General features: G+C 42.3%; 3 protein-coding genes across 6 annotated transcripts; 1 reads left to right on the forward strand and 2 right to left on the reverse strand.

The window, feature by feature from the left end:
- Positions 1 to 8,378: 8,378 nt before the first annotated feature.
- EDRF1 (erythroid differentiation regulatory factor 1) lies at positions 8,379 to 56,565 on the reverse strand. Of its 4 annotated transcripts, XM_073354080.1 has the most exons (25): positions 56,294 to 56,510; positions 51,621 to 51,829; positions 50,569 to 50,635; positions 45,367 to 45,492; positions 44,693 to 44,817; positions 44,083 to 44,242; positions 41,780 to 41,881; positions 41,353 to 41,474; positions 39,678 to 39,789; positions 38,010 to 38,157; positions 37,815 to 37,923; positions 37,333 to 37,444; positions 30,105 to 30,362; positions 28,290 to 28,361; positions 28,048 to 28,198; positions 25,668 to 25,856; positions 24,317 to 24,517; positions 23,633 to 23,851; positions 22,405 to 22,628; positions 20,004 to 20,162; positions 19,506 to 19,655; positions 15,109 to 15,262; positions 14,151 to 14,266; positions 12,673 to 12,839; positions 8,379 to 9,260 (listed from the first exon to the last, which is right to left on the reverse strand). In XM_073354080.1, exons 1-25 carry the CDS (start codon positions 56,381 to 56,383, stop codon positions 9,116 to 9,118), a joined length of 3,687 nt encoding a protein of 1,228 aa, XP_073210181.1. In that variant the 5' UTR covers positions 56,384 to 56,510; the 3' UTR covers positions 8,379 to 9,115. The 4 variants fall into 4 exon arrangements, with proteins under 4 accessions (XP_073210181.1, XP_073210183.1, XP_073210184.1 ...); XM_073354082.1 differs by lacking the exon at positions 41,780 to 41,881 and having other exon boundaries at positions 56,294 to 56,565; XM_073354083.1 differs by lacking the exon at positions 20,004 to 20,162 and having other exon boundaries at positions 56,294 to 56,511.
- A 5,412-nt stretch (positions 56,566 to 61,977) lies between these two features.
- LOC140915368 (uncharacterized) lies at positions 61,978 to 63,788 on the reverse strand. The gene is made up of 2 exons (XM_073354957.1): positions 63,172 to 63,788; positions 61,978 to 62,583 (listed from the first exon to the last, which is right to left on the reverse strand). The coding sequence occupies exons 1-2, from the start codon at positions 63,752 to 63,754 to the stop codon at positions 62,429 to 62,431; spliced, it is 738 nt and encodes a 245-aa protein (XP_073211058.1). The 5' UTR covers positions 63,755 to 63,788; the 3' UTR covers positions 61,978 to 62,428.
- Positions 63,789 to 82,621: 18,833 nt separating this feature from the next.
- Positions 82,622 to 91,850, forward strand: TEX36 (testis expressed 36). The gene is made up of 4 exons (XM_073354958.1): positions 82,622 to 82,744; positions 85,274 to 85,405; positions 88,949 to 89,029; positions 91,184 to 91,850. The coding sequence occupies exons 1-4, from the start codon at positions 82,694 to 82,696 to the stop codon at positions 91,412 to 91,414; spliced, it is 495 nt and encodes a 164-aa protein (XP_073211059.1). The 5' UTR covers positions 82,622 to 82,693; the 3' UTR covers positions 91,415 to 91,850.
- Positions 91,851 to 131,647: the final 39,797 nt, after the last annotated feature.

Genomic DNA, 131,647 nt, shown 5'->3' on the forward strand with positions numbered 1-131,647 from the left:
GATTTCTTAACATGGTTGTAACCTTGTGTTTAGTGTCATGACAATGGTGCCTAAAACAAGGGAACTGGGTAGTCTGGAACTTTATCAAGGGCTGGTCAGCACACTTTAGCTTTTGCTGAAAAGTATTTTGCGAATCCTTATTTGAAGGCCTGTTTGCGGGTGCATGGTCTGACAGGGTCGATGTTGCAAGTCAGTAACATGGCACTAGCAGGGCACACTCAGATGTGCATGAAGCACATGGATCATCTGGTCACCACTAAGGGAAGAAGTACTGCAGCAGATGGATTAGCCTCTCTTCCAGCAGACTCTGCTGGCTTACAAGTCCCAGCTAGGGGTGGTCTAACCAACTTTTCCTCAGGTGAGATCTCAGCAATGGAGATTTCTGTTGTTATTGAATCCTATTCTGTCCAGGTAAGAGGAAATCACACCTTTTTGTCTTCATAAAACCTCCCACCAGTCTAACATGAAGCACTTCAGCTATTTTTTTTTTAGTTTCAAAGGGATCAATTCAGCCAAACTTGCCTTCTCAGCTTCTGGGGCACAGAAGCACCTCACCCCACCTCTGGTCTTCCACAGCCATGAAAGCTAATCCAAGGGCGAATTCCGTCTCCCAGCTGATAACCACGTCACTGTCTTCCCCAGAGCTCTCACAGAATTACCAAACTTGACAGGTGTGCTCTTGGGTGTGAAAGTGACAGGGATCCCTCTAAAGTAGAGGCTGGTGCTTCTCAGACTGGTACCATTCCTGTATTGGGGACAAGGTTCAGGGCTATTACTAATTAACAACAATGAAGCACTTATTGAGATATTTGGAACTGCTGAGGCTGTATACTCCTAAAAGCCTGGCTGTGTGGGATGGGAGAGGTCATTTACTAGCTGCCTTTCCATGCAACCCTGCTGCAGCGTCTCTTCACTCCAGAGGCTGCTGGGTCCACATTACAGGGCCAGTCCTGTAGTGCTTTCTGCAAGAATCTGTCTGTGCTTCACAAACATTAAATTATATTTACGTTAGAAATACCACAAACCACACCACTACCACACAGAGGCCTCCTTAAGTATTAATGCCGTCACCCCCTGCTCTAAGACTGCTGGAAACTGCTCAGAAAGAGGCATCGTTACTGAGTTGCAGTAGTCGTACTCCATTATCCCTTGCTTTTACTCCAGGCAGGATTTTTTTTATTGACTTCCATTTTTCCCCATTTTTCTCCTGCCTTTTTCTGTAACTCATAAAAACATAAGGTCGGCGATACTAGATCAGACCAATGGTCCACCTAGGCCAGTATCCCGACTTCCAACAATGACTGGTGCCAGATGCTTCAGAGGAGTAAACAGAACAGGGTAATTTATTGAGTCATCCTGTCCCAGATTCTAGCAGTTGGAATTTCAGGACAGCAGAGTATAGAGTTGCAGCCCTGGCCATCCTGACTAATAGCCATTGAAGGCCCTATCCTTCAGAAACTTATCCAATTATTATTTGTATCCAGTTATACTTTGGGCCTCCACAACATTTCCTGGCAACGAGTTCCACAGATTGTGCATTGTGTAAAGAAATACTGCCTTTTGGTTTAAACCTGCTGCTTATAATTTTATTAGGTGACCTCTGGTTCGTGTGTTTTGTAAAGGGGTAAATAACACATCTTTATTCATTTAGGCATTTCAAATTAGAGGCCAATTATGAAAATTTAGCCCCTATGTGTTGAAAAAAAGATGCTTAATACACCTGTCACCCTTCCTCCCACCTTCCCTCCGACCCCCTGCAATACTTAGTACAATAAGATTAGTTTCTGCTCTGTTTAGGTCAGAACTTGGGTTGTACTTGTGAAGTACACTGGATCAACAGCTCAGGGGTTTATACATGCTTGGTTTCAGGCACTTTTTTTGAGCACTGGGTGAGTTACGAGGGAAAATTTACTTAGCCTAAGCCGAGAACATTTGGTTCCCACCGCCGCCCCGCCCCGCCCCCATGTATTCATAAAATCTCAGGCATTGAAAGAGTTAAAATATTTCTGTATCTATTAATGGGAAGGCATCTAAAAACTGAGCTAATGCTGGTTAATTTGAGTTCAGCTTGGTGAGAGCAGTTCATGTCCTAGAATTGTTGCCTAGCTGGAGCACTGCTTGAATATATTCCCCGTTAGATGGCGTTTGAAGTGTATTTTAGAAATAAAGTACAGAAACGGCGTGACAAGGGAGTCTGAGAGATCAGGTATCAATGTGGAGGTTCCTCATAAAAAATGCTTATTATTTCACAGAGGAGAAATGTTTCACTTAACTTCCCTAAGTCTGTACTTTGAATTGCACCAAGACCATACTACCCAGCTACCAGTCCATTAGTAGCTGCTCCTAAGCCTCAGACAAGAGATGAGCTGCCTGGCCACCTCACTACAGAGCAAAAGACAAGGTACATCACCCAGGTTATTTAGCGTTCTGGCTTGTGTCCTGACAGTCCCTGCTGTGTAATTTTGCTCAGATGCCGAAGTGCATTAACTGTGAGAAGACAAGAGAGTGAATTGCTGCTTATAAAACACAGGGAACAGAGTTATAGGTACTATAGCCATTCAGCTGTTTTTACAATGACTGGTCCACATGACCAACAGTGTCCACATAAACCACGTGAATCAGACCTTGATGGAGGAAGTTGGTCCCTATCCCAACAGGCAAAAATACATGGCTTAAGTTATGTTTATATTCCTGCAACAGCCATCTATAATTTACTAAGGGAGAATGCTCACAGGACGTACTAATTTAATTAAAATGACAAAAATAGAGACCCATACATTGGAATGGCAGTTGGGTTAGTGATGGATTCCACTAACCTCACTTGGGGGAAGAGTGGTAATGAGATGAAACACAGGCCCCATTACAGTAACCTGGTCTGACAACAACAGGTAACCTAACCACGTCATCTGCTATTGCGATAAACAACAAGGAGAAAAAGTCACAGGTGCTTTTTCTAGAGGCATCGAGCCACATGCATAGTGCTTTGCTCCAAGTTTCATTCATCTCTCCGTGCCCAAAGAGTGGCCAACACCCGCTTCTGAAAAACCCCAAATGCCGCAGAACAATTTGGGCTTGCTCCTGTTCCAACTGACATCTTATGGCAAAGTGACCTTCAAGTTTTGGGGGTTCTAAGGTACAACTGATGGGGGTTGTCATTCCAATTTTCATTTATGTGGGCTAACAAGAGTCAGCCAAAAATCGGTTCCTCGGCTGTTGCCCAGCTTCCTTGTTTACAGCAAACAAAATCTGAGCACAGCAAGCAGTCAGCCTGGCTTTAATTTCAAGTGTTATTAATTCTGATTTAAAAGAATTCAAGTATCTAAAGATGCTAGATGTAGAAAGGTGCTTTAGCGGACAGCCTGCAACATTATTCTCCAGGAAAGAAAAGGTGATACGGGGAGTTAGAGATTTAATATTTACTTCTTTTGTGGCAGTTGGTACTGGCTTCATGAGAACTACAATCACAGAACACTCTGAAGTGGCCCAACTCTAGCCAAAATAGCAACATGGAATCGCAGCATGACACTGGTGCCTTTGTGCATGTCTGGATACACAGAAAAATAAAGGAATAAGTGTCCACTTCAAGGAACAAAGGAGAATTTTGCAGTGTTGCCAATGCTCACTGTTTTAACATGAATATCGTATTTGGTGCTTTTCTTAAAGGCCGAGTTCCTAGAGTCACATTATACTTAAGACACTCAGCTTTCATTTAAAGTAAGGGCTTGTCTACAGTTACTGAGGGATTGACCAGTGGTGGTCGATTTAGCGCTGGAGTGGGCAAACTTTTTGGCCTGAGGGCCACATCTGGGAATAGAAATTGTATGGCGGGCCATGAATGCTCACAAACTTAGGGTTGGGTGCGGGAGGGGTTGAGGGCTGTGGTTGGGGGTGCAGGCTCCAGGGTGGGGCTAGAAATGAGGAGTTCAGGGTGTGGGAGGGGGCTCTGGGCTGGGGTAGGGGAGTGGGGTGCAGGGGGGGAATGAGGGCTCCAGCTGGGGGTGGGGGCTCTGGGGTGGGGATGGGGATGAGGAGTTTGGGGTGTAGGAGGGTGCTCTGGGCTGGGACTGAGGGCGGGAGGGGGAGCAGGGCTAGGGCAGTGGACTGGGGTGCAGGAAGGGGTGCAGACTCTGGCTGTGAGTGCAGGCTCTGGGATGGGGCCGGGGATGAGGGGTTTGAGTAGCAGGAGGGTGCTCCGGGCAGGGATTGAGGGATTTGGAGGGCAGGAGGGGGATCAGGCCTGGGGCGGTGGGGTTGAGGCATGGGTGCAGGTTCCGGGCGGCACTTACCTCAAGTGGCTCCCAGAAGCAGCTCCCTTCTCCAGCTCCTATGCGGAGGCATGGCCAGGTGGCTCTACACACTGCCCCCATCCACAGGCACCGCCCTGTCCACAGGCACCACCCCTGCAGCTTCCATTGGAGCATCTGAGGGGGCCATTGGAGTGTGTAGGAGCTGGAGGGGGGGCCATGCCACTGCTTCCGGGAGGCGCATGGAGCGGCCCCCAACTCTGCTCCCCAGCGGGAGCTCGAGGGCCGGCTTAAAATGGCTGGGCCATAGTTTGCCCACCCCTGATTTAGCAGGTCTAGTGAAGACCCGCTAAATCGACCGCAGATAGCTCTCCCATTGACTCCTGTATTCCACCTGACTGAGGACCCTACCTACTGTGGGGTCCACACTACGCGTTATCGATGGGAGACGCTCTCCTGTCGACATTGCATAGTGTGGACCCCGCAGTAAGTAGATCTAAGCTACGTCGATTTGAGTTACGCTATTCACCTAACTCAAATTGTGTAGCGGAGATCGAATTTCCCCTGTAATGTAGACAAGGCCTAAGTTTCTACCTTTCATGGGTTCAGAGAACAGCTTGCAGACATGAACCCTAAATACACAAAAACTAGAAGACAAAAACAGTTATTCTTTTAATGCATGATTTTGTAGCTGCCTGACTTTCGACTGGTTCAGGTTAGCCATACCGCATTTTGTAATTTGAAGGGAAAAAAACAACAATAATCATTAGGGATATTGTGACACATATTGCAACCCTGCACATTATCTCTTGGAACCACTGTATTATATTCGTTAATGTTTTCTGTATGAACTGTGTTCTACTTCATGAGGGAGGGTTACCACAACTCCTCTGAGAACTGAAAACAGTGTGTGGGGGTGGGTGTGAATACCCTGGGATTGTAAACGGATCTAGAGCAAAACCACCTGCTGGAATGGTTTGCATGTACTCATTCAGGCTGGGTGTTCCAGACACTACGAATCAAAGAAAGGGCTTATGGTATAAAAGGATGAACTAAATGACATGAGGTCTTCCTTTTGATTCAACAAACAGACAGGAGTTGGTCCTAGGGAAACCCCCAACCTGGAGGGAAGAGTTGGAAGGCATTGGCCTACCAAGGTCTGAAAGACTGATGGGCAATTTCTGATGTTTATTAGTAAGTGTATAGGAACTTTTTTTCAAATAGGTTTTCCCTCTAATGCTTTTGCCTTAAGAATAAACATGCTTGCTGAGAAAGCAGTATGGATTATTGATACAAATGTCATTGTCCTCAGAGAAAGCACAGCTTAGCTGCTGTCATTAGACAAACTGGCTTGCTGGGATATCACAATGTACAGCAGGAAATGTGCAGCCTTAAAAACCTCTGGCCAGAAAGGAGTAGGACACAAATCCCTGCCAAGAGACAGGTGATGGCTGGACTCCTGAAACCCTACTGGGCACTCCTGGAGTGGATAATGGAAGGGGAATATATGTGCAGTTACCCCTCAAACTGTGACAGACACATCGGTGAAGGCGTAAACCCCAAAAGAAACATTGCCTCATCAAACATTGTTAGAACATGCATTAGGAAGGGAATGGGCTGGCTTTATGGATTTAACATCTTCACGTAGAGGACTCATATGGCCATATCCACTGTGCTATGTTCTAATTAGCTGGTGCAAGCTAAACAGGGTCAGGGTGGGTCACACCTGGATAGGAGACTTCCTGGGAACATGTGGAGGAGCTGGTGCTTATGATTCAGCAGTTAGTACTGTTATGGTGGAGGTCCTGATCCTGCAAAGACTTACACACATGAATAACTTCATACCTGTGAACTCCTAGGGATGCTATTTATGCATAATTTTTTGTTGGATCAGGACCCAAATTAGTACTGAATTAATGGCCTCGTGTTAGAGTGTACCATGCTGCCTTGCAGATCAAGGCTTAAAAATGAGATCTCAACCACTTGTAGCAACTATTGCACAAGTACTGGGAGGTGGATTTAAATCCTGATGCCCTGCTGAAATTCCAGTTGAGATAGTCAAAAATCAAAGTGATAAGCTCAACCAGTTGCTAAATAGCTGAAAATACCTGACCCTGCTCTTATAAATTCTGCAAATATTTAAAACTTTTTAAAAATTGCATTAGTTTACAGTACTAGATTGGGCTTCTAGCAGTTAGAGACCAATGCAACAACCAACGACAACTGGCCATTAGTTTCAAAGTTTTATACTTGGTCATCAATGGATGGTTGTGAGCGCATTTCCTGGCATTCCAGTATCAGCACCAGTTGAGGAGCCAAAGAAAAGCTTGTTCACATTACTATGCATTTATTTGCATAGTTAGAGATTGTACACAGATGAAATGATAGCTATGTGGGGTTTTTTTTTCTCTCATCAGCTATTCAGTATTAAAGATAGGATCATGAAAGATTAGATATCCAAAAGGTGAGGCAGTGAGCAAGTCACGATGACGCCCACAGAATAGGGATGTTAACAGATGAGGTTATGTATATCAATGGGATTATTATTCCAAACTCTGACTGCAGCAAGACAAAGTTGTTTCCCAGCACTTCACAGAAGATGAGTTTTCATGCTTGAGGAAAAAGTTGTAGCTTGCTAACCACAAATGCCTGGTGAACACGTCAAAGAAGAACTTCTGTTTTCCAATCTAGTTTCCACTGCAGTGTGGAATTGTATCATGATTAGCCATTAAGAAACTTCAGAAGTTACCATTTTTATAGGGAAGCAAACTCAAAGGATTAGATTAGAAGTCTTTAGTCTCCTAGTTTACTTTTTGGCTCTCTAACTATAGCTCTTAAAAAAGAAAAAAACCAAAAACTCCAGAAGAATCTTACCCTTTCTTACTTCACAGATGTTTGCTTTTGATGTAAACAGGAAAATTAAAAAAAACCCAAAACAAAACACTGACGTTGCTAATCGTCCTCAGTTGATACTTTCCAAGCAATTGTATGGCCATCCTAGCAGAAATCTAGATTCAACATATTATTCATATGCATGCACCTCTGATTAAATGGCAAGGTCCAAAGTGAGCCATGACAATTCCAGAAACACTTGGGTGGCTGCATAATAATAGGTATGATTTGAAGACAAGGAGGCTGTAAAAGGATGTTCCTTTGGTGATACATTTGGTTTGTTCAATTGATGGGTCCTGATGTCTAATGAAAAAGATCTACCTTGACCTGCTGAGTCCAGGTCAGGTTTGCAGGGCTGATGAAAAAAAATGTCATTCATAATACGAGCAAATTTAATATTAAAAGCAGCGAGATACTCTAAAAAATTATATGGCTTTTCATATCACTTTTCAGAGTAGAACTACAATCTAACATGATGATAATCAGGATTTCATGATGAGACCTACTTTTTTCCCCCCTAATATAGGATCTTCCAGAATAAATACTGTTCAACTCTCTCCCTTACCCTCCCCAGTTCTCAAAAGAAAGGCAATGAAATATGTACCAGTCTTAAGCACAAAACACTGCTTTGATTTTGCACTAGTATTCAGAGAATTTCTAAACAACTTCAGACACAATTTCTTGCTTGATGTGAATATGGAGCAGACAATTAAAAATAGTAATGGAAGGTGCTGCCCAAGACTAACACCACTAGTAGATAGATTGCAGGGAATCCAGATTAGTGACGAACACATATATAGTACTGTTTAACTTGTGGCTTCCAATCCTATTTTGATTCAGGAGAGTTAGGAACAGGATAGCTATTCACCAAAATAAAAACTTGCATTTAAGAACTTCTGACAAATCAGATGACAGATCATTGTTGTACATACATAGTTGTAATACTTCTAATTTTTAGAGCAACACTAGTAAAAAGACTTCATATCTCATGCTTCTGAATTCCTCACTGACACTTGGGGAGAGATAGGACTTAAAACATGTAGCTAACATATTGAGATGAGACTAAAGCCTGATTTTCAGATTTCCGAGTGAAATTAATTAGAGCTGTGGATGCTCAGCACATATGAAAACGAGGCCTGTGGTTTTTAAACCTGTTTTCAATGTGATTGGGCAGTTTGTGTCTCTTGGACAGAAACATTAAATGATAGCAAAAATTTAAAAAAAAAAACTTAGATTTGTATGTTCTAGTTTTAATAAATAAAATTTATTTAAAATATGCTTTATTATTTATTCACAGTTTCAAGTTTGAAGAGAGGATAATACTATTCCTGATAAAAAAATCAAAATACAGCTAACTCCATTTCACTCTGTGGTGAAAATGACATTCCAGCAAAGGCTAATATCCATGGAAAGTCTTGTATTGAAGCTAAAAAGGCACACATTTATATTTATGCATGGTATTAACTGTAGTTAAAAAGGAAATATGTTTGCATATAAGGGAAATTTCTTTATACAGTTTCAGTTAACATTACTGGAAAAAGTCTTCCAATACCGCTTTGCTTATGAAATAACATTTTATACAAAAATATCAAACTGATCCAACTGTAACAGATTACATTTTTATGCTAAATATTTTATTTTGCATCACTGCAAAGCCCACGGCTTTTCAGAGAAATCAACTGTATTTCTTAAATGTAAAAGATTGGAAGTTTTACCTATAGATTTCCATTTTAGCACTTCACAAATGTAAAAACATTAATAACCAAATCATAATGGAGTTGTCATGGGATAGCAATGAACTCCTGTTTTTTCCCCAGCTGTACTATGTTATAAATAGGCAATGCTTACCTCAACTTCAATAAAACTAAGCACCACATGGGACAAAGCTACTGACCCCCATGTTTAACAAGGCACTGATATTTCTGCAATCTGTAGCAGTTTTATATTTAGCAAGTCACCGAATTCCTGTCTTATCAGCTTCACTGTTGAGTCAGCTGCTCCAGCAAATTTAAAATGACTTCTATTCTTGCTAGCAGAGTCACACTTTTGTTGGCAGTTGCACGCAATAAAAGGGAGTAAACTTGCTTGTTGGTCTTAAGAACTTCCTCCTCTTCATTACTGCCACTGAAAAAGGAACCATAGGTATCCTGAACTATTACATTGTATCAAAGCATAAACAATTACATTGTGCAAATACTGATTAAAACAGTGACTACCCATCAAAAATCTTCTTGTCCCTGGGATTCCATGACTCCTGGTTCTCCCACTACCTCTCTAATCACTCCTTCAGTGTTTCATTCCAAGTATCCACCTCACCCCTAACTCCAGCTTTCAGAAAGAGTCCTATGGGGCCCTGAGCCTCACCCTGTCATCTTCCTTTACAGTTTCTGGGCAGCATATGCACAAACATGACTTCAAAGTACCATCTCTATGTTAACTCCCAGAGCTATTTCTCCATGCTATACCGGTCTCCAAATTGAAATCTCAGCCTGCCTTTCTGACAGCTCTTCATGACTATTGAGCCACCAGTTTAAGCTCAATGGGGCCAACACAAAACTCAGTCTTTCCCTACACAAGCCCTTCTGCTTTCTCTGTCACCGTGGGCACCACCACCATTCTCCCTGTCACTGTTATCTGGGCATCATCTTTGACCTGGCCCTTTCTCTAGCTCACACCTAAGAAATGTCTAAATCTTGCAGATTTTTCCTGCATAACATCTTTAGAATCTTGCCTTTCCTCTCCATACACAGCTAAATGTGTCATTCAGTCCCTTGTCATCTTGTGTCTTGGCTACAGCAGCCTTCTCCTTTCCAGCCTTGACAACTGCCATCTTGCCCCACTTATCCATTCAAAACATTGATGCGAAGGTAATTTTGCTGGCTCATCGCTTCAACTGTATTACCTTTCTCTCTGAATTCCTAAACTGGCTTCCCCTTCTCCAGTACATTTATGCCACTTTAGGAAATAAAACTCCAAAAGCCAGTTTTTAAAATCTCAGAAAAATAACAATGTTGCCACTGATATTACAGGTAATATATGTGACTAGTTGGTTTAATTGTAAATCCATCAAAAATTGCTAAGAAACAAAGCAGCAATTAGTTCATAACATTTGGCACAAAGCGGTGGAAGGTTTATTTAACACAGAGAACAGGTATACAATAAAAAAAAGCCACTGAAATGCAAGCTATTGCCAGGATAAATTACAAAAATGTCTGGGACAAAACATCACTTTGAATTACTATTCCCCTGCTTACAATTTTACACAGCCAAATTCAGTTCTGCTTAAGCACTTAATTTTTAAAGAAGTCTTGCTTTTATGCAGGTTTATAGCCAGATTGTAACTTTTGTGGCTTGAGCACTGCAATTTCAAAGATGGGGTAAAAATTTCCCTTCTGCATTCTCCTTGAATGACTGCATCAATAACCATGGATCAGCAAGAGGAATTACTCAATTCCCACTCTGACCAAGCTAACCATTGCTGTGGAGGCATGGGGGAGGGTAGGCATTCCCCCCAACCCTATAGACAGAAAATGAACTGGGCATATACTATTTGCACATTACATGTAAAACGGTTAGAGAGAAGTGAATTTAACTTACCCTCAATGCACTTCTACAGTTTTTGAATGACACACATTAGCTGTATTAAGTTTGTATGACAATAGCATTCTGCTTTTATTTTGCAGACCTTGAAAAATTAAACACTATAACATAATTAAATTGAAGTGTATGTATCATATATAGCCTATTAATTTAAACAGAATATTAGTGATTAGAACGGTAGATGGGAAAAGAAAGTCTAAATATTCTACTCTGACATCACACCCTCTTCAAGGCTATGAAGTATGATCGCACAAAACCAACACAATTACTAGTGTTAGTCAATTACCATACATGTCAATTTGTTTAAAAAAAGATTGATTATACTCTGGTCCTTGGCATTTTGTATATTTACACTGCCACCCTGTGGAAGCTTTTTTAAAAATTAAAGGCACCTTACTGCTGCTACACAAGAAAAAGTCAGACTCTTTTCTAGTCTTTTGTCCTTCCACACACCCACCCACCCACCCCTCTTTCCCCCCTCTGCTTTATGGTCCTTGTATACAGGAGGATGGATGCTTCTCTAAATGGCATTTAGCCAAACAGCATCCAACATAATAGTACGTCAGCTGCTTAAAACCTGGCCAGCGACTGTATTCCAATGTGAAAATACAGACAACTGTACTTCGATCTTAATGCCAACTGTGCAGCTAATACAGCATTCAGCAATAAAGAAAAAAAACTGTCAATGTACATGACCCTGGAACTAGCTAGAAGAAAAGGTTTTGTAAACATGACTCCAAAAAGGTGATTTTTGCTATTTATGCTATTTCTGATGCTCTACAAGCTGCCATAGTATCTACATAGTCTCAGCTGATGGGGTCACCACATATTTGCAGCTGATGAGATAAAATGTATTTTCTGGGTCCCCCTAGGAAAAATTTAAAATAATTACATCCAAGAGGAGTGATACTGGTGTCGGCAATTATTACACTGCCATGACTCTATTCAAGAGAGCTCTTGAAGGTCAACACAAAAAGAAAAAGAAAAAAAAAGAAAGAGGCCATGTTTTTGTTTTGAATTAAATCCTAGCAGTTAGATACTGTTTGAGAACATAAGGAAATGCTTACACAAAAAAAAGATAATCCTTTAGGCTGCCACACCAATACGTATTTTAGAAAATATTACAGTTCAACCTTACTAAGCATTAGCCCAAAATTTGCACATAAAAACATCACTTCATAATTTTTTAGCTATAGTGGGAACTTCAGCATACCCTAAATGTCATACTTCAAACTACATAGCCATCTGCTAAGTTCAGTAATTTGCAGTGGGTCTCCCAGTGTCTGTTCGCAACGTTCGGTCATAGGTGGAAACGTAAGGTAGACCCACCCATGTCAAAGGAAAGCACATCCACCCAACTTGCGGCACAAACAATATATCACTATAGAAAGATGATGCCAAAGTCGGAGAGATTTTAGGCTACCTGCCAACAGCTGATTGCTGTGCAAGTTAGAGATGATCTCTGTACATGTGTATGCACATCCCTCCCTCCCCCCTGCACACACAAAACACACAGCTCGGGATGAGGGGCAGACAGAAGGAATGTCTGTTTCACCATGTTTCATAATCTGCCAGGGACAATATAAAGTTTTGATCATTTTTCTTTTTGTTATGGCCTTTATTTTCTCTTCTCAAAATCTTACACAGCTCTTTGGAAATAACAGATACAAGAAGCTGCCCATACACAAGGAGCAGACAAGTTTTTTGTCATTCCCTCAGTTACACAAATCACAAAACAGTAAATTCTCAGAAGAGTAGGTCAGAGTTGACATGTAGCTTGATCATTTACACACACACACACACACACTCTTTCCAAAAAATACAAATTGCATATACAATTGCATTTTCTTGTGTGTATATAATATGTATAGATGCATCCTGGATTATATACATTGTAATTTTGCATTTTACCAAAGGTTAACAAGTCTCGACTTACCCAATTTTCTTTTTTGTTGATGTTAGCAATTTAATTGATTGGAGGAGGAGGAATGACAATCGAGATTCATATATAGTGAGAAGTTTTATTACTTCATCTTTATTAAGGTTAGAAGAGGAGTCACCAGGTGGTGTCTTCTGATCACTACTTTTGACATCCTCATTTATCTAAAAAACAGAAAGGCATTTCACCTCACCCAGCTAGCAAACTATATTTTTTAAATCAGGTTCAAATAGTACAATTTCAATTTAATTCACTTGTTAAAATATACAATGTTAATGTCAAGACTATTATTCCATGCTGTTTATGGAAATTGTTTTGGTAATAACTTATATCAGCACTGACAGGTTTCAGAGTAGCAGCCGTGTTAGTCTGTATTCGCAAAAAGAAAAGGAATACTTGTGGCACCTTAGAGACTAACAAATTTATTTGAGCATAAGCTTTTGTGAACTACAGCTCACTTCATCGGATGCATTCAGCATTGTTCACCAGTTACATAAGGCTGGCTGTGAAATTTTTCAAAGTTGCTTTAATATGTTCTATGTACTCCATCAAATTTAGTTATGAAAATAATGGGAAAGCATGGATTTTGGTAACTGGTTGTCAGATGGCACTGGCAATCTGAGCATGACAAACGTATCTCTGAATAAGTAAATATTGCTGCTTATGCTACCATCAGGATCCCTGTGATAGGGCTTAACTGCAAATGACCTTCCAAATTTTTAATACTTCAGTGACATGGTGAATCTTAGTGGACAAATATCAGCCTTGTTCAAAAGAAGTGTACATGCAACTCTCAGAGACTTCAGGGGATCCATAAGTGTACTATAGATGACGACTACTACTACTGGAAAGGAAAAACACGTCCCATTATACAGAAATACATCGGTCCTAATCAATCTCTGCAGAACTATGAGAATTCAGAACTACATTTCTCTTTGAAATTTTGGCAATTAGCTTTAATAAAACTACAGTTATGTCCAGTATTACTAGGATTACATTAAAACTTGTCTTATAAACTTGAATTCATCTGGCCGAGTTACAATATGTCACGCTAATAATATATAATGATGTTTGCATATACTATTTTTGTCCTCAACATTTTAATGCAGAACTTCAGTTCTACTTAGATCTCCAACTATTCCGGTGCTGTCTGACAAGGCAGAACTTGACAGGATTCTAGAATGGGTTTAGCTTCAAAACATAAGATAGTTTAACTTTTGCCTTCTCTTTGTGCCCATAGAAGGAAACATCAATTAGAACTGGTCAGAGAGGAGTATTTCTGGCATATATATGCTTATCCAGACACAATGAAGAGAATTTAACAAAAACCTGAAGATGAACTGTAATAACTTAATATTTAAAGAATAGTTCAATTACAATTTCAAAACCAGTATTTTATTCCCAAATGAACAGGTATAAGTGACTACACAAGGTTCAAAGCAATAGACAATCAGATCACTTGTCCTTTTGCTTACCTGTTCACATTCAGCTAAAAGCTCCTTTCTGATCAGCTGGAATGCACACTGGGTCTTTATCAATATGTCTAGAGCCCCAAACAGAGTCTTTAGTTTTCCAGCACTACTGTTTTGACCTAAAATTAGAAAGACATGAGCTCTGGACTAATACAGCTAATTTCATGCAAGGATTTCAGAGTGTCTTACAAAGGTATTACTATTTGTATTACTGTGGTGCCTAGGAGCCCTAGTCATTAACCAGGGTCCCAGGCATTGTACACACACAATACAGACAGCCCCTGCTCAAAGGAGCTTACAGTCCGAAGTATAAGACAAGAGACAACAGATGGATACAGACAGGGGAGTACAAGTACACAATATAACAAGACTGGTCAGCATGACAGGCAGCGGTCTCAGCACTCCAGCAGCCTAGCTGTTGTCAAGATTGAGGTTTTTTTTTTTTTTTTGGGCAGGCATTGTGGAAAGAGGAGACTGCTAAGGAGGCATTTTAAAAGGTGGCTAATACTTATGGGGAGTGCCTCGCAAATGGGTGGGGACAACATAGGAGAAAGCACAAAGGTGCTTGCTTGAAAATTTCACAAGTGGGTAATGGACTAAAATAGGTCTTTCCCAGAATGTGGTTGTGTCCCAAAGCAGTGGAAGATTATTACTTTCTCAAAAAAATGGAGAAGTGGACAGTAACAATTTTAGTGTTGTTGTGGCCATGTTTGTCCCAGGATATTAGAAAGAAAAGATAGTTAAGGAATATCTTTTACTGGACCATCTTCTATTGGTGAAAGAGATAAGCTTTCGAGCTTACACAGAGGTCTTCCTTCAGGTCTGGGCTTGAAAGCTTGTCTCCTTCACCAACAGAAGATGGTCCAGCAAAAGATATTACATTACCCACCTTGTCTCAGTAACAATTTTACTCTTTTTTGAGATTCTCCCACAGAGATTCTTTATTTGTAGTCCAACTTACTTGCCATCTGAAACTCTGCAAATGCTACTCTTTCCAACTGCACACGAAGGAGCTCACAGGGTGCATCCTTTAGGAGTTGAAAAAGCTTTACTGCTTTACTGTAATGAAGTTCAGCTAGTACTCGATGCTGTTTCCTTTGATGCTCATCGCCAACCTGTAACAGAAGTACATTATGTAGTAAGTGTTTAGGCATTCAGGTAACAGATGCAGTGAAAAAACTGCTTATGGGGGCAGATCACAGCCACAATCATTCCCCTGCTCAATCCACAATTATGAAATTTGGAAGAAAAAAAAATACAGGGTTGGCAATTTCCCAGGAAAAGCTAGTTTAAGAGAGTGTGCTGGTAAATACTCATTTAAACTAGGAAAAAAATCTTAGAATATACTAATGAAAATTACTGAAAAATACTTAGCCATTTGATAACAGTTTTGCAGTAACAGAGTCTGTAATTTCAATTAAAGGAAATAAAACAAATAGCATACAACTTTAGATTGATGCTATTATCTTTGCTACCTCAAAGAAAAACTTCTGAATCTGGGAATTCCCCTTCTTTGTCCGGCAATGAAAATTATGTGTTTGTTTAGCAAATTAAGAAGGGAAATTCCCAGATTCAGAAATTTCAGTTTCTGTTTGAGATAAACTGCCCAGTCTAGTACTCTGCCTCTTGATCTGGCTGGCTGGAGTGCAACTACTTCACCTGAACTCAGTGAGGACTCAAGTCAGAATATTCCAACAGGAGCAAAGATGGAAGACCACTTGACCCAATTCATGGCTATTCTGAGAAAGTTCATGAAGATGGCAAAAAGAGTCTTAGATACAGAAATTAAAAGGAAAAGTGTGTGGAAAGGCAGACAACATGAAGAAATGTTATAGCAAAATGCAGTTGAAAGAATAAAGACACCAGAACCACTGACTTTGGCTGAAACGTATGCGAGTATCAGAATCAGACTGAGGATGAAAGTACAACTACACTGCCATTGCCAAGTACATCAAAAGAAAACCAGATCCACGTCGCCCAAAGACAATGAGGGTGAAGTATCACTTTTCAAACATATCCATATGTGATTTTAAAAACAAAAAACTCTTTCAGAACCAAAACAGAAAGAAACTTGGGGGGGGGAGAATCATTTATCTATCTATTTTTACGGCTATATAAATAAAACAGGAAACGCTCCGCTCCTGCTCTCTGGTAACACAGAAACCTGCTCAGACTCTGCCAGTTAGGTAGCAATATTATGTAGTTTATGTTCATGTTCCCTCCAGCAATACCTTTACAGTTCCATGCAGCAATGCTATTTACAATGTCCTTTGTATCTTAATCCCTTACCTCAGGGTCTGAGAGGAGCAGACATCCAACTTCTCTGAGATAGCTGAGCCTAGACTGATGGCAATCCCTGTTCCTCTCCTCTCCCTCCCCCACCCCTTAGCATTTCCTTCCTGTCTCTTTTTATCAATCTTTAGCTGGTGTGCTAATTAATTCTTTAGCTCCCCCATGCTTCCCCACATTAATGGGTGCCAAAGCGATCAGAGTGCTGGCTTATCTGCTAGCGCCCAGCACTCTATCACACTGTAATATTTCCTTTTCTGTTACTGACCTTTTCTGTTTTCAAGGAATGATCAGCTGTCTCAGGCCAGGCTACAAAGCACTCAATTGAAAGCAGGTAGTAGATGAACGGTTAGACGCAGTTACTGACAACTTGAGTGTGGAAACACTCAATGAAATACATGAAAAAGCAGTTACATTATTACAAGATAGCTGGAGTAATGTTCACAATGACCCGGTGATAGCTAACTGTGTGCAGATAGGGAATACTGTGGTTTCTGCATCAGTGGTTGATAGTGGAAGCAATAAGACTGGGAAGTACTGTGCGACACTGACAAGAGAAGCCAAGGCATTAACAAATGACTGCATGATTGTGATGCAAAGAGCTACTTGACAGACACAGAAAAAGATGCAAAGTATGGGAAGCGATTTGGAACAAGACATATGGGTTACGTACTGATGTGCATCACAATGGCTAAATCCACTTGGACAAGACTCATCAAATCATTTGGTGTAAATGTTGTAGATTTACAAAAAAATAAAAATCTGTAATCACCATCAGCCTGTAGCCTAGTTAAAAGGCCAAGCATCTGTAAAACCCCAAATTCCTGGTGACACATGATGAAACAGTCAAACGACATGCCTGGAAACACATTAAAAACTGGCTGCATTATTTCAGGATTAGGAGTGATTATGAGGCAGACCGTGAAGACAAAGTGGACAGTATAATTAATAATTAAGGAATTTACCAAGAAGCAAAGACCTCGGTCAATTGAAACCAGTTGCTGTGGCACTTGACACATCCCAAAGAGACATATCAACAATTGCTGTTGTATGTGAACAATGATTGATCTACTGATGAATGAAGATCTTGCACCACACAAAGCAAAAGTACAAGAGATTGCATGAGGCAATTACTCCTCCACACATCTTGCCCATCCTCCTTCATCCAATACACACAGGAAAGAAATGCTCAGCTGAACAAGAAGAAATTGCAAAGCAGTGGCTGCTCAACAAAAATTATAACTTTCTCCCTTTACTTGAATTAAAGTAGAAGCTCTGAATCCAAAAACAAATGTTCTCACCCATTATCAAGGAAAAAAGTTTCCGCTGTAACAAAGGTGGAAAAATCTGAAGAATGATGATAATCCATCTGACTTCATAGCACTAGTTTAGGACAAATCTTTTCAAACTTTGGATACATTCATTCAAAACTGAGCAATAGGTTTGGTCTATCCACTACACCAGAGTTGGTCTTCTGCTCCAGAATGCTGCGTGGCAAAACGGACCTGGACTAGTAGTCTGCAACTCTGCATGCTTCTGACTGCTTAATGTTTCAAGCCTACAACTCTGCGTTGTTGTTGTTTTCATATAATGAAATTGGCTTTTCTTTATATAATATTGAAAAACTGAAATGAGTCATGACATTTAACTTCTTTGAGAAAACATCAAACCAAAAGTATACAGACATTCCCATGTTTAACATTATAATTATATATTAGTATGTCCACTGAAGATTTATGTGTACAATCCTAAATTAATCTCTGAATCTACTGCTTTATGTAACCACAATTTGAATCCATATGTAAAACAGTGTAGTGTGTGTGCAAAAGCAAAATAAAGTTAGAAAGCAACAAGCACTTTTTAAACCACCATTTCTTTATGTGATAAGCAAAACAACCCACTGCTATGAATACCAACCTTCAGCAAAAATAAATAAATAAATAAAATTGGATAAATGCCATAGAAGGCAAAGAAACTGCCAGTCTTCAAAGAGATCAGAATGTGTCTTATTAAACTTTTATACCGTGGTAATGCTAGAGGCCATGACCAGGTTGGGCCTCATTGAATTAGGCAGCATGCAAACACCGTGACAGCCCTTGCTTCAAAGAGCTAGTAAATGTCATAGGTCAGGATTTGTAAACAAAAATCCACTTCAGATTACAATCATTAAAAATATCACACACATGTATATATACACACACACACACAGCATACTCTCCATTATCTGACTAGCATGGAGGGCACGGATTATTAGGTTAATCAGGTGTTCAGATAATCGAGAGAGCAGAAGCCATTCAGCAGCGAGGCGGCCTTCCCTGTAACCAGGGGCTCATCCTCCTCCTTGCAGTCTTACCCTGGATTTTCTGCTCTACCCAGCTCACTCACTTCCATAACAGCATGGCTGCAGAGGGATCCCTGCACTGTCACGAGATCCCTACATTCATCAGATGTGGGCAGAACAGAATTCTCCTACCCCCAGCCAGGACTCTGCTCTCCCTTCCAAGACCACAGCTTCCCCCTACCGCATCTTAGCTATCACTAGCCCTGTGGCAGGACACGAAGCCCTCTACAGCTCTGCTGTCATGCCCCTGCTGACACTCCTATGACAGGGGCTGCAGAGCGCTCTCTGCACTGCTGCAGGAGCCATTCAGCAGCAGGGGGCCTCCCTCATGGCCAGGTTCACCGTCCTCCTCTTGGTCCTGGCCAGGGGTTTCTGCTCTATTATCCGAAATGCTGCATTATCCAAATCCCTTCCTTGTCCCCCAGCATGAGATACATGATGAACAAGGAAGGGATTTGATAATGCAGATGTTTGGATAATAGGGTTTCAGATAAACAGGAGTATAATGGACACACTGTATTTATATTTGTGTACACACACACACAGCACTCCTAGTCAGTACCCAGCCTAAGCCGGGGAAGCTAATGAGTGGACCAAATCTGATGACGACTCCTGGTGATGTGCCACCTGAGACATGTTGCGCATATGCTAAGAAGATACAGAGCATAAATTACAGCATACAAGAAAAAAAAAAATCTATAATGCAACTCAATATTCTGGACTATTACCTGGTTTCTCAAGCAACTGTGATACATGGAAGCCAGTCTGTGGTGAATAGTTGCAGCCCGATACTGGCAGAGGGGTTGTCGTGCAGACTCTGTATCAACATCACAGTATTTCAAAGATTTCATCATGGCCTCACTAACTTCCTTCTCTATCTACAAAAACAAGATTTCACGATGCAGTGTCAAAACATTTACTTTGAAATCATGAAGACCCAATATAAAAGAACAGGTTGTAGATGTTTACATAGCACTTTATATTTTAGTTTCTACAAAAGAAAAAAAAGATACGACAATATAACCATTTTACAGTGTACTCTTCTTAATGTGCCATATTCTGTTAGCAATAACTGCTACACAACAGTTTTTAATCATATAAAGATTTACAAGTTATGTATCTACTTTGGCTCAGAGCAGGAGTTCTCTACCATTCTGCTTGTTCTCCACAAAAAACTGAAGAATGGTTTGTTTCAGTGGATGTTGTTACAAATCCTCCTTCATTACCTGTTCCTGAGCCTTTCTAGATAATGGTGCATAATCCTGCTGCAAAGTTGCCATAGTAAAATGGGTAGTGGACAGTTCCCAGTTCACAGAATCCCAAACTGCTGGATGCATCTCTCTTTTGCCCAGTGATCTTAAAGCCTTCAGATAGTAATCAATAGCCTATAAACATGTTGTAAAGTAGTAGTTATTGACATGGATTTATAGTATAGTGAGTGGCAACAATCCAGTATGCTTTATTCATTCTAATACGGAAGCATTTCACAACTCATCTGGACATTTTCTTAGCATTTTCCTCAGAACCATTTTTGTAATCTATTTAAATCATGCATCTCCTACATCTAACAACGGGCAATACCATGCAAATACAAAATTGGAGTTTAATTCAGACTAAAAATATACACAACACAAATTACGTTTACATTACAGTGTGCAGGTATGGAAATGGAAGCAAAATTAAGCAATAAGGATGAAATCCTTATCTCCTGTGTAGAAGGGAGGCCTTGGTACAAGGTAGCTACACACGGGAAGGGACAGAATCCACCCAATCCTGGAAGCAGAGTACATTATACAATGAGCAACTAGCCCCCACAAACATGGGACATGTGGTGTACTTTAGACACTCCCTAGTCATGGTCCATCCAGCTTCCCTGTCCACCCATAAGCCTACCTCCAACATGATACTGCAAAGACACTGCTTCAGAGCCAAGCTTTATGTACAGGAGGCTGCAAAGGCTATCCAGCTCTTTTTCCTGCAAAAATGAACTGTCCAGTTCAGATATTTTGAGCTCTGAGGCCAGGAGGATTTCTGCCCAAGACCTAACACACTGAGGACTTGTTTATACAGATACTAAAGATTCCATAGCATTATTCACAAGAGTTGGAGGGTTCAGTCCCAGTGTTCAGGACAAAAAGGTCCCTCTATCTTAAAAAGTGCTGTCAAGTTCTACTTTAACAGTATATCAGTGGTCTTCTATGTACTTTAGGAAGCCCTGAGAATCCTTTTGAATTAAAAGTGCTACTTAAGATATTTTCTTCTGAGATCTTTACCAATCAGTTAGCAATGAGATGGAGAAGACTGAATGTCCCCAGCTTCTCCTAGTAGCTTCGGGATCTGTCCAATCATTAAATGAATGATGCAAAATCTAAAAAGGACAATATTTAACTATAGCAAGGGTGATCTTTAAGTTCATTGGTTATAGTGTTTCCATCAGATATGTTCACAATTTTTGCTCTCCTTTCACTGAGGTCCTAAAATCCATTAAAGACTGTTTTATAGCTAATCTGAAAACTCATTTTTGAATGCATTTTTTGAATGTTTAAAATATAAAATTTTTGGTTCCTAAAAAGAGGGAAAAAAAGTAGTTTAAAGAGTTAAATAAAAAGAAAAGGAGTACTTGTGGCACCTTAGAGACTAACCAATTTATTTGAGCATAAGCTTTCGTGAGCTACAGCTCACTTCATCGGATGCAACTCACGAAAGCTTATGCTCAAATAAATTGGTTAGTCTCCAAGGTGCCACAAGTACTCCTTTTCTTTTTGCAAATACAGACTAACACGGCTGTTACTCTGAAAAGAGTTAAATGTTAGTTTAAGGTCATCTGTTAAATACCACTTTCCAAGTCCCAATACTACTGCTGCATGTAATAATTCAAAAACACTGCACAAGGGGCATTGTAGGCCTAGGACAAACAGAAATACATATGTTGAGAAATATCAAAATTATTTACCTCTGATAAATTGTGTGTATAACGTAAGGTAAGCAAGGAAACGGCAATCTTTTTAAAGATGATCAGATCTGGAAAAAGTACTACTAATCAAAATACTACGGGCCTGATTTTCTAAACTCGGACATGCCTCTTCATGCTTAATTTGAATGCGTAACTGCAAATGTAAATGTCTATGTGTAAGTGACTGTATGCATATACTGAAATCGGCACATTGCTTCACAGAAATTGCTCTCACAAATTAAGTGTGCATTTGTGAGAGCAACTCCCTGCTTGTCAGGGGAAGGGGGGAAAAAAAAAAATCAATCATCAACTTTACTTTTTGTAACTGACAAAACACATACCTGTTATTTTTCATAGTGAGCATTTTTACATAGTTATGTTTATTCTTGGTATTTTCCTATACACTTTCAATTAATATGAAATCAATACACAAAATATTTTTAGTTTCTACATTTAAAGCTTCACCTGAAATAGTCATAATGTGTCTGCTAGTTGACCCAGAGGCCAATCCACCACTCCCCCACAATAAAGATTAGTTTGAAAATGCTGAACTACAGAAAATGATCCATCCAGAGAAATCTATTTTACGCACATGCTTAGTGGGAAATCACTGCAAAATAGCAAGGCCCATTCTTTTAAGCGAGGAACTGCGAGCTGATCAACAAGCCTTTTACCTTATTATAGTAAAGGGCCTCTTCTGGGGAAAATTCTCGCTTAAAATCTCCTCCGGCAGCACAATGTGCTTGAGCACAAATTCGCATCAGTCTTCCAGTGTTACATAAAAGAAGGGCAGAATTGGTTGCATCATCAATTGATTCAAAGTTATGAATCCCTTCTTCAAAGCAAGAGAAGCTTTTCTTCCACAGTTGCTGCTCTGCTGTAGATACACTTTTGCTCACTAGATCAAAAGAGGGGGAGGGGGCAAAAGGTCTTACAATTTCATTCAAGCTTCTTAAAGATTTTTAAACCATCAACATCTATATTAAATTATTGTTCTCATGTTTCTATAGTGTTAAATTCCAGAAAAGCATACAAGTCAAGACTGAAGACTTAATAGTTCACCAAGAGGGCTCGGTCTTGGCCAGAGCAAAGGAAAACTTAATCCATTATCTTTTGGCAACTAGCAATGATGTAGGCTTTGTGGTTAGTGTCACAAAGTGGTTGAAATTCTGAATAAGTCAACAGATGCTACCCTGTACTGCCTTGCTGAAAACAGTCAGTGCCTTCTGATAACATTAAGTCGAAAACCACTGAAAGTTAACAAAGACCTGGTAAGACAATGACCATTAAAAAGACAATTTTCTCAGCTACCTCAAAGTACTCAGATACCACTTCTTTCCTACTGTAAGTAGACAGAAATAACTCAGATACTATGCTATGAAGTAACCATGAGTAATTTGTTTAAATAACCAGTTGCTTACAGTTTAACATTAAGGTTCGATTTCAGCTAAATATTATTTTGTTAAAGAAAAAGAAAGGACAGCAAAATAATCATCAAATCAGAAATTTGGCAATAATATCCTACCTATAGTAATAGCCTGACTATAATTGGGCATTTTTGTGAGGACAATTGTGCTAGTATTCATATTTTTTCCAGGGAATTATAACTACTATAAAGTTTCTCCAGAGTCTTATATTCCATATTTTAGTACAAACTAAGGTGTTCACGTGTAAGGTGGAGTACCCTGAAAAACATTGCTTATAATGGAAGCACTAATATGCCATTAACTACAGGAGAGCGCATCTGTTACAAAGAAGTTCTTTGAAATTCCCTTTCTTCCTGGAATAAAGAATTCAGGTGACATCTCTCAAATACTGTTGCTGAAGATAATTACTGTTACACTGTTTGATGTAAACCCCTGAATAGAATAGTGTATAACAAGTGAAAAAAAAAATACTTGCCCACTCTCTCACTCTGCACTGCAGCAGCCTGGTTCATGTAAAATACTCCAATTTCATTTCTGATGTTACCCATCCTCTTCAGTACTTGTGTATGCTGCTCTGGATTTTGTTTTTTTAAGTTACTAAAAAGCAAGATTTCATTAGCTGCCTCATAGCACTTGCAGCTAACCGAAAGCTGACATTCCAAGTCTGTAGACAAGTCAGTGGCCCATGCAAATACTGGAAAAACAAACAGCAAAAACTGCATGTCAATTATAAATTCTTTCTAAACAAATGTTATTTATTTTAGGGACTATGAAAAAAGTGTAATAGTAAAGGTTTGATAAAAATGACTGAGTTGTGCCCAAAAATCAAAGGGGTTCCACAGAGCCTAAAGAAAGGCAGAATTTGGCCATTACTTGAAAGATGTGAAGAATTTTTTTTAAACTCTAGATATATTTAAAGTACATGATTTTATCATATACTCTCCAGAAAAGCCATATGCCTAAAAAGCTATTTTAATTTCTATGTTCAGCTTTCTTTTTGACAAGAAAGAAACAGCACCAAAGCACCATAAGGTTCCCCCACCCTCAGGAGTGATATACTATACTGTTTTGCCAAAATCTGAGGAAACACTGTGGGATAAGTATTGGCAGATAGGACCACACTAATTCAGCCAAATATATTATTATTTTGATGTTATACCTTGACAGCTGGATTCTCTATGAAGACTGTGCAATATTTCGTGATCTTCTTTTGTTTGGTAGTTATATTCTTCAAGATACGCAGCTCTGTTGTTTGCATTCTGGGCAAGCATTAGCTGGATATCACCACAAAGGGTTAAACATTGACAAAGAAACAGTAGCACTTCAGCAGGCATATTGGTGCAGAGGCAGCAGTAAGTATCTGGTGGGGGGGAACCCAAGAAAGCAAAATTAAGCACTAAGATATTTGAGACATGTAGAACCCAAATTTTACTATTCGTAGAAGAGTGACCATGTAAGACTGGTGACATCTTACACAACAGTTCTGATCCCTGTATGTGTAGTTTGAGTCAGGTACTACTTTTTATCCCTGTTACAACTGCACAGCAATTACAGATAAGGAGGATAGACTGAATTCTATCCCTGCTCACACAGAACTGTTAACTAACCTACAAATGCAAGGTCTAAACCTGCCCTCAGTGTAAAACCACTGAAGACTGGTTTCAGTCTAAAACCACTGGTTTCAGTGTAAAACCACTGAAGACAATAGGATTTTCACAGGTATAACTGAAGGCAGGATTTGGCCTACAGAATTTTTTATTACTAACGATGATGTACGAGGAAGAAGAGTTTGACTTTCAAATCTCAGACTGATTTTTTAGGGATGACAATGAGAAACTATTCCCCTCACATATTTTTACTAACAAATAGAGCTTGATCTCAATTCACTGAACAACAATGAATTTGGCAAAGCACAATGCACTTTTTTTTTTTAAAAACCAGAATAGAATTTCACTTTAAAGCTATTATATTTTCTGATTATTCAAACTCTCAGTGTTATAACCAGGAAACAGAATCAGAATATTCTCCATCATTCTACTCAAAGTCTCAGTATTAGTTGGAAACGCACTCCACTCTATGGGTATCTACTTAAAGTTTCTGAGTGAATATAGCACTTCTGAAAATGAGGAATATGTAAGAATAGCTCAAGCCAAATATAATGAATAAAGGTGCTATTTTAGCCTTTCTACACATTCCAGGCACCAGACTTCAAGTCCCAGTCTATACGCTGATTCCTGCCCCTCTGCCTTCAAAGTGAAACTGCCACTTGTGCAAATTGTTATCATTTTGTAATGGGGACAAAGGGAATGAGACAGAAGAAACCTATGATCTAAACTAAAAGGCTTCCCTGCGTCCAACTAGCCCAAGCCAGTTCTTTATTATAATATATTTGTTAAAAGCATGGGATTTATGTGCCTAATTCAGTCCTCCGATGCCACAGACTTTTTCAATGTGCGGCAGAAGTATTTGCCATTGTCTATGTGCACTGTTTAAGAACTCCAATTACTTACCATGGCACTGTAAAGCTAACTTAATGTATCGTAATGCTCTTCCGTATTTCTGAAGACTCATAGCAGCATCAGATAGAACATAATAAGCCTTCGATGACTTCAGAATCAGCTGGAGTTTCATTTTATACTGCCAGGATCCAGGAATCATTCCTGATTGACTGGAATGTTTATCCTTTTGAAATGAGCCCACTATAAATACAAAAATAAAATAAGTAAATCTTAAATCTAATCCATAAGAATACGATTTAGTCAGAGAGGTCACGGCAGTCACGGATTCCATGACTTGACTAGAACCTCAGTGACTTCTTTGGCTTCAGTTGACAACTGCTGAAGCAGGGAATGGAGCTGGGACTGTGCGCCCTGCCCCACAGCTGGGGCTCCAGCGAGATCCACAAATGTGACCTTTTTGGTTTGTACTGAATCCTTGCAACCCTAATATTAGCTCAGAATCGACAAACTGTACTGTCCAATTTCAGCCTGGAAGAAGGAACTGTTGAAATCTTCCACCCTGTTAGTGCCAGGACATCCTTAGCCTCATCAGAAGAGTCTGTTTCCTTGATGCTGGAGTAGCCCTGCTACCAGACCGAATGCGCCACTGCTTTGGGCCAAAGGCCCTGGTCCTCGCACCAAAGGCTTCTGCCGCACCAGTTCAGGGGGCTTTGAAGCAGATAAAGTTCTACAATATTCAGGCCAGAGACTCATTTCTGTACAGGAAGGCAGACCCCAGGGTCTGGCTTATAGGATCACATCGTTAAGTCAGCCTGGAGAAGAGCACACCTCTCTTTCTGGACAAGTATGATACATCATACAGACAACCTAAACAGTCAGACACAGTGCAGTGGGTGTCAGCAAAGGTTCTTTTTAAAACATTAAATTTGAGGGAAAACTACTGTTAATCCTGCCTCCCCCAACTCTTTCTTCATGTATGGGAAAGATTTCAGGAGGAGCATGATACTACACGTTTTGCACAACAAAAGCATAGGTACAATAAAGGGAGAAACTTTGTTTCTCACATATCTTCGAAATTTCTTGGTCTAGTTTAAATTCAATCTCTATTATTCAAACACTAGCTGGTACTCTGAAAGACTTGAGTCAGTTCCTTTTGCTGCTATCAAAAGTTGAAAAGGGAGACTTAAATCAGAGGTACTGCTTAGGTGTTTATCCTAGCTCAGATTGTAATGCAGCTATTTGGTGGTATATTTAGTCTTAAATTCTGGACCGATTATGGGGAAAAAACCGCTCACTATGTCCTTTGCAGATCTACAAGTCACCGACTTCCAAGTGACACCATCGGCTGTAAATTAAAGTTGGAGGAGAAATAGTAGACCTTTCCCGTGATTATTCATTAAGACAGACTTGGGAAATTTTATTATACATTTTTGGTTTGAGAGTTGGCAAAGCATAGCAGTATTATTTTATATCTTGGAAGCAATAGTCACTACCTACCTTCATGGCAATAATCTTCTTAGTATTTCATCTACCACAATATAGGTATTTAAAGCTAGATTTCAATGTTTAATATATATTCTAAAAAGTTAACTCTTAAATACCTTGTCATTTTCAGCTCCCAGAAAAAAAAATTTAGCAGCCAATTCAGCTTTCAACTAAACTACTGGATTAATGGAAGGAAACTCCAACTAAAAGTTAAATTTTAATTACACATCTAAGAACCCCTACATTTGTTTTTTGAATTATAGTTATAGGACAACTGTGTCTTATTGCTCTTTTACATAGAGCCAGAACACTATAGTAAGGTGCTCCGATACTATGGTGAAGCAGTAAATGCAGGCTATTGCAGCTTTAGTGATTTAAAACACACTCAACAGACATTTTTATTCAAATATTTCCTACAGTTCTTGCATAAAAGGCAGAATTATAACTGCAAGGCAAGCAAATAATATCCTTGTTAATGTTTTATACGTTGGCAACATGCGCATGTGTAGCACAGCAATGAGCACGATGTTGACACTAAAATTATTGCCAAAATCCATAGTCTTATAAAGATAATATCTAAGTGACAAAACCTAAAGCTGCCAAAAAAAAAATCTAAAGGGGGCACTACATCACAATCTATGAACAAAATGAAATCTTTATGGAAGCCAGTGGCAAGCCACATCTAAATAAAATGCAGTAACCTTATGTACTTACTATAAAAGGATCTTTAATATGCTAAAAGAATCCCTACTGTCCTGTTTCTTTTCATATTTAAAAGGAGAGGCCTATATTCTCCACTTCTGTTTGTGTGCAATATCCTTTTTTGCTTTTTCAGTGCATGGCGTAATTGATGATTTACAAGTACATTGTTTAGACGATCAAAATAAAATAGCAGCAGTGTGCTGTGCCATTGAAAAGGTCCTATTTGCAAAACAATTCAGCTTACTTTTGTCTAAAAACAAAGCCATCTGTTTTTCCAGACACTCAGGACCACCACTCGTGGATTCATCTTCGTATTTTAATGGGATTGGGGTGGTGGGGTCGGCTGCAGGGAGGTCACCATCTTTTTTAATGCTGCTGTCAACAGATTTCAAGCCCTTTAAAAAGAAAAAGCCTTTCATTAAGTATTTACTTGGAAGGTGAACTAAATATAAACATACCAAAACACAACAGCATTAGGAAACTTACCTCTAGAACATAGCTGAGCACAAGTCTACACCGTTCCTCAGTGTCATGGCAAACAGGAAATGCACAACTAGGCTTAATTAAAAAAAAAAATTTTAGGAAGGCAGAGCTACTTAAAAAAAAATACAAGCAAACTAACTACGAAGCTTTAAAAGATAGACAGCAAAATCCAGTTTATTGGGATATGTTAAACTATAATGAAGGCCATTCATGAAATATGTTAAACTTCATACTATATCTAGACCTCAACATTTCTTTCCTTTACTTCAGGAACTGAAGATACTGTCATTGTAGGGTTTAACTAGATTTACCAAAACTGACCAAAATTCATAACCAGTTTGTTTTAGTGACCCAAAATCCTAAAATAAGGGCCACAGAAGGAAAGCAGCCTTTTTCCAGAAAAGCAGCCATACAGTGACTGCAATGAAGCCCCACACCCTAGAAGGAGGTAAGGGAGGGAGCAGGCGGGCAGGTGTGTAAATTCTATTTCCTTCCACATAACCCATTACTCTAACTGTGCAACGAGGGATGAATTTCACCCTAACCATCTTTTCTAAATGACAGGAACAATCTTCATTGACCAACTTTTAGTATGAGAGAAAGATGAAATCCTGCCAGTGTAATATCAATCCAAACCCTGCAAATAGAAGTGCAGTACTCTCCAGTTATGAATCTGAGTTTTAAGAAGAAAAATCAGTGTAGGGCTTCTACCACCAACAGGGTGCTACATTTTCAGCAGTGGGGCCTTGAAGTACTAAAGCTTGCAGCATATCAACCACCATGGGTGATTGATTTTGCAGAATATCAGTCTCTTTCGGTTATTTGGCATAGGGACTTGTAAGAAAAGTCAACCTTTTTGATATGATATACATGTTGCAGAAGGATAACTAAGCATGAGGCAATCAAGCGCTTCACTGCTACAGATATGGCTTAATTAACTGTCAAGAGGCAAAGTGAAACCTTGTTAACATTTGGGAGCTAAATGACAAAACTCAGTTTCACATTATTTGGTTGTTTTAGATATTGTACTAATGAAAAGCGGCTTTGGTGAAGTCTGACAGATGGTAATTGCATTATATTTTTGTTCATCTACATATTATGGAAGCATATACCAGACAAGTTTTTGGAAAATTTATGACTGAGGTGCATGCAGACAGCATTATGGCTTACACTAACGCTGCCTAATTCATCTTTTCATACCCGTAAGTGGGGCAGAAGGTAAGATTTCTTCCCTCAGAATGGCTTCAACACAACCAAACTTTTAAACAAAGATTCCTAAATTCTGAGAGCGGACAAGGAGGGAGCTGAGGAGTAACTCCATGGTTTTGTGGGGAGGTAACACTCAGATTCTCTGCATGTCAAGCTGTTAAGGTACATTCCAGAGATATGCTGGTAAACCACATGTTTTAGTATGGACCGCCCTTAATTCTCAACAGCTGTTAAGTACCATTCCATATTCAGAATATTCCTACAACAAGGATGAGTAATTTCTCTATAGGTGGCTATGCAGAAATTAACAGGCAAGTAGAATACACACACAAGATAATAAAACAAAAACAATATTCATTTGCATCTGCAATAGGATAAAACTCAGAGAGCCACAATTCGGCCCAAAGTTTTTATTTCCTTTCTGCCAATATTCCAATTCATCTGAGGTACACAAATAACTGGTGACATAAAGGTCTTTAGACAGTTCCTTTTTTAATAAAAGGAACTGCTCCCAGTTAACTATATTTTGACAATACAAGTCGCACTATGTTCATTTCAAGTTTCCCCCTCCCACCCTCTTAAATTCAGCACAGCTTGTTAGTAACTTACCCGTATTTGGTGAATAGATTTATATTTTTCTGGTACTGATAACTCTCCAACAGATTTGATTACAGCTACTGCTTTATTGTCATCTGGTGGATCGGAGCTGGTGCTGTAGGAACCATTTTCATCACTATCTGGCATTTCTTCTTCCTCTTCACTATAACTTTCATCAGAGTTCCCATTTAAAGGAAACTCTGCACCTTCTTTTTTAGGCTCATCTAACTGGAAGAGTTCTGAGAGCATGTAATTTGCTGAAGCAATAATCTTATTTAAAAAAAAAAAAAGTATTTTAGTGTACCCCACTACTACAAGTTACTAACAAGTTTTTAAATAGGCTACTCAAATAGAAGTTTGCATCTTTCCACTCTGAGACAAAGAACAAGTTTAGAAAAGGGTCCAATAAATGCACACACAAGACTGTACAGGTACCTGCAAAATCCCTAACCAGTGCATGCAAATAGATATTAATATGCTTAAAATGTCATAGCCAATTTAAAAAAAGACTGCCACTACAGTAAAAGAATAATGGTCTGTGGGGTTTTTTAAAGTGTATTAATACATTTAAATTTACAGCTGTTTAGTGGTCAAAACTAAACTGCTCTTCCAGGATCACTCTCCCTTAACAACTTTTAGTCATTTTTAATAGTATTTGACTTCTACTAAGATACAGTCCACATGGACTGTACAGATATGGATGTTACACCTTTTGCACTGTAGAAGTCCTGTAATGGAACATTTAACGTTAGGTTAAGAAGTGACTCTACAATTGAAAGGTAGCAAGACGAACAGCTGATCAGAGCAGTGTCTGCGGGGGGGTGTGGGGGAGTAGGAGGGAGGGGGAGAAGATGACTTCTGGATTTTATTTCTGACTGCTTCAGATTAGCTGCACGATAGCGTTCAGCTCAAGGTCTCAGTTTATTCATCTACAAAAACAGGCATAATATATTTGAAAAGGTTAATTAATATGGTCACAAGCTTTCAAATACTTGGATGAAAGGCACTATTGATATACAAGGTATTATATTCTGATTATCCAAAGGTATTATTCATCAATGTGAAGGTTACTAATGAAGAATAAGTTTAAATCTGCTTAAATTTACAAGAACATCCTCCAACCTTAGCTCCATTATCAAGAAAAATCAAGCTCAAATACATCCATCACTGCGAACACTAAAACTTGAAATTAGAATTTTAAAGATAAACACACCACTGGTGCACAAAGCAGAAACTGGCTCTGCAGATATGCGTGACAAAAACAACTTACAGGAAACTAAGAAGTTACAACCCTATAAAGGGTCAAGATCCCAACCCTACTCTCAATGCAATGCACATATAACAGGTTGTGGTCAAAATTTATCCCATTTTGGAGGTTTGCCTTTATTCTTTATAAAGTAACAAAACCCCTGAGGTAGGAATGTAGTAACAAACTTTAGCTTCAGCTCCCTCCTAAGTAGACTGTTCCTGGCGATCCTCTCCATATTACTTTGTATCCGTCTTGCCACATTTCTTGACACAGAAAGTAACTCGGTCATTTGAGATCAAGCCTGACTACCAGCAAAACAGCACTACACTTCTACAGAGTTTCAAAGCTAGCTTCAGGCTGCAGGCCTTTACTTCTACCTCTCTACTCCAGACCCATCTCTTTCTGTTCAAACTACAGTCTCATTCTCTTTCTCCAACAGCTCCTTGTGGATATCTAACCATCAGCTTGAGCTCAATATAGCTAAACAGAGCTCTTAATCTTGCCTCTCCAAACCTTCCCTGCTACCTCCTTTCTCAACGACTGTGGACATGATCATCATTCTACCGGTTATTCAGACCTGTAACCTGGGTGTTATCTTCAAGTCGGCCCATTTTCTGGGTCCTCACACGCAGGCTATATTCAGTATTGCCAGCCTGAAGTTATCCAAAAAAAAAAAAAAAATCACAAACCAGATCCCCCAAAATCATGAGATTGGCCCCAGACAGCATGAGGATATCATCATGCCACGTATTTTGGTACTTCTTGACTTAACTTCCCTTTATTCTTCTGTGAGTGTGTGAATTTTAGGTGAAAAGTCAACCTTTAATGCACACAAAAATGCATGCCTCGACTTGGCTGCTCAGATGGAGACACCACTTACTATCTTAGGAGTGAGCAGAGGATAACAGGGAAACTGCCATATATTTTCCTATCTTGACACTCCCTTCTCCTCAGTCTGGATCGCAAGTAGAGAAGTCATCCCAGGCAGTGGGAGACAAGAAAGCGTAGCTGCTGGGTCCGGACTTTCCCCTGACTTCCCGCTCCACATCTCTCCAAGGACCATCCTCTCTGCTATAGGGCTATTCAAGGCAGAGCTCAGTGGCAAGACCCATCTGTGTCCTGTGCTCCAAGGCTCTCACAAAGCTTTGCCCATGTGCTCAGCCCTGAAAAAAAAATCACAGGATCAGAGGAGCTGCTTGCATCATTGTGAGAGCTCCTCCTGCAGCTGCCAAAAATCTCATGACTCGTGATCTATTTGCAAGAGCTGGCAACACAGCACTGCCTTCCCCTGGCTGCTCAGACAGGACTGCCCACACCCACCACTAACGCCAGGCTGAGGGGGCTCCCATTCTATGGTCTTTGTCTCCCACCCCATTGCTGTTCTCTGAACCCCCATTCTGCCTCCCATATGCCGCCACAGCCCCTGCTCCCCATTCCCTTATAATTCCAAAATCTGCCTCTTGGGCCCCCTAGCATCCCACTCCTACTCATTCTGTTTCATCCATCTTGCACAGTGTCTCAGCTGATCTCATAGTCCCGGTGTCCTGTCTAGCCCTCCTGAACCATAGCATGTCAGCCATTTTGCCTCTCAGTGCAGCTTCAGCCTCACTGAGAACAGTGCCAGGTATCAACCAACTTCATTAAGGGCACTTCCACATGTAGATAGACTGTAGGGAAATAGAGGCCATCTTACCGGTTTCAGCCCCATTGACAACAGAGATGGTAGCCATTTTGAATAAGAGAAAATTCATGAATTGGCAGCCTCTCATGTTTTCATGAGACAGGTTAAAAACTCTCAACATTGCTAGAGTTGCGATAAAAAAAATATCACAGGAGCTCACAATACTGCATATCTACAGAAACATGTATTGCATGGCAAGGTGAAGTGTTAATCTACAGCCCTCTAATAGGGACATACTAGGGACCCTTTAGCGCACAGGAGTAGCATCCTCACGGTCAGGGCATAACACAGTGGAGTGCTATAGATTTAGAGCACAGTTTCATATGCAGGAAGTTTCGTGTAGACATGCCCAACAATATGTTCTCTCTTAACCATCCACACAGCTAAGACTCGTGTCCAGGCTCTCCTCATCTCATATCTTGATTACTGCAACACCCTTCTTTGTGGGCCTGACAAACGTAATTGTGCCCCACTGATACCCATTTGGCATGCAGCTGCAAAGATAATTTTCTTAGCCTGTAGCTTTGACTATGTCATCCCTTTCTTTGGGTACCTTCTATGGCACCTTCTTTATCATATGAAACAAACTACCTGTCTTCACTTTCAAGGCCCATCATGATCTATTCCCACCCGATCTATCTCACATTCAGTATTGAAAGGTCAATTCTCACCTCCAGTTGGCCCATTCCGCACTTGTTAATATTTCATACTGGCACCTTCATTCTTTTTGCTATGCTGCCCTCGTGCTTAGGAGACGCTCCCCATGAAATCATTATCCTCCTTCAAAACCCTCCTTTCCTGTGTGATCTAGATGGCTAGTGTGCTGAGAACACAGTCTATTATATTTACTACTACTATCTCATTGTTCCATTATATTCCATCGGTCTGTCTCTATCCATCTATTGTCTCTTGTCTTATACGTAGATTGTAAGCTTTTTGGGACAGGGACTGGCTTCTTGTTCTGTGTTTTTTGCAGTGCCTAACAGGTTCACGACAGGGATTCTTTGTAGAATACTACAAATAAATAATAAAATACTACATTTGTCTTCTCTCTTATTTAACCTTCTGTTTAAAAAAAGGTTTTCTGATCATAGCCACACTTGAAGATTAGTTTAATACAATTCCACACACAGTATATCCAGATTTTCTCAGGCATGTAAATAAGTCCATGACTATGGTGAGGCAAACCTCTGGATAAATCAATGAACTTTTTGGCTAACCATCTGGCTTTATAAAAGTTCATTTCACATATTGGCATAAGTCAGCTGCAAACTACTGTGGTGGATGGTAGTATAAAACCAGAGAGAGATAGACTACAAGTTATTTTTGAGGTGATGTATGTATGTACTGTTAGTTATCTCGATTTAAAAAAAACAATTTTTAAAAGCCAGTGAGTGTTCATGCAAAAAGCTTATATCAGCTCCTATGGTTTATTATATTTTGGTCTTTAGTTGTATTTTGTCTGTTCAGCAGTCTAAACTCCTCATTTGGAGGAAGACTGTAAAAAAAGTCATTAACACCACTGCTATGAAGTCTCTTGTGAAAAACAGTCTGAAAGTCTCACCTATTATATCTACTTTTTCTGCTCTTCTCCCACCCCCACCATAAATTTTTTTACTGTTCAAGGAAGGCTTTGTATTTAGTGGACGTCTTTGAAAACTGAAGCCCTCTATGTATCTATGAAACAGGTACTTCAGGAAATAGCAGTAGCTGTTTTGAGGTCACAATGCATGAATAAGAGCAACCAGTGATGAGAACCAGGAGGTGGAGGTGGTCACCACCTAGGTGCAAGGAGGAGCAACAATACATTTGGAACTAGAAGTCACTAGATTAGTGATTATAGAATCATAGAATATCAGGGTTGGAAGGGACCTCAGGAGGTCATCTAGTCCAACCCCCTGCTCAAAGCAGGGCCAATCCCCAATTAAATCATCCCAGCCAGGGCTTTGTCAAGCCTGACCTTAAAAACTTCTAAAGAAGGAGATTCTACCACCTCCCTAGGTAACGCATTCCAGTGTTTTACCACCCTCCTAGTGAAAGTTTTTCCTAATATCCAACCTAAATCTCCCCCACTGCAACTTGAGACCATTACTCCTTGTCCTGTCCTCTTCTACCACTGAGAATAGTCTAGAACCATCCTCTCTGGAACCACCTCTCAGGTAGTTGAAAGCAGCTATCAAATCCCCCCTCATTCTTCTCTTCTGTAGACTAAAAATCCCAGTTCCCTCAGCCTCTCCTCATAAGTCATGTGTTCCAGTCCCCTAATCATTTTTGTTGCCCTTCGCTGGACTCTCTCCAATTTATCCACATCCTTCTTGTAGTGTGGGGCCCAAAACTGGACACAGTACTCCAGATGAGGCCTCACCAACGTCGAATAGAAGGGTACGATCACGTCCCTCGATCTGCTCGCTATGCCCCTACTTATACATCCCAAAATGCCATTGGCCTTCTTGGCAACAAGAGCACACTGTTGACTCATATCCAGGTTCTCGTTCACTGTCACCCCTAGGTCCTTTTCCGCAGAACTGCTGCCTAGCCATTCGGTCCCTAGTCTGTAGCTGTGCATTGGGTTCTTCCGTCCTAAGTGCAGGACCCTGCACTTATCCTTATTGAACCTCATCAGATTTCTTTTGGCCCAATCCTCCAATTTGTCTAGGTCCCTCTGTATCCTATACCTGCCCTCCAGCGTATCTACCACTCCTCCCAGTTTAGTATCATCTGGGAATTTGCTGAGAGTGCAATTCACACCATCCTCCAGATCATTTATGAAGATATTGAACAAAACTGGCCCCAGGACCGACCCCTGGGGCACTCCACTTGACACCGGCTGCCAACTAGACATGGAGCCATTGATCACTACCCGTTGAGCCCGACAATCTAGCCAACTTTCTACCCACCTTATAGTGCATTTATCCAGCCCATACTTCTTTAACTTGCTGACAAGAATACTGTGGGAGACCGTGTCAAAAGCTTTGCTAAAGTCAAGAAACAATACATACACTGCTTTCCCTTCATCCACAGAACCAGTAATCTCATCATAGAAGGCGATTAGATTAGTCAGGCATGGTAAGGATTACCTTAGATTAGGTAAGGAATGGAAGACAGTTCAGGATCCCTTCCCTTACCGCCCCCCACAACACAATGTTTAATACCAAAATACAGATGTAATGAAGTAGACAGTGAAAGCTAACATTATGGTCTTTACCATGGTAATACACCATTTAAAAAGTGATCCATGAGCTGTAATACTATATTTTAAGATTATTTTTATGTCACTTCACAACTCTGATCCAGAGCATCCTACTGATAATTTAATTCAGTATGTTCTAAGCTATACACCGAGTCCAGATGACAACCACCATTTGGTTGTTTCATGATCTGCCTTTCACATATATGGAGTCAGTTTTCAGTTGACAACAGTAACAGTCTGAAGAAAATGTTTTAAATCTAGGTTAGGAAACCACCTGTAATGATAAATAATAATAATAGTGTGTAATAAGCATGTCATAAAAAACAAATTTCCAGGATCACTGCTTTTATAAATTGACACTCAGGTTAAGGAGAAAATCCCTGGAAATATTCATTTTTAGGAGGGGGTTTGCGAGACTTGACATTTTATTGAAAGGGGTTCACAGGTTGTTTAAGTTAGGGAACCACTGCTTTAGACATTTCTACTGCCTTTCATACTGCTGCTGGATATGCAAGATGCCAAATCAGTAACTTGGGAGGCATCACAGTCTAGTGTATAGAAGTCAAGAGATTTTGGTTCTATTCCTGGCCCTGTCACTGACCTGCCATTCAAGTCTGATTCTCCCTCCTACCTTCTGGCTGTCTTGTCTATTTAGATTGGATGCTCTTCAGTACAGAGTCTGGTTTCTTAATGTGTGTTTGTAAAGCGTTAAGCATGAAAGAGCCTTGATCTCGGTTACAGAACTTCCCCCAAGGAAAAGTTCATGTGAAGTTTTAATTTAATCATAAGGAGGGATTTTAGACCCATACTGGTGATTTGAGCTTCAAAATAAGAAAAGTGAGGTTCTGCCAAAAAAAAAAAAAAAAAAGCACGCTCATGCAGGGACATTTGAATTGTCACTTTTCAGTCCAGGGAACTTTTATAACCAAGATCCACTGCCACTGCATAAGAGGATGAGATTAGCTCACTAACATGTTGCAATCACACTGTAATTAATATAGCATTTGGTTACCTTATTGGTGCTTTTAGTTGAAGGTACATCATCAATATCCGTATTTTCATTATATACAAGCTACACATCTCTCTGTAGTAAAAAAATGTATTAAAATAGAATTCTTACTTGTGGATGTCTGGCTTTGTCCAATAACTTAACACAATTAAGGAGTAATGTTCTGATAGTGCCATAGTGTTTCTTGTTCTGGTTTTTTTTCATCATCATATTGCAGGCAACTCTAAAAAAAAGTTGATCAGAATAGACATAGAAATGTCATTGAAGTGTCTATTACCATTTTTTTCTTATTATTTCCTGCACATCTAAGCATTCTGCAAAGCCCATCTTTTTGAGTAGGCTTCTAGGGAAGCACTCAGGTGACAGAGAAATGTGAGGAATGGAGAGACTGATTCAGTTAATATCATGATTTGGTTGGCTGATTGTTGTATGTATAAGGGGAATGTGGTGATGTTTTGGTTTTATGATTTTTGGATTGCATTTTTAACTGGTGGCCAGAGTACCTAGTACCCAAGTCAGACATTTAATGTCTTACATTTAAATCTAAGTAAATTAAATATTGCAACAGTTTTGCTTCTGTAAGACACGCTTACTTGTACAAGAGAATTGCCACAGGCATTGTGAAAGGGTTTTGGTATTTATCTTCAGTTTCTTCACAAAGAGTGGTGAGGTCATAGAGCTTTACTATATCGCTTCCACTTGCTGAAAGAGAAGATTTTTCCATTAGCCAATCTGACAATATATAGGTCTCAAACATCATTTATTAACCCAACCAAGGAATTGCTTACCTTTAAATAGCCAGTAAGTATGCCCTTCTTTGGTGCAGTTAGATTTCAGAAAAGATAAGATATTTTGAGCAATATCCTTTATCACTTTGGTAGAAAAATTGGAGTTTTCCAAATTGGGAATATCTTCAGTCTTGATCATTTCATATTTCTGTATAGAATGTATTTTAAACATATTGAAAAATCCTCATAATATATACTGAGGTTGGCTATACAAACAGAGAAGCCTTTCATCATCCATTAAATTGAAAACAGGAGTTCCATTATTAATGTTTATTAATACTGAAAGCCCTCAAAATTGTGAGTTATGAATTTAGTGCTGCATCCAATTATGTTTGTGTAATTTTACCGCTTATACCCCTTTGTTTTAATATAAGGACTCATCAGGGCCAAACTTAAAGCGAAATTCTGTAGACTGGCATTTAACACATACAGTAATCTCAATAAAATGATGCAGAATGAATGTGGTTATGCTGAACAGATTGGCTTAAACTATACGGTTTACAGTTAATTAACAACTCTGTTGTCTCAGTATATATTAATAAATTTAAATAAAGTATGGATCTGCCCTCCAGTCAGTACAGACTTTTACTACACACTAGTTTATAACCACATTTCTGTATTTTCTTTACAAATTTCAAGACTGCTATATAATTTAAGATTTTTCAAATCTGCAAAATTAAGTTTACAGAGAGTTTAGAATTGTACACTTCTTAAAATTTGGAGGGAGTTACAAGATACACCTATAAATATCAACAAATGATAGTTCAAAATGGAAATGCTGACACTGGGCCCTTTCATGTTTACAGAGCACTTCACACAACAGGCTTCCACCTAGCTTGCTTCTAGGTGCTACCACAATATATATCCTAAATACAAAGATTATGTTAAAAGAACATTGTTTAGATTACAAAAATCAAGCACTCAAAAGTAAAAAAAAAAAAAAAAAAAAAAAAAATCCAAGAGTTACAGTTGCCCAGGCATCCTTAATTCTACCTCCTTGTGCATCCAGTTGTACACTAAATGAGGCAGGAGTCCTGTGGAAACAAACTACATATGCAATCATGTAATTAAAGACACTATCACAATACACAAGGAGAGAGAATATTAAGGTTTCACCTGAAAGTTAGGACATTCCAGATTTACAAGTGCTTGACTTTTCAACATTGATAACATTCTTTTAATGTCTGATTTGTAATTTCCTAGGTTTCTGTATTTGTAAGGAAACAAAGCGAACTAAATGTCCCCTTCATGCATCTTCAGCAGGGCTTGAATTCTGAATACCTTCAGCACTAAACCACACAGTCCTGTATTTCAAATGGTAGAAGTATGTACATTAGCTAGCAGCAGGACGTGGCTGTTAACCCATTTTCGGGTGGCGGGGGGGGGGGGGGAAAGAGGGGGCTCTTTTTAAATTGTTCATCAGTTCAGCCACATCTGAACAGAATTTCATGGAACTAACAAGAGTGACATCTCTAGCCCCAGGACTTTGTTTGAAAATAAGGCAGGGACAAACAATGGAAGTATTAAGAGTTTCTCAAAAAAAGGTTTATAAGAACTTTTCTAGTGCAATGTTGCTACCAGTTCCCACATAACCATTCATAACGGTGAAGTTGGTAATTAATCAAAGAATTGGTAAAGTGGACATAAATGTAAGACGTCAGGACTTACCTGAACAATTCCATTAACATGAAAACACATCACAAGCTCTGGGACGTTACATATTAAGTTGTCCAACCAATAGTCAATTCCTGTTAGCACGTTTATTGGCTTGTTGTTATCCCTACAACAAAAATATTTTTGGTATTGCTTGGAGCAAATAAAGATATTTAAGTCATCAGGGTACATCTAGTAGAGGTTTTGTTTGCTTTTTTTAAATTGCCACTTACAATAAATGTCTGTTGAGACTTTAGCTATGTGTGTGTCAGTACGAGGAGAACAGAGCAACCTTAAAATTGAGGTAAAAAAAAGCTTTCATTTGTGACTAAGGTTATATTTTAAACTAGCACATGTGGGGAGCTATACTAACCACTATGATGATATCAAGTTTCAGAGTAACAGCCGTGTTAGTCTGTATTCGCAAAAAGAAAAGGAGTACTTGTGGCACCTTAGAGACTAACCAATTTATTTGGGCATAAGCTTTCGTGAGCTACAGCTCACTTCATCGGATGCATACTGTGGAAACTGCAGAAGACATTATATACACAGAGACCATGAAACAATACCTCCTTTCATGGTCTCTGTGTATATAATGTCTTCTGCAGTTTCCACAGTATGCATCCGATGAAGTGAGCTGTAGCTCACGAAAGCTTATGCCCAAATAAATTGGTTAGTCTAAGGTGCCACAAGTACTCCTTTTCTTTTTATGATATTAGCATCTGTTACTGCTAATGGAATGCATGCTATTACTGCCCTCACCACTTTAAAATTACAGCCCACATTATTACTGAGATCACCCATAGTTTTCTAAACACTTTTTAAGGGAAAAATTAAGGGATTAATAGAATTAGCTGGAACCAAGCATATTGCAAACTTTCTTACACAGTTCTTCCAAAGGCACCTCAGTTCTGGGCTGCATTTACAGTGCCCAGCTACGTGAACCTTGAGTGTCTTTTGAGCAAAGATGGCCCAGTATGCCAAGCTGACTTCAACTTTTTAAGTTTGCCTCCATCTTTCCCACTCTATGAAAGGCATACTGGTCTTTCCTCCCACCCTTGCTGTGGGAGACCAGGCTCCTTCACCTCTGCATGGGCAAGAACCCCCCACAGCAAGAACAAAAGAGTCAGAGAACAGAGTAACCACAACATCAAGTACACATTTTCAGTTATATATGGACAGTAATCCGTAACTGTATTTTACATGGCATCCAATACTAGCATTTGAGCATCTCACGAATATTAATGTATTTATCCTTACAACATCTGTGCAAAGCAGAGACGTGATACTCCCATTCTACAAATTGGGGATTAGAACAGAGATTAAGGGCCCTAATTTTCAGAAGTGTTGAACACCTACAACTCCAAAGGCAATGGGTTGCAGATAGTTGGCACCTCCAACCATCAGGCCCTAAGTGTTTTGCCAACAGTTACACCAGAAGTCTGAGGAAGAGCCAGAAAGAGAACCAAGACATCCTGAGTCCAAATCCAGTGCCTTAATCACAAAAAACACCCTTCTACTACTTCATGAAATCATTACCACTTCAATACTAGAGTATAAAATTAATCTTTAAATGCAGATTAAGAATTAAATTATCCTACAAACTTATATATACACAAAACTGAATATGAAACTGAAGCAACAAGAGAGCCAGGTTTGGGATACACATCACATTAGTTTAAGAATTCACCTGAGACGCAAGCTCACAGCAGGGTATCTTCCACCTCCAAATATAGGCATATTTGATCCTACTAACATGTGAATGTCTTCAAAGGTCCACAAGATGTTCCGAACAAAGTCATTTTTAAGTCCCTTTGTTTAAAAAAAGAAAGTGTCTAAATAATCCACTCTGTTAATTTTTTCTCCATCACAATCTGCAGAATTACTATGAGAAAGCAAGATGCAAAAAAGGCAAATAAAGGACAGCACATAAAGACTATGCTATGCGTTCACAGTAACTTAAAAGACCAAGATCACTGATGTCACAAGAGCTATTGCTACAGAAGGATTTAATTTTTCTCCCCTCGCCACCAACCCGAATCCAATTTAGACCAAATTTAAAATGATTTGTTAAACTGGGGATTGTTGTTTCCGCTCAGATTCCACAAAAAGCATACCTGACTGTTTTCCCCGTCATTGAACAAAGTACTCAGGTTTTGTTCTTTGGGGGCTGAGGCCACATGCCCCACTACATATGAGGGTTCAAGAGGCACACTTCCCTGTGAAAAGCACAAGGACATAAGGAGTGATTCTATTGCTGAGGTAAAGTCAGGCCATTTTCAAAAGTGTATATATATCCTGAACAGCAGAAGCATAAAAAGTGAAAACCTTAATTCCATCCTTATTTTGTTTAATGTATACAACTTTCTTCAGCCAGTGGCTTACCTCAATTCTTTCTTACTGTAGCTACTGCATTGGAATTCTAGTATGATTTGTTCAAAGTCAGTCTTCATTTACATATAAAAATAGTTTAATTTCTCAAACTTTGCAAAATTAAATACAATAGGAAAGTGAAGAGAATTAAAAAAATAATAATTTGGTATCCAAGAAAAGTAACACATTCACAATCCTGGAGATTTAAATTTTCTATCCTGAAGTTTTATTTATCCACAGTAAAAGCACAGAATGTGCCGCAGCAGTGCAAGGTTTTCTGCACCACCTTGCAACACACCTGAATCACAACTTGGAAACAGTGCCTCCGTGGAGGAGAGAGAGCAGCAGTTTTCTCTTTCTTTCTCCATGCCTAATCAGGCATCGAGGTGGCTTTCTGCTGTGAAAGAATGGCATTTATGGTTCCACCTCAAAGCACATAGAATTGTTACAACTTTACCAATGCAATCTAGATTCTATGTGGTGATCTAGAGCAGAGAATCTTCATAATCCTTTATCAATCTGAGTCATCTAGTGTCCCTATTAATGGTAGAGTCTTCACAAAGGTGGGTGATCATTACCATCTAAATGTAAATAGAATGCTGGAGTTTAAATGTATTAAACTTACATTAATTAGGAGGCTACTCTACATGCACAAGAAATACTACTTTTCATAATGTATTTAAACATCCATTGCACAGACTGAACTCTTAAGATGTTGTACAAAGTCCCTTTAACTTCAGAAAACCTTAATATTCACCTCTACTGTCTGATAAGATAAAGAAAGAAAAACCTGGCTCCTATGCATATTTTCAGCCACAAGTCAATCTCTTTTGGCCCCTTTGTAAGCATTTATACTGAGGTCTGGAGCAATACTAACCAATCAAAATGCACACGCAATTGCTTGTATTATATTGTATGAGTTCAGTGGTACCTATTCTACTCAGGGTAGCAGATACCATATGATCTCTGCTTACTTTGATATATAATCACAAAATAGATATTTGCTTAACTTTCTCTCCTTCATTAGTGTAAAATCTATTACACTTAATAAATTCATGACCATAATGAAGAAAATTCCAGGTATGTTCAAAAAATACATTCTGAATGACTGATTTAAAAACTAACTACCTGTCTACAGACACTCTTTTGGTGAGCATCTTAAACATAAATACAGTTTGACCAAGATTTTGCTTCAGTAAGTCTGGATGGTTGCTTCAACATCAATAAATATTGGAATAATATTAACATGCACTGTGGAAAGAAAGTATTCTGAAATTCTTCCAGATTTCAGGTTCATCCATTTCAGCCCATGTCAATGCTACAAAAGATGATGATCACCACGCCTTAGCACATCCTCACAGTACCAGAAAAAAGACTAAAATAGAAGCTCAGTGGAATCAACACAGGAAACAGAATAAGGAAAGAGTCATCTTTTTTCAGTACGACTGTTGAAGAAACAAATTGTCAAAATACAGTGTATTTTCCTTTAAGATTGCGATTGACAAACCAACAAAGAGCAAAAATGTGCAAATACGATTTTTCACACTAATTCAGTATTGCAACACAATGTATGAAAAAATCACTTTTCTCAGACCCTCCCATACTTTCGTGTTCTAGGAGCACGCAGGACATTCAAGTTACATTTATATGGCTATATTTTTATTCCAGTTTTTTTATGACCAAGTATACTAAAATGGAGCCACAAATGGAAGGCAATGGCTCATTCTGGAATGAAACCCAACATTAGAATTATATATAGAAAACACATTAATCCTATTTAAGGAAAATCAATTATAAGCAAAATTAGTTTCTGATGTCTATCTGTATACAGCTCATAAAGCATTAGGTACCATATATTACTGCTCAAGGAAAGCCAAAAATGGTGCTTTTAGAGTCTAGTTGAGCAAGGCTTCTTCAATACGTTAGATTCTGCTTCTTTAGCTAAAAGGAGGACTCTTGACTACTACATTTTTATAGCTTATATCAGACACCAAATACCTCTCTCCTATAAAAATTAAAGGTCTGTTAAGATTTAATCCATACTAACCTGGTTAGAAGAACCTGGATCTTCAGATACTGACGAAGGCATTTCAAAAGGGGCTGGCCAGGAAGCCCTTCCTACTTCATCACTCTCATCAGGAAGTGGATCTTCATGATGCTGTTCTGCAGTGGAAGACACTGGCTGAGCCGCTCCATCACCATTAATGCTGACAGAAAGACACATTCAAAGAGACTGAATTTGAGATTGTTATATTTAATGCCTAACCGATATTAACGCATTTTATTTTCACAAAAGAGACACAAATGCGGATTTAGTTAAAAACTACTCAGCAACACCCATCTTGTAAATTCATCAGTTAGAGCAGAAAGACAGGTGTCCAGGATCATGTTAAAAATCCTTGAAAATTACGTGTTTTTCCGAGAGAGCAGTACTGCAACGTGTTTTCAACTAAATCATGCTCCAATACTAAAATATTTTAAATAAAGAACTTACTTGTATCAGCGTTATGTTCTTAAAACTACATCCTCTGGATTTTGTTTTAGGATAAAGAGACAGTTTCATATCTTTAACTTTTATTTCAATATAATGAACCAGAGAAAAGTAAATTGGGGTAGAACTCACAAGTTATGCAAATAAAAATATATAATCAAACTACCTGTAATACAAAAACTTGGAAAGTATAGCCTTCTGGTACCAGTGTTCTTTACTCTTCTTCTTTCTTTGCCACTTCTGATCTATTAGTCTTTGATAGAACTCTTTAAGCCACGTCCAGTCCCCCGTCTAAGCAGCATAAATAAGCATGAAATTAATGTGAAATAACTTAGATTCTTTTGTTCATGTGTTAAGCATTTAGCAGATACAATATACCCATCCCACATGAAATGGCACAAAATAAAATAAAATGTTAAAAGATAAGTTTTTACAACAGTGCCTTGACATCTGAACTCTGAAATCAGTTATACTTAACATATTTCAGTGAAATCGACTCTTCAAAAAACAGATTATAGTTTCATGCAGTGTTAAAAGACTGAGTAATAGATTTGTAAAACTGTCCAGCAATATCAAAGACATTAAATGAAAAGGTGAGAAGGGGTATTTTAAGCATACAATACCCTCAGTTAAAAAGATGCCTGATCTATTAGTGCAACCTGTAGTTCTATAGGAACTAGAGAGAATCCACGATAACTAAGTGCTTTGTGAACCCCTTTTTCGCCTTTGTATACAATTCTCAACAATTTTGCTACATTTGCTATACCTTTGTGCTGATAACACTGCACTTGAAATACATATGCCAGGTGGCCAAAGACATTAACAAAACAAATGGTTAACCTGAGATGATCTCATGAAGAGCTCCTGAATATCTAGCTCATCCAGTAAAAGGGTTCGTCCAATACGGTGTACTGCCATGCTCACATGTGACTTGCTGTAAGGTATCTTCAGAAGTTTTTTAATGTTCTTGCAAAAAGACAAAACAGAAAAGTTATATTCCCCACAATTACACTGAATTATAAAGAGAAGATTTACTAATTAGAATGTTCAGAAATGAAAGAATCTATCATGAGTGAAAAAAAAAATAGTACATTTTTTTTTTAAAAGGACTAGTCACTTTTTTTTTTTTTTAAATATCTTCATTCAGCCATCTAATACTCCTGAACCAAGTATGCCTCAACTAGGTTTTCAGAAAGCTTCGTTTCTCATCTGACAATCACAAAAGGCACCATTTATGACAGCAAAAAGACCATCTTGTATCTCCACCTGTTTTCCACGTTCTGTGTTTCGCCCTCTGGCTTTCCTCCCCTTCCTCTTGCTCCTCTGGCCAAGCCTTGCTGCTTTTGATTTTAGCTGTAGTTCTAATAGTCCCCTCTGAGGGAGTACACCATGCTGCCCCAATGGGTTATCAATAAGGCTACGTTTTAGTCCTGGGTATTTTTAGTCAAAGACATGTACAGGACACAGGCAGTAAACAATTATTCATGACCCGTGACCTGTCCATGACTTGTACTATACACTCAACTAAATCTTAGGGAGTGGGGGCAGCCCAGGGTGCCGTGGGTGCTTGGGGGCCTCAGGCAGAGGCATGGCCAGGCAGCTCTGTGCACTGCCTCCACCCAGAGTGCTCCGCAGCTCCCATTGGCCAGAAACCACGGCCAATAGGAGCTGTGGGGGCGATGCCTGCAGGCGGGAAGCAGCACGCAGAGCCACTGGCCATGCCTTCACCTAGGAGCCGAGGGATGTCACCGCTTCCGAGGAGCCTCCCGGATATAAGCGCCACCCAGAGCCCTCACCTCCTCCCATACCCAAACTCCTGCTGCTGTCGGGTGCAGCTGGCCCAGGGGCTGCTTGAGTTGCTCAGGGAGCCCCCAGGCCAGCCATACCAGCTGCTGAAGAAGTCACAGCATCTGTGACTTCCATGACAAACTTGCAGCCTTAGTTATTAAGCACAAGAGATCAGGATTGCTTGTCTATGAAGTTAAATCAAATGTATGTTCTCATCATTAGTCTAAGCAGAGCCCAATCCTATAGAAGTATATCTGGAAAAAAAAAAAATACCCAAGCCTTTGATATCAGTTGTCAGCGCTCAAGAGATTACCACTCAGTATGCTACTACTTAAACTGCAGAGATTCTACTTATTATGTGTATTACCACAGGGCCTAAGGGTCCTAGTCTTGGTCCCATTGTGCTAAGTGCTGTACAAACAAAACAAAAAAAGACAGTACCTGCTCTAAGACGCTTACAATCTAGGTATAGGACAAGAGACAACCGATGGATACAAACCAATAGACAGAGGAGTAAAAGGAAGAAATGAGACAAAATTGGTAGCATGATGAGCAGTGGTCTCAGCAATCTAGCCATCATCAAGCGTTTAGTAGACTTCACAGAAACGGAAAGTTTAAAGTAGGGTTTTGAAGGATGTTGATGTATTAGTTTTCTAGATGTTTACAAGTAGCTATCTCCCATGCACCTCCTCCATGGTTGGGAGAAAGATGCTTGTTTGAAACTTTAGCAAATAAGAGATGATGGCACCATGGGGCCCATCAGAGGCTGGAGTCAACATCTCAGGAGTGAATGAGAGATAAGCAGGGGGGGATAGGCCATGAAAGGCCCTGAAAGCGAAGAGAAGCAGCTTATGTCTGATTTGATAGAGAAACAGGAGCCAGTGAAGGGATGACATGGTCAAAGCATGGTGGATAGGAAAATTATCTTTGCAGCAGCACTCTGAATGGATATGAGCAAGACCAGAGAGAAGGATGATGAATTAACTGACATCATGAGAACCTAGACCAGAATTTAATTGTAGATGGATAGGAGAGTCTGTACATTGCATATTTTTTCAGTCTGACATCTCTAAGATTTAGACATAGCCTAGATGTGAGGGAGGGAGGCCCGAGTAGAAGCGGACACCCAGTTTAAGAGCCTAAATGATAGGCAGAATGGAGATGATGTCCACGGTGATTGAAAAATGAGATAGTTGGAAAGGGGGAGTTTAAGAACTCTGTTTTAGCTGCTTTGAACTTGAGCCCACAGCTAGACATCCATAAGGAGATGTCAGAGAGACACCAAGATTTTAGATTGGACAGAAGGAGACAGGTCTGGAGTACGGAGGTAGATCTCAGAATTGTCAACATAGAGATGGCAGTTGAATTTGTTTGCAGATGAGATTACCCAGAGATAAGGTGTAGAAAGAGAAGAGAAGGGGACCAAGGATGGATCCCTGTGGAACCCCCATAGAAAGTTGTTGGGGGGAGAGGACATGCTAAAGGAGTAATGCGAGAAGTAGGAATAGAATCATGAGAGGACAGAATCACAAAAGACAAGATTTCAAGAAGAGGAGCATGGTTGACAATGCTGAAGGTGGCTGACAGGTCAAGGAGCTTGAGGATGCAGTACTGCTTTGGCTAAGAAAAAGGCCAACAGTGACTTGAGACACACAAGGTGGTCCAATAAAAGGTATTCCCTCACCCACCTTGTCTCTCTAATATTCTGAGACCAACACAGCTACAATTACAATGCACACAACAATTAATGACTTTGGCAAGGACAGTTTCAGTGAGTGGTCACACAATGAAATTAATAGGCAACAGGTTTAAGACCAACAAAATGAAGTAATTCTTCACACAATGCACAGGCAACCTGTGGAACTCCTTGCCAGCGGTTGTTGTGAAGGCCAAAACTATAACTGGATTCAAAAATGAATTAGATAAGTTCATGAAAGATAGGTCCATCTATGGCTATTAGCCAAGATTATTAGGGATGCAACCCTATGCTCTGGGTGTCCCTAAATCTCTGACTGCCAGAAGCTGGGAGCGGATAACAGGGGATGGATCACTTGATATTGCCCTATTCTATTAATTCCCTTTGAAAGATCTGGCATTGGCCACTGTCGGAAGACAGGATACTAGGCTAGATTGACCATTGGTGTGACCCAGTATGGTCATTCTTATGTTTTGTTGAGTGCAAGAGGGGGAAACCAGATTGGAGAGGATCTAGGCTGGAACTGGAAGAGAGGAACGCCAGACTGCAATCGTAAACAATGTATTCAATGAGCTTTGAGATGAAAGGAAGCGGGTGGTAGTTGGAGATGCAAATAGGATCAAAGGGAGGGGGTGTTTTTTTCCTGTTTTGTTTGGTTTTGAAGATGGAAGAGACTAAAGCATGCTTGTATTGTGAGGGGAAAGAGCCAGAGGAGAGTGCGAAGTTCAGGCAAAGAGTAAGGGAGGAGATGAGAGTAGGCACAAGGGAGATCAGCAGATGGAATAGGGCCACTGGAATGTTAGAGGAGCAGCGCAGACAAGAATCTTCTGTGTCTGTGATCGGGAAGGAAGAGAAGAGAGTTATTGAAAAGGAATGGAAGGCAAGCTGAGTAGGAGAAAGATCATTTATTTTGTCAATTTTCTTTTTGACTAAATTTACAAGATCCTGTATGGAGAGAAGCGGAGACAAGATGGCAAAAAGGTGGCTGAGACTACAGACATGGGATTCTCTTCCAATTCGCTCCCCAGATTTCCTAGTGGGAATCTTACACAAAAATAAAAATATTCCTAAACAGCACTTGCAAAGGACTTGTGGGTTTCCCAATTTGTCTAAGTTTCATCCATTAGCAAATTATTGCAAATGGATTAAATATTATAGAGCTATTTCAATTAGCATGTGCTAACTTAGAGCTCACATAAGTCCCTTTTAGTTGATGTTAACTGAAAAGAAAACCTCCAACGCTTTTAAAACAAGAGAGGGATTTTTAAGTGAAAAAAGTTTGTACAAATATGGTGACAGCAAGTTGATAGAGTTCTTGTTACTCAGGATCATGAAAATGAAAGTAGAGGAAAGAAGTTGAAAACATAAGGTAGATGTTGAATATGCTACAGTAAACCAAATTCTCATAATGAAAACATTAAAGAGAAATTGTGGATTCATGTTTAAATGTTATTGCATAATGCCACCACAGAAAATACAAGGTTATAGAATATTAATTATGAAAAGAAATGTTTTAAATGCTTGAATTTAATACAAGAGATTTTCAAAGCAAAAAAGAAACCCAACCCCTCCCCCCCTCAAGAAGTTATACCAAAATATTGTATTTCTGCAAGCCCTACAAATATCTTTATTTGGAGATAATGGTCATCTTATGCCAATACTTTTGAGAGTATATATGACAGCTATCTTATCTGTTAAGCAAACAGTAAATGTTTGAGTATTTACCAGAATGTTTAATTATCAAGGTAAAACAGGAGGCTCTATTTTTAAAGCAGGAAAGGTTGGTCCCATAACAATGTTATTCCACTGATAGTGTTTTGGGTATAAAACGCCTCACTTAGATGCAATTATTTTGTTGGAGGGTCGTTGGCATAGCAGATAAACGGTAGTCCCCATACCATTACTGACCTACTGAGTTCCAAATAAGAGTATTAGGGAACAGACCTCTTGTAGGAGCTTTGAGACAGCAAGTCAGGGAACAGCTTGGCAATGGGTCTTCCTCACAACTATAACCTAGATACTAATATTTGACTAGGCGTGGGTATAAGCTACTAGAATGCTCTTCCCCTATTGCTAACGTGAGTTAGATATAGTAAAATTTACTGTAATGCATTCAAATAGGCTACTGAAGTGGTCCTCATCATGCTCTCATTCAGGTCAATAGCAAAACTCCGACTGACTTTATGGAGACAATATCATGAATGCTTGATTTTAGCAGCTCACCATTTCAATTTTTTCCCCAAATGTAAAATTATTTGGGGTGCCCCAATTTTCTTTTTCCATCCTCTTTGTTTCTCACTTTTCCTCAGTGCTCTTCTGTCTATCTGTATCTTTGGGTATGTCTACACTGCAAATAAAAACTCGACGCTATTTGTACTTTATTCATTCAGTTGTCACAACTTCCTTTGAACTATAAGCAAATAGCCAAAGTGAAATGAAGTTTTCTTAAATAATTTAATAAAAGGTTAGTAAAACAAAATCACGGTAGCATAAGCCATTTTCTTAATCAAGATACCATCACAAAACTGAAGAATTATTGAACTATAAACGGCACATACCTCAGAATCAGACACAACATCCACATCATTTCCAACTGAGTCAATGAAGTCATATGCCATGCCAAAGCTATTTTAAAAAAATATTAGAAGTTTAAACCATTGCATTTTGACATTTAAAACATAACTGCTTGTTCCTCAAAGAACTTAGTGCCTCTTTAAGAAAACCCATTCTTTCATTAAAAAAAAAAAAAAAAAAAGAGTTTGTGCATTTCCATCTGTGAACAATTCCAAAATAAAAAAAAAGGCAGAGAAAGTAAAAACAGGAATTCACTAACCTACCTAATTAAAACACATGTATTAATTCTGCCCACTGTTTAATGTTTTTTTTAAAAATTCCCTGCTGCGCACAGGGTCCACAAGAGTAATGTGCCACTTCAGCCCTAATTTGGCAATTTAAGAGGTGTAAGCCCTGTGCATAGTGATTTTCATCCCAGATGCCAATCTGCTTTGAGTGATTTGCACACATTCAGCAGATCATCCCAGACTTGACACTGGCTGTGATACCAGAGATGCCTTTTTTCATTGCTGAACTTTCCTTGTCCAATTTCCAAAATATCAAACCACCACGTTTTACTAATTATTTTCCTTAGGTATTTGCCACCTATTTTTATTTTTAAAACATACATTTATTGTAGGCACTGCAAGAAAATTTCCATAAACGTGTCCATTCTTATTCCTGAATTTCCAAGCCCGCAGCCAATTCCAGACTAACAGTAAGTAGGCTACAGATTTGTTTCAGAATACTATTCCATTTCCTTATATGATCAAAGAGCAGAATTCCTATTACTACCTCAGTCAATCTAGCCTGACCAACTGATGCCATCCAATTGCAGGTAGTCAACATGAAGTGAGTTTGATTGTCTCAGTCCATTTGCCAGCATACACATCGCAAAAGCTACCATCATAACTGGAATTCTTAATCACCTTCTAAGCAAGACGGGATTAAAGCATACTGGGTGAGGGAAGGCAAGGGAGAGTGCAAAGACAGAGAAAGAAGGAGAAACAGAAGGGATAACAGAGAATAGGACAATTTGTAGTGATGTCAGTGTTACCTTGAAAATAGTTTGCTTTTCTTGCTGTTGCCAAGAATGGTTGTTCCTGCTGGCCCCAGTTTGGCGCTTTCACGTAACCAATTGGCAGGTGGAAGTTTCAAATCAGTCTTCTCTTGAAGACGGGCAAATGCTGCTTGTGGTGGGGCAGATGAATATTTCACCACAGCACTGCTTTTTACTTCATTGCCACCAAGAAATAAAACCGATCCCTAGTTTGCAGAACAGAAATTAGAGTCCTTCATTCATAAATTAGTTTCTTAAAAAGTTATTAGACTTTACTTGATGTCAATTCAATTCCATTAACTGACGATACTAGGAATACAATTTAATTAAGGCCTAATCCTGTAAAGATTAACACGTTTAACTTCCCACATTGTGATGAGTTCCACTGACTTCAGTAGTATTCTTAAGCTTATGCTTAACTTTATGTACTGTGAGAAACGCTACTTAAGTCAGTAGAACTTACCACAGGGCATAAAATGAAGCACATGCTTTATAAATCTTTGTATGATTTAGACTAAGAAAACATACTGCAGAACACTGGTCTCATTACAGATTAAGTATAATGCTTTTCACTATTATGTGCTGACAGAAATAAGGGTTCATAATTACATTTTTAACTAGCATACCTCAGTCCTGGTGTAAATATACAATTACTAACACAATTGAAGACAGGGTATTACACGTCAGACAACCTTAACTACATGTGCTGCTATGTGCTCTGCTTAAACTAGCGCCTTTCATTTTAAGCCTCCCAAAGAGTTTTATATCTATATTCAGAATATGTATCATTCCCATAAGATTAGTAATAACCAACCTGTATCAGCATATCACAGAACATCTGAACATCAGAAGAACAAACAGCAACATAAATGCATTTTAAGTATTACCACGTAGAAAACTGAAACAAGCCCTCATTCTGGTGTTCAGCTGTTTTGCAATGTGCCAGTTGCTCATTTTCTACCCCAGAGGTTACTGCTTTGTAGCAGTAATGTGCACGCTGCGTGTAGGAAAGGTCCTGATTCTGCAAATGAATCTGAGTGAACAGATCCGTAAGCCCAGGCAGACCCCCAAAGACCTGAAGTGGGGCCTATCCAGGGTCTCTTTACTAGAACTTCTGGTTTCCCAACGCTGCATACAATAGGTGTAAAGTCTGAATATGCAACAGTCATGCATAGCAAAAGTAACCAGTACTCTCTTATATGACAACAAACATGCAAATTCTTTTAGACGAATGCCTTAGGGCAGCTTCATCTGGTCTACACTAGGATTTCTGACACTCTGGACATAGCTACACTGGAAACTTCAAAGCGCTGTTGCGGGAATGCTCCCACAGCAGCGCTTTGAAGAAGTGAGAGTGTGGTCGCGCGCGAGCGCTGGGAGAGCTCTCCCAGCACTCCTGGTAATCCACCTCCATGAGGGAATTAGCTCCCAGCACTTGGAGCCTGCCTACACTAGCACTTTAAAGCGCTCAGACTTGCTGCGCTCAGGGGGGTGATTTTTCACACCCTTAAGCCAGCAAGTTACAGCACTATAAAATGTAAGTGTAGACAAGCCCTTAGTGTAACTACACCATGCAAATCCCTACTCTAGACAATTTATACTGGTACAGTTTACTTTAATTTGAAACTGAAGCGAACTTCCCCAGATCAGATCTACACTAAGGATCTGCACCAATGAAGCTATACTAGAAGCTGACATCCTAATTTAACAAGGCTATTTTTGTCTGTCTTGTACAGAACCAAATACTCTGTCAGTGCACAGCAAATAAATAATAAAAACTGATTACCCTGTAGAACCAATCATTTGTAATATTCCTTTTTATTAGAAAGGTTAGCAACCCTGAGTTTAGTGAGACCAGAGGGACTCCTATATTTCATTTCTAATGACTATTTTCAGAGGGCTAGGCTTTGCAACCCAATGGGGCACACAAGCATAGATACCAACAGTTACACTATGGCTAAACACAACAAAGATTCAATAGCCATGCCCCAAACCCTAGTTTTGGCTACTGCATTAAAATTCCAAAGAAATATTAAGGAGAGTAGGATTTGGGGAGCGTGGGGGGAGGAAGAGGGAAAGGCAGAGTGAGGAGAAGGAAGACAGGCAAGAAGGGGAAACGGTTTGAGGGGGTGGGGAGGGAGGGAGAGAATTTAAAGCTATGCTGATTTCTTCATTGAAAAACATCCAAATGGTGGCTTTGGAGAGCTCCTCTTCTTTCCCCTGCAGCTCAGGCACCACACCACTACACAGAGTAATTTGGCATACTAGGAAGTTTGCACTGTGGTAGTGTTGGATCATATTAAAGAAGTTCTGTATTAAAATCACAAATGAGTTTGATTCCCCAGAGTTTAAATTCCAGGGTATTACTAATTAAGAGGTCTCTTGGTTTTTGGTACTGTTTCTCTCCCTCTGTGTGTGAAACTTGCAAGCTGCTAATTGCCTTAGTACATTCTAAGACAGAGTCTGTTCTCAAAGCAATTCACAGAGAGAGAGACTCAAAGCAATACTCTAACAACAGAAACAGCACCCAGAGACTCCCCACCCTTTTGTTGTATTAACAATTGTGATTAAAATAGAGATAGAGGATGTATGTGGATGGATGCTTGGTGTGGATAATAACTGAATCATCAGGGAGGTGCCAGCCTAAGAATCCAGTGTCCATCGGCTGAAGAAGGCGTCAAGTGGAAATAACCAGAGGACCCCCCGGAGGGCAGACTGGAATCCACCCAACAGCCTCAAGAATGGGAGAACCAAAGAACAAGATAACATCTTGGAGCCGTCAGGAATGTGCTATCTGCTGATTGATTCAGCAACAGCATGATGAAGCAATTCCCATAGACTGGCATAGGAAGAAATTCCTATAAAAATAGACTCTAAAAAGTGAGAACTTTGGGGTCTGATTCTGCAAACCAACTTCCAGGAGCATCAGATGAGCATCTGACAAGGCCCTGCTCCCTCCTCATGTCCAGGCCACCTGGCCAGTGGCTTGGCATGAGCAACTCTAAGGCTGGTAACTATGATAACAACCTTGCAGAACCTCTGTGTGTGTGTGTTTGTATGAATGAATGTGTGAATAAATATGAGATTGAATGGAATGTTATAACTAACTGCTTACTATGATTCTTTCTGTATTCACAATAAATGTGGTATTTTGCCTTTTTCCCTTTAATAAGATCCTGCTGGGTTTTATTTTATTGGTATAACAGTAGCAGTTCATTATTATCCTCACAGGGTATGTCAGTTTACTACATGTTTGCACTGTTGTTTTAGCTGTGTTAGTCCAAGGACACAAGGAGGTGAGGTAATATCTTTTATTGGCTCAACCTCTGTTGGTGAAAGAGACAAGCTTTCAAGCTATACAGAGCTCTTTACGGGTCTGGAAAAGGCACTCAGAGTATCACAGCTAAATACAAGGTGGAACAGATGTCAAACTGCAGTGTAGGCAGCAATGCACCCCACCTACTAAACTGACGAAACTGTACCTAATGGGTGTTCTCTAGAAGCCATTCTTACTGTGATAGAAGAGAAAGTGAAGCTAGATGTGTGGTATTATAAGTTTCGTTGAAAGAGGATGGCTAATGAACCCTAATTGCATAGAGGACGCTTATTAATAACTGCCAATATTTAAAAGGTCACCTTTACATGTTTACCCTGAAACCAGGTCACCTCTATGAAGCAGAATCCAATGAAAGAAATTGAACTCAGTAGTGATCATCGCAAGGTGCAACGTTGACAAGATAAATAGATGTCTATTTTATCTAAATTTAGCACATTTTATGGAAGTACTTTACAAGCTCTCCCTCATCCTAGAGAAATATATTCCCAGCAGCTCCTCTGGAGTAGGCCTATATTTGTTTCCCCTCTTCAAGACAGGAGAGGGGTGGCTTATTCACACTCCTGCGGGCCATAAATTATATCAACATAAGTGGTAGTGTGTATGAGCCCTAAGTGCAAAGTAGGGAAGAGGAGCATAGTCTGAGCACACTCAAATTCATTCTAGACACTGACCCTCTGACTTTGGGAAACAGACTTAACCACTCTTGTTTTCCTGTCTTGAAGAGGGGAAGGGCCTGTGGCAGAGCCAAGGGTTGAGCAGTGAGCACCCCCCAGCACAGTGGAAAGTTGGCACCTGTAGCTCCAGCCACGAGTCGGTGCCTATACAAGGAGCTGCATATTAACTTCTGAAGAGCCCCATGTGGCTCGGGAGCCGCAGGTTGGCCACCCCTGGCGTACACTATCCCGAAGCGGCAGCCCACTCCACCTGTCCAAAGAAACCGGCGGGACGGGGCGGGGCAGCCACCTCAGGGCGCTCTCTTTCTAACTATAAGTCTGGGCGATGAAGGCTGACGCCGAGGCAACGGGAAACTGCCACCCTGTCAGCGTGCCGGAGTGACACCTGGTAATCCCACCGGTGCGGAGCGGGTGCCCAGGCCCCCTGGCTTGCTGACACCCCCTGCCCCGCACCTCCGGGGGAAACCGTGGACGGTACCCCGGCTACGGACACCGGTGCGAGTCCGCAGGGCAGACACCCCGGCGTGTGTGTAGACGGGGGAAAGGAGCGGGCGCCCCGGGTCCAGGACATCGGGTGAGGGAGCGGAGCCCACAAGCGGACCGGGCCGCAGCGAACCGCGAGCTGCAGGCTCGGAGCCCGGGGGGAGGCTGCCGCTCACCTGCTTGAGCTCCTCAGGGTCTCCCTTCAGCGCGGCGGGGCCCGCTTCAGCGCAGGCTCCCCACGGCGGGGGAGCTCCTGTGCCCTCCATTGGCTCTGTCCTCACAGCCAGCCAGCCCAGCCCCGGCGGGGGCAGAACCGGAAGAACCGTGAGGCCGCGGCTGCCACCAGCGGCCCCAGAAGCGGAGGGGAAGGAGGAACGGAAATCTCGCGGAGAAGGCTTCTTCTCGCGGGACTTGCCGAGCGCGGCTGGCTGCCGGCGCAGCCCTTGTGTACGCTCGCGGCTCGCAAATGTGCTTCGGCACGTGCGTCTTTGGCAGGGTCTGGGCGCGCGCCGGGCGCTGAGGCGTCAGCGAAGGCTGCACTGTGGGGAGGGGCTTGTTTCGTGTCCGTGCCTGTGGCCCTCATAAAAGTAACAGCAACGAGTCCGTTGCATGTTGGAGTGCGCGGAAGTGGCGCCCGTGTGTGCAAAGCGCAGCAGCCAGTAAGAGGATATCATAATGCCATAAATCCATGGTATGCCCACACCTTGACTACTGTGTGGCGTTCTGGTCGCCCCATCTAGAAAGAGCTATATTAGAACTGCGACAAGTAGAGAGAGGGGCTAGACAAATGATTGGGGTATGGAACAGCTTCTGTGTGAGGTGAGTTTAAAAAGACTGGGACTGTTCAGTTTAGGAAAGAGGTGACTAAGGGGGAGGTATGATGGCTATGCAGTCATGACGGGTGTGGAGAAAGTGAATAGGGAATTGTTTTTTTACCTCTTTGCATATCACAAGAACAAGGTGTCACCCAATAAAATTAATAGGCAGCAGGTTTAAAACAAACAAAAAGTACTTCTTGAACTCATTGATGGGGGTGTTGTGAAAGCCAAAAGTATAACTGGGTTCAAAAAATCAAGTATTGGGTAGCCATGTTAGTCTGTATCTACAAAAACAACAGGGTGCCACCAGACTCCTTGTTTTGGGGTTCAAAAAAAGAATTAGATAAGTTAATGGAGGGTAGGTCCATCAATGGCTACTAGCCAGGATGGTTAGAGATACAACCCCATGCTCTGAGTCTTCCTAAACCTCTGGCTGCCAGCAGCAGGGACTGGACAACAGGGGATGGATCATTTGATAATTGCCCTGTTCAGTTCATTCCCTATGGGTATGTCTACACTACGAAATTAGGTCGAATTTATAGAAGTCGGTTTTTTAGAAATTGGTTTTATATATTCGAGTGTGTGTGTCCCCACAGAAAATGCTCTAAGTGCATTAAGTGCATTAACTCGGCGGAGCGCTTCCACAGTACCGAGGCAAGCGTCGACTTCCGGAGCGTTGCACTGTGGGTAGCTATCCCACAGTTCCCGCAGTCTCCGCTGCCCATTGGAATTCTGGGTTGAGATCCCAATGCCTGATGGGGCTAAAACATTGTCGCGGGTGGTTCTGGGTACATATCGTCAGGCCCCCGTTCCCTCCCTCCCTCCATGAAAGCAAAGGCAGACAATCATTTCGCGCCTTTTTTCCTGAGTTACCTGTGCAGACGCCATACCACGGCAAGCATGGAGCCCGCTCAGGTAACCGTCACCCTATGTCTCCTGGGTGCTGGCAGACGCGGTACGGCATTGCTACACAGTAGCAGCAACCCCTTGCCTTGTGGCAGCAGATGGTACAGTGAAGGGTTAATGTCTAGCTATTCCACCTGGAAGCAGGCGGGGCACACCCTGACTGTTTCCTAGGAGCAATGCACACATTGCTCTATCCAAGGACAAGGGCTAGATATGAACCCTGAGAACTTGATTGTTTGGACAGCAACTGTGGGAGGTTTCTTTAGCCTGGGCTCAAGGCCTGAGAACCAGGATTGTAGTAGATAGAGGATGGTAACTAAGCATATGAATCAACGTCATACATTCCTTTGTGTAGCAGTGTGTAATGCTTAGGGGGAGAAATATAATAAAAGGAGAAGGTGGAAGGCGGGGGGGGCAGAACAGCCCATCTTCGCTGACCAGCCTGTTTGCTTGCATAAAGCTGTGTTCTGTCTCATCACTGAACCGCAACAACTGGCGCCCAACGTGGGGCCCTCAGCACTCACCTCGCCCGGCAAGGGTTTCAGACGCGTCACTCATCCACTTCGTGGATCCCGGACCGTTGTGGGTTCCAGCCCGGTGCGTGCGACCAGCACTTAAACAACATGGCATGGCACCAGGGGCTGTCGAATCCCATACCAGAGTTTCAGCTGACCTTGGAGGAGACCGCGTTGCCCCCCGAGTCGACAACGGCGGGACGGAAACGGAGGAGGCGTAACGTCCCAAGCCAGCCCGTGACAGGGGGAGCAGTAAAAGCATTGGTCGCCACGGCTCAACGAAAACTGGCAGCAGATCAGCAGCCAGAAACTCCTAAGACTTTGTTTGTGGCGATTCTCGCCCAAATCACTGCTAATTCTGTGATGATTGTGTGCCTTTTGTGCCTGCTATTTTCTGTAGGGGTTGGCTCGGAAGCGCCTCCCCCGTTACAAGCCCGAAGGAGAATAAGATACTGCTCTTTGCTTATGCTAATCTTTTCTCCCAGTACTCTAGCATGGCTAATTGGGGCCCGGCCAACTATATTCTGCCTCGCACGGCTATATCCCTTCACACACCGCACCCGGCCGGGGCTCACAATGTCACCTGTGCGCGTGTAGTTAACTGCACTAGTACAAAGGTGCCATTGGGCTGTCAAAAAATTTCTCAATCCCTTTTAAATTGTTCCCATGCTGTTAATGTTTTATATAATTATGGCCATATCATCCTACCATCAGGATGGGTTTTTACTTGTGGTTCATGCACCTTTAATTATATTCCTGCAAATTTAAGTGATGGCACCCTTTGCTGTCTTAGTAGAATGATACTTATATTGCCTTTTGCTGGTTACAATTGTAGTAAAAGAAGTGTATCCCTTTTAGATGATTATATTGCAGATGTTAAGCTTTTGGTTATTTTGTGTTTGTAATTATTGGGCTTATTTTTTGTTGTTGCTGTGTACAATGTATTCCTTCCTTGTTAAGACTTTGTAAAATTTTTGCCCTGGAAAGCTCCCCAGGTTATGTCCTTGTCTGTCTGGGAGTTAAATAGCATGATAAAACAAATTGGCGGCTACCATGAGATGGCCAATTATCAATAAACAAAAAAGGGGAGATGAAGGGTTAATGTCTAGCTATTCCACCTGGAAGCAGGCGGGGCACACCCTGACTGTTTCCTAGGAGCAATGCACACATTGCTCTATCCAAGGACAAGGGCTAGATATGAACCCTGAGAACTTGATTGTTTGGACAGCAACTGTGGGAGGTTTCTTTAGCCTGGGCTCAAGGCCTGAGAACCAGGATTGTAGTAGATAGAGGATGGTAACTAAGCATATGAATCAACGTCATACATTCCTTTGTGTAGCAGTGTGTAATGCTTAGGGGGAGAAATATAATAAAAGGAGAAGGTGGAAGGCAGGGGGGGGCAGAACAGCCCATCTTCGCTGACCAGCCTGTTTGCTTGCATAAAGCTGTGTTCTGTCTCATCACTGAACCGCAACAGTACAGTACGACTGGTAGCCGTCATCGTCATGTCTGAGGTGCTCCTGGTCGCCTCTGTGAGGTCAATCAGGAGCGCCTGGGCAGACATGGGCGCAGGGACTAAATTTGGAGTGACTTGAGCAGGTCATTCTCTTTAGTCCTGCAGTCAGTCCTATTGAACCGTCTTATGGTGAGCGGGCAGGCGATACGGACTGCTAGCAGTCGTACTGTACCATCTTCTGCCGAGCAGCCATGAGATGTGGATGGCATGCAGTTCTTCTGCACCGTCTGCTGCCAGCCAAAGATGTAAAAGATAGATGGAGTGGATCAAAACAAAAAATAGACCAGATTTGTTTTGTACTCATTTGCTTCCCCCCCTCCCCTGTCTAGGGGACTCATTCTTCTAGATCACACTGCAGTCACTTACAGAGAAGGTGCAGCGAGGTAAATCTAGCCATGTATCAATCAGAGGCCAGGCTAACCTCCTTGTTCCAATAACGACGATAACTTTGGTGCACCATTTCTTATTGGAACCCTCCGTGCAGTCCTGCCTGAAATACTCCTTGATGTACAGGCACACCCTTTGTTGATTTTAGCTCCCTGAAGCCAACCCTGTAAGCCGTGTCGTCAGTCGCCCCACCCTCCGTCAGAGCAACGGCAGACAATCGTTCCGCGCCTTTTTTCTGTGCGGACGCCATACCAAGGCAAGCATGGAGGCCGCTGAGCTCATTTTGGCAATTAGGAGCACATTAACCACCACACGCATTATCCAGCAGTATATGCAGCACCAGAACATGGCAACGCGATACCGGGCGAGGAGGCGACGTCAGCGCGGTCCCGTGAGTGATCAGGACATGGACACAGATTTCTCTGAAAGCATGGGCCCTGACAATGCATGCATCATGGTGCTAATGGGGCAGGTTCATGCTGTGGAAAGCCGATTCTGGGCTCGGGAAACAAGCACAGACTGGTGGGACCGCATAGTGTTGCAGGTCTGGGACGATTCCCAGTGGCTGCAAAACTTTCGCATGCGTAAGGGCACTTTCATGGAACTTTGTGACTTGCTTTCCCCTGCCCTGAAGCGCATGAATACCAGGATGAGAGCGGCCCTCACAGTTGAGAAGCGAGTGGCGATAGCCCTGTGGAAGCTTGCAACGCCAGACAGCTACCGGTCAGTTGGGAATCAATTTGGAGTGGGCAAATCTACTGTGGGGGCTGCTGTTATGCAAGTAGCTCACGCAATCAAAGATCTGCTGATATCAAGGGTAGTGACCCTGGGAAATGTGCAGGTCATAGTGGATGGCTTTGCTGCAATGGGATTCCCTAACTGTGGTGGGGCTATAGACGGAACCCATATCCCTATCTTGGCACCGGAGCACCAAGCCGCCGAGTACATAAACCGCAAGGGGTACTTTTCGATAGAGCTGCAAGCTCTGGTGGATCACAAGGGACGTTTCACCAACGGCCGGGAAAGGTGCATGATGCTCGCATCTTCAGGAACTCTGGTCTGTTTCAAAAGCTGCAGGAAGGGACTTTATTCCCAGACCAGAAAATAACTGTTGGGGATGTTGAAATGCCTATATGTATCCTTGGGGACCCAGCCTACCCCTTAATGCCATGGCTTATGAAGCCGTACACAGGCAGCCTGGACAGTAGTCAGGAGCTGTTCAACTACAGGCTGAGCAAGTGCAGAATGGTGGTAGAATGTGCATTTGGACGTTTAAAGGCGCGCTGGCGCAGTTTACTGACTCGCTTAGACCTCAGCGAAACCAATATTCCCACTGTTATTACTGCTTGCTGTGTGCTCCACAATATCTGTGAGAGTAAGGGGGAGACGTTTATGGCGGGGTGGGAGGCTGAGGCAAATCGCCTAGCTGCTGGTTACGCGCAGCCAGACACCAGGGTGGTTAGAAGAGCACAGGAGGGCGCGGTACGCATCAGAGAAGCTTTGAAAACCAGTTTCATGACTGGCCAGGCTACGGTGTGAAAGTTCTGTTTGTTTCTCCTTGATGAAACCCCCCGCCCCTTGGTTCACTCTACTTCCCTGTAAGCTAACCACCCTCCCCTCCTCCCTTTAATCACTGCTTGCAGAGGCAATAAAGTCATTGCTGCTTCACAGTCATGCATTCGTTATTCATTCATCACACAAATAGGGAGATGACTACCAAGGTATCCCAGGAGGGGTGGTGGAGGAGGGAAGGAAAATGCCACACAGCACTTTAAGCACAGCACTTTAAAAGTTTACAACTTTAAAATTTATTGAATGACAGCCTTCTTTTTTTTGGGCAATCCTCTGTGGTGGAGTGGCTGGTTGGCCGGAGGCCCCCCCACCGCGTTCTTGGGCGTCTGGGTGTGGAGGCTATGGAACTTGGGGAGGAGGGCGGTTGGTTACAGAGGGGCAGCAGTGGCAGTCTGTGCTCCAGCTGCCTTTGCTGCAGCTCAACCATACACTGGAGCATACTGGTTTGGTCCTGCAGCAGCCTCAGCATTGAATCCTGCCTCCTCTCATCACGCTGCCGCCACATTTGAGCTTCAGCCCTGTCTTCAGCCCACCACTTACTCTCTTCAGCCCTCCACCTCTCCTCCCGGTCATTTTGTGCTTTCCTGCACTCTGACATTATTTACCTCCACGCATTCGTCTGTGCTCTGTCAGTGTGGGAGGACAGCATGAGCTCGGAGAACATTTCATCGCGAGTGCGTTTTTTTTTTTCTTTCTAAGCTTCACTAGCCTCTGGGAAGGAGAAGATCCTGTGATCATTGAAACACATGCAGCTGGTGGAGAAAAAAAAAGGGACAGCGGTATTTAAAAAGACACATTTTATAAAACAGTCGCTACACTCTTTCAGGGTAAACCTTGCTGTTAACATTACATACATAGCACATGTGCTTTCGTTACAAGGTCGCATTTTGCCTCCTCCCACCACGTGACTACCCCCTCAACCTTCCCCCCTCCCTGTGGCTAACAGCGGGGAACATTTCTGTTTAGCCACAGGCAAACAGCCCAGCAGGAATGGGCTCCTCTGAGTGTCCCCTGAAGAAAAGCACTCTATTTCAACCAGGTGACCATGAATTATATCTCACTCTCCTGAGGATAACACAGAGAGATAAAGAACGTATTTTGGTTGAATGCCAGCAAACATACACTGCAATGCTTTGTTCTACAGTGATTCCCGAGTACGTGTTACTGGCCTGGAGTGGTAAAGTGTCCTACCATGAAGGACGAAATAAGGCTGCCCTCCCCAGAAACCTTTTGCAAAGGCTTTAGGACTACATCTAGGAGAACCGCAAATGCCAGGGCAAAGTAATCCTTTCACATGCTTGCTTTTAAACCATGTATAGCATTTTAAAAGGTACACTCACCAGAGGTCCCTTCTCCGCCTGCTGGGTCCAGGAGGCAGCCTTGGGTGGGTTCGGGGGGTACTGGCTCCAGGTCTAGGGTGAGAAACAGTTCCTGGCTGTCGGGAAAACCGGTTTCTCCGCTTGCTTGCTGTGAGCTATCTACAACCTCCTCCTCCTCATCATCTTCTTCGTCCCCAAAACCTGCTTCCGTATTGCCTCCATCTCCATTGAAGGAGTCAAACAACACGGCTGGGGTAGTGGTGGCTGAACCCCCTAAAATGGCATGCAGCTCATCATAGAAGCGGCATGTTTGGGGCTCTGACCCAGAGCGGCTGTTCGCCTCTCTGGTTTTCTGGTAGGCTTGCCTCAGCTCCTTCAGTTTCACGCGGCACTGCTTCGGGTCCCTGTTATGGCCTCTGTCCTTCATGCCCTGGGAGATTTTCACAAAGGTTTTGGCATTTCGAAAACTGGAACGGAGTTCTGATAGCACGGATTCCTCTCCCCAAACAGCGATCAGATCCCGTACCTCCCGTTCGGTCCATGCTGGAGCTCTTTTGCGATTCTGGGACTCCATCATGGTCACCTGTGCTGATGAGCTCTGCATGGTCACCTGCAGCTTGCCACGCTGGCCAAACAGGAAATGAGATTCAAAAGTTTGCGGTTCTTTTCCTGTCTACCTGGTCAGTGCATCTGAGTTGAGAGTGCTGTCCAGAGCGATCAGAATGGAGCACTCTGGGATAGCTCCCGGAGGCCAATACCATCAAATTGTGTCCACAGTACCCCAAATTTGAGCCGGGAACGTCGATTTAAGCGCTAATCCACTTGTCAGGGGTGGAGTAAGGAAATTGATTTTAAGAGCCCTTTAAGTTGAAATAAAGGGCTTCACTGTGTGGACGGGTGCAGGTTTAAATCGATTTAACGCTGCTAAATTCGACCTAAAGTCCTAGTGTAGACCAGGGCTATGAAACATCGGGCACTGGCTACTCCTGGAAGACAGGATATTGGGATAGTTGGTCTATTGATCTGACCCAATATAATTATTCTTGTGTTCTTACAGTAAGCGATCTCCATGAGCTTCCTTAATATTAAGACTAATGGCATCCAAATTATTGCTTTGATCTGTAATTACCAGACATTCTTTAGCTGATGCTTACAGAAGTTACAGCACTCTGACTAGTCAGTTTAGCTTGTGTTGGGAACTAAAGCCTGGAGGTATATTGGGTAGTATAATTTAAAATTGAATGACAGCTTCTTGACACCTGGATGAGGTTAGGTAGTTACCTACACATGACAGATCTTTGCACTTTTATTTACATTTTCTTTTTAGTTAATGCAGTTGTCATTCACAGATCTCACTATCCATGTGTGTTCTTTTGTTAGCTAATTAGTAAGATGAGATGTAGAATATTAAAACACCAGGAGCTTTGGCCCAGAATCTCAAAGGCACGCAACTCTCATTAAAATAAATGGTAGTTAGCCGTATAAATACCTTTGAGGAGCTGGACATTTGTACTTGCCTGCAGTAAATGGCTTGCAATGCTCCAAACCATTCATATTTAGTGTCAGTTTTTTCTTGCTGCATTTTCCACTATGGCATTTGGTTCCCTTTAAAGTTAGACTAACCCATCCACATTTTATAAAACAAGCCAGCATCATCTAAAACGCAAATGTCATTCTCTGAACAGTTTATAAGAAGATAAAGACAAGTGTTGTTTAGTCTCTAGATTAGTCAGGACTTTTGGGTTCTACCTACAGTAGTGCCAAGACTCACTGTGGGACCTTTAGTAAATACTTCACCTCTCTATGCCTCCTTTCTCTGTCTGTAAAATGGGCAAAGCAGCCCTAGTATTCTGTTGACTGTTACTCTTCACTTACCTTCACAAAAATGTTTGTGAAGTGTTGCTAAAAAAAGAAAATGGCTGCCATGTCCACCTCAGATGAAGTGATCCCACTGTTTACAGATTCCTTCCAGAGAGAGATGTTGCAGATTATATCCCACTGTCATCTGACAATTTCACCATTTGTTACCTTGAATTTCTCATTGACAGCTCTTTCCTTGTAGCCTGATTTGTGCCCTGTGATCTCATGGGGCTATTTTCAGCAGACAGAGCCAACTAGTGACAAGTTTGCTACATTTGTTCACTAGTACAATTCCCCAAGGATTTACTGGGGAGGATTTAATAGACTTCTGAAGTATTAGTGAAAGAAAGAAATATCTAATACCTATCTTGATATCTCTTTACCTAATTAGATGTTTAATTGCTTGGGGAACTAGTGTTCTTCATTTAAAATAAAAATAATGGAAATTTTAATTATTTATAAAAATGAGAATTTTAAACAAAGCATTTATTTATTGTTAGTTTTAGAGACTGTTTATCATATCTAATGTTAACAACAGTTGCTCCACTATTTGTGAGGTTCTGTCAGCCCTTCCACTGTAAGTCCCATCTTGAATGCATATAAAATATTTGCCATAAAAATTAATTCCAGGATGAATCTTGCAAATAGATCTTATATGATAGGCACAGTTTCTAGTTACATAGTTCAGAGGGCAAATCCTGATATTCCCCATTCACCCAGTTTTATTAGGTCTCGCTACAGTTTCTGTGGCATCATCTCTAGCCTTGACTAACCTAAATGATTTTATATTTGCAAATTTTACCACTCCATGATCACTCCCTTCTTCAGCTCATCTAAAGCAATTTAATTAGGTCAAGAAGATATTACGGATTTCATGTTATGGGAACCCTTGAACATATTATGGGGTATATATATGTAAACCTTCACACATGGGGGAGGGGAGGGAGAGGAGGAGGGGAAAGGGAAAGAAGTGGTTCAGAGGAGCTCAGTGCCAAATGGAAAATGTGGAGGAAGGTTAGTTTTGTGGCTACGGCACCAAACTAGGATCAATTCCTGGCTCTGCCACAGACTTAGTTAATTATCTTTAATGATCAGACATTCTGCAGCAGAATCAGAATGTAGCCCAGGCTGCAACTTCAAAGTGCTGTCTATATAGCTATTTTCAGAGAGCTAACGCAAGCCCACTAACCCAAATCTTTTAGCCTTCCATCTGGGAGGCTTACTCCAAATGTTGTGTAGACATACCCTTAGGGCAGGGGTTTCAAACTCGCGGCCCGTGGGCCATCTACGGCCCGCAAACCTCCCCAATGTGGCCCGCAGGGCTCCAGCAATTTTGGGGCCACCTCTCTCCCTTGGCCCCACCTGCCACCCCCAGCACTCCCCACCCCAGGGGCCCCAGCAGCACAGGGGAGCAGAGCAGCATCTGCCTGCTCGCTCCACTGGCTGCCAGCTCCTCCCTGTGGCTCCGGGGTGGGGCAGGACTGTGCTTCCCCGCTCTGCCCCCGCCCCGAGCGCCCCTGCAGCCAGTGGGAAGCTGCGGGGGCGGTGCCTGGGGGCCACAGCGCACGGAGGCCCCCCCGGCCCGCCCCTCTTTGGAGCCCCAGGTAAGCACTGTATCCCCACCCCCTCCAAGAGCCTGCACCCCTACCCACACCCCCAAACTCCCTCCCAGAGCCTGCACCCCCACCTCCTCCCCACATACTCCCTCCTGCCCCAAACTCCTTCCCAGAGCCTGCGCCCCCTCCCCACGCCCCCCAACCTCCCTCTCAGAGCCTGCACCCCTTCCCACACACCTCTTCCAAACCCCCAAACTCCCAGAGCCAGCATCCCCCTTCCCACATACCCACTCCTGCCCCCTAAGTCCCTCCCAGAGCCTGCACCCTCTCCCGCTCAAACTCCCAGAGCCTGCACCCCCCCCTTTCCGACACACTCCCTCCCACCCCCAAACTCCCTCCCAAAGCCTGCACCTGTCCCCCCTCCTCCCTCCCAGAGCCCGCAACCCACCCCCTCCTCCTGCGCCCCCACTTCCTGCCCCAGCCCAGAGCCTGCACCCAACACCCAAACTCCATCCCAGAGCCTGCACCCCAATCCCGTACCCCAGACCTCCTCCCCCATCCAAACTCCCTCGCAGAGCCTTGGGCAAGTGTGGGGCAGAGTTTGGGGGGGCGGGTTCTGGGTGGCATGAGTGACATTATTGGCCTGCTGGGAGGATCTGAGGACTGGCACTGGTCCTAAGGTAAATTGAGTTTGAAACCCCTGCCTTAGGGGAAGATTCTGCTATCCTTATTCAAGGTGCTACTCAACAAGAATAAGAGGAGCAGATCTAGCACTCACTACTGTGCTTCACTGCCCCATTTGTAAAATGGGAGAAAATACTTCTTTGCTTCATTGGGATTGTAAGGATAAATTCATTAGTGTTTGGGAGGTGCTCAGATACTGGCAAGATGGAGCCAGTATAAGTTATCTAGATAGGGAGAGCATTCTTACTGCCTCTGCCAGATTACTGGTGGGAGAGTACACAGCAGGATCTGTGTTAACCTTTAACAGGGGGCCATGTGTTTTCCTCCCAACTCTGGTTCAGCTCCCTTAGCTGGTGTTACTGAATAGGCACGCCCGTGATACACCCTTGTGTTCCCTACATCTTTGACGGTCTAATACTGCTGCCAGTAGACGTTTCTTGTCCTTGCACGGGTGCAGAGACTGAGATTGTAACTCACACCATCCATCAAGGTTGTGAGCAGCAGGGAGAAGGTTCCTTTCACCCATCCACTCTTTGTGCACCTGTGCAGGCCAGCAACAGTCCTGCCTTCAGTATTCTCACTACAGTTGGGCAAATGTATTTTTTGCTTTTTTTTGGCTATGACATGTAGGAAATTTATTTTAATGTATGTATTTATTTTGCAATGGAAAAGAACCTAAATGAATATCTTGTGTTTCCATTACCTGGCTGGAATTAAGGCATGTTAATGATGATAATCATAGAATCCTAGAATATCAGGGTTGGAAGGGACCTCAGGAGGTCCTCTAGTCCAACCCCCTGCTCAAAGCAGGACCAATCCCCAACTAAATCATCCCAGCCAGGGCTTTGTCAAGCCTGACCTTAAAAACTCCTAAGGAAGGAGATTCCACCACCTTCCTAGGTAACGCATTCCAGTGCTTCACCACCCTCCTAGTGAAAAAGTTTTTCCTAATATCCAAGCTAAACCTCCCCCACTGCAACTTAAGACCATTACTGCTTGTTCTGTCATCAGCTACCACTGAGAACAGTCTAGATCCATCCTCTTTGGAACCCCCTTTCAGGTAGTTGAAAGCAGCTATCAAATCCCCCCTCATTCTTCTCTTCTGCAGACTAAACAATCCCAGTTCCCACAGCCTCTCCTCATAAGTCATGTGTTCCAGTCCCCTAATTATTTTTGTTGCGCTCCACTGGATGTTTTCTGATTTTTTCACATCCTTCTTGTAGTGTGGGGCCCAAAACTGGACACAGTACTCCAGATGAGGCCTCACCAATGTCGAATAGAGGGGAACAATCACGTCCCTCGATCTGCTGGCAATGGCCCTACATATACATCCCAAAATGCCATTGGCCTTCTTGGCAACAAGGGCACACTGTTGACTCATATCCAGCATCTCATCCTCTGTAACCCCTAGGTCCTTTTCTGCAGAACTGCTGCCGAGCCATTCGGTCCCTAGTCTGTAGCGGTGCATGGGATTCTTCCGTCCTAAGTGCAGGACTCTGCACTTGTCCTTGTTGAACCTCATCAGATTTATTTTGGCCCAATCCTCTAATTTGTCTAGGGCCCTCTGTATTCTATCCCTACCCTCCAGCGTATCTACCTCTCTTCCCAGTTTAGTGTCACCTGCAAACTTGCTAAGGGTGCAATCCATGCCATCCTCCAGATCATTAATGAAGATATTGAACAAAACCGGCCCCAGGACCAAACCTTGGGGCACTGCACTTGAGACCGGCTGCCAACTAGACATGGAGCCATTGATCACTAGCTGTTGAACCCGACAGTCTAGCCAGCTGTCTATCCACCTTATAGTCCATTCATCCAACCCATACTACTTTAACTTGCTGAAAAGAATACTGTGGGAGACTGTCAAAAGCTTTGCTAAAGTCAAGGAATAACATGTCCACCGCTTTCCCCTCATCCACAGAGCCAGTTATCTCATCATAGAAGGCAATTAAATTAGTCACGCATGACTTGCCCCTGGTGAATCCATGCTGACTGTTCCTGATCACTTTCCTCTCCTCTAAGTGCTTCAGAATTGATTCCTTGAGGACCTGCTCCATGATTTTTCCAGGGACTGAGGTGAGGCTGACTGGCCCGTAGTTCCCCAGATCCTCCTCCTTCCCTTTTTTAAAGATGGGTACTACATTAGCCTTTTTCCAGTCATCCAGGACCTCCCCCAGTCACCATGAGTTTTCAAAGATAATGGCCAATGGCTCTGCAATCACATCCACCAACTCTCCGATGCAGTGCATCCAGCCTCATGGACTTGTGCTCGTCCAGCTTTTCTAAATAGTCCCAAACCACTTCTTTCTCCACAGAGGGCTGGCCACCTCCTCCCCATGCTGTGCTTCCTAGTGCAGCAGTCTGGGAGCTGACCTTGTTTGTGAAGACAGAGGCAAAAAAAGCATTAAGTACATTAGCTTTTTCCACATCCTCTGTCACTAGGTTGCCTCCCTCATTCAGTAAGGGGCCCGCACTTTCCTTGACTTTCTTCTTGTTGCTAACATACCTGAAGAAACCCTTCTTGTTAGTCTTAACGTCTCTTGCTAGCTGCAACTCCAGGTGTGATTTGGCCTTCCTGATTTCACTCCTGCATGCCTGAGCAATATTTTTATACTCTTCCCTGGTCATTTGTCCAATCTTCCACTTCTTGTAAGCTTCTTTTTTGTGTTTAAGATCAGCAAGGATTTCACTGTTAAGCCACGCTGGTCGCCTGCCATATTTACTATTCTTTCTACACGTCGGAATGGTTTGTCCCTGTAACCTCAATAAGGATTCTTTAAAATACAGCCAGCTCTCCTGGACTCCTTTCTCCTTCATATTATTCTCCCAGGAGATCCTGCCCATCAGTTCCCTGAGGGAGTCAAAGTCTGCTTTTCTGAAGTCCAGGGTCCGTCAAAGCTCTCCTTTCTTCCTTGTGTCAGGATCCTGAACTCAACCATCTCATGGCAACTGCCTCCCAGGTTCCCATCTACTTTAGCTTCCCCTACTAATTCTTCCCGGTTTGTGAGCAGCAGGTCAAGAAGAGCTCTGCCCCTAGTTGGTTCCTCCAGCACTTGCACCAGGAAATTGTCCCCTACACTTTCCAAAAACTTCCTGGATTGTCTGTGCACCGCTGTATTGCTCTCCCAGCAGATATCAGGGTGATTGAAGTCTCCCATGAGAACCAGGGCCTGCGATCTAGTAACTTCCGTTAGTCGCTGGAAGAAAGCATCGTCCACCTCATCCCCCTGGTCCGGTGGTCTATAGCAGAATCCCACCACGACATCACCCTTGTTGCTCACACTTCTAAACTTAATCCAGAGACTCTCAGGTTTTTCTGCAGTTTTGTACCGGAGCTCTGAGCAGTCATACTGCTCTCTTACATACAATGCAACTCCCCCACCTTTTCTGCCCTGCCTGTCCTTCCTGAACAGTTTATATCCATCCATGACAGTAGTCCAGTCATGTGAGTTATCCCACCAAGTCTCTGTTATTCCAATCACATCATAATTCCTTGACTGTGCCAGGACTTCCATTTCTCCCTGCTTGTTTCCCAGGCTTCTTGCATTTGTGTATAGGCACTTGAGATAACTCGCTGATCGTCCCTCTTTCTCAGTATGAGGCAGGAGCCCTCCCCTCTCGCGCTCTTCTGCTTGTGCTTCCTCCCCGTATCCCACGTCCCCACTTACCTCAGGGCTTTGGTCTCCTTCCCCCGGTGAACCTAGTTTAAAGCCCTCCTCACTAGGTTAGCCAGCCTGCTTGCGAAGATGCTCTTCCCTCTGTTCGTTAGGTGGAGCCTGTCTCTGCCTAGCACTCCTCCTTCTTGGAACACCATTCCATGGTCAAAGAATCCAAAGCCTTCTCTCCGACACCACCTGCGTAGCCATTCGTTGACTTCCATAATTCGACGGTCTTTACCCAGGCCTTTTCTTTCCACAGGGAGGATGGACGAGAACACCACTTGCTCCTCAAACTCCTTTATCCTTCTTCCCAGAGCCACATAGTCTGCAGTGATCTGCTCAAGGTCATTCTTGGCAGTATCATTGGGGCCCGCATGGAGAAGCAGGAAGGGGTAGCGATCCAGGGGCTTGATGAGTCTCGGCAGTCTCTCCGTCACTTCATGAATCCTAGCTCCTGGCAAACAGCAGACTTCTCGGTTTTCCTGGTCGGGGCGGCAGATAGATGACTCAGTCCCCCTGAGGATAGAGTCCCCAACCACCACTACCTGCCTCCTTCTCTTGGGAGCGGTGGTCGTGGAACCCCCATCCCTAGGACATTAATGACATGATGATTATTAATATAAAACTATCATATTTTCAATGGGTGATTTCTCTTTTTTTAACTGCTGTGGAACATGTTAAACTTATTATCTTGTTTTCTTAGGATTCTTGTAATTTTCTGGTTGCCTAGTTGAATCTTTTACTTTAACAACTGATAATATATATTTCAGAGGAACAGCCGTGTTAGTCTGTATTCGCAAAAAGAAAAGGAGTACTTGTGGCACCTTAGTATATATATATATATTGATTCCTGTATTCCTTTTAATACACAGGTGGTGCTCAGCATTGGCCTAACACACTCCCATTAAAATCTGATTTAAATGGGAGCAGAATTACGCCCAGAATAAGTGCCTTTGAAAACCTACATTTGTATCTCATTGGCTGGCACTATTGTTTTAATCATTCCTGTATTTCAGAAGCGAGCTGTACAATATACTAATTTTGTTAGATGAACTGGCTTCCAACCAGCTTGTTTTAGGAAATGGTTGGGATCCTAAGGATTATTTAAGATCTGTCAAATGTAACTAGCTTCTTAGAAGGTTTTTCATGGACAGATGTTTCAAGATTGAGTGTAAGCAATAAATACCAGTAGGTGGTGCAAACTGACACAGTTTAAGCTCAAAATGTAATTTAAAATTGTATCGTGAATAGCTTCACATAAAAACAATATTGTAACTTGTTTGCTCATTTTATACAGTTTAGGTTTAACTTCACAGAAATTGCATTTCATACACAAACGTAATTTTGTTGGCCTCTCCTTCCTTTTGTGCTAATGTGGTCATCTCAGAGGTTACAAAATACATGGGGACACAGGGAGAGAGGTTAGAGAAATGATGGGTCATTGTGAAGCGTGTGAGGAAATATTGCTCTATGTTTGGTTAGATGTTTTCTGGAAAAGATATGTATTTTAACTGAATACTCAAAAATAGCATTGTTTAAATACGTTTGAGTACAGTGAGTTTATTAATGAAAATGAAATTATTATTCATATTAAATTAATATACTAGCTTTTCTCCTGCAGCGACCTGCATTGTATTGCTTTTAGATTGTGTGTAATTGACTTTTGTGATCTCCTTGTTTCTCAGAGTAGACATTTGTCAGCATAATGAAATCATAATTGAGCACATCTGCAGTCTCTGCTTAGGGGAGGCCTGTAAAGTTTAGAAAGAAGCCTCCGTATCCATAACTAGGATGCTGGCGGGGGGAGGGTACAAAGAATAAACAGGCCTTAAGATATCTCTGCTAGGTTTTACACAGGGCCCACTGACTGATTGCTGTAGAGGTGGAGAATATTAGGGCTTGATCCAAAGCCCAATTAAGTCAATGGTAGTCTTTCTGTTGACTTCATTGGGTATTGGAGTTGGCCCTTATGGAATTATATGGCATTGTCAAGCTAGAGTGAATGAGTTCAATAAGCTAGAGAGTTCTTTATGTTGAGTCTGGGGATAGATTCTTGATAGTCTTTTGTGAGTGTATTAGAACTATATGAGGAAATAGGGAGTCTTTTCCCCACAGTAAAAAGAAGAGGAGTACTTGTGGCAGCTTAGAGACTAACCAATTTATTTGAGCATAAGCTTTCATGAGCTACAGCTCACTTCATCGGATGCATACTGTGGAAACTGCAGAAGACATATATACAGAGACCATGAAACAATACCTCCTCCCACCCCACTCTCCTGCTGGTAATAGCTTATCCAAAGTGACCACTCTCCTTACAATGTGTATGAAAATCAAGGTGGGCCATTTCCAGCACAAATCCAGGTTTTCTCACCCCCCCCCCCACACACACACACTCACTCTCCTGCTGGTAATAGCTCATCCAAACTGACCACTCTCCTTACAATGTGTATGATAATCAAGGTGGGCCATTTCCAGCATAAATCCAAGTTTAACCAGAACGTCTGGGGGGGTGGGGGGTAGGAAAAAACAAGGGGAAATAGGCTACCTTGCATAATGACTTAGCCACTCCCAGTCTCTATTTAAGCCTATTTTCCCACAGTACATTCATATGTATGACAAAAGGACCGTGTTGCTGATAGTGCTTCCTGAGTACAAAAGGAAATGTGGCTAGTGCACTTAATGAACCTCCAAGGCCCGTAAATTGGTGAGGTCAACCTCCCTTGTGTGCCTGGAGACAGGTGTAGAAAGGAGCCCACATTGCACTGTTCTGCAGCAGGCATAAGCTGTGCTGTTTGAGTCATCCTGACTGCATTTGTCTTGTGTAGACAGAATTTCTCAAAGTACCACCCTCATCAACACAACTTCAAGGAACAAGAGCATAATTTTGCCATATATTTCATGTTATAGCAGTCTCGGATGATGACCCAGCACATGTTCTTTTTAAGAACACTTTTGCTGCAGATTTGACAAAACGCAAAGAAGGTACCAATGTGAGATTTCTAAAAATAGCTGTAGCACTCGACCCAAGGTTTAAGAATCTGAAGTGCCATCCAAAATCTGAGAAGGACGAGGTGTGGATGGAGCATGCTTTCGGAAATCTTAAAAGAGCAACACTCTGTTGCAGAAACTACAGAATCTGAACCACCAAAAAAGAAAATCAACCTTCTGCTGGTGGCATCTGATTCAGATGATGAAAATGAACATGCATCAGTCCACACTGATTTGGATCAGTATCGAGCATGGACGCATGTCCTCGGGAATGGTGGTTGAAGCATGAAGGGACATATGAATCTTTAGCGCATCTAGCATGTAAATATCTTGCGATGCTGGCTACAACAGTGCCATGTGAACGCCTATTCTCACTCTCAAGTGATGTTGTAAACAAGAAGCAGGCAGCATTATCGCCTGCCAATTGTAACCACACTTGTTTGTCTGAGCAATTGGCTGAACGAGAAGTAGGACTGAGTGGATTTGTAGGCTCTAAAGTTTTGTATTGTTTTATTTTTGAATGCAGTTATCTGTTTGCACATAATTCTACAGTTTTAAGTTCAACTTCCATGATAAAGAGATTGCACTATAGTACTTGTATGAGGTGAATTGAAAAATACTATTTCTTTTGTTTTTTACAGTGAAAATATTTGTAATAAAAATAAATAGAAAGTGAGCACTGTACATTTTGTATTCTGTGTTATAATTGAAATCAATATATTTGAAAATGTAGAAAACATCTAAAAATATTTAATTAAATTCTGTTCTATTATTAACAGCGCGATTAATCACGATTAATTTTTTTAATCCTGTGATTAATTGCGATTAATTTTTTTAATCGCTTGCTAGCCCTACTTAAAAATATAGTTTTCCTGATTTCAGCGATTCATGGATTCTAAAGCCAGAAGGGACCATTGTGATCATCTAATCTGCCCTCCTGTACAACACAGACCATAGAACTTCTGAATTCCTAGAGAATATCTTTGAGAAAAACATCCAGTCTTGATTTAAATATTGTTGTCAAGGTTCTTTCCCCACTCTGAACTCTAAAGTACAAATGTGGGGACCTGCATGAAAACCTCCTAAGCTTACTTTTAGCAGCTTAGGTTAAAACTTCCCCAATATACAAACTATTTTACCCTTGGTTTTCCACTGCCATCACCAAACGTTTCTCTGGGTTCCTGAGAAAGCGTTGTTTGGAAACGTCTTTCCCCCCAAAAATCCTCCCAACCGTTTACCCTACTTCTTGGGGAAGATTTGGTAAAAATCCTCACCAATTTGCATAGGTGACCACAGACCCAAACTCTTGGATCTTAGAATAATAAAAAAAGCATTCAGTTCTTGAAAAGAAACATTTTAATAGAAGAAACAGTAAGAAGAATCACCTCTGTAAAATCAGGATGGTAAATACCTTACAGGGTAATTAGATTTAAAACATAGAGAATCCCTCTAGGCAAAACCTTAAGTTACAAAAAAGACACACAGACAGGAATATTCATTCTATTCAACGCTATTTTCTCAGCCATTTAAAGAAATCATAATCTAACACACATCTAGCTAGATTACTTACTAAATTCTAAGACTCCATTCCTGTTCTGTCCCTGGCAAAAGCATCACACAGGCGGACCCAGACCCTTTGTTTTTCTCCCTCCTCCCAGCTTTTGAAAGTATCTTGTCTCCTCATTGGTCATTTTGGTCAGGTGCCAGCGAGGTTACCTTTAGCTTCTTAACCCTTTACAGGTGAAAGGATTTTTCCTCTGGCCAGGAGGGATTTAAAGGTGATTACCCTTCCCTTTATATTTATGACAATTGTCAATGATAGAGAATCTATCATAACCCTTGGTAAATTGTTCCAGTTATTAATTACCCTCACTGTCAAAAATTTACACCTTATTTCCAGTCTGAATTTGTCTAGCTTCAACATCCAGCCATTGGATCATGTTATACCTTTTTCTTCGAGACTGAAGAGTACATTATTAAATATCTAAAAGAAGTCTAGATTCTTTTAGACTGTAATCAAGTCACCCCTTAACCTTCTCTTTGTTAAACTAATTAGAAAGAGCTCTTCGAGACTATCACGGTGTGCAGCATGTTTTCTAATCCTTTAATCATTCTCGTAGCTCTTCTCTGAACTCTCTCCAATTTATTTCCTTGCTCAGTGTCTTGTTTTCATGACATACTGTGTCTAATGTGTAATGTGTTACCAATAATACAGCACTAATGGATAAGTGAACTCTAATTGCTCCCCTATAAAGGATAGAGCTAAACAAGTATTACAAATATTTCAGAAAGATACTGAGACAACATAAGTGAACTTAGACCTATTAAGACTGAAAATCTCATCCACAGCTATAGTGTAGAGCCTTCCCTGACTCTGTTTTCTTTATTACTATTATTTATATTTCCTATAATATAAACCACAATGTTTCCCAACATTCATCCTTCAACATTCAAGCCCCCTATCTACAAAATCTAAATCTTGCTGTGCCAGTGTGTGGTAGCAAGAAGATAGAGAAAGAAGCATTAATATAGAAATGGTGTTATCATGTCTCCTTAGACACTATAAATATAATAGAATCACACTTACTGGCTAAACTAGCCAAATGATTTTTAACAGCTTCTTCTTCGTTCTTACATTAACTGCTGCAATAGAAGCATGGAGCAGGGAAAGAGCTGTCAAAACCCTAGAACAGCCTGAAGATATGGGGCCAGTTCTCTTATTTACACCCAGGTAAATTGAGAGTGACTCTACTGAAGTTAATGGAATTACACTAGTGTAAATCAGATGTGATTGAGAGGAGGAACAAGCCTATGGTTTGAGCACAAGCAAATCCACTATAGGCACAGTGTGAAGGAATATAGGAGAAACAATTTCTAATGTTCTAAAGCAGAGGTGGGCAAACTACGGCCCGCAGGCCACATCTGGCCTGCGGGACCATCCTGCCTGGCCCCTGAGCTCCTGGTCCGGGAGGCTAGCCCTATCCTCTGCTGTGCCCCCTCCCCCACAGCCTCACCTCACCACACCACCGGCGCAATGCTCTGGGCGGGGGGGATGCAGAGCCCGGACTGACCCAGTGCTCTGTGCTGCGCTGCACGGCTGCCTGTCCTGGTGCAGCTGCGCTGCCAGCCACCAGTGCTCCAGGCAGCTCGGTAAGGGGGCAGGGGGCAGTGGGGGTTGGATAGAGGGCAGGGGAGTTTGGGGGGTGGTCAGGGGTGTGGATATGGGTTGGGGCGGTCAGAGGGCGGGGAACAGGGGGGTTCAATGGGGGCAGGAGTCTGGGGGGGCAGTCAGGAAGGAGAGAAGGGATTGGATGGGGTGGGGGGGCAGTTAGGAGCAGAGGGTCTGGGGCAGTCAGGGAGAAGGGATGGTTGGATGGGGCAGGGGTCCCGGGGAGGCAGTCAGGAAGGAGAGGAGGGGTTGGATGGGGCGGCGGGTGGCGGTTAGGAAACGGGGAGCAAGGGGGGTGGATGGGGCAGGGGTCCCCGGGGGGGCAATCAGGAAGGAGAGGGGGGTTGGATGGGGTGATGAGGGGCAGTTAGGGGCAGGGGATCTGGGGGTGGTCAGGGAGAAGGGGTGGTTGGATGGGGCAGGGATCCCGGGGGGCAGTCAGGAAGAGGGGGGGTTAGATGGGGCCACGGGGAGCAGTTAGGGGCAGAGGGTCCGGGGGCGGTCAGGGGACTGAGAGCAGGGGGGGAGGTGGATGCAGCAGGGGTCCCCAGGGGCACAGCCTCCCCTTACCGGCCCTCCATACAATTTCAGAAACCCGATGCAGCTCTCAAGCCAAAAAGTTTGCCTGCCCCTGTCCTAAAGGACTGAGTGGAAAGTCCAACCCCAGCTCCCTTAAAACAAAACAAAACATGATTTAAACTTTAGCAATAAAACTGTAAGAGTGGTCTGGCACAAATTGTATGCACACCCCTTCAAAGTACTAAATGAAAAAATTAATGTCATAATCTGCAACAACAAAATGATAGAAAAGAGACAAATCAACGTACAAAAGGGAAATGCTTGATTCATCACAAATGGTTTTGATTTCTACTTGCTAGTTTGCCTTCCAAAAGATCCCTTGGTAGACTATGAAATATAAGAAGCTTCATTCAGACCAATATAATAACAATAAAATAACCCAGCTCATGGATAGGCCTTGACAACATTTGGAAGGAGAGTAGTAAAGAAAGCTAAGCAAAAGAGAACTCAAAGAAAGAGGGTATTGTGTGATACAAAGGATGTCATAAGCTGGTCTAGCTGTGGTGCGCAGCATAAAAATGTCATGGTAAGAAGAAGAGAAAAGGCAAAAGATGATATTCAGATCTCAGGTACTCCAGCGTAACTCTGGAGTAGCTACCTTAAAATCAGTAGAGCCACACCCAAATTACACCAGTTTAATTAAAATCATATAGGTTTTTTCATTTAATTTCTTTGGTTTTAGTTGGAATATGGTCTAAACTTAGATACGATCACCTAACACACCACTATTTTCTTTCTCTCTGTATTTAGTAACATAATAATTCAATAATTTAAAAGACTGATGAAAGATGTACATCCAATATAGAATTCTTATTTACCTGTTACCTTGCATTGTAGTTGTTATAATGTTTGGACCATATTCTGCCATCAGCGAGTCACATATAATTCTCTGTGTGCCAAATCCTGGGCTCCTTAATGCTAACAGCAAACTCTCAAGATTTGATTATTGACTTCAGTGAGAGTTACACAGATGTATTTGAGGACTGAACTGGACCCTTTGTGTACATTTACATCTCTAATTATGAAGGATTTTCCTTTAGAGTATAATTTTAGAATTGAAGGTGTTGGTGCCAAAAATCACCAATTTCACAAGAGGGAGCTTCATGTTGCATAAATTCTGCTATATGAGATGAATAATTTGTTTTTAAAAGTAAATATAGTGCCCATGAAAGGTTTCGTTCCAAAAGGACAAGAAACTGAGGTCCTTTCTGTTTCCACTTTTAACACATACAGCACAGGCAGTGGTAGTAATGTGCCACAACCCTATTTTTCATAGATTACTAGTGATGAGTGTTCGTTGATTATCCTTAGCCTCCAAGACTGGCATTGTCACAAGGGTGCCATCTCTGGGGTGAGTTTTGTAATGAGTATATAACTTAATCATGGGCAGACCAGCTTTGCCAGAGTTGTAGTTTTCTAGTAAATTGAGTGACATTTTAAAGGCAGCTGCAGGCTTTTGTTTTGAATCACAGGTTTAAAAGCAGATGGCATGATATGGACCTATGGATTTTTGGGATGCCAGCCTCAAGTTGCCTAAACAGAAATAATGAGCTAATCAGGACATCCTGAGTCATCCATGGCAGAGTTTGCTTCAAGGACTCACATTGCGTGGTGGAACTACGGACTGGATGGGGAAGCCAATCATTGCCTACTATTGTTAAGTTCTTTTACCATTTCAGCAGGGTTTTTTCTACACTTTTAGCAACATTACCAAGGTACATATTCACAAGAAGTAATGCAATTGTTTGTTATAGCTTTCAACATAGAATGGCAGGCTAATATGTTAACTAAGGAACAAATGTCATACAGTAATGAAAGGATATTGTATTTTGACTATAACTTTAAAACTATGTATCACATAAATTAAGTTTTATGAAGAGCACAATAAAATTTCATTCTGTCAAAATCAATGGTGGAAAACAAGATGTGTTTGTACATTGCAGATCTATTTTAAATAAATTTGCACTAATGAAAAAGAAAATAGGAAAGTAGATTGGGGAAGGTTTAAATTTGTGGTGCATAAAGTATTCTTAAAAGTTACAAATAAATGGGAGAATGTTTAGATAAATCTTTTAAACAGATGGTTAAACAGTAAATAAATCTTCACATACATAAACAAGTGTTGTTGGAGAACAGTCAAAGAAAATTTTCAGATCAAAGATGTGATGTCATCTAAATAAGATAAAGCTGCATCTCCCCATCTGACTCATGGTTATAATAATAGTTATCTCAAAATCACTAAAATCCTATTAATGTTAATTTTCACAGTGTGGATCTCTGTTTATCTGCTCACCTGCACTTAACTTAATTGTTAGATTCATAACTTAATTATGCCATTGTTCATATGGACATTTATAATCTAACTTGAAAACTTTCCCTAAAATTGTTCTAAAAGCAGTGGTGGTTCAAAATATTGTTTACTTCCTTCCTATTCACTTGAACTGGTAAGATGTTGAGTATGATGAAAACGTCCTTACTGGGTGCTGAGTATTTATTTAGGTCCTGATCTTGCAAAAATGTATGCACATGCTTGACTATGCACGATGACATAATCTCACTATTTTAATCACAAGATTTGTGATATTTGATGTCTTTCTTAAAATACCAGCTCTTGGAGTCCTGTTATTTTTTGAAACTCTCAGCTTTTATTTTATTTATTTATTTAAAAAAATAAGTTTCTAGCCCTCATAGTTACAGAGAAAAGCTTGAAAATGTTAACTTTACAGGCTCAAAGCTAGAAGGTAAATAAATACAAGGCCCTTAAATTTATTATTTTTTTAAATCTTGTGATTTATTTTAAGTCAATACCATGATTTTTTTTTGGACCTTACTCATGATTTTTGAACACTTGGATTTGGTGATGCTGGAGTTGTCCCACTGAACTTTATCAGACTACTCACAGTGCATTAAGTTAAGCATGTGCATAAATTCTTGCAGAATTGGGGCTGTAGTATGTAATATTTTCCTTCACTTCTGTTAATATTGAAATTTGGTAGGTCATCTTTTACACTTCCTTAATCTCTTGCTTTTTTTTCCAGCAAGTAGCCTTGCATATTCATCTGCATTATAAACTGGTTTTCCATTTTTTTTGCACATCTAAGAAACTGAGATTTTTTAAAATGAACACTGTATACAATGTATTCAATTAAGATGTGTGTAAGTCTAAAACAATTCAATATAAGTACACAGAAATTTATCTCACAGACAATACATTGGTGAGAAAACAGCACCTGTTTTATACACAGCACTATCCTATGGCAACAATTAGTATAACAAAATTTAATTGTGGAAGTAGCCACAGCTGAGTGCACAAACACTCTCATAGGGGGAAAAAATAGCAAGAAAAAAAAGGCAGGGAGAGAGAGCTTATTTCCACGGCTAATGTTCTGCTTATAAATAATTTTTACTTATAAAAAAGCTAGATGTTGACTTTTTAACATTAATCACTGTTATAGCTATATTTTTTCTAAATCAAGTAATATTTTATCTGATTGGAATTTTTGTATTGTTTCTGTTTCAGTCATTAGAATGGCCATACTGGGTCAGACCAAAGGTCCATCCAGCCCAGTATCCTGTCTACTGACACTGGCCAATGCCAGGTGCCCCAGAGGGAGTGAACCTTAACAGGTAATGGTAAAGTGATCTCTCTCCTGCCATCCATCTCCACCGTCTGACAAACAGAGGCTAGGGACACCATTCCTTACCCATCCGGGCTAATAGCCATTAATAGACTTAACCTCCATGAATTTATCCAGTTCTCTTTTAAAGTCTGTTATAGTCCTAGCCCTCACAACCTCCTCAGGCAAGGAGTTCCACAGGATGACTAACATGATATCCTAACATTGTGACAGCCATACTGCTTTCAAGTGTCCTTGTTTTTAGGGTTAGAATTCTTTCTTTTTTCTACAGATATTATCATCCAGATTGTAAAATGTTATTGAAATGCTTGTTTTAAAATACTTTATTGGTTCTAAACAAATTAAACATGTTTCAGAGTCTCTATTGCCTTTTTCAAGAGACTGTCCAAGATTTTGTTTTTTTATCTCATTTTTGTGCAGCTGCGTTGGAACACAGGAAAAAATGGTTTTGTCTTCACTTGTGTGTTGACCTGGACCTCACTGAAATATCAGAACCCCATGACAGCTTGATTTACATAAATGAACATGCAGGAGATTCATAATATAACTTGGTTGATGTTACACAAAGCTTCTTGGTGTACATACAGCCTGAACCACTTAAAGTGTTGCACAGACTCATATCACAAAGTACATAGAAGGACAAAGGAAAATGACCCCACTGATGTTTTCTTAGCTGATTCCTGAATTTTAAAATAGCTTCCTTTAAATAAGGTATAGGACCTTTCCTTTCCCAAAGGAGAGGAGTTTAGAACAAATGTATCCTCCTTGTATGGGGATAAGCCCCCCCATTCTCCCTGATCCTTCACTTTGGGGAAGGCATCCACACAATGGGGGGGGGGTCTCTCCTACCCCCAGAAGATGGAGTCTTCACCCCCACAGGTACCCCCCCTCAGAATAAGGGGTCCTACAGGTGATGAATAGCAAGGTCTCACCAACCATAAAAGGGGTCTCTCTCCCTGTGCCAGAATGAGGGAGGGGGGTCTCCTGCACCCACAAGGATCTCCACCTCCTCCCTGAGGTCTCCCCAACCATAACTTACGATTATGGGGGAGGCTGTCACTTATGGTCTATAAGTGAGAGTCGCCCCCATCCCCTGATGCAGGGCTTCCTCAATCCCCTTAAATGGGAACCTCTCTCATCCGCTGGGGATCTCCTCCGTCCCTTTTAAGGCGTGGGGTCCCCCTAATCCAGGGCGTTTTCCTTCCCCCGTAGCAGGGCCTCCCCAGCCTTTAACATGGGGGGTCTCGCTCAGCCCGCGGGGGGGGCGTTCCGCTGGCGGGGGAACTGCGGGCCCCCGGAGTTCCAGGGGTCGCGGGGCGGGCCGGTGTCTATGGCAACCACTGTCCGGCGGCTGAGGCCGCAGGCTGGCGGCGCAGCACTGCGGGGAGCGGCGGCAGCCCGGGCCCAGCGATGCCCAAAGGCAGGTTGGCCAATCCCAGCACTGCGCGGGACGGCGCTTGGGTGAGAGACCGGCGGGGGGGCGCGGGGGCGACCCGGCGTCTGTCCCCGGCCAAGCAGGACCCGAACCAGCCCCCTTCGCGCCGGGCAGGAATAACCGCCCGTGGGGAGCGGGCGCAGAGCCCAGCCCGGTGCCGTGGCACCAGCAGCGGCACGCGCTGGTCCCGGCGGGGGCAGCTCATCGCTGGGAAGCGGGCGAGCAACCGCCCCGGTTGCTCCAGGCTCGCAGCAGCCCCGGGGCTGGCAGAGCGCCCCATCAGCGGGCGGGAGGGTTTGGCCCCGGTCAGCCAGCGTGCTGGCTTTAAAGAGCGCGGGCCAGCATCCGGCTGGCTCACGGCCCTGAGCCCCACCGGCCTCCCTGCCCCTGAGCAGCTCGGCGGCCGTGGGCACGTTTCTTAACCGGGCCCCGCAAAGAGGAAGCGTGGCGGTGAGGCTGCGTTCTCCCTGGGACAGGGGAAGAAGGCCCGTGAGGCTGCTTTTGTCTTTGTCCTTTATAGAAATCCATCCAGGCCTTGTCTACCCTGGCAGGCATCTGTTAAAACTGGTCCGACTATGTCCCCTCCTGTCCACCCCCTGACAATTTTTGATGGAAGCAAACAAAAACAAGCCTTTCGTTTTCATTGACAGATCCCCTGGAATTTTCCAGTTTTCAGCAGAAAACTCACTAACCAAAAGGTTTTGGCCAAAATATTTGAATGATACAACAAAATCTTCTTTGGAAAGAATGCAAAATGTTTTATTTTATTCCATTTAAAAAACAGTTTTGTTGAGAATTTTTCAACCAAACCTACTCTGTGGTCTGAGATATTGACATTACCAATACCAAGAAAAGGAAACCTAGTTACTTGAGTTAGTTTGACTAAAATTGTGCCCTATCTCTAACTTTGTTTTTGTTAATACTTGTTTAACTGAAACTTTTCAATGAAAAAGATATTGGAGGATTCAATTCCTCTACTCCTACTAAGGACCAAGACAGCTAACAGTATACATTTCAGAGTCAAACAAATTTTTCAACCAAAAAAGGAAGAGTCTGGGAAGTCTTGACATTACTGATATTTCTGGTGTGCTCAGATCTTTTTTATAGGTGATAAAGAAACAGAAAGAAACACAACACCAGTGTTTTCTTTATAGAGCACCTTTAATCTCTCTCTTTCCACTTCTCTGAATGGAGATAATCATGATTATTTCCTTACATCACAGCATGTGGATTAATTAGTTTACATTTTCAAAAAGTTGCCCCAAAGTGAAGTGATTTGGAAAGGAGGGATAGCTCCGTGGTTTGAGCATTAGCCTGCTAAACCCAGGGTTGAGTGTTCAATTTGTGAGGGGGCCATTTAGGGATCTGGGCCAAAAATTGGGGATTGGTCCTGCTTTGAGCAGGGGGTTGGACTAGATGACTTCCTGAGGTCCCTTCCAACCCTGATATTCTATGATTATTATTAATTTCTATTTGTAATTAGTTTGTGATGACAAGGGTATTATCAAGTTACATGCTGGAGCTGTTGATGTTAAATCCACATGAAACATTTTTTAAAAGTGCTTCCCCTTTCCCACTGGAAGCTTTTTGCAACATTTTCATGAATAGGACAGCAACATAGAAAGAAGTGAGATTAATTTTACAGTTATTGAAATTGATTGAATAACTTTTAATATCACAATCTCATCACCCTCTGGTGTGCTGTTCCATATGGGTTTAGAAATCAATCTGTAAAGACATACTAAACATCACTTTATAAACCTAGATCCATTTTTCCTTTGCAACTTTCTTAGACTTTCACAAAAAATCTCTACGTTCAGAGCACATTTTCAACAGATTTTTTTCCATGTTTCTAAGCTGCCTTGAATCCTCATCTTTCTTTTTACTTATAGGTAATTTTCTATTTCTCCTCCAGGAGAATTCTACCTTATACTTGTCTCAATTATAGGTTACACAAGAGGAGCAGCAGCAGCAGCTTGATCTTACTGTTGCTGAGGTCTAGGCTCCTCAGCACTGTGAATGTATGTACACACACTTTCCACGAGTGCTTTGCTTCCTCATGCAGGTTCTAAGATCCTGAACCTATAATGTGCTAGTATCTCCTGCAAGGTGCTTAGTGCCATCATGTCCAGTATCTTTCCATATAGCAGCAAGAGCAGCAGTAATAGTAAAGATAACAACCTTGCAGCTGTGGCTGTGTAAAGGATGCTCCTGCAACATTAACTACCACTACATAATCGACTTTCAGAAAAACCCCTGCAGAACTAACAGGATGTTTGCAACCCATCATTCTAAATATGCTCTTTGTATGTTACATCCCTTTCTCCTTCCTTCATCTATTTTATGTATCTACATCAGAAGCTCCTCAAGGCAAGGATTGTGCTCTCTTCTGTGTTTTGTATGGTGGTAGCACAGTGGGATCCCGATCCTGACTGGGGCCCCAAGTGCTACTTAATACAAATAATAAAAATAAATGAAAATAAAAATAATAAAAATAACTGCTTCTCTGATGCTGATGTGTTTGTTTTCTGGATCAAAACATTTATATTTTCTAGTTCCCGCACCTTGGATTATTCCATAGTCAACCCGAATCGATCACAGACTATATGCTAAAACAGGTACAAAATCCAGAAGAGGTTCAGTATATTGAGAAGAGATTGCCACTAGTATACAAAATTCGGGAGCAGGTTAGTTATTGTGGATATATAATTGACTTATGGAACTCCTTGCTGCGGGATGTTATTGAGTAAATGCTTACTAAATTATCTGAATAAGAACTAACATAAAAAGTGTAATGGCTTTCAGTCTTCATGCTTAAGGGAATAAGTTGTTTGTCATTTGTGATAAGGAAAAATTTATCCCAAGATATACTGTTGTTCAAATTATTGCTATTTTTGTTAGTGATGATAACTTTCTGAAACAAATTCTTTATGTGCTGAAATGTACTATAATTGGTCTCAGTCCAACAAATGTGGATAAAATATGTATGGATGAAGGTTTGATTGAAATCTGGTAAGCAATTTTGAATTGTGTAGGAAATATGTATTCCCTTGAGGAAGTTTGTTTTGCTAACTGAAACCCTTAAAGCCAGAAATTTCAAACTTGACTTATTTTTTTTAAATACTTCACTGAGAGTAAGAAATCAAACCAAGTTTCAAAATAATCAGTGCAATGTTTTTCAAGTTATGAACATTTAAAGGTGACAGTTTCATGCATGCACATGATCCTACAATTGAATCCATGCATGCAGACCCTTGCTTTTTTCCCTTCTTTTAAAAGACCAGTGGAACCTGAATGCACTCCAAATGCAGGAAATTTCAAAGTTAAAGTTGTACCCACAACATTAATTGTGCGACATTGCTCATGTAGAGTATTTTCTGTTTATGCTTTTTGTAAGGGCAACACTTAGTACATACCATAAAATATATAGAATGTGCTTTGGGGCCACATTTACTTTGTGTCAACAATCTTAATTTTTAGAATGTCCTGATTTCTGAGTCCATAAAGGCAGAATTAATGGTAGTTGTGTTCATATTAATTATTTATAGATTGCTCTTAATATCTGGTGAATGTTATCATTTTAACAAGATATCATACTAAAGCAAAAGAAAGCCATAATTAGCTCACATAGTGCCAGTTTTGGATAACTTTACTCCTCAACTAGACTAATGTTCTACTTAGTGTAAAGTTTCAGAATCTGCAGCATACATAGCACACTGGGCTCCAGTTCTAGAAGGCAGGCTGTCTTATACTCAGATCCCTGTCCCTCAGAAAGTAGGGAACTTAGCCCACTTTCCTAAAGCGTTGAATGTCTTGGTTTCATTGAACACCACTGTTTGGGTTTATCCAGTATGCTTTTTTGGAAGCTGGCATATTTAATCTGAGAGAGACAACCAACTGCATCCTTTGTTGCAGTTTGTCATCAGTTTGTCTCTGGCTCTCCGTAGGGCAAAATTCCTTCCCCTCCACCGAACAACTCTGTAGTTTTCTTGATGATTTCTCTTGTCCTCCCTGAGGAGGTGGCATCTTCATATTACATGAGACCAGAGGCCAAATTCTACTTCATTTATACTTGTTTAAAACCAGAGTAACTTCACTGACCTCAGTGTATTAAGAGCAGAATTTGACTAAAAGGGAGTAGTTAGGAGGGGAGTTTGGGAATAGTGAGGAGAGGACTAGAAGGTTACAGTGCATTATGGGGATTTTATACCTTTCTCTGGAGCATCTGGCATTGGCTACTGTTGGAGAAAGAATACCAGGATAGCTGGGCCATTGGTCCATACTCATATGACCTTTCATATGTTGTTGTGACATCCATTTATTTTGTGTAGCTGTTTTCACTGTCCCGAAGAATTAATGATGGCCCTTTCATCCATTTATGATGGATTAGAACAATGTCAGTAGAAAGATATATTAAAGAGACTGGAATGTGAAGTCATAAAAACACAGTTTGAGAAAGTTTGTGTTGCTTTGACTTTTAAAAAAAACCCTGCAGATGAAAACTGTTTCAGTTTGAAAGGAGTTGGAAGGTCACTGTGTGCCAGAGCTGACTGTCTCTAATCTCTCTGTGTAAGGGAACTTCCTGGCTGTGAGGTTAATTACTTTTTTCAGAGGCAGGAATACAGTTCGTACTTAGATTATATTATTCATTGTTCTTACTTTGCTGTAATCTTAAAACTATTTTTACTATAGCTTTTTTTTGCTGTAGTTAATTTGTTAAATAGTTCCCAGAGACATTATTCAATATATATGTATCTTTTGTTTTTCAATTTTCCCACACCATATAAAAACTATAAATAAACTCACTATTCCTTTGTAAAGGTGTAAATGACTGGGTCTTAACCACACTGATGTGTTTCAGTGGTAGCTCTGTGCATTTTATCCATCCAGGAGACATTACCTAGGGCCCTGATCCTGTAAGCAAGTACACGTGAGTAGTCCCACTGAACTCAGTGGGAGTACTCACAGGCATAACACAACTCCGGTGCATAACTATTTGCAAAATTGGGCTTAGAGGGATATTCATGGTGTAGCTGATCTGTTTATGAAAATCCCATTGACTTCACTAGGAGTTCTATGCATGGAGTAGCTATAGAATTGGACCCTTGAAAAGTACTATAGATCTATAATTAAGCAAAAAGCATGTGTGGCTACAGACTAGTTGAATTTATATAAGAGATTATATGGTCATGAGGCACACAGCACAAGACCAAACCAAGATCTATAAAGTGTACCAAATGGAGATCTTCAGTTATAATCTAGGCTCTGATCCTGCAGCTGATTCCATGCAGGTAGACTCTGGCATCTGCCTGTTCTTCAAGATTGGGACCATAATTATATTTTTCTTTATAATTGATTTATATTTTCTGTTACAAACCACAATTTATTTCAAATAGCTTTTGTATTATAGCACAGTAAAACTCGATACGCCCTCTGGAGATGAAGATCTACAGTTATAAACTGGAATATTCCTGCCTCCGTATTAAGTGTAAAAATCATTAGAGAAGTTGTAAAAATGAACAGAAAGTTACCAACACAAAACCGAAAGATGGTGCTTAGGGAAACAAAAAGGACAAGTCTAGTAGTCCAGAATAGTTTTTGAAATTTCATATTTTAACCATTTTATACACATAGGACTGAAACTTTATATAATGCACAATTAATTTGTAAATTATTAAATTTATTACTTTCCTACAATTCTGTTCATGCATTTTCAGATGCTTTTTTAGTCGTTTTTTTTTTGTAGTGGTTTACAAAATGGATAAAAAGTATGCGCAAAAGGTGAGTTTAAAAACTAATTCTGTGTTTAATGGGCTCCCAGAGCCTGGTTACTGGATGACATTCAACACATAAATCTCAGATTAACTCAGTTTTGAGTTCCCTTGTGTAGTTCAACTTTCATTTATTGTGGGCTCACTAATGAGCCACACAAAAAAGTTTTTACATTTCTGTAATATCTTGATGCTTCTATAGAGAATATGGTTTCTCTGATTTGGAAGTTTGCAATTAATCGTGTGCATGTTCAGAATATTAAATTCTGATATTTTGGAGAAAAATACAGAGAGCCAGTTTTGCAGGAATAAAGCCATGTGGAAGAAGATTTAACAGATAATGCCTTTGTTAATAAAAACATAATTTTTGCATCTGTCAGAAAATGCGAACTAAGATTATAGCACACACAGATGGCATAAGGTATATTATAACTTATCTTTTCTTTATCTCTTTTTCAGAAAGCTGTAAAAAATCACTTTCCATTTTCAACCCATGACAACAGGAATTGTTTACAGAATGTGGGAGAGTACTTTGATTTTGTGAGTATCCAGCACTGAGAAAATCAGCAAGTTCATATCTCTCAACCTGCCAGAGATTAAACACAATATTCTTGCAAAATTCATGGATGCTCAAAAAGGTGAAGACAGAAAATGCACAGTAAACACCAATGATAACATGCACAGATTGTTGGGACATAACTTCTTATGTGTAATGACATATGGGTATGTCTTCTGAATCCTCATAACAATATAATATGACATTTACAGATACCCGGAATAACATGTATCTGGCCGGAGTGATACATACATAATTGACTTCTTGTGGAGCATAGCAGCCCAAATCATGTCACTTTCTCTTAGTCTACAGGTTTATGAGTTAACCACTTGCAAAAGTGTTTTTATACTGATTTTTAATCTGGACACAGTGATTGCTTGGTGTGCAAATGCAAATCTGGCATTCTGTTTTGGAAGCAAGAATTTTGGAAGTATTCTCACACTGCTGTGTTGGTGAAATTCATCTCTTCTCACAAAAAGTTAGAATAAATGGTCTTTTTGTAGGCAATTAAGTAGGGATTGTAAGAAACAACCTATGAACAAGCTTCAGGACTGCAGCACAGCCTCTCTGGACATGTCTATACGAACAGTTAGTGCATGGCAAGCTAGGGTGTAAATCTACAGCGCACTAGCCTGCTATGCACTAACTGTCCATGTGGACCCTGCTACCATGCACTAAAAGTTCCATATTGTGTTTTAATGTACTCTGCTTTGATAGTAGCATACCTTGTTACAGTCTGTGGGGCTGTAATAAAGGCTGCTTTGCTATTCCAGACTCTAGATCTGCACAAGCATAGATCATGTGCCCCTCTGGCACAACCCCATTTCTCCCAGCTTATTTGGAGCTAACATGGAGCTTACCTCTGTGGTGAGCAAGAGTTATAGGGGCCTCTCTATGTAGCTGCTCTGCCTGGAAGTTTAGTAGACTAGAGAAGCTTATAGGATATGTGTTTAAAGGTATCTTAAGGCAGTGGTTCTGACCTTTCAGGGGTCTGATTTGTCTTGCATACCCCAAGTTTCATCTCACTTAAAAAGCTACTTGTTTACAAAATCAGACATAACAATACAAAGTGTCACAGCAAAATGGCTTACTTTCTCATTTTGTTTCTATGAAATTGTAGTTTGTACTGACTTCATTCGTGCTTTTTATGTAGCCTGCTGTAAAACTAAGCAAATATCTAGATGAGTTAATGTACCCCCTGGAAGACCTCTGCGTACCCATGGTTGAGAACCACTGTGTTAAGGGAACCACCATTCTGAGTGAATTTTTAAAGTTTCCTCTTTTTTCTTTTATGTTTGCATGTGTAATAATTTTAATTTTGATTTTTTTTCCTTTTTGGAATGTTGATATGTTTCTATGACAACAAAAAAGACAGCATGATCTACTAGATAGTGTACAGAGTAGGGAGTCAGAAACTCCTGTGTTCTGATTCCTGCTCTGCTACTGAAATTACTGAAGTTGTGAGCTTCGGCAACTCTTTGGCCCAGATTTCCAAAAGCATTCATTAATGTTGAAAATCTTTAATTCTTTTGCCCAGTGTGCTATAATCAATGCCTGATAATTTTCAGAGACGCTGATCACAAGGAACTCTAGTGGGAGTTCAGTGTGAGTTGTGGGTTCATCACATAAGAAGAATCAGACTCTCTGGTCTCAAGTTTGGCACACAAAAGTAAGGGACACTTTTGAAAAACTTGGTTTTACACTTTGTATGTTTATCTGTAAGCCAGAAATAATGTTATTTACCTGACTCAGTGGGCTGTTATGAGGATTCATTGATTTAGTACTGCACTTTGAATAGATAAAGTGCTATAGGAATGTAAATAATTATTATTTTATTCATAATAATAGATCAAAAGTCAAGATGTCTGTTTCTGGTTTTCCTTTGTCTGTGCACCAGCATAGTTAATCATGCTACCAGAAAGGTATATATTGGTACGTCTGAGAATATTATTTATAACCTAACTGCTTGCAGCAGATCAGTAGTGGTTCTCATAATCACTTTGGTAAGTTCTTCTTTAATTTTTAACTGCTCCATGACAAAGTAGAGGATTTCTTTCCTAACATTCCAAACTTTAACAGTGAAACTGTGATCCTGAAATGTACATTTTCATCAGTTTTTCCTTCAATCTTTTTCCTAGAACGTAGGACGAAAGAAGGTTGAACCAGAAAGAAGGCAACAGAATTCACAAAACTTCTGTCTATGGGCACATGAGTACATTCCTAGCAGTCATGATGGTTTTACCATTTATCAAACATCATTCATAGGTGATCAAGATACCAGACGTCCTTTTTGTAGACGATATCCAAAACAGCACTTGAAAATGTGCTACACTTATACATCTATTCCTGAGAATGAAAAACACATGTAGTCAAACCACCATGTTAATTGCAGAACTCCTTATTTAGTAACTACTGAGACTGATCAATATCCTTTCTCTGGGTCTGAACTATTCTTACCCCTCAAACACACGATGGAATAAATATCTATGTAAAATGGATACTGCGGAACATGTTGCAAATATTTACAGTTGGCAGGTTCATTGAAATTAGCAATTATCTTGCTGTTTGAAAATTCTTCAGTTTTGCTGGAAACTAAAATTACTATGAAACATAAGTCACAATAAAGTAATGAATCACAACATTGGGAGGTAAAATATAGCTGTCTTTGTATAGTTATATTTTTTAAAATAGCAATATTGGAAGAAGAGAGGCAGGCCCAGAACCACAAGGGGACTTAAATGTTACTCTGAGCTCACCTACCAGATTGGTCGAGATAGGCTTCCCTCCACCTATCTTCACCTGGTTTGAGGATCATCTGGGGCTTAGGCATGAGATATTCACTCAGATGGCTAGGGTGTAAGGCAGAAACGTAGGCACCAAGGGGAAAAAATTTAGGCACTGAGGGATTTTAGGCACCTACTGGGTTAGGCAGCAGCCAAGCAGGGGTTTTGAGGTTCTCTGGTGCCTAAATTTTGGACGTAGGTGCCTAAAGTGGAGTTAGGTGCCTAAGTCCTTTTGTGGATATGGGCCACAGTAAATATACTTGTACAGTATAATTTGAAATTGATTTATGCCTTTTGGGCACAAATCATGGTCCCTGTCTCTGCTGCTGCAGAAGCTCCTCCAGCAATGGAACCAGTAACATAGGGGGCAATCAGGGCTGTCCCCAGCCATTTTTGTGCCCTACGCAGCCCCCCCCACTGGGAGGCTGTGTGGGGCCCCAGGCCTCCGTAGGGAGGGGCTGGGGGCAGGGTGGAAACCACCCTCTGGCCCCAGCCCACAGCCTGCTCCACTCCTCTGGCTCCCAGCCCTGCTGCCGGTGAGTGCTGGGGGGAGGTTCTCCCCCCCCCAGCACTCCCAAGGCTGGGAGCCAGAGGAGTGGATCAGGCTGGGGCTGGGGCGCTCCACTTACCACGTGGTGAGTGCAGGCCTGACCCCTGCAGCAGTCCTCAGGGGAGTGGGGGCAGGGCTGGGGCGGAGGCCGGGGGGAAGAGGCAGAGCAGAGGCCGGAGCAGCATGCAGCTGTGCAGGGCACCAGGAAATGTGATGCCCCAAATTTCCTGGTGCCCTACACAGCTGCATACTTTGCGTATGGGTAGGGACGGCCCTGGGGACAATGTGCAGGAGCTGATGGGAGCTGGGCAGTCTGGTGGGTACAATGAAGCTGGATTCTTGGGACCCACCCCCACACAGGAACCATGTCAGGATTATGCACTGTAGTTTCAGACATGCAGATGAACTTTGCTGTGTTGTATCATGGGTGTGAAAGGGGGATTCCTTTCTTTACTTTCCCCGCAACACACACACCTCCGCCCAGGTTTTAATTATGGTGGATATGGCCCATGAGAGAAACTATGTAATAAAGCAACTGAAGTCTATATTATGGTGTAAAATAAGTGTAAGCATAACAAAGAAGGAGATGGACAGAAAGGGATGTCACAATGTGTGTATGTGAATACATATAACATTGATAGTGGTACATAAGAATGACCCTACTGGGTCAGACCAAAGGTCCATCTAGCCCAGTATCCTGTCTTCCAACAGTGGCCAGTAGGACAAGGACCACATAATTTAGGAAAAGGTTTAGAATGGTAAGCTGTGTGAAGGCTTTTATAGAGCTTAGCATGGATGGGGTCTGGAAAGAACTCTTCTTATGGTTAAACACCACCACCAGCAAAATAAACTAAAAGCTGATCCTACAAGCCTTCTGCACAAGGACCTCCTATGGATTGCAACGTGTGGAAGAATTGTAAGATTAGTTCCAAAAACAACATGCTTTCCTTCTGCAGAGCATTTTAACTCATATATTTAACTCATAAATCATCGTTCCAAAACCAAAATGTACACATCTTTGAACAATCTGTAAACAAACACATCACCATGCAAAATAGTGAAAAACAGGCAACTAAAGCACAAACTTCTAGGAAAGGTTGACTTGACTACTAAATACATTTATTTCCACCTTGAATTCACTGAGTTGGAAAGATGCAACAAGAGTTATTTTTGATCTATGGATGCCAACATGCAATGGACAATCTCCTCACATCACATCAAAATATATTATATTGGAAGATTTCCAGAAGCATGTAGTAATTTCCTTAGCACATGTTGAAATAAATAATAATATAATAATGATTTTATTTCTAAAGTGCCCCCCTACTGAGGTACTGCACAACATTTTGAAATACAAAATATCATTAAACCATAGGAAAAAAACAGATAAAAGGCCAAGTAACATCGGGTCATTAAAAAAGAATAATTTTGTTTGTTTGTTTCAGAGTGAATAGAACCAGTCTGACAGCTCTAAAATCAGATTTTCCAAAGCTTTAGCCAACAAATTTCACCCCCAAACTGATTCAAAGCCAATGTACATGCCAATTATATGATATGAGAAGTACCCCACACTGTTACCCAAGAGGGATAATCTCAGGCCTTCACCAGAAGGAAGAAAAACATTACAAATACAGAAAGAATGTGTATCTGTGGTTTACTATTACAAATGAATATAGTGAAATGAGTCTCTGGGTTGATATGCTTTTCTCCAACAATCAAAAGATTTCAAATTTGTTTCTCTAACTTATTTTTGCTTTGCTTAAATTTTGATTTAAACTGTTTAAAAATAAAAAGTAGTTTAGTGTGTCAGTAAGTTCTCAAACAGGATTGTAATAGATGCCAGAGGAAAAAGTGGAGGAAACATGTTCTCTATCCAAACTGGAATTTAAATGGTCTTAGTTGGGCTGAGTAAAACAGGTGATTTCCCAACTCCCACTGATACTCTAAAGAACATGTTTATATGTTTATAGATGAGACAATATATGCAACTATATGTAATTTTTAAATGACTGGTGAGAAGCCCAATCTATTGGAATGTTTGGTCTTCTGAGACCAGATCCGCAAAGGGATTTAGGTATCTAACAACCAATTGTAGGTGGTACTGCAATCCACAAACCCCTGAAATAGGGAACTCACTGTTCAAATCCCTTCTCATCAAGCTGTGGGAGGAATTGAACTGAGGTCTCCTGCATTCTGGATGAATTTAGCCTGGATGCAGTTATAAATGTGGTTAATATTAATATAGCTTATTCCCAGTATAAGACACTTCTACACAGGTATGGCTGTGTCCACACTAGGGTTTGTACTGGTATTTTTTTATTTTAAAATCTCTCTCTCACATCCCTAAGTGACACAGTTATACCAGTGCAAGATATGTGTGTAGCTCAGGCCTTGGACCAAGTTAGTATTAGTTTGGTCAAGTCAGAATTCCTAAAATAAGTAGAAACCTCAGAGAAAGTATTTGTGTGTTTACACCTGAGCTACCTGTGAACTTTCTCTTGTTGTTCAGACACTCCCTGTCTGCTGCATTGCCCAGGAAGCACTAGCTGGCAAATTGTGGAAAACCATTCTACTGTGGAGCAAGAAAGGAGTCCATACAGTTACCTCCTCCCAGATTTGTTATTTTATTCCTACCTTCCCTACAAAGTATTAAAATAGTGAGATGTTCCAATGCTTTATCTCTAGAACATCTAATTAAAGGGAAATCTATTCATCAGGGTAGTAATCCTGCCTGACCTTAATTTGGATGCATGGCAATTGTGGGTGTGGATGAAGCATAAAAAAATACCCAGCTTATGATTCATTCAGGCAGCTGTGTAATATTTATGACAAGTCAGCAGAGGTGGTCAACTCTATCTTTCCTCCGATCAATGTTTTCTAAATTTCTTATATCTGAGTAATACAGATTTGTAAGTGAAATTTCTAGTTTATATTTAAAAATTCTTGAGTATGCTGAGCAGTGAGATTTCAAATGAGAAAATATCAAGAGAATATTTTTTGGTTTGGGGGAGAATTCCATTCCAATGCAAAAGAGCCCCAAATCTCTAGGTTCCACTTAAGCCCATAGGGTGAAATCAACTTGTCATTACACCATCTTTGGGAGAGGTGCAAACAGGTTGGGTAAGGTGAATCCAGCCTGCTATGTAGGCCCCTCTCTCTTCCTTTTCTACCTGTGGGAGACATACTGCTAACTGAGATGGAAAGCTTTTGGGGGTACCCCTCGCTAAAAGTTTGGCAGCACTGAACTGAAGTAGTATTGTGCATCCTTCTAAACAATGCCAGTTATTTCTGCTCCATATTGCAAGTGATATCTTGTAATGCTTTTCTCCAGCAATGATATTTCTTGAAATAGCAAATGTTCATCGTCCCCTTTAATATTCTCTAAAAATGCAAGGCAGTTTTTACAAGTGCAAACTTGCTATTTCCTTAGGTGAAAGTAAATACTGTTTAATTTTTTCATTTTAAAAAAATCAGAAATAAAGATCTGTGTTATGGGTCCAGACTGACAAACCATAACTGCCATAGAGCACAGGGCCTGCTACTGTGAGCAGTGCAGCTAGGCTTGCCACCTGTCCAGGTTTTTGCAAGATTATCCCTTTTTGAGGTAGCTGTGCTGAGAAGATCTGTAAGGGTGCTTATTATACACTTTCAGCTGTCCAGTTTTATGGGCACAGGATCTTCTCAGATGCCCTGATTTTTCATAGCTCAGAGGTGGCAACTCCAAGTCCAACACTAGTGAATGGTTGGAGGATTGGTTCTATAACAGTTGCAGGTCATTCATACCTCGAAAGGCATCATAGGCATGCATTAATGGCCCTATACACAGAGCTTCTCATCTTATTGGATGATTAATCAATGCCCCAGTGGCACTTTGGCAGTGCTTTTTTTTCATTCTGGGCTTTCCCTTACATGGTAGTCAGATGGTGTATGGCTGTATCCATTTATGGGGAAAGTCAAAAGACAATAAAGTTTAATTTCCTGATTCTCATAGGATACAGTGGTTCTTTAACAATGATTCTTCAGTGGAGGAGAAATTAAAAAGCAGCATGATCAACATATTGCATAATATTTCATGCTTCGGGTTAAGTACCAGGTTTAAAGACTAATTTTTAACAAGACTGTAGTATTACTGAGCAAAACCTTTTATCAAAGGTGTCTAAAGCTAATAACAAAAGTAAGAGTAGACAAAGCACCATATCCTTAAACGGTCATCTTAAAAATATTTTGTAGCTGGTAATAGTTACATACCACAAGAAGACAAATAGCTGTACATACCACAGTTCTAAGTAATAAGGAAAGAAGAGCTTGATTTGAGTCTCACACCAGTTGTACGTTAGTGTAACTCCACTGTTGCCAGTGGAGTTAGTCCTGGTTTACATTGGTGTAAATCAGACTAGGAATGCAAGTAAATTGATTCAGACTCAGATTAAGAGACTTATAGACTTTAAGGTGTTTTTAAATTGAGTTTTCATGTTGTTACAGGGTTCAAAATCTTTCATTTCGCTATTGTTTCTCTTTTGTCTTTATGAAGCTCTGTAACCCGGCCCCATCTATTTAACTGAATCAGAATGAGAAAATCCTATAAAGTAGATAACATTTAAAATAAGTTACCTATGAATTTAGTTTTAATTCAACATTAAATTATGTTTCTGCAAGTTTTGGATGTGCGCTAACCATGGGAACTAATAGGATCCCCTTTAGAACATACACATATTGATTTTTGGAGAAAGCTATGGATAATAACTCCAATTTCAGTGTTAGCTTAAATTTTTGATTTCCATATGGGTTCAGTAAAACATTACGCGTCTAAAGCTGCTACAGTGTGTCTTTATATTACAGATTATAGACTTTCTAAAGTATCTAAATACCCTATTTTAAGTCAAGGGTTAACTAACTACCTGTGAAATTTGGAATTCTTGTTAAGCATCATTTTCCTTTTCACAAACAAGCAAGAAAACTAGAGTCTTTTTTGCTTTAATTCTGGTTTTGTACTTCTTTATTTAGAAAAAAATATCTATGCATATTCATGGGCTATATGATCCCCTCTCACAGAGAAATGTGCATACTATGGAGATGGATGCCAGTATGAAAACCTAAGCATTGATCTGCAACTGGGTCCATGTGGGGAGACCCTTACCTCCCATGTACAGCCTCACTGAAGTCAATTGGGCTTCACATGCTCTGTCGATATGGATTCAATTCCAGAATCAGGGTCTTTGTTAGCTGGGTAACTCCACAAGAGAATAAAACCTTTTTTTTTTTTAAAAAAAAAGGGGGGGGGGTTGGGGGAAGGATCAAAAGAATAAGATGACCCTTGCCAAGATCTCAAGTAATTAAGTCCCTCAGGTGGAAGGGGAGTGTTAGGGGAGTGAAGACAGTAAGAGCTACACTGCCTCCCAACCTTGAGGATTTGAAAGATCTACATTGAAGACAAACCCTAGTTTCCCAGATACAGAAGCATCTGTGTGAAGGACTGGGGTCCTTGCTGTTCTGCTGGCTCTGCCTTTCCCCTCCTGAGAGTACAGTTCTATATTGGCTGATTCCCTACCCAGCTATGCAGAGTTAGTGCAGCCTTAACTCCTGAGCAGCTATGTAAGTGGGTATTCATGGGGTGTGATTCAGCAGAATGACATTCTACCCCTTCTCTGCTACTGGCTCTACCCTCAAAGTACCACAAAAGAGAGACTCTGCTGAGATATGGCAAGGAGACACCCCCACTTCCTCCTTTGTCACCAGAATCATGGTCACCCTCCTTGGTGGAGGGGGTGATACCATTCTAGGTCATTGTATCATGATACAGTCTAGGACTACCAAATTCTGCTAAAAGCCATTTGTGAATTAGGTCAGCAGTGGAAACAGTCTCTTCACCTGAATTATCTAGTTTATTTCATCTTGTTCTTAAATTTAAAAATGTCTAGACTCTGATCTCGTTGCCAAAATATAAAAATGTAGGCCCAGATCCACAAGTATATTTAGGTGCCTATCTTCCATTGATTTCAACAGTCCCAAACTTGCTAGGGTGACTGGATGTCCCTATTTTATAGGGACAGTCCCGATATTTGGGGCATTTTCTTCTATAGGTGCCTATTACCCCCCACCCCTGTCCCGATTTTTCACACTTGCTGTCTGGTAACCCTAAAACTTGCTCACCACTCTGTGATCTGTACACTAGTACTTACAACGTGAAAAAATGTATGTCACGACTACTGACATCCTCCAAAATATTCTACCCCCATATCAAGCTTATCTTAACATATTTGTTCTGCATCAAAAGTGCAGAGAATGTATAAAGTGTACTTGTGAAAACCTTTGCTAATGAAAACTTCCATTACGTTTTCCTAAACAGCTTTACTCCAGAGCTAACATGCTGATTATAAAAATGAAATAACTTCTAAAACCAGCTATATTTTGCTATTTTTCCCCTGTAGGTTTTTTGCAATATGTTTCTAGAAATATTTTATGCACTCTGACACAAAACAATATCTACAGCTGTAATAATAAATTAGATGCAGTGGGAATTTAAGCTTGTTCTTTTGTTCAAGATGATATAGTGGAAATCATTCATAATGAAGAAAAAGTCATTATTATGCAGAATTCTTTTATTAAACATGCTACCAAATTATCCTGAGTATATAACAGAATGTTTCTAGGGCTTTGTTACAACCATGGTCTAGTAAAATCCATATGAATAACCCCATATTTGCATAACTGAGATTTCTAAGAATATAAACCTTTCATATTTTAAGCTCTGCCAAGCCTTTCTCCTTCTCTACATATCTGTCAGTTTTATCATGAAAAAAAAAAAACCCCAGAATCAATAACATGCATAATCAGGCTCCTTCTGATTCCAGTATGCAAATGTACTACATATTGATGAAAATTTTCTGAGTCTAAAGTTGTTTTGTTCTTTTTCCTCTCAGCAGTCCCTATGTCTTTTAATTTTAATATTTCATGCACTGGTGCACAAACAATATAAACATGAAATCATGTATCAAATAACTAGTTAAAATATATTTGTTAGATGGTTCACTTAATAGATTTCTTTTCTTGACTAACTTTAAAGACAGGTTATGGATTCTGAAAGGCCAATAACAAATAGATCACAACGGCCCAAATCCTGCAATTGGAAAGGGGATTGCTTCACCTGTGTACATGCTATCAATTGGAGGATCAAGGCTATCCCAATACCAGCAGTTGGTTGATCAGTGAAATTCAGTCATTTGATCACCAGCTGCATGGCACAGAGCTAATCACAAATGCCTGTTAAATTGTGAGGTGATGAAGTTGATACTCTACCAAGACACAGTTATGTCCTTGATGCACCCAAATGAGTGAACTTACATTAATTAGTCACCTAAGCAGGGGCAATGTTCAGATGGGATATGGATTAATTACTGTAAAATGTTCAGGAGATGGTTTTCCATTACACAAAGTCAAAAATTATCAGATCATGATTATTGCAATATATTGTAGTACTGTTCTGTGTATTCTTAGACTGCCCACCATGCACACACAATATGCTATAGGAGATATATTATTGTTTTCTAAGGACATACCTCTTTTTATTCTTGTGTGTCTTTCCAGCCATCTTGGTGCCCCCGACAAAGAAACAAAACAAAGTAAACACTAAAAATGAGCTTTGTAATAGTTCATATAAGCAGCAGATAAAGATATTTGACTTCACAATCCAACACCCAACAGTAACAATCATGCTGAGTGTGAGAGAAACCTGTCCCCATGTCTGAGATATGGGCCTTTGTATACAAATGCATGATTTAGGTATTAAATGCAAAGGCGATATTGGCTATGGAAGGGGATGGAAAGATGGTACAACTACCCTTGTTGCTCAAAAGGCAAAAAAATACGACCTGATCCTGCAAAGTGCCAAGCACCCATAACCCAAAAATGAGCCTGTTACAGGTCCTCCTCTGCGCTTGAACAACAAAGGATATGAGCCTGTTACAGCGCTACGTAAAGAGAGTTGTGTTTTTAGTTCAAGCTGTAGCAGCTGATAGTTTTAGTTCTGAAGGTTGCTGGTTCAATCCCTGAACTGTCAACTAAGATGGTGACTTTCATGCAACCTCAACTTCCATTGAAAGAATGGGCCTTTAATGAATAGTCTGAAAACTGACAGCACTAATTCAATAGGCAATGAGCACTCGGTACATGAAAAATGCCAAACAGAAGATGTTAGCTTTAAAATCCACTCTGTTCAGGATACCTTCTATGACCCCCTGAAAGCTCAGGTTTGCAAAGAATGGAGCTGCTTGCCTCCTACACAGGTTAGGATCTCCGCTATTCTCATTGCAATCCTATGGGTGTCCACTGGAATTTGGCCCCCTCATGCTTTTGTGCATGCAGCTTCTCCATAGCCCCCATTTTTCCATCTCTCATATTGTCACTGAGGTTAGTATTAACTCTCATCAGTGTAAGACACATGACAAAAATCAGGTCTGAATGTTATAGGGTCTGGATGGTTCAAGGGTTTGGTAATAGGATACAGAGTCCTTTTCACCTCTCCATCACTGGTGGGGATCCACAAGCCATTATCCTATTAAATAGTGCAGGTACAAGCAATGATTTATGTTACTTATATATTTATTACTTGTGTTATAGAGTCCACAAACAGGATCCAGGTGCCATTGTAATAAGTCTGCATCAATACAGTGTCTCACCCAAGGAGCCACTAACAACATGTACTAATCCATGTAATAATCCTAGTCTTTACATACACTTCAGCTGCTTTGTGTGCCATTGCTACCTTCCACACAAAGGCAAAGATCACACTAATGCAGTAATTAAAGTACAGGATGGGGAAGATACTAGCTTCTCTGCACATTTTTGCAAACCTACTTTAGGTGAATTGCTTTCAAGCCTTCACAAAAAAAAACATCCTCCTCACAGTTGCCAAATTCAGAGACACCATAAATGGAATGGAGACTGATCCAGTCTCAGGATGGACCTCTGAAGTTTCTTCCCCATTGTCATAAATATAAAGGGAAGGGTAAACCCCTTTGAAATCCCTCCTGGCCAGGGGAAAGCTCCTCTCACCTGTAAAGGGTTAAGAAGCTGAAGGTAACCTCGCTGGCACCTGACCAAAATGACCAATGAGGAGACAAGATACTTTCAAAAGCTGGGAGGAGGGAGAGAAACAAAGGGTCTGTGTGTCTGTCTATAGTCTGTCTTTGTTGGGGATAGACCAGGAATGGAGTCTTAGAACTTTTAGTAAGTAATCTCGCTAGGTACGTGTTAGATTATGATTTCTTTAAATGGCTGAGAAAAGAATTGTGCTGAATAGAATAACTATTTCTGTCTGTGTATCTTTTTTGTAACTTAAGGTTTTGCCTAGAGGGGTTCTCTATGTTTTTGAATCTAATTACCCTGTAAGATATCTACCATCCTGATTTTACAGGGGGGATTTCTTTATTTCTATTTACTTCTATTTTTATTAAAAGTCTTCTTGTAAGAAAACTGAATGCTTTTTCATTGTTCTCAGATCCAAGAGTTTGGGTCTGTGGTCACCTATGCAAATTGGTGAGGCTTTTTATCCAACATTTCCCAGGAAAGGGGGGGTGCAAGTGTTGGGAGGATTGTTCATTGTTCTTAAGATCCAAGGGTCTGGGTCTGTAGTCACCTAGGCAAATTGGTGAGGCTTTTTACCAAACCTTGTCCAGGAAGTGGGGTGCAAGGTTTTGGGAAGTATTTTGGGGGGAAATATGCGTCCAAACAGCTCTTCCCCAGTAACCAGTATTAGTTTGGTGGTGGTAGTGGCCAATCCAAGGATGACGGGTGGAATATTTTGTACCTTGGGGAAGTTTTGACCTAAGCTGGTAAAGATAAGCTTAGGAGGTTTTTCATGCAGGTCCCCACATCTGTACCCTAGAGTTCAGAGTGGGGGAGGAACCTTGACACCCATAAAAGCACATGGAGGGAGCAAGGGGAAGGTTCTACAGCTGTTGCTTATACTGTGCTGTATCTGTTCCATGGGCTGGGAAAGGAGGAGGGAGTTGTAATGTTTACAGCAGGAGTCTCAGGACTCATGGATTCTATTCTCTCATCCTCTACTGACTTGCTAGGTAACCTTGAATAGGTCACAACCTCTGTGCCTTGGTTCCCCATCTGTAAAATGGGTATAGTGTTACTTTTCCTTCTCCAAGCAATACCCTCGCTTTCATGTTTACATATGTCCAAATAACAGGAGAAAGAGGGGGAAAAAATCTATCAACCCCCCCAAAAAATTACCATCAAGCCTGTTTGTTTCTGGCAGGGAAGGAAGAGAAAGTTATCACTGCTATTTTATTATTACTCATGGGAGCTGCTCAGATACAGTGAGTAAGAATAGAGCGTGGGGGGGGGGAGGATGGTGACAGTGATTAATGTTTTTAAAGCACTTTGAAATCTTTGGATGAAAAGATCTAAGTGCACAGCATTATTAATCATAAGCAAAGGATTTCTGTTTCCAGGACTGTCGGTCTGGCACCTTCTATGACCATTACATTAAAAAGAGAAGAGAACAAGAAGAGAACTAACCTACACCCTGGTAAGATCAAAAACCATTGTAGAAAGCTATAACCAGGGAGATCTTCCCTTCCAGGCAAGGGGGTTGTGAATTCCAGCATAAAGCCCCTAATGTGACTCTAATGAATCAGACTCATTGAGTTTATTTATCTCTCAATATCACACATTGTCTGTGTAGTTAAACCTTTACAATAATGCTTTGCATTTCTATAATACTTTTTATGAGGATCTCAAAGTGCTTTTGCAAACAATAATTAAGCCTCTCAGCACCCCATGAAGTATTAACTCAGCTATTTGGCAGAAGTGGGAATAGAACCTAGGAATTCCCTTGCTTTTATCACCTTACCCCCATGTGAACAATTCTGTGACCTCTTTTGGAACAATTTTAATTAAGCAGTATGGAACAGCAAACCTTTTTGCTCCTCTCCCTACTGCACACTGTGGTTTGTTTTAAATAAGCTCAACAGTAAAGTCATTTAAGGAAATTAAGATATTTCATAGCACTTTTTAAGCATTTGCATCTGAATATAGGCCACCCTGCTGTTTGATTAAACTGAAATTTAAGAAAACTATAAGAATCCAGGTTCATATACAGTACAGTACTTTACATTCACATTGCAAAGGTTGTTGGAGAAAAAATGATAATATCCTTGGAAGCACATGACTAATGAGAATATATATAGCACTTCTGAGACAGCTCAAATGTATAATTATTGTGAAGATTTCACAGACACATAAATATAATGATCTTCAGCTAAGCAAATTGCTAGCTACCAATGAAATAAATACTGTCCCTTCAGATTTTGAAATAATTTGGTACTGTAGGTTGTGGGAAATGATTCACCTTAGTGGTTATCTCTGGAACAGTAATATAGAAATATATCTGCCAGCACTGTTGCATTTACATTGTTCTTCATATCCTGTGGAGTTTGTCAGAAGATCTCTGGTCCCTGCTGATTTCCAACCCCTTATTTTGATAAGCCGCTGCACAGCATGACTCAACAATGGGTTGGAGCAGCTAATATTGTTTACCACAGTAGGCATCACAGCCATAATATTTTTCCAAGAAACACTGATGTGTTTAAAGGTCAGGTTGTTACTGATTTGACTGCTTAACATGAATTCATCCTTCTAGGAGTAAAATGGTGTACATGCCTTGGGATAAAGGTTAAACTGTTTGTGCACTGGATTGGTGGAATACACAAGACTTTTGCACAGAAACAGCCTATTCTGGTCAGTCAAGGAGATGTAGTGCTTTACATTGTAATATAAGTTTTGAAACCACTGGCATCCTCTGACTATATTTAGTTGCAGAAGAAAAATGATTGAAAACTTGCTCCCATAAGACATTGTCACACGTACACACCAGGAATCCACACTTGGCAAATCCCCCCTCCCTCCAGCTGCTGTTGTTCCTTCTTGGGCACCAGACTTCAAAGGCAGGACATGTTCTGGCTGTTTGAAAGACAGCAGTCAAGGGTGCCCTAGGCTGGAAGAGGGTCTCACAAGGAGGCAGAGAGAGACTTTGGCTCCTGCTTGCTCAGTTCCACATTCCTCCATGTGGCATGTTAGGAATGAGCATGATGAGTTCCCTACACTGAGCCTCACCTGACCCTCAATCCCGTCTAGGGCTTGCCCAGAAATTGGAACCTCTCAGAGCTGAGAAGCAGCTCCCTCCCACAGACATTAGGGGAACGGATATGTGTGGGTACGGGTTGGTGTTCTCTCCCCTCCTGGATCTCATTTCTAGGCATGCATGTTCCTGCTCCAGACAAAGTTTCCTCCAGCCTCTGAGTAATGTCCTGAGCCCATCTGGGACTTAAACTGGACTCCTGCCTGCTTTCTAATGGCTGCTCCAACACCCTCAGAGGATTTCCTTACCTCTTCATGCTGCCTCCTGGCCTGCCAACCCACCTCTCTTGCAGCCTCCTTATGTTTTCCAGTCCTTGTCTCCTCTCAGATTCTGTGTCTGATGTTCCCCCTATTCAGACAACCTGCCTTTCTGTGCATCTTCTCCCAGCCTCTGGGAAAATTGTATTTTTAAAGGTTGTTTTTTTTTAGTTTGTCCAGCAAGGCCTGATGTGTGATAGCTGGGGCCATTGTGTCAGATTAAAAACAAGTAGACAATGGGCTAATAGGTACAATTTTAAAAAGGGACCAACAGTAGCTAAAAAGAAGGCAACTGAATAGAGCTGATACATATTAATAACGTAACTAACCTGAGCTTATCCCCCTGATGTTTATCCCCTTTCCCTAACCTTTTGTTTGGGGGTAGGGGTTAATCTATTTAGGTTGTATGTTATTCAGAGAAGGTGCAGTTTTAGATATCTGTATAGGTAGGGTTGCCAAGTGTCTGGTTTTTGACTGGAAAGTCCAGTCAAAAAGGGAACTTGGCTGTGTCTGCTCAGCAATGCTGACCGAACACTGAAAGTCCCGTTACCTGCAGTAAGAGGCCTCCACCATCGGAAGGCAGGAAGAGCGGCAACCGCGGCTGGAGCCTGGATGAGCAGTGGAGCACTCAGGAATGGCTCCAGAGAAGAGAGATACCAGCAGCTCCCCATCCTGCCTAGGGTGACCAGACAGCAAGTGTGAAAAATTGGGACAGAGGGTGGGGGGGTAATAGGAGCCTATATAAGAAAAAGACCCAAAAATCGAGACTGTCCCTATAAAATCGGGACATCTGGTCACCTTAGTCCCGTCCGAAGTGCGGCTCTCCTTGCCCCAGTCACCCTCCACTCCCGGAGCACAGCTCTCCCTCCCTCCCCCGCCCTGCCCCAGTCACCCCCCAACCCGGAGCGCAGCTCTTCCTCCCCCATCCTGCCCCAGTCATCCCACCCCGCCCCCAGAGCCTGGCTCTCCCTCTCTCATCTTGTCCCAGTTACTCACCCCCGGAGGCTGGCTCTCTCTCCAATGTCCTGCCCCAGTCATCCCTCCACCCCTAGAGCCCTGCTCAGCTGGCAGGGGGAGGGTGGTGGAGAGAGCAGTGAGTGACGTTGTGGGGGAAGAGGAACGGGGGGCAGGACCTTGAAAGAAAGAGTTGGAGCAAGGGGCGGGGCCTTGGGGAAAGAGGCAGAGCAGGGGATAGGGGAGGTTCTGGTGCTCAGTGTCCAGTTTTCACAAATGAGAAAGTTGACCACCTTATGTACAGGGCCTAGCACAATGGGGTCTCTACCTTGACTGAGGCCCTTGGGTGCTACCACAATGTAAGTAATAACAAAATGGGAAGAATATTTTTAAACCTAAATTTACTTTTCATCATTGAGGCTGTCTAACTGTTGCATTTGCCTGTACATAGTATGTGGACAAATCAGTTTAGCTTTTGTTTTGAGTTAGGGCTTATTGACACAGTGCAGCAATGGTTACCAAAGCACTGTAAATTGTAGAGTGGTCTATAGCATAGCACTAACTGCCCCATACAGACCCTGTTGATGCACTCTAAATGGTACCTAGTGCACACTGATTTGAAATGGTACTATGTTATTGTGCTCTAGCAACCTTTTAGAACACATAAGAAGAGTCTACATGGGTCAGGTACAGTGCAACATTTTAGAGAACTCTCCAGTTATACCCCCATTGACACACTATGTATACAAGCCCTTAATTTCACTTTCTGGTTTAGTAACATACTGCTGCAATGGTTGGGTTGCAAATACCACAGGAAAGTGTTTAAATGCAAACAAAATAAAGATTTTAATTGAAACTAAAAAAATCTAGAAGACATTTGTTCGTATTTTATTTATCCAAATTTTGTAACTCAAGAACTCCAGTTCTGGCACCACAGTTCAAGTCAATCCTTTGATCTTGTTTTCGGGGGCATATGTTAATACCTTGATCATCTTGGCATTTGCTTTAGGAACAGATGGAGAAAGTAGTCCATAACGTTCCTGTTGGCCTAAAAGCAGAGTGAGTGTCTACTAGAGTCACGAGTAGCCTGCTGGCTATCTTCAATAGCACATGACTGGTAGCTGACGAGCTTTGCTTTCACAAGAAAGAAATGCTGCATTGGTTTGAAGAATTTGTTCAACTGTATTAGCAAAACTTAAAAGTACCATGCAGGTACATAAAGAGAACAAAAGTGAAATAGTGAAGATGTCGTGAATAAAAAGGCTTGCACTAGAATTTGAATATCAAGCACACCTTGAACCTGTTTGAGGTTCAGAAAAGCTTTTGGATTTTTTCTGACAGACCCATCTAGAAACTCTACAGAAGAAGGATGTGTGATTTAAAAAAAAAATCATGCTATAGTTTGGTTTGATGTTTTAACTCAGAATTACAGATATTCTCACATCAAGGATCTTAGCCTGAATCCTGGAATTATTTCAAATACTGTAGTGTGATAGTAACAAAAGAAATCCCCTCTAGGATGTCGCTCCTAGTTGTTGTTTTTGCCAGGTTGCCTCCATTCCTCACTCTGAGCACGGCAGGTCAAAAAGGTGATGCTGTTTTCTTTAGGTTTCAACTAGATTTCTCAGAGGAAGGACTCCATGCATCTGAAGAAGTCGTGCTTTACCCACAAAAGCTTATGCCCAAATAAATCTGTTAGTCTTTAAGGTGCCACCAGACTCCTTGTTTTTGTGGATACAGACTAACATGGCTACCCCCTGATATCAGCGGAAGGAGTATTTCATGAAAGATATACAAGTGGGGGGGGAGGGGTTTGATTTTGTTTAAGCACCAGGGGAGCAGGCCCCTCTTGCAGAAGCAGCATGAATGTAAAATGAGGATTTTCATTTCTTGTGTACACTATAGCTTCTTCCAAGCCAAAGCCCCTATCCCTGGCTTTATAAGTATTCCTTCTCGCCTTGCTATCTGCTAACTGCCTTCATAGAAAGGCATCTTTCTGACTTCCTCATAACTGGTAACTTATCAGTTAAATGTGAAGCAGTGGTGACAGCCACTTGTTAGATTAATTCCAAATATGTATTTTGCAGGGTTAAGTCTATGTATCTTGAACACTTTAAACAACTATTAAGAGTACAGTACTGACAAAAAATGGATCTTTCTACAGACTTCTAGCAAAGATTTTCATTGGGTTGTTATCTTAAATCTATAATCTTACAGATATTTCTGTAAACCAGAACACTGAAAAATGAAACAAATATCAGTTCATGTAGTTAGGAATAGTTTCAAGTCTTTTCATCCAGAACAGTGGAGTTGGGGGTGGAGTTGAGGGTGGGCGCAGGAGGAGGACACTTCTCTTAAAAATGTGAGCAGAGAGAAATTCTAGATTTTTTTTTTAAAATAGGAAAAGAGACTTGCCAGAATGCAAGGTTTGAAATATTCATTTGAATAAAAGGTAGAGAATTATATTTTCTTTTCTATTCCATAGAGATGCTTATACTGCCTTCATCACTGTAGTATCTGAGCACTTTCCAGTAGTGCATTAAGTGATGTGATTAACATCTGACATGTATGTGGGGGAAAACTGATGGGAAAACCCAAGACTTGCAGATGCAAGGTGAACTGGAGAACTCTAAGGGGAGACTGCTGACTGAGAAAAGTGGCCAGTAGAAATATGTGACTACAAGAACCAGGCTGCGGGGCGGGGCGGGGCGGGGCGGGGCGGGGGGGGGGGGGAAGACCTGCTAGTGAAGGAGAAATAGAGCTGAGAAACAGGTTTGCTGAGTTGGAAAATTAAGGGCCACAGCAGGCAGTAACAGAAGGTAGGAAAGCAAGAATGGGATAAGAGGGAAGGTTCTCTCATGGATTGGTAACTGGTAAAAGATAGGAAATAAAGTGTAGGAATAAATGGTCAGTTTTCAGAATGGAAAGAGTTAAATAGTGGTGTCCCCCAGGGGTCTGTACTGTGACCAGTCATATTCAACATATTCTTAAGTGATCTAGAAAAAGGGGTAAACAGTGAGGTGGCAAAATTTGCAGATGATACAAAACTAATCAAGATAGTTAAGTCCCAGGCCGACTGGGAAGAGCTACAGAAGGATATCACAAAACTGGCTAACTGGGCAACAAAATGGCAGATGAAATTCAATATTGATAAATGCAAAGTAATGCACATTGGAAAACGTAATCCCAACTATACATATAAAATGATGGGGCCTAAATTAGCTGTTACCACTGAAGAAAGATCTTGGAGTCATTGTGGTTAGTTCTCTGAAAATATCCACTCAATAAGCAGCAGCAGTCAAAAAAGTGAACAGAATGTTGGGAATCATTAAGAAAAGGATAGATAATAAGACAGAAAATATCATATTGCCTCTATATAAATCCATGGTATGCCCACATCTCAATACTGCATGCAGATGTGGTCACCTCATCTCAAAAAAGGTATTTTGGAATTGAAAAAGGTTCAGAAAAGGGCAACAAAAATTATTAGGGGTATGGAATGGCTTCCATATGAGAAGAGACTAGTAAGACTGGGACTTTTCAGCTTGGAAAAGAGAGGACTAAGGGGGGATATGATAGAGGTCTATAAAATCATGACTGGTGTGGAGAAAGTAAATAAGGAAGTGTTATTTATTCCTTCTCATAACACAAGAGCTAGGGGTCACCAAATGAAATTAATAGGCAGCAGATTTAAAACAAACTAAAGGAAGTATTTTTTCACACAATGCACAGTCAACTGTGGAACTCCTTGCCAGAGGATGTCGTGAAGGCTAAGACTATCACAGGGTTCAAAAAAGAACTAGATAAATTCATGGAGGATAGGTCCATCAATGGCTATTAGCCAGGATGGGCAGTAATGGTGTCCCTAGCCTCTGTCAGAAACTGGGAATGGGCAACGGGGATGGATCACTTGATGATTACCAGTTCTGTTCATTCCTTCTGGGGCACCTGGCATTGGCCAGTCAGAAGACAGGATACTGGGCTAGACTGACCTTTGGTCTAACCCAGTATGGCCATTCTTATGTTAAGAGCAGCTAGTCCTACAAGAAGAAGGGAAGAGTCAATGGAGATAGCCAGAGTTTAGAGCTCTAAAGGATGACTCGCAGAAGATTGCAAGGAAGAACAAAAGACAAGAGGACTTGCAGCCCAAAAGAACAGAAGGGGGAAGTCTGGAGAATTGCACCAACACCAGGAAGAGTCAGGTCTATGTGGCTGCGGAATCCGTACTAAGAAGAACAGATAGGCCTGTCACCGGAGCTAAGCCAGTCAACAGAAGGATGTGCTGTCTGTTGGGAACAAAGATATAAAATGTGGACCTGAGGAGGATCCTAATGGGAGCAGAAAAGAATCCATTGATTGTCCTTCATGGGGGAAGGACTGACACAGCTAGATTCTCACTGGAACACATCAAGGGAGACTATGCCAGGCTGAGAAAAATGCTGAGGGAAATGGAAGCTCAGGTGATCTTCAGTGGGCTTCTACCTGTCCCTAGAGGAGGAGAACAAAGGCAAGACAAGTTTATGATGATCAACAGATGGCTCAGGCAGTGGTGCTATAAGGAGGGCTTTAGGATGTTTGACCACTGGGAGGCATTCATGAACAAAGGGCTGTTCTTATGGGATGGACTCCACCTGAATAGGGAGGGAAATAGATTTCTGGGATGGAGGACAACTTATTAAGAAATAGCTTTAAACTAGGAATTTCGAGGAAACAGTTGGGAGATTTTCATGTAATCTCCACACCTGATTCCAACATTGAGCAGGAGGATAAAATCAAGTAGAGATGATACTTTCTCCATTTACTGTAACAGAGGGTAGGAGAATGGACAACAAGAGGAAAGATAGTGCCAATACCAATGACACTAACAGCTGGGTAGGCAATACTGGGAGTAGAATGACTGTACCTAATTAGGCAAGGAATCTGGGCAAAAACTACTAAGATGTCTGTACCCCAATGCAAGGATCCTGGGTAACAAAATGGAGGAACTAGAACTACTGGTGCAGGAAGTGAAACCAGATATTATAGGGGTAACAGAAACATGGTGGAATAGTCGTCATGACTGAAGCACAGATATTGAAGAGTATATTTTGGTCTTACCTGAACAACACGAAAGGTGGTGGAGTAGCATTGTATATTAATGACGAGGTAGACTGTACAGATATTAGAAGTGATGGAATGGATAAAACAGAATCACTTTGGGGAAGAAAGATAACAGAGGCTCCATTGGGATAGTGCTTGGGGTCTGCTACAGCCCCCTGGGATCCAATTTGGATATGGATAGAGATCTAATATTTTTAATTATATTAAACAATACTGGGAATTGGGAAATTAGTCTCCCGTAATCACATAAATATAGATTGCAAGACAAGTGCTGCTAATAATGGTAAGGCCCAGATATTCCTGGATGTGACAGGATTTCATCACCAAAACAAGAAGAGGTGATGTCATTTTACATTTAGTATTGGTAAGAAGCAAGGACCTCATAGAAGAGCTGCCTTGTAGAGGACAGCCTTGGTTTGAGTGATCATGAGCTTGTTCAGTTTAAATTAAATGGAAGGAAAACAAAAATAGGTCTGCAACTAAGGTCCTTGATTTCAAAAGGGCAAACTTTTTAAAAATTAAGGAAATTAGTCAGGGAAATGGATTGTACTGAAGAACTCAAGGAGCAGAATGTGGTGGTGGCTTGAAATTAGCACCTGCACCTTTGACTTAAAGAATCTGAAGCATGCATCACACGCAAGGGGGAAAAAATCACAGGGAAGGGTTGCAGAGCAAACTGGATGAGCAAGTCATCTCAGACAAGTTATTAAGAGAAAGCAGAAAGCCTATAAGGAATGGGAAGGATCAGCAAGGAAATCTACCTCTTGGAAGTCAGAAAACATATGGGAAGAGTGAGAACTGCCAAAAGCCAAGCAGAATTGGAACTTGCAAAGGGTATTAAAACCAAGAGCTAAAGGTTCTATAACCATATAAATAAAAAGAAAGTCAGGAAAGAAGAAGGGGGACTGCTAAACACTGTGGATGGAATGGAGATTAAAGATAACCTAGGCATGTGCCAACACGTAAATAAATACTTTGCCTTGGTTTTTAATGAATAATGAGGAGCTTAGGGGTAGTGGCAGGGTGGCTAATGAAAATGAAGATATGGAAATAGAAATTTCCATGTCTGAGGTGGAAGTCAAATTCAAACAGTTTAGTGGGACCAAATCAAGGGGCCCAGATAATCTCCATCCAAAATATTAAAAGAACTGACACAGGATATTGCAAGTCCAATAACAAGGATTTTTAATGAATCCATAAACTCAGGGGTCATACCCTATGACTTGCTAATATAGTACCTATTTTTTAAGAAAGGGGAAAGAGTGATCCAGGAAGCTACAGACCTGTTAGTCTGACCTCAATTCAGTGCAAGATCTTGAAACAAATTTTGAGAGAAAGTAGTTAAGGATATAGAGGTAAACAGTAATTGGGATAAAATACAACATGGTTTTTACAAAATCCCTCGATCATGCCAGACCAACCTGATCTCCTTCTTTGAGAAGATAACTGATTTTTTAGACAAAGGAAATGCAGTAGGTCTAATCTACCTAGATTTCAGTAAGGCCTTTCATACAGGTCTACATGGGAAATTATTAGTTCTATTTGAGAAGATAGGGATTAATATAAGAAATGAAAGGTGGATAAGGAACTGGTTAAAGGGGAGACTACAACAGGTCATACTGAAAGGTGAACTGTCAGGCTAGAGAGAGGTTACTAGTGGAGTTCCCCAGGGAGCGGTTTTGGGACCAATCTTATTTAATAATTTTATTCGTGACCTCAGCACAAAAAGTGGGAGTGTGCTAATAAACTTGGCAGATGATAAAGTTGGGAGGTATTGCCAATATGGAGGAGGACTGGACTATCAAACAAGAAGATCTGGAGGATCTTGAAAACTAGAAATGGGATGAAATTAAACAGTGGAGAGTGCAAGGTCATGAACTGAGGGACTAACAACAAGAATTTTTGCTGTAAGCTGGGGATGTATCAGTTGGAAGTGACAGAGGAGGAGAAAGACATAGGTGTATGGGTGGATGACAGTATGACTATGAACCACCAATGTAAGGAGGCTGTTGAAAAGGCTAATGCAATCCTAGGATGCATCAGGTGATGTAGTTCCAGTAGAGATAGAGAAGTGTTATTTGCCACTATACAAGGCACTGGTGAGACCTCATCGGGAATACTGTGTGCAGTTCTGGTCTCCTATGTTTAAGACAGATAATTCAAAGTGGAACAAGTACAAAGAATGATTACTAGGTTGATCAGAGGAATGGAAAACCTACCTTACCAGAGGAGACTCAAGAAGTTTGGCTCACAGGTGCCAATTTCCCATTATTCCCTGGCACTGCTCTAGGCCCCACCCCACTCCACCCCTCCCTCAAGGCCACACCCTGCCCCTCCCCCACCCCACCTATTCCCACCCCCACTCCACCCCTGCCCTGCTTCTTCACGCCCCCTCCCCCGAGTGCGCCACACCCTCGATCTTCCCCCCTCTCTCTCCAGCCTCCTGCATGCTGCGAAACAGCTGAGTGCGGTGGGCAGGAGGCACAGAGAGGGAGAGGAAGGCGCTGATTGGCTGGGCTTGCCAGCGGGCAGGAGGCACTGGGGGGAGGGGAAGGTGCTGATGTGGAGCTGCCGGTGGGTGCTCAGCACCCACCCTATGGCTTGGCTTGTTTAGCCTAACCAAACAAAGGCTGAGGAGAGATATGATTACTCTATAAATACATCAGAGAGATAAATATCAGGGAGGGAGAGGAGTTATTTAAGTGAAGTGCCAATGTTGACACAAGAACAAAAGGATAACTGGCCATTGTCAAGTTTATGCTTTCTAACCAGAGGATTGAAGTTCTGGGACAGCCTTCCAAGGAGAGCAGTGGGGGCAAAAAACCTAACTGGCTTCAAGACTGAGCTTGATAAGGTTATGGAGGGGATGGTATGATGAGACTGCCTACTAGGGTGACCAGATAGCAAGTGTGAAAAATTGGGATGGGGGGGGAAATAGGAGCCTATATAAGGAAAAAAACCCAAATATCGGGACAGTCCCTATAAAATGAGGACATCTGGTCACCCTCCTGCCTACAGTGGCATGTAGCTTACCTGTGACTGCCAGTAGCAAAAATCCCCAATGGCAGGAGATGGGGCACTAGATGGGGAGGGCACAAGTTACTACAGAGAATTCTTTCCCAGATGCCTGGCTGGTGGATCTTGCCCACATGCTCAGGATCTAATTGATCACCATGTTTGGGGTCTGGAAGGAATTTTCCCTCAGGTCAGATTGGCAGGAACCCTGGGGTTTTTTGCTTTCTTCTGCAGCATGGGACATGTGTCACTTGCTGGTATAAACTACAGTAAATGGTGGATTCTCTGTAACTTGATGTCTTTAAATCATGATTTGAGGACTTCAGTAACTCAGCGAGAGGTTATGCATCTTCTGTGGCCTACAATATGCATGTGGTCAGACTAGATGATCACGATGGTCCCTTTGGGCCTTTGAGTCTGAGTCTTTTTATTTTCTCTCCTCCTCTCCCCAGAGGTAGATTTGTGTGTGCAGTGTAGTGTTTTGGCATGAGGACTTTTGTTTTTTAAAAATGTACACACTGTTCTGTGTTTATATTGGAGAAGGCAAATCGAAGAGATGAGCCTTGCGTTTGGAGCAGAAGGTGATGAAGTTTGTGATAGTCTCAGATGCCAAATTAGCAGCTGGCCAAAGTAAAGGGCTGAGCCAACAACCCACATCTGAACACCTTCAAACTTTGGAAAAGGGAGGTTCCAAAATTGGATCCACACTCTGTAGCTTCAGACCACCTCTACTTAAGGATGCAGCATGCTTTATATTGCCAACCAACTAAAGGTAAGTTACCTTTTCAAGACGCGCCCACCAAGCCTCACTCACAAGAATAATGATTTGGGAGGATATTTCTAGCCCTTTATTGTCCTTTTGCTCAGTCTTGTGACCTGAGAGTATAAATGGTGAGACTTCAAGAAAGCCTACCTGATTTTTCTTGAAACTGAATTTGACTGATGTAAATGGGAATTTTTCCTGAGTAAGGATTGTAGATTCAGGCCTATTACTGGTTAATGGTCTTATAACAATGAAGAATTCTTGGAAACTTTTGCGGGAAATAAAACATTTCCTCTCCATTTCTACATAGTTGTGTATAGTACCTTTTGAGTTTTCAGTTTGTTGTATGTTAAATTATTTCAAGTTAGGTGACAAAGTTACAAACCCTATTACTATTCACACCCTCTATGGCAAATAAAATTTCATAATGGAGTAAAAATGGACCTGAGAAAGAATCATCTTAAATTCTAAATGACAACATGTAAAGATGGAAATAAATCTGTAACAGTTGCTGTATAATTCAGAATCAACGGGGCCATATTCTGTGCTTATTTACACCCCTAGCCCCGCATCTGCACTGAGATCATCAGAATTTCAGGTGTGTAAGTCAGAGCAGAATTTGTCCCATATCAGTTATATAGAAGGAACTCTATCCTAGGCCAAACTGGCTAGTTACATATTAGTTACATTAAACAGTCAGCTCTCTTGTCAAACAAACTATATTGGGCTAAATTCATTCCTGGTGCAAGCTTACTAAATTTAGAAGAGTTACATTAATGATATTTAGGCCCAATGATTTTTCAATTAATAATGCCAACATTTGCTATTGTGCAGTAAGAACAAGAGCTTGGTCATATACCAAAATGTAACTTTTAAGCCAAAGGTAAGGAATAATTGTCATGGTATATTTATCTAAACACTGGATCTCCAGTGTATGGTATGTTTATTTTAGTTCTCTGTTCCCTGTGGACATGTACTTTTTTTTTTTTTTTTTTTTTAAAGAAGCCCCTGAAAAAATAATCTAACGCTGCATAGTACAAGCTGACACACAGTAATGTAGAAACACCAATAAACTGCACTGCAAGGAACTGGGAAAGCCAGCACTTCCTCAGTGATAACACGATATACACAAATAGGGCTAAGATTAATATTAAACTGAGTGGATGTAGTTTTTGTTAATAGTTAGTATAAGGCCAGGGTTGTGGACATATTCAGACTAAAAAAAGTTTCTCAGTACTTATTCTACATCCAGCTAGCATGCTAGTTAGGACTGTGCTGTTCTCCTTCCCTGGTATTCCAGCCCAGGGAGATAAGAAAGTGAGTGAACCCACTGGAAAGTTCATTGCTTCAGAGTTCTGGTGCTCATCTCAGTAGTCACATAGGGACTATTCAGAGAACCCAAGTGACCTGATGAGAAGTTCAGACTAGCTCAGACTTGGCTAATGGGGCTTAGAAGAAAAATCTGATGTTACTGAATTTACTTAGCCAGATTTCTGGTGACACTTTTTGAAAAGGCCATAAGTCAGTCACTTGTCAGTGTACTTTGATTAGCTTGCCCTGAAAAATCTTAATTGCCCAATCAGAGCAGAATAACAGATTTTTCCCCTACTGGCAAAGAGTAAAAGGTTATTCAAGCCAAACAAGGATTCTTCAGGAAATGGAAATCCAGCCCAAATTGAGCCAGTAGAAAATAAAACTAGGGCCAGCAGAAATAAGAGGAAAATTAAGTGGGGTTAAGAGGGAATTTAAAGATCAAATTACCAGAGAGAAAAAAAAGAAATTCTTTCAAGTATACCAAAAGCAGAAAGATTATGAGTCTTCAAGTCTGCTGGACTACCAGAGAGATAATGGAACAGTTAAGGAAGATAAGGATATGTCAGAGAAGCTAAATGGTTTCTTTCAATCAGTTTTCACCATTAAGGATGTTGGGAAGATGCCAGACAACAGTAGTTCAGAGGTAATTGATCAAGGTGAGGCAGCATAACATACCTATGTACAAAGAGAGGAAAGGCTGGAACTGAAACTAAAGAACAAGCCACCTAGACCAAATGGTATCTTTGTGATAAAGTTCCTCCTCTACCTTGTGGGTCTTGCGCTTATTGGCAGATTTGCTCCAACAGTATGCATTCTCACTCTCAGCTCCTAACACTTCTTGCTCCCAGCTCCTTACAGGCACACCACAAACTGAAGTGAGAGCCTTTTTAAACCCAGGTGCCCTGATTAGCCTGCCTTAATTGATTCTAACAGCTTCTTGATTGGCTGCAGGTGTTCTAATCAGCCTGTCTTAATTGTCTCCAGAAGGTTCTTGATTCTGCTGGAACCTTCCCTGTTCCCTTACCCAGGGAAAAGGAACCTGCTTAACCTAGGACCAATATCGCTCCGTCACATCCTCTCGTTCCGCCAGCAAGTGCAGCTTCAGCTGCCGCCGGTGTCACGTGACGGAGAGGTGCTCGAGGGGTCATTCCTGGTCCCCTAGCAGGGGGCCCATTACCAGGTGCATTATTCCACAGGGGAGGCCCGGTGCTACCTCTGCCAGGCGAGGGGGCATGTCAGGAGGGACTGACCCCTGGCCCAGCAAGGAGGGGCATCCGGGACCCCCGAGCCCCGCCAGGATGCCAGCCCCGTCATTGCCGGTGCCCCTGGCTGCCCGGCGCCCAGAGCCACCCTTCCTCCTCCTCTGTCCACCAGTGCTCCCACTCGGGCCCAAGGGGTACTTCCCCCAGCGCGCCCAGACGAGTGGGAGAGCCCCGCCTCTGCTGCCTGCAATCCGGCGGGGCCCCTAGAGGAGGGTGCAGCAGGGATACCACCAAACATAGGAGAGGTCCCGCCCCAGGGGGAATCTTCCCTCCCTCATGCCGCCCCACCGCTGCCTCCCACAGTTCCTGAGCCATCGCCCCTGCCCCCCGACCCGACCCCTGTTAACCGGCCCCCAGATGATGCCATGGAGGGCTGGGCCCTAGTCCAGGGGAAACGGGGCAAGCGGAAGGCTTGAGCTCCGCTCCTTTCCACCGATGTGGAAGCCCCCCGGAAGACAAGAAAGGGGGGCACTGATGCCGAGCCTTCTGTCTTGCCTGCGGGTGCATTCCATCAATTGATACCAGCTGGGGAAGATGTGGCAGCACGGGAGGGCAGTACCGCCCCTCCATTGTAGTCCCTTCCCTCCAAGGCCCCTGATGGAGCCCCTCCTGCCCCGTTACCATCTGGAGCCCCTGTGAGCCCCGAGGCGGGTGTCGCTTCAGGCACGGCGGGGAGAACTCTGGAATGGTGGAAGGAGAGCTCCCTTCCATCTATGAGGAGATTGAGGCCCTGGGTCTGACCCCGGTCACCCAGGGGGAGGATGACCCTCTGCCAGTGGGCCTCGATCTGAGCGACCTCACCCAGGCCCCCCCTTCTCCATGCTCCCTCCCCCTAACCGCTGTTTCTGCTCCCGCCTCTGAGGGTTCCCTGGGCTCCTCCATCTGCCCGGCCGTGGGTGGCACCCTGCTGACGGCCGCCGAGCCCACTGAGGAGACGGCCGGTGCCATGCGGCTGGGACCCAAGCCCAATGGGATGTCCCTCATGGGCGTGGGGCAACCAACCTCCTTCCCCGGCGGGGACCCCACTGAAGGCTGTCCACCTTTCAATGCCGTGGCTATTGCACTGGCCATGGAGCCAGAGCCCGGCATCACGGAGGGCCCCCTTCCCTGTCCCGACTCATCAGGGGCTGCTATCTTCCCTCCGCTGCCCCCAATTGAGCCGGGGTTTGAGGGAGGCCGCATGGTACCAGCCCATTGGGCACCCTTGCCTGCCTGTCTCAGTGGGCCACAGGGCTGTGTCAGTGGTCCCTCCGGAGGAAAGCAGGGGGCTAGTGACCCCGGCCCCCCATATGCTGCGAGAGGAGCTGTGGGAGTTCCTTGAGGACGTCTGTGGCTCCCGTAACAAGGTGCAGCTCGCTCTCCAGCAATGGGGGGACTTCCATCAAATCCTCCGGGCCACGAGGGCCTTCATGGGGGAGGGTAAAAGGACTGGGAAACAGGCTGCCGTGGCCTACCAGCGGGTCCGCCTCTTCCATGATGCCTTACTCACCCACGGGGTAGGTCACAGACTGTTGCGCAGCCCGTTGGGAGCCGCGAGCGTCCCTGCCAGCGAGAATCCCCCCCAGCCCTCCTCATGGCACCTCTCACCGTCACAATGTTGAACACCCGAGGCTGTAGGATGGGTCTCCGCAGGTGCCAGGTGCTCTCCTTCCTTTGGGAGGGGAGTACTCTGCGGTTTTCCTGCAGGAGACCCACATGGATCCGGCCTCCAAAGACAGCTGGCAGCTGGAATGGGGGGACAGGGTCTACTTTAGCTATCTCACAGTTCATACGGCTGGAGTGGCGATCCTGTTCTCCCCGACCTACGGCCTGAGGTGCTGGGGGTCGCCGAGGCTGTGCCGGGCTATCTGCTGCACATCCAGGTCCGTCTGGAGGGGCTTGTTAACGTCTATGCCCCGACATCGGGCCCGGAGCGGCTGCAATTCTATCAGCAGGCATCCGCCTTCCTTTGCACCTTGGATCCTCATGAGTGCCTGGTCCTGGGTGGAGACTTTAACACCACCCTCGAGGAGCGGGACCACTCGGGGACCGAGCAGTGCCCAGCCACCGTGGACGTCCTCCGGGAGATAGTTGAACACCACTCCCTGGTGGACGTCTGGCGCGATCACCACCTGGATGACATTTCCACATTCACCTTTGTCCGGGTGGAGGCCCATCAGTCGTGCCACTCCCGGTTGGACCGCATTTAATTATCACGCTTCCACTTTTCACGAGCCCACTCCTCCAGCATCCGGCTGGCCCTATTTTCTGACCATCATTTAGTCATCATGACGGACTCCCTCTGCGTGGAGAGGCCGGGGCTGGCCTATTGGCATTTCAACAATAGCTTGTTGGAGGATGTGGGCTTCATGATGTCCTTCCGGGAGTTCTGGCTGGCCTGGCGAGGGCAGTGGTGTGCCTTTCCCTCAGCGCAATGGTGGTGGGACCTGGGGAAGGTGTGTGCCCAGCTCTTCTGCCGTGACTACACCCAGGGCACCAGCTGACGAAGGGATGCGGCGATAGAGGAGTTGGAACAGGAGGTCTTAGAGCTGGAGAGGTGTCTGGCTGCCAGCGCCAAGGATCTGCCCCTCTGCGGAGTGTGCCGGGAGAAGTGGGAGGAGCTCCGGGCCCTCGAGGACCATCGGGCCCGGGGTGCCTTTGTTCTATCCCGCATCCATCTCCTTCGGGAGATGGATCGTGGCTCCTGCTTCTTCTACACCGTGGAGAAAAGGAGGGGGGCCAAGAAACACGTCACCTACCTTCTGGCAGAAGATGGCACCCCTCTCATGGATCCGGTGGAGATATGCGGGAGGGTGAGAGCCTTCTACGCAAGCCTTTTCTCCCCTGATCCGACCGATCCTAACGCTTGCAGAGTGCTCTGGGAGGAGCTCCCTACAGTCAGCGAGGGCGACCGAGACCGGCTAGAGCTGCCTCTCACTCTGGCCGAGTTCTTGAAAGCCCTCTGTCGCATGCCCACCAATAAATCTCCGGGCATGGACGGGCTGACCATGGAGTTCTACCACGTGTTCTGGGACGTCCTCGGCCCAGACCTAGTTACCATCTGGGCCAAATCTTTGCAGAGTGGGTTCCTCCCTCTTTCGTGCAGGCGAGCCGTGCTTGCCTTATTTCCGAAGAAGGGGGACCTCTGCGATTTACGAAATTGGCATCCCGTCTCACTCCTCAGCATGGACTACAAAGTCATGGCAAAAGCAATCTCGCTGCGGCTAGGCTCCGTGCTGGCGGACATGGTCCACCCAGACCAGACCTACACCGTCCCGGGCCGCGGCATCTTTGACAACCTATATCTAGTCCGGGACCTTTTGGAACTTGGGTGTAGGGATGGTCTATTGTTCGCCCTCCTGTCCTTAGATCAGGAGAAGGCGTTCGACAGGGTGGACCATGGGTATCTCCTAAGCACTCTACAAGTGTTTTGCTTTGGACACCAGTTTATGGATTTTCTCCGGGTGCTGTACACCTCCACAGAGTGTCTGGTCAGGCTCAACTGGACCCTGACCGAACCAGTCAGCTTCGGGCGAGAAGTACGGGAGGGGTGCCCCCTCTCAGGCCAGCTGTATGCTCTGGCGATCGAGCCCTTCCTCTGTTTCCTCCACAGGAGGTTGATGGGGTTGGTGCTGCGGGAGCCGGAGCTGCAGCTGGTCCTGTCAGCGTACGCCGACAACATGCTCCTCGTGGTCCAGGACCCGGGCAACTTGGCGCAGGTGGAGGCTTGCCAGGCCATCTATTCGGCAGCCTCTTCCGCACGGGTCAACTGGGTCAAGAGCTCTGATCTGGTGATCGGGGACGGCTGGCAGGCAAGCTCCCTCCCACCCACACTTCAGGCCATCCAGTGGAGCGCAGGTCCGCTGCTCTATCTCGGCATTTACCTTTCTGCCACGCATCCCTCTCCACCAGAGAACTGGCACAATTTAGAGGGTGGGGTGATAGAGCAGCTCCGGAAATGGACAGGGCTACTCCGGTGCCTCTCCCTTCGAGGAAGAGCGCTGGTGCTTAATCAACTAGTCCTGTCCACGCTCTGGTACTGGCTCAACACCCTGGTCCCAGCCCCAGGTTTCCTGGCCAACTTCTGGATGTCAATTCTGGAATTCTTTTGGTCAGGACTGCACTGGGTCCCTCCAGGGGTTCTCCATCTACCCCTGGAGGATGGAGTGCAGGGCCTGAAGTGTCTGCACACTCGGGTCCATGTCTTCCACCTACAGGCCCTGCAGAGGCTCCTTTATGGTGCAGGTAGTCCAGCATGGAGCATACTGGCACACGCCTTCCTGCACCGCTTCCGAGGGCTCCAATATGACCGGCAGCTCCTTTATCTCCATCCGAGAGGTCTTCCGCAAGACCTCTGCGGGCTGCCGGTCTTCTACCAGGACCTCCTCCAGACCTGGAAACTGCTTTCAACGACCAGGTCTGTGACGGCCACCGAGGGGGCAGATCTCCTCGCGGAGCCCCTGCTACACAACCCCCAGCTTCGTGTGCAGGTGGCGGAGTCCCCCTCGGTGCGCCAGAGGTTGGTCCTGGCAGAAGTCACAAGAGTCGGAGACCTCCTGGACTACGACCAGGGAGACTGGCTGGATCCCTTGACACTCGCTCAGCACATGGGGCTCTCCAGACCTCGTACTCCCCAGCACGTACTTCAGGAGGTGAGGGCCACTTTGCCGCCCGCTGCTCGGGTTTACCTCGACCGGGTCCTGCACAAGGGCATGCCCCGCCCACCCTCCACCCCAGGCCCACAGGACCTTTTCATCTGAAAAAACCCTGCCCCGTGGACCCAACCGACCCCCCCTACCTCTTCACCGTGAGGTGGCTGCTTCCAAACTGTGCCAAGGAAACATCTATACACGCTCGTGCTCCATACCCTTCACACCCTCACCCTTCTGTCCTGCCCCGATACAAAATGGCGGGACCTCCTGCCACCTTTGGAGGGTGAGGAGCCCCAGTGGGTCAGCCTATATTCCACCTTGGTCCCAAGTCCTGCCGGGGATATCAGTTGGTGGCTCCCTCACAGAGCCATTAGCACGGGCATGTACTTGGTGTGGTTCACCCCATCCCAGATACCTGCCCCTTTTGTGGCGTGAGGGAAACTCTGGCACACATATATTTGGAGTGTGCCAGGCTGCAGCCCCTATTACGGCTCCTCACCAATATTTTATTACGCTTTTGGTTGCACTTTTCCCCTCACCTTCTTATTTATACACTCCCTATCTGTGGCCCCACAAAGTCACGGGATCTCCTGGTCAACCTCCTCCTGGCCCTAGCTAAAATGGCCATCTATAAAACCAGAGTGAGGAGGTTGGCTGATGGAATCTCCTGTGACTGTGGGGCCTATTTCCGATCCTCGGTCCGTTTATGTATCTGGGCAGAGTTCCTCTGGGTGGCGTCCACTGACTCCCTTGACACCTTTGAGGAGCAGTGGGTGCTGTCCGGGGTTCTCTGCTCGGTGTCCCCGTCCGGTTCCCTTCGTTTGACCCTTTGTCCGCACTCCTGTCCCTGTTATTTCATTAGTTGTCTCCCGTATTTATTTCATGTCCAGGTCCTGTGGATCCCCCTCTTAGGCTGGGGGCGGATCCTTTAGCAGTGGAATCCCAAAAGGATTACTCTCCTGTGGCCCGGATCCCAATAGGATTGCTCTCCTGTAGCCATCTGGCCTGACCCTGTCACATCTGAAGGTATTTTAAAATAAAATGGCTGAGCTGCTACCAAAAATATGCAACCTTTCATTAAAATTAGCTAGCATGCCAAAGTATTGGAGGGTAGCAAATGTATCTATCTTTAAATATGGTACTGGGGGTGATCTAGAGTGTGTTACTTTGGTATCAGAATAATTGTTTGAAATGATAATTATGGTGGGCCAAAATTTTCCATAAAAATCGAGTTGGATGGAAAATTGGGTTATTAAACAGAAACATTAGTTTTTTTGTGGGGAAAAAACAGTTTTCCATAGAAAACACTTTTTTTCTCAAAAACAAAAAAGACACAGTTCTGAAAAAACCCGTATTTTTCTTTTTCAGCTGGAAGTGTTCCCTATTTTGATGAAAGATTTCCACAGAAATATCCCCTTTTCCAACCAGCTCTAGTGATAACAGAATTATAGGACACCTGTATCAAGTTCATATAATGTTGGGGCAAACCAGTACAGCCTCTTTAAAGGACAATCATGCCTCTCTAGTTCACTAGAATTCTTTTTGATACCAGAGAACCAGCTGATGTAGTTCATTTGGACTTTTCAAAAGCATTTGAAAGATGATTAAGAAAGCTAAAATTGTTATGGGGAAGAAGCGAAGTTCTGTCATGGATTAGAAACTGGTTAAGAGACAGAAAACAACATCTCAGAAAAAGGGTCAATTTTTGGCATACTATGTTTATTAAGGATCTGACAAAGGGGCAAGGATAGTGGAACCAGGGTTCAGGGGATGAGGGCCTAACACCCCCCCAACAGAAATATCAGGGGGGCAAATCTATGCATGTGCAGAGGGTAGAGATGAGAACAGGATCCAGAGGAGAGTCTAGAGTGGCTGCTGCAGGGTACAACATTGGGCCTGCTGCTGGGAAGCTGGTAGGAGGAACATAAAGGCATAAGGCGCCTGCTACCCAGGGGTGAAAGTAACTTAAAGGACTTACTAGTACACTGGCGTCCTGGGCGGGGGCGTGGCCTCAAATGTAAGAGGCGTGGTCTCAACCGGAAGAGGTGGGGCCTTTAAAGATTTAAAGGCTCCGGGGCTCCGGCTGCGACTGGGAGTCCCAGGGCCTTTAAATTACCCCTGGAGCTCCTAGCTGCAGAGGTGGCTGGGAGCCCCGGGGCAATTTAAAGGGCCCGGGGCTCTGACCACTGCAGGGAGCCCTGGGTCCTTTAAAGCATCAGCCTGGGGAAGCCGGTTTAGTCTGGCACGGCGTACCGGCTCTTGCCATATGCCATACTGGACCGTACCAGCTTACTTTCACCTCAGCTGATGCTGCTGCTGCTGCCCAGGGAACTACCACTGGGCACGAGCCACCAAGGAACTGCTGTGGGAACCACTAGTGGGATAGTCCCCCTCACTCTACCTCCTATCTCTCCACCACCCGCATTCAGAGGGAGTTTCCACCCACCCCCCTGCTTTTCCCCCGCCCTGCAAACAAGTGAACAATGAGGTGGCAAAGTTTGCCAGTGACACCAGGTTACTTAGCAAGTCAAGACTAGAGAAGATGTAGGGACTTCCAAGGGACCCAGGGTAGTTAGGTGTATAGCCACCATGATGGCAGATGAAATTCAGCATTGACAAAACACATTAATGAATACTGAAAGGAAACATCTGAACTACTCAGACACATTGACAGGTTCTAAATTAAATGCAGCCCCTCAGGACAAAGATCTGTGGTCTCTGTGAGAATCTTAATGGAAAACCTCTACTCAGTGAGCACAAGCAGTCAAAAAAAAAAAAAAAGTAAAGCAAATGTTAGGCTGTATAAAGAATTGTTTAGAAAAATACTAAAAATGTTATATAGCCATTATAGAAATTCCATGTATAGCATCACCTGAATTCCTTTGCTTGATTCTGATCAACCTGCTTCAAAGAAGCTATAGCAGAAATAGAACGGATACATTATTAGACCCATGGGAAGGCTTCTACAGAAATTGGAGTAACAAAAAAACCAAACACATAATATCAAGTTAACCAGAAACATTGAAATAATTAAAAAAAAGTTGTAAATTCAGTAAGAGAATCATATAATCTTCATAATGAGATTTTCTTGTTTATTTATTTAAAGCTCTTCAGTTTGAGTCTTTAATACTTTGCAGGTTGTGTTATGTGCTTTGAGGTGATTGTGAGAGAAAATAAACAGCTGCAATTTTCCCCCTTTAAGTACTCTGTTTGCCATTTCTGATTTAACTGAAAGATAGAAGGTGTCCCTTAGAAGCTTAATGTTATTAAGATCAGCAGGAAGACATCTGACATGGTTTGCCATTGTTCTTAAGAAATAATTAGACCGCCTAGTGAATAAGCCTCAGTGGAACACAGGTATATCTGTTTTATAACCCTTAAATCTTTAGTCTTAATTACACAGTAGCAGTCATTTTAGCACTTCAGCCCATTTTGTTATATATTGACATTACTAAACTGTCTTTTGTTCTAAATGAGAGTGGCAATTTTCCTGCAAATTTACTTCTTAGGAACCAAAAGATGGATTAGCCCAACTCCTATTTCAGTAAGAACTTACTCCTTTGGTGACAGGAACAGTGTCCAAATTAATTCAGGTAATTCCTTTAGAGTGTGGGTAGAAGGGGCAATTGTGGCTACATTGTGAAAGAGGGGCACATACACAAGTAAGACAGGCTTGCTGCTATACTTGCACACAAGTCAAAGTTTTCAGCGGGCTGGGCTTATGCAGCTATATAAGAACAGAGAAATAAAGTGGGTGGGCCTGGGGACATGGGCAGCTGTTTAAGAGCCCAATCCTGCTGCTTTTGAAATCAGTGGTAAAATTCTAGGTACTGCAATGGGAGCAGAATTGGTCCCTAGAAGGATGCAAGTGCATTTTCAACAGTTAGGTCCCTTCATTTAATCAGTGTGTTTGTAGGTATAAATAATTAGAATTGATTTTTGTCTCTCCTATTATATATCCATATACACACACAAGTCCTGTCATTAATATTTAGTCCAGTATCAGTGCAAGACTTTATAAATGCCCTGCTTTCTCTGGTTGAGTTGTGAGGTTTGAATATGTTGGGGGACTTGCAAGTAGTATCTTTTTCCCTTTACAGATGGTAAATCTGAGGCAAAGAACTTAAATGACTTATCCAAGGTCAAGCAATGAGTCCAGGGAATAGCTGAGAATACAACCCAAGTTTTCTGAATCACACTGTCATGCCCTATCCACTAGACCTCCTTCCATCTGATGATCTCATAATGTCTTACAAATATTAATACCTTACTCCTTTTGAGGAAAATAGGTATTATCTCCATTTTACAGAGGGGAAAACTGCGGAACAAGGAGTTTAATAGCCCAAGTCTCAGAGCTGCTAACCACCAAAAGATCACAGTATCTTCAACAGGAGCTGCAGATGCTCAGTGCTTCTGAAAAAAGATCAGATTAGGTGTCTTGCCTCAGTTCACATGAAGTCTGTGGCAGAACTAGGAACAGAAACCCCATTACTCCTGTGCATAGGTGCTGGCACTAGAGGTGCTGGGGGTGCAGCAGCACTCCCTGATTCCAAGTGGTTTCCATCTTATACAGGGTTTACAGTTTTGTTCAATGGCTTTCAGCACCTGCACTCTATAGAGTGTTCCAGCACCCCTGCTTCTGTGCTTTAAACTCAGAACTATCCTTCTTCCCCTATCCCTACCTCCATTTGCCTCCAGGGAAAGAAGAATGCATTTCTCTAGTTTCCTTGCTGGCAGGTTGGAGGGCTGAGGAGTCATCCAGTTTGTTTAGCCAGTGCTCCCTCTGCAGCCTCATCTGACACTACACAGAGAGGAAAGTGGCTCCTTTCTGTTGCATGGACTTCCTGAGAGCCACAGGTTGCATATCAGTGACCTCAGTGCACAACATTCGACTTAAAAAACGTGTGCTGAAAGTTTTAAGTTTACAAAGGAAACTCAATGTAATAAAAATATTTCAGTGAGCTCCCCAGTAGATGGTGCTGCTGTAAACTTTTGCATGACTCAATATGCAAATCATCCCTGGACAGGGAAGGGAGGGCTGCCCATAGAAATTTATGCATAGGCTAAAAACATGAGTCCTTGCTTACCAAATGTTACCCAAAGGGGCTTTCACATTTCCAGATATTCCAGAACAATTTATCCTACTTGTTAAGGAATATGGCAGAGAGTAATTTGGGCTCCTTCAGCTTAACTATGTAGGCTACGAAGTGGTGATAGGACAATGTAATAAAGCTGATCTAGCTAATGGCCCAGCCATGCCTCTGGCACTTATTCCCCAGAAAGATCAGAATGAACGTGAACCTTGATGCCCTCAGAGTGAAATGTAAGACCTACTTCATTGACCGTCAAAACCCACCAAATCAATACAAATAATCCCCCCAGACCAGGCATTAGAACTGTGTGAGCTCCCTTTAATGAATTTGTAAAGGTGCTCACATACCATGGTGATAAGCACAGTATAAAAGCCTAGAGAGCTAGGAAGATATCTATGCTTATAATAGTCCTTTGTAATCTCTAAGTTTAGTTACTGACATCTGTTGTGTGATTAGATTAAGAAAAAGAAACAGGTATGATGGATCTAGAAAGTCAAGTTCTTTCCTGAGTACTTTTCCTTTCAATATTGTAATAATCTGTACATTGGCCACCTGAGTAATGGGGAAGTATGAAAGTTTTTATAAAGTCCTATTTGAAGAATTGAACTTTACTATAAATAGACAAATCTTTTCCAATGTAATCAATAGGAATTTTAGCTCAGACCTATGGGGAGTACAAGACCCTGTCACTCCTAGAAGCCTCACATGTAGTAGGGTTTAGAGCCACAAATGTAGAGAGCACCTAAACTGAAGTGAAAAACAAGTTTATGCAGATTAAAAAATCCCCTGCATCAGACGGAAGCCATCTTTGGAGAGGAAGTTATCACTACAGTTGTATTTTAAACAAATCATGCTTGTTACCCATCATGCATCACTAAACAAACCTCCTCTCAGGAACTGCACTACACTCCCACCTCACCCTGGAGCGGTCCACTGAGGCCAGATTAATCAAATCCACTAGCAAGGCAATTAGATCAACATTATTTTGCATCCCTTCCTCTCTAATTTAAACAGAGATAGTTTATTGGGCTGCTTTGATTAACATTTTGTATGGATGGATACACCTAAAGCAATGACTTCCACTTTAATTCCAAGAAAGCAGCTAGACCAGGGATGGGCAAACTACAGCCCATGGACTGGATCTGGCCCGCAAGCCGTTTTAAACTGGCTCACGAGCTCCCACTGGGGAGCTGGATCCAGGGCCACACCACGCGGCTCAGCCCTGCTCCGGCACCCCAGCTTGTCGGGGACCACACCACACAACTTGGCCCTGCTCCAGTGCTCCAGCCGGGTCGCCGGGTCGGGGGCCGCACCACACGGCTCCTGGAAGCCACGGCATGGCCCCGCGCTGAGGGCCACTTCACGCATAAGAGCTGGAGAAGGGACATGCCACTGCTTCCGGGAGACGCTTGAGGTAAGCGCCACTCAGAGCCTGCATCCCTGAGCCTCTCCCCACACCCCAACCCTCTGCCTGAGCCCTGATCCCCCTCCTGCTCTCCAAACCCCTCAATCCCAGAACAGAGCATCCTCCTGCTACTCAAACCCCTCATCCCCAGCCCCACTCCAGAGCCTGCACCCCCAACCAGAGCCCTCGTCCCCTCCCATACCCCCACCCCAATTTTGTGAGCATTCATGGCTTGCCATACAATTTCTATTCCCTGATGTGGCCCTCAGGCCAAAATTTTACCCATCCCTGAGCTAGACTCACCCTGTTGTGCACTTAGAATGCATTCCCTGGCCTAAAACTCCTCTGTTTTGATTAAATTAGTTCAATCATGCTAGATCCTTTGGAACATTATCCTTTGGAACATTATTATTGGTGGAGCAAGACCAGGAGGAAGCAATTGTGCTTAAGTTTTCACACACACACTGTGAAATGCAGACTTTCATTGGGAAGTTAGATATTCAAGTTTCAGTAAGACAACAAAAATAAAAATAGCCATGAGAGCCCACAGCATGTTTTCTGCTGTGACTGGCTAAGGTTCTGATCCTGCAAGATACTCACAGGGGCAGATTCATGTGTCCATGCAGAGCCCCATTATCATCCTAAAAGCAGAGATCCACCTATGCAGAATAACTTGCAGGATTTTTACTGCTTTTGATTCCTTTTAGGCTTGCAAAGGCAATACAGCTAGGGGTTGCCTTCACTGCAAGAGTTAGCCCAAATCAGTACACTCACTCCTCTCAAGCCAACTGAGTGACAGCAACCACATCACAAAACACTTGAGCCACACAGAGTGACTGGATTCACAGCAATGAGTTGTAACTCATGCTGTTGCATCCCCATTGCATTATTAGCCTAACCATCTGTAGAAGCTGAGCTTCAAACTTCCCTTCCTACCCACCCATCCCTGACAGGCCAGCTATCTTGAGCATAAAGCAGCACTTAATTCAAGCTAGAGATTTGGATGGGAACTGGGTTAAGGACAAAACTTGAGTTATAGCTTGATTTAACAATGCAGCAAAAATAAGCCCTAGGAGAGAGTGGGCTGTATTCTATGGCCCAGATGCTCCAAGGTATTCAGGTACCCAACTCCTGTTGATTTAAAAGGGAGTTAGGTAGCTAAATACCTTTGAGGATCTGGGCCTATGTCTTGTACATTTTCAAAAGAATTACTTCCTATGCTGCAATCCATTACACCTATGCATGCATACCCCGCCATGAAGGCAATGGCTTTATCCAGGTGACACCTAGGTCATCATTTCAAAGCAATAAGGTTGCACAGGTGTCACCGAGAATCTATTACTGGTGGCCGTGAACAAGATGGAAATAATTTAATATGAGTTTCAGATTCCAGGCTTGGTTTGCAGGGATGACAGAGAAATCATTGTTGAACTTGCAAACAGAGCACATTTGATACAGAAATCATAGTCACACAAACACAGAGCCACACAATGTCATTATTAGAGAGCTGAACCATACTTTAAGGTGGCCAGAAAGAAGGATTAGGAAGAACAACAGAACATTCAAAGACTTAAGAATCAGACTTTCAGAAGAGCTAAGTATTGGCCTAACCATCTTCCACTAAAGTCAAAGGGTGTAGAACAAGGCCACTTGCCATTCTTTTGCCAATCTGTGGCAGAAGTGGGCTGAAACCTCTAAGGTGTTGTGTTATGTTTTGGAAACAGAGTGTTCCAGAGTCACAGTGACATCACAAAGAAGTTGGCTTGATTTAAGTACAAACCAAGCTCCATCATCTCCAGCTGGTGCTGCACAGACAGCTTTCCCCAAGAGCTGGGCTCACACTCTCCCATCATCTTCAGGGCACTCAAAGGCAGTCCAAGCTAGCATATAGCCACTTCAGGGTAGCCCCTACTGGGGAAAGTAGGGACCAACTGAAAGACAACTATACACTGAGTTTCTCTGGCTTGGTAGAGATGTTGGAAATATAGAATCAGGTGCTAATAATCCTAAAATCAGATATTTACCATAACTTATCCGGGGAAATCACAATTTGTGCATTTATCTGCAAGCTGCTACTGTATATTTATTTTCAGTAGATGGGGTTTTTGTCTTTACTAGGAGCCCGTGTGGTAAGGAATTCCAAACCAGGCATTTGTAGCAAGCCCCTGAATTGAGCGATTGCTATATGTTAATTTTCTGCTATTAACTGAGGGCGGGTGTTTAGATTTTAACCCAATTAACAATTTGGAAGGATGGTAGACACCTGGGGACTTTAGGTTCCGGCAGACTCTTGTGAGACAGAGTAGTAAGCTTACTAAAAGGAGTTTGGGCTGGAAATGAAAGTGTTTCTGGTTCAGTCCTGATGGTGAGTTGGTTGGTTCTGGTGTGCTTCAGGATGCATAGGAGCTCTCTCAGAGAAGGAGGACTTTTTTATTTTCATTTGGCTGGAATAAAGGGCATTGAGAAAGGGGAGGGAAAGCATGAATAATACCACAGTTATTAACAGTAGCCTGTGAACTCTGCTAATACCTACTTCCTGAGGCTGCTTGAAAGTGAGACACTTTCCCTCATTGTGGTTAAGATATCTCTGCTGCTTTCCTGGTGTCAAAATTAACATAATGTTTTTTGTTGCACTCTTATCACAACTGGCAAGTGACTAGTAGTAAAAGGGATATTGTCTAATCGCAATAATTACCTGTGGTAAGAAGCAGAGTTAAAAGCCTATAATGCTACTGTACATTATATTTTCCTGTAAATTTGATCCTCCCTTCCAGCTCCTGATCCCTTTTTGTTTGTTTGTTTGTTTATTTATTTTAAAGTTGAATTTAAGTTCTCAGCAGTAAATATTGCCTTGTTAAAGGTTTTTGGTTGGTTGGTTTGTTTTCCCGAGGGAATAGGTTCTTTCAGGTTGTCTCGGTGCCCCCTTCACTGAACAACAGGTTGGTGCCTTCGTGTTCTGCCAAAAAAAAAAAAGGGGGGGTTGCCTTATGTGCCTTGTAGTATTTGGTGTTTTCTGAAAGTCCTAGCTCCTGGATTCATGCTATTTGAGAATATCAGCTTTCATTTTAAATAAGTGCCCAATCCTCATGGTTGTGGGGGAAAAGCTTGAAAATGTTTCCTGAATGTGCTCCAAAGGTTCAAAGACTAGAAAGGAAAACCAACCCCAAATATATAAATCGTATTTTTTTTAATTGTCCCATAATTTTGTGGGGTTTTGAATTATGAGTCTTCAATGCTTGAGGTTGGCAATACTGAGACTATTTTAGTGCATCTCCAATAGATAGTGGCTCAGACATATTCTGCTCTGTGTGCATAACATACTTT

This window comes from Lepidochelys kempii, chromosome 7, assembly GCF_965140265.1.
Source record: "Lepidochelys kempii isolate rLepKem1 chromosome 7, rLepKem1.hap2, whole genome shotgun sequence".
Taxonomy (NCBI): Eukaryota; Metazoa; Chordata; order Testudines; family Cheloniidae; genus Lepidochelys; species Lepidochelys kempii.

Excerpts from the sequence above, each read along its gene's own strand:
- LOC140915368 (XM_073354957.1), bottom strand. The coding sequence starts at position 63,754 with ATGCAGAGCTCATCAGCACAGGTGACCATGATGGAGTCCCAGAATCGC. Across the intron at positions 62,584-63,171 it reads AGGCGGAGAAGGGACCTCTG|CTGCATGTGTTTCAATGATC; the intron begins GTGAGTGTACCT and ends TTTCTCCACCAG.
- TEX36 (XM_073354958.1), top strand. The coding sequence starts at position 82,694 with ATGCCCAAAGGCAGGTTGGCCAATCCCAGCACTGCGCGGGACGGCGCT. Across the intron at positions 82,745-85,273 it reads CTGCGCGGGACGGCGCTTGG|TTCCCGCACCTTGGATTATT; the intron begins GTGAGAGACCGG and ends TATATTTTCTAG. Across the intron at positions 85,406-88,948 it reads TATACAAAATTCGGGAGCAG|AAAGCTGTAAAAAATCACTT; the intron begins GTTAGTTATTGT and ends TCTCTTTTTCAG.
- EDRF1 (XM_073354080.1), bottom strand. The coding sequence starts at position 56,383 with ATGGAGGGCACAGGAGCTCCCCCGCCGTGGGGAGCCTGCGCTGAAGCG. Across the intron at positions 41,882-44,082 it reads ATCCAGGTTCTTCTAACCAG|GGAAGTGTGCCTCTTGAACC; the intron begins GTTAGTATGGAT and ends TGCTTTTCACAG. Across the intron at positions 25,857-28,047 it reads GGCTTTGTTTTTAGACAAAA|TGGGCTCATTTCAAAAGGAT; the intron begins GTAAGCTGAATT and ends TTGTATTTATAG.